This window comes from Adiantum capillus-veneris, chromosome 10 (genome assembly GCF_014529385.1).
Source record: "Adiantum capillus-veneris isolate H3 chromosome 10, ASM1452938v2, whole genome shotgun sequence".
Taxonomy (NCBI): domain Eukaryota; kingdom Viridiplantae; phylum Streptophyta; class Polypodiopsida; order Polypodiales; family Pteridaceae; genus Adiantum; species Adiantum capillus-veneris.
In genome coordinates this window covers 126546657-126690835 of record NC_140940.1, presented here as the reverse complement: position 1 = coordinate 126690835, position 144179 = coordinate 126546657, and the positions used below count along the sequence as shown (strand labels likewise).

The 144179-nt window shown below is 41.5% G+C and overlaps 1 protein-coding gene and 3 pseudogenes across 1 annotated transcript; all 4 read right to left on the bottom strand.

The window, feature by feature from the left end:
* Positions 1-57995: 57995 nt before the first annotated feature.
* Positions 57996-65258, bottom strand: LOC147449606 (uncharacterized; annotated as a pseudogene).
* Positions 65259-74423: 9165 nt separating this feature from the next.
* LOC147449605 (uncharacterized) lies at positions 74424-85949 on the bottom strand (annotated as a pseudogene).
* A 23296-nt stretch (positions 85950-109245) lies between these two features.
* Positions 109246-110118, bottom strand: LOC147449604 (uncharacterized; annotated as a pseudogene).
* Positions 110119-134628: 24510 nt separating this feature from the next.
* Positions 134629-135133, bottom strand: LOC147449603 (uncharacterized). Its single transcript, XM_086522650.1, has one exon. The coding sequence runs from the start codon at positions 135131-135133 to the stop codon at positions 134774-134776; it is 360 nt and encodes a 119-aa protein (XP_086378776.1). The 3' UTR covers positions 134629-134773.
* Positions 135134-144179: the final 9046 nt, after the last annotated feature.

The window sequence follows — 144179 nt, the reverse complement described above, 5'->3', positions numbered from 1 at the left end:
ACTTATATTTCCCATAAATAAATAAAAACTGTGCTAAAACTAATAAAGGTAATAGTGTTAACCAGTGATGTGTAATTAGCAACTAGTAAAATATAACAATGAGCCATTTGAAGAGGACAAAAAGGAAGAAAATCTTCACTGCAACAAATGTTAAGCCCGACAGATGAGGGTATGACTTTTTATAACTTCAATTGATGAAATAAATCCTTCAACCCCTTGCGTGGAGCCATGGGGGAGGAGGATTATGGGGAATGGACCATTCCCTACCCCTTCATGCCCGATCTACAACGTTGCGGTCACTGTTACTTGTCCTCCTGCCTTGATTTCTTTGTTTCTTTTCTTGATTTCTCTTCGTGGATATAGAGATTTTCTTTTGTTTTCATTGTCTGACTGCCTTTTTTTTTTCTTCTTCTTCTTTTGGTGTAGTTGTTTTCTTTCCTGTGCTATCAGCCATGTTTGCTTTGCTTGTGCCTCTAGGTGTGAGATCCACATGCTTGCGTGTGTGGTGGTATGGGCTTGTCTATATTTCAATGCAAAAGAGGGAAGAGACAGTGGCATTGTACCTATTGCTTGAACTTTCAATTCAAAAGAGGGAAGATATGAATGGGAATACATGTAAGCACCTAGGGTCCTACAACAACATTGACATAGCACACATCAAATTAGCTTATCCAATGAATCACCACAAGCGCCAATAGCAAGCTGTAACTGTAACCATTTGTTATCTTTATTAACACCTGGCAACTGCAGCAAGCTTCATAGACCTAAAATCAACTTGCAATTAAGACTTGATTGTGCTCTAGCTTAGTTGAGACCTTCATGAGTACAAACATAGCAACACACTCTTTCAAAGTCTTCACACCAACTCTCTTTAATGCATATATTGCAGGAGCTCAGTTCATGCTGTGCTATAGCCAAAAACAACAAATACATGTAGCCAAAAATTCACTTAAAATCCTGAATTTGCATTGCCAAAGACGCATCATTGTTAATGTTGTAACTAGCCATAATTTCATTTATTATAGGAAAAAATATGGTGGTAAGGACGAAGCTTGCTGCCATGTGGGCAGTTGAGCAGTTGAGCAGGCATGGGAGCATGGGCAGTATAGCTACAAGGAGTACACCAGATCTTGCTGAGAGGAATAGCCTCCTTGGGAGCTTGCAATCTAAAAGCTCAGGGCCAATGTTGATTCAGTGTTTGCAGACTAACAACCTTGAACATGCCATCATCGCAGTCATGCATCACGAATTGTCACGTCTGGAAGAAGGCTGTACGATGCAGGGAAGTGGGGGGAAGGAGAGAAAGACATTGACTCAGAGACAGATAGAGAGAGAGAGAGAGTTTGTCCTGTTATTTTGCATGCAGTAAGCAGTAAACCCCGCCAACCTCACCAGTACTCGGCATCGTTCGCATAGCGCTAATCTTCCTCTCTAGCTCATGGCACGACATCACTTCATGACGGCTTCACATGCAGTGCACTCGCACCAGGTACGCATAGTTGCATGCATATTTGCATGGTGATTACAGTCACTCCCAGCCCCCACCTCTTGATGGAGCTGCAACTTCACAACCCCCCGTCCCTACTTTGTGGCTCCGGTTTGTGTCACAGTAAGAGTCAAGTTGGGAGGGATAAGAGAAAAATGAAATGAAATTACGTCTATGGAAGGGCTATGGGACCAACCGATACCATCCTAATGGAGATCATACAATGTTTGGGTATAAAATAATAGATTAAAAAATGAAGCTGATCCAAAGAGTAGTGCAGCGGTAGCTGCAAAGCGTCGCCCATGTCCGCCACTGTGAGCAGTCGTCTAGGGAAAGAGAGAAGTCTGAAGGTGGTTCGCCATTATCAGAGGAAGGGTGGCCTGAGAGAGCACCGTGAGAAGAGGTCTGCAGCATAAAGGGGAAGGTAACGAGGCCACGTTCAAAGCATGTTTGCGCACATCCCAAGAGCTGAAGAATGGAAAACTGACCGCTGCATGAGAGAGAAGTGTATGCCAAACCCCAAGAGTTCATGCTGTCGTTTTTTTTTTCCTCTTTTTGATTGAGCAAGTGGGGACAATGTACTGCATCGTGCTTCTCCCGTTCTGACGATAACTGCATCATCAGGATTCACCAGCATCAAGAATTCATCATCAGCAAGCGCGATGCACGGGGCTGAAGAGAGGGAGACGAAAGGGGAAGGGGGGGAAAGGAGAGAGGGAGAGTTGGGCAAAGTGATGGCCGGGCTGCTGTTGTAAGCAGAGGAAGAGAGATTGAGTGAGAGTTTGGTGCTGCAGCTAATTACGAGCGGGGGGAGAGAGAGGAGACAGAGAGAGTGAGAGATTAGAGTTATTGGGGTCCGTCGCAGCTCGGCAAAGAGCCACCGAGAGAGATGGTTTGAGTGGCCGAGAATAACTCATGCGCTGATAGCTATCAGTCGCACATGATGTTGGGCTGTGGGCCTAGTGGAATTAGGGGTCGGTTGTTGGTGGCTGCATGCTGACTAGCTGGATGCCCTGCGTGTCCCTCACAATGACCCTGTGGACTCCAGTCTCCGCTTTGCACCTATACGTAGGCCACTCGTCGTAGGAGTGTAAGTAGGCTACTGGTCGTGCGTGCTGCATGGGCCGCCATCTCGGTAGGCATGCACTGGCTGTGTGATTGCATGAACCCTTGCGGCTGTTATGGCTGGTGTGCTATATGCGCCACTACTTGAGTTGCATATTGCAAGGTAGTCTCGCAAGAGCACGACCTTAAGGATGTGTTGGTTGGCAGGGAAGGCCACGAGCCATTAATCGAAATTTAGTAGATTGCACGGGTCTGGCAAGCACCAAATTGAGTCAGAAAATGTTAGCTCTACAGAATGTCCATGCAAGGGTGGGGTGGCTGTGATGACGAGAGCCACGAACTGAGCTGGGAGAGTTTGTTGGCCAAACTTCGTAGGAGGGTTGGGGGGGGGGTTTCGGCCGTCCTTGCTGCAGGTCCGTCAAGTCCCTTGCTGAGGTGACTTGGCCTACTGTTATGGGTGGCATGCACTTCTTCACCAAATCCTAAGTTTGGAAGTCCGCTCCTAGCTCCTACATCCCCGCACTACTCTTCTATAATCATTGGGTTTGGCGTCCGCGGCTCTGCAATGGCCTGCTTTCCATCGGTTTGTAGTAGTGAACCTTTGCGAGAGCACCTCAACTCACCATGGCTCTCATTAGCCCTGATTCCACCAACGCTCTCTTATGTCTCATTATCCTCGAGAGATCTAGTTTACATAGAGAGTGTTATGCACAATTTTTTCTAGAATTCTTATGCTACTTCAATTGATTCATCGATTGAGCTCCCATGCTCTCACGCTTTGAAGAGGGGATCTTGTCTGCCTCTTGCACAATTTTGATGACATTAAAACTACAATTCAAATACAAACTTTTCCATAACATGCTTCAGCGTTCCAAGCAAAATACATACATGACTTACTTAATGGATGCGCATGAAGATCATTGGTAATAAAGATGAGCAACTAATAGAAAAGTACTTAGCTCCGAACGTGTCACAGTCACCATTTCTATGATCCATATCTTGTCAGGAGCGATCACCTATGCTCTGATACCACTGCTACAAGCGGAAGACGTAGCGTCCCTGCAAAATACCTCGAAACAGCATGATAGAAACAACAGAACACCGCAAATATGCATACCTGACAAAGCCTGTGAGCATATAATCAAACTGTACTCGAACAGAGAGAGAGCGAGAGGGAGATAGAGCGAGCGAGCACGTGCAGGCGCACCTCCTAGAGCGGAGTGCTACGCTGGCACGGCGAGAGAGAAGAGGGAAGAGGAGAGAAGAACAACGCAAGCACTGGGTGCAATCTCCCCCCGTGCAAGAGTGACCATTTCCCTCTTGCACGTATTTGTTTTATAGATTTCTTGAATGGTCAAATGTGAGTACAAACTGGCCGGCCGGTCATAAATGGCCAAAGCTCATAAAAGAGCACTTGAATAATAAAATGTACATGATATACAAATCCATTCGCATAGGCCAAGCTGGGTCTAGTCTTTTCCACCTGTCAGCTGCAATAAATAGTAAAATGTCAATTCTATAACACATGCCGCCTCTTTTCCTCGGTGGATGAGGGCAATTTGGAACATAATAGCCCTCTTCTCCTCAATTATAACATCTACTAGGCAGTTGCCTTGCTTTGCCTCTTCCTGCCCTTCGCTTCCCTCTATCCATTACACTCAAGAATAGCTCTTTCTCACTTCAATCTTGAACAGTACATACCCACTCTTGAGGAATTGCTGCCAGCCCTCAGTTCGTTTGGTTATCCATTTGAGTTTCCTTGGTTCACCTTCTAGAGCATAAAACCAAAGTCTTGCCCTTCCTCGCATCAGCAATGACAACGTCTGCATCTTGTTATCCTCGATAGGCATATGCAACAACAACATATATAGCTCAAAGTCGGTCATCCACTCTTCCGGATATTCTTCTCTGGTGAAAACGGACCATAACATCTTGCTGTCATCTTCTCTTGACAAAAAACCGCTTCTTTGATCAAACCCAAAGAGCAATCAAATGATCCTCCATGGGCGCACCAAAAGATGGATTGGGGGAAGGGGAACACAGCCAGAACCCAAATAATCTGCCACTCTATAGCCCACGATAGTCACTACACCCCAATCCACTAGAGTTCACCTTCAAAACTCGACAATTTTGTCTACAAATCTTGCACACAACCCTTTCACTAACAATTGACAATACAACGCACCAACTTTGCCTGCTCACAACTTCCAGAGGACACAAACCACTCTCTCTTTCTCTCACACTTAAACCACAGGTCCGGGGAGACACACACTTCTCAAACCGGCACCAAACAGTGACGATAGAGCAAAGACAAAAGGGGGGCAATAGGGGAAGGAGATGACAAAAAACTTGGCTATGGTTTCTTCCAATTATTGACAAAAAACAAGACCCAAAAGTTTTTTTTAATCACACGGCTCCGCTGAATACAGCATGACGAACATCAAAGGATTCTAGCAATGCTTGGCGTCGCCTCAGAGCGACTCCCCTTTAGCGAACATGAGCAAAAAACTTCTTGTTGCCTTTGTTGGCTGAAAGAAATTTCAAAACCTTCTTCTTTTCCACCGTTGGAGGCTCCTTCTTGAGCTCCATCCCACGAAAAAACCCCCCTCCGCACTCTTGTGAGGCCTCTCTCTTCACATTCTCTGTTTTCCTTCCCAAAGAAAAGACCCCCCGAAGTTGCAAAAAACTGGGCCCTCATGGGTGTGTGAGGCCTGCCTCTTTATTTCTGGTCCCCTCTTTCTATTTTTGTCTCTCCTCTTGCATGAAAAGTACCTCCTTGTTATGGCCTTGCCTTGATCCCACGCTTTTTATGATCCTCCACTTAGGAGGGGCACCAACGGTGCCGTCGGTGATCTTCTCTCTTCCCTTCAAAAGTGTTTGCATGGGAATCGACCCCCAAGTGGGGTGCCACATCACCAACCACTACGCACTAGCAGTACCACCTCAGTCACCCATGCCCGCCTACAATAATGGCAAAATCCACCCGTCAATGCCTGGATGCACTTGCGCAGGGCCACGGGGTGGACGACATAGCCATGTAGCTCCAACAAGCTTGCCATGCTACTTAGACGACCAATAAAGGCACCACTTGTAGTATATATGCCCAACTTTCTTGGCCCATGCCACCGCATGTGGGACTATCTGGCACCACGTGGCAGCCTCCCAAGGACTCCCCTGCAAATGCTCCAAAAAAACCCCTTTGAAAACCTTCAAACAAATCCCAAACTTGCCGACTTTTGGCCCCCTTTTATTCTCTTACCAAACATTTCACAGGGCTCTTCTCCTTGAGTTGTGAAGACCGACCCAGAGCCACCATTTTGAGATCCAACACCTGCAAACCTTTCTGCATTCCAAACTCCGCATGGTCTCGAACGACAAGCGCCAAAATGGAAGAAAATACGAGATCGCCTGCGGTCGTCGAAATTCAACTGGCCATATCTCGTCATCCAGGCCTCCGATTGGTAAGCAATCACTTCATGTTGACTTCATATAGTGTACAACACATCTTAGAACCCCGTTGAGCTTCAAAAAACACCAGATTTCCCATTTCTTGATGTGGAAACTGGCATCAACTCGGCCCGTGGCAAAACTTCAACTATTGATATCTTAACATCAGGGGCTCAGATTGCAAATCCAAAAAGACAAGCAACCTCCATAAATCAAGCACTACACATCCATAACTTCAGATTGTCTCCAACCACTTGTCATCACCTAGCATGTCCGTCTCAGATCTGTAACCACCTTCAACTTCAAAGCCTCGTATCATGCACACCATGGCTCCATTTGACGAGCCATATGGACTTGTTCCTTCAGCACTTCAAGCTCTACATATCTAGGCCAAAAACCAGCACCTCAGACATTCTTCACCTGTCACCCTGTCATGCCCTATCTGGAACCCTTTTAGCCTATAAAACCACATAAAGCATACATTTTCGCTGCCACTTGCTTGCCCAGGCTCTATCCATCTGCTGTAGTTCTCTGCCATGCATCTATAACCATACACATAATTGTCTATGTCCTTTGCTAGGGTCGACACACTTTGGCTACACTAACGTGCATAAAAAACATTGTTTAGTTTAATAATTTTTTCTTTGTGACCATGTGATATTTTGACATAGAATACTAATCACTATTTTTGACAAGTATTGTTTGCAAATTCATTTCAATTGAGGACAACTGCTTTCTAATGGAGAGGTATGTAATGAAATTGATATTTTATTATCTAGTGTAGGTGACAGTGGAAAAGGCTAAGGGTTATGCAAAAGGATATCATCTTTATGGAAATTTCATTAATTAAATGCTCTTTATGAGCTAAGGCCATTTGAGTCCAGCCGTGGCCAATGTGTATTCATTTTTTAGCATTGAAGAATCTATAAATAAATACGTGCAAGAGGGAAATGCTCACTCTTGCACGAGGGGAGATTGCACTCGACGTTTGTGTCATTCTTCTCCTCCCTCACTTCTCCTATCGCCGTGCTGACATAGCACGCCACTCTAGGAGGTGCAACTGCATGCTTTCTTTCTCTCTCTCTCTCTCTCTCTCTCTCTCACTCTATCTCTCTTTGCTCGTGTACGGTGTTGCATATGCGCTATGGGATGTGCCAAGTATGCAGATTTGATCTTTTCATGGATTGCAACATGTTATTTTGGGTATTTTGCAGGGACACTGCGTTCTCCATTTGTAGCATCACATACCGTGTAGCACTCATGTCCTACTACCTCATTGAGAATTTCATCTCAGAAAGGAAGAGGAAAATGGTCCCTCTTCGCGGATTCATTAAGGGGCTTGTAATCAACACAAACCCTCCACTTACCATTTTTATTTGGTGTAACTACCACTGAAGAAACCCACTCGAAGTCTTCAACAAGATAGATGAAACTTGCTTCTAGCAGTTTCCTTACCTCCTTGAGCAAGGCCTCTTGTTGAATTACTCCTAGTAGCCTGAAATTCTACACTATAGGTTTACTTCCCTCCTTGAGCTTAATGTGATGTTGAACTACTATGATGCCAATGATTTTATCATTTTTATCAAAGAACAATGTGGTAAAATTACTTAGCATCAAAATATAATCTTCACGCTCCTTCCCGCACAACTCACTAGAGAGCATTCAATGTAGCCTACTTGTTTCTACCAGAGGTTGTATAGTTGGTGGCTCTCCTTAGTTTGATGATGATGCATTAGGTTGCTCCATCTTCTTAGGGTCCTTGAGGATGACCACCATCACCTCAATGCTTTTGTTGCTTTCTTTAGTCACTATTGACTCCTCCTCTGAAGTGATTGAAGAGTCACTAGAAAACTCATCTTCAGAGGTTTCTAGACACATTCATATTGTCATACAATCTTCATGTTGTAAAGTATTGGCTTCCCCTTGGAATCCTTCATCTAGATTATCCTGGTGTCCCATTCCTACTTAGACTTCATAGTCATAATCCTTAAGCTCAGCATGGTGCCGGCCTACTCACTTCTAATCCCAAACGGTGCATCATTTTTTCACTCATGACGCATATTTGTGTGCCACCATTGATGGAGATATTGGAGATGTGAGCATCCATCACCGGTATTATATCCTCTAGATTCCTCCCAGAGATAGCTAGCTATCTTTGTCTTCGGCTGTCTTGTGCTAACCATCTTTGTCCATTGTCTCCTCACCCTAGGTGCAAGGTGAAGTAACTCAGGCCATGTGATCTTTGGGCCCTGCATAGAGACATCTTGAGCAAAATTATACGATTCAGAACATTCACCCAAAGAGAAATCCACAATGTCAATATTATGTCGTGACTTGGGCGGCTTTTTGTTAGATTCCCCTTTAGTTTTCATCTTTTCTTCCTTTTAGGAAGATTCACCGTGCCTAGCAACGTGCCATATGGCATCTACCCCTTCAACCTTGGTCTTACCTTTCACCACCCCTTGGATGTGTTTCTTTACTTTATCTTCTCCCTTACCTCCAAGGATGAAAACACCCACTGCTTGGTTTGCCGACTAGTAGTGGAATGAGAGGTTGTTGTGGTGGTGGATGTGTTTGAAATAGTGGCTGTAAAATTTTCACGAGTGGTGCTTGTTGTGGTGGTCTGGGTGGTGGTGGTCTTGCTCTCGATGGTCAATTTGGTTTTGCCTTGCTCTTCTGTTGAAATTATGCCTCCTCAGGTGTGGGTAGTAATAACATACCATGGCCATCTTCTCCACAATTGTAGCATTCGGTACTCTTGATTCTGCATTTGTTTTCCTGTCCCTTGATCGTGATTGTGGTTGTGTGTATGCCCTTGTTGCACAAAATGGATTAAGAGATTTTCAAGCTGGTTGGTGACTTGATTGAGAAGGTCTTGCTAATCTTCGACTGGTTCTTGTGGTTGAATCCTTTGGGAGGTTGTTGCAGGGTGGTGCTAAAGGTGGTTGGGTCCTACTGGCTTCCACTTCATCGGCATTTATGGCTTAAAGATGCAACTTCTTGTCTTTAAGGAACGCCACTTCAACTGCTAGCTCATACATAGCAGGAAAACCTTCCCTTCACCTTCACTTTAAGAGTTGGCCATAACCCAGCCACAAACCAATCCTTCTTCAGGAAATCAAGTGTCCCCTTCATCCTCTCTCAATGATGCAACCCATCGCCCTGATAGATTTACAAACTTTGACTCATGATGCGTACTTTAGCATGCTACCTTGAACAATTGCCATAGATTCTTCGATGTTGTGCCCTCTCCGAAACACTTTACAAAGTCTGCTCTTAATAAGTCCCACCTTTCCTTGGTTGCTTGTGCCATGTCATTGTACGATGACCTTGCCTCCGTAATTGAGGATTTAGAGCTAGAGGTCAGTGGTGAGCAGATGATTGAACCTAGAGATGAGCTCTCAGATACACAGGTAGATGCAGAGATCAATGTAGAAGTGGATTTTGACGACAAAGATGCAAAAGTATAGATTGAGATAGATAACTTTGGTGCATCAGCTCTCATGGGAGATAAGAGATCCACTACTGATTGTTTCTAGAAACTCTTTTGTACAACTCTTTTACTTATTATACAGCATTGGATATATATAATGAGTCATGTTGCATCTTGTTTTGTTAGTATTTGCATTGATTAAGTTATTCTTTGATGGATATGTGAACTAGCGTTTTGTATCTATGTCATTTGTGTATTTGTAGCCATGGAAGATGATGACGAGCATATTCTCCTAGATTTATTTTTCTAGCCACTCTCTCCGGCCGGCATGTCACGCAAGTAGATGGATTTCTTTTTGTCACAGTTTATGCCACATTAGGTTGCTTATGCACAAAACCTTTGGGGAGCTGGTCCCTCAAGACCTAGTACAGTCGGCCCTACACCTAGGACAATTGTGCCTTGTTCATTGATTGGTCCTACACTTGTGTCAAGTGTGCCAGTTACACCGACGGCTCATTCATCTTTGAGATGATGTAGGCATCATTTTGGAGGTAGTGGTTGTTGTGGTAGAGGTTCTATCAATGTGTCCACACCACTGAGAGAGAATCCACCTCTCTCTTCCATAGATAGTTCACAAGTAGGCACACCACGTACACATTGCGTCAAATTAGCATGATCATAGCAAGGTATACAAGACCAGGAATGGGGCTGTTGTCATGGATAGGGCCAGAAAGAGGATTTGGTAGCTCTGTATAGTTTAGTTTGTCCACTTTATGATGGATGTTTGGGATGATCAGGATGATGAGAGAAATAATTACATCATTGAGGCCATTCACAGAGAGTACATGCCAGCAAAGGAGTATGATCCAGTGTTGAATGGTTAGATCTTGAGCGTGGAAATTGCCTTGATGTCACACTGTTCGTTAGAGGCCAGAGACAAGTACGAGGCTGATAGTACAATGCCAGCATGGTTGGACACAAAGGAGTGGATGGGGATTGCATGAGAGACACATGACAATCCTCAGAGGTTTCAACAATAGAGAGATGCAACTAGAGCACGTTTGGAGTCTGTTGGATCATCACATATTGGGAGTGGAAGCTACGACACTCTTTGGCATGAGTTGGTAAGTATTATATATGTATGATTTAAATTTTTGGATATATATATGTTATCTTAATAATTATCTTATGGTTAATTCTTTATTTTGCAAGAAGTTGTCATGAAGCGCCCTTCGACACGCAAGAGAAGTATGGTTACAAGCATGGACTTGTGGCTCTTTTGACCCAGCTTCAAGATGAGGGAGAGGCCATGACTGGGAGGCATTACCATGAGAGTGACATCTTCTATTTATGCTTTTTTTTAGTTATGGTCATCCGATTATTGTATTCACTATATACATTTTGACGTTTATGCTTATGGTTAGATGTTTATGCTCTTTGCTAGATGTTTATGCTTATGTTCTTGTGATGTGACTTAGGGGGTGCACCTTTAAGAAATTATCCATATAACTTGCATTCAAAGAGTATTAAAAAAAACCCTTTACTTAGATGCTTAAGGTGATAAAATGATCCCTTTTTCTTAAAAACTTACAGGTTTCTCTCTAAAGTCAATTAAAAAATCGATTTTGTTAATATAATCCTATTGAAATTTTAAAATTTTGGCAATTAAAAAACCCATTCATTTGCACTCACGTGGTAGCTTAATGCAGGGATTTCATTAACGTAATTACGATCGGGTGATTACGTTAATAACTTTAGTATTTACACAATAAAATCACGTGATCACGTTAATTGTTAACATGACTTTGATTATGACCTACAAAAACCTATAGAGCCGGTTAGCCCTCTTGGTTTTCCATTTTCCCCTGCGGGACCTGCCAGGCTCTTCCATTTTCCCGGTCGGCCCGTCGAGAAAATGAAAAATCCTGGTGGGAATAATTATATATAGTAAACAGTGTGTTAACCGCGGTCTTTTAGCTAGGCAAATCCTTCGGGAGTGTATCGAAGTGCCGGGTATAGTCATCTCCTTCTGAATTGACCTAAGGTTACAGAATCACAGGTCCTTTTTTTGGACCGACGTGATTCTTAATTTGGTAACCACTTCTAAAAAATTTTATTTGTTTATCGACATAAAGATACCAAACCAAAACAACTGAAAACTTAGAGAATCATGCTCATTGCGAAGAAGCCATTGGTCCAAATGAGGGCTGTAATTGGTTTTAGAAGATGAGCATATGTAAATGACGAGTCGATAGTCAAGGATCGGATGTCCTATACTAGTGTACCGGGCATATAAAGATCCTTGAAGTCTTGCATTTGAGCTGATTTACACTTGTCACTCCACAATATAAGAGCTATAATCCTTGATTGGGTTAAAATAGCTTTTATATATTAAATTGGGTTGCATGAGTGGGTTACAATCCTTCATTGGGTACAAGTAGTCCTAATTGAGTGATTATATTGAAGCTTTACTTGCGTTAGTTCATACATTGGTTTATACAGAGAGTGTGTTATGTATTACGATAGATTATTAGTGCATGAAATGACCAATCATATATATTATTTCTTTCGTTTGTTTTTTTGTAGCAATTGAAATTAGATGTGTCTTATTGTTTGCAAATCAAAGTGGACATATAAATAATCATTATAATAATAATTGCATAGAGAGATTCATAGCATTGTTATAGTTATTATGCCATGCATAGACTACATTGCAATGTGTATGGTTGCTCACAATATAGGTGATCGATATGTGGATTGACTAGCGTGCATTGGGAATCTCATATTGTGCATCATGGTTACTTTCATATTGAATGGTTTTTAAATTATAATATATATTGAAAATAAGTTTTTTTTTGAAAAACTGAACATGTGGTTCTTTTGTCTTCAGTTTTAATTTGAAAGCAATGGAACAAAATGTGGGCACAAGTGGTACGAAGAAACCAAAGAATAGAAAAAGCTCATGGCAAAGAGTGGGATTATGCTCACAACATATGCGGCCGTTATATGGAGTGGCAATGTAAATTTTGTCACACAATAAAATCAGGCGGTGCACCACGTATTAGGGATCATTTTCTAAGCAGCGCTAAAAAGAGTTGTAAGAAATGTAAACATCCTCAGGCACCTGCAGTTGCAAAGCGTTTGAGAGAAGAGCTCGCCAAAAAGGGTGGTAAGAGACAACAGATATATAGCTCTGTGGCTTCGAGTCAAGAGTTCCCAGAGTCAAATATTAACTCCATAGATCCTGTAGTGATGCCAACTAACCTTGAAGAACAACTTGCACAAGGAGAGGAAATTCCAAGCAGTGTTCCTTTTAAACATCACAATGAAGGTGGACTTTGTCAAATGTGTCAAAAATCATTACATCAAAGCTTTCAAGTGCAGTCTCTAGAAGAAGCACAAACTGCACTTGCCAAAGCAGTATTCTTTACTGGAAGTGCTTTGGTCATGGTAGATAGCAATCATTGGAAGGCTGCTTGGAAGAAAATCGGTGAGTTTGGTCCAGAATTTTCAGCTCCTTCTTATCACACGATAAGAAATGTTTTCTTGGACAAATGTTACATTGAAGTCAAAGAGCGTGTTGGTAAAATAATATTTCGCTTTCAGGATGTACGATTGTGAGTGATGGCTGGTCAAATGTTCAGAGAAGACCGTTGATCAATGTAATGCTGGTTTGTCCAAGGGGAGAAACATTTATAAAGGTGATTGATAGTTCTGGTGCAATTAAAAGTGACAAATACATTTTTGAGTTCTTGATTAATGTAATTAAAGAAATTGTTGTTGAACATGTCGTTCAAGTAGTCATGGACAACGCAAAGAATTGTAACAACGCTAGTAAATTAATAAAGAAGTGCTTTCCACACATTTTTGCCAATGGTTGTAATACTCACAGCTTAAACTTGGTGCTGAAAGATTGGTACACCAGTGAAGAAACCACATGGTTCACCAAAATAATTGATACAGCACGTCAGGTTGTGAAATTCATCTTGAAATGACAAAGAGTGCTCGATTTGTATAGGATGCGCATGTCAGTGATGTTGAAACTTTCGGCTGAAACTTGGTTCTACACACACTTTTATACCTTGGAATCACTTCTCCGTAATAAATGCGCTGTGATTGGCACATTCAATTGCGCGGCCTTTGATGAATGACAGCTTGAGCAAAAAGAAAAAGTGAAAGATAAAATTACATGTCTACGTGGCAATGTAAACAAGGTTGCTTGGTGGAGGAGTGTAATGGATGCATACCATGTAATGATGCCCGTTATGTTCGCGATATGCAATCTTGATCAAAGGGCGCCAAACTTGGGCAAAGTGTGGATGACATGGTGGTCAGTCCAACAGAGTCTTGAAAATCCTGAAGAGCTGAAAGAGTCTGTAGTAGAGAAGGAGTGGCGATTACCATTCTCTGGCAAACAACGAAAAATTTTGGCTAAGTATTCTCATGCAAGGTGGAAGAGCGCTCATAGTCCACTCCATAGTGTTGCTTACATGCTCGATCCAGAGTATTGGAATTTAGATCTTATGTCCAATACATAGGTGGTGAGCGATTTCTATCACGTGGTCAACACGTTCTACTTCGACGTTCAGGACCAAATTGATAGCATCAAAGAAATGAATGCATTTAGATTAAAATAAGGTCCTTTTGCGAATGATTTTGTACAGGTAATGGAAAAAGAGCATCCTGCATGGAAGTGGTGGATGATGAATGGTGGAGAGCATTACTCTACTTTACATCCCCTTGCAATGAAAGTAATCGCACAATGTACAACAAACTCAAGTTCAAAGAGAAACTAGAGTATGTACAAGTATCTTCACAACACTATTCGCAACAGACTATTAGCAAACAGAGCAGAAAAATTAGTGTATATGTTTTGCCACAAAAAGATATTGAATCACATCGAAAGTGATAGCTACGAGGAGGAAATACCAACCTGGTTGTATGATTGTCAAAACGAAGATGAAGAAGAGTTCAATGTTGGTGTATCTCAATGCACTGTAGATGAAATAGAAGAGAATTTGATAATAGATGTGGAGGTTGAATTACAAGGAGAACCACAACACTTAGACTTAGAACCAGACAACAACTCAATAGATTCAATATAGCTTGAGAGTAGAACGAGTAAATGTCAAAAACCATTGTAAAAGACCTTGTATTCAAATGTGTTTTAAGTAATTACAATGCTTCATATTCACAATAGTACATAGTTTGTTGATCTCAATTGTGTTGCCCTGAAGCAGCATCTTGCTTATCAAATAGATTTCTCATTGTGCTAGGGATATCTAAGCGTGCTTGCTTGAATTTATATTCGTTTGCCATGCCAAACATAATATATATTCCTTCGGGAATATCTTGTGAACAGATTGCGCATTGACTACTATTTTGTATTAAATGAATAAGACAAACTAAATGATAATAATGACCACATGTCAATGTATAATATCCACTGCATCCATCAAAATTCTTGTAGCAAACTGGCCATTAGGAAGATGACGATGCATTTGAAGTAGATGAGGGGACCAAATCCGGATACATGACAAGGTGGCTGATGTGTGTCCCTTGTACAGGTGTTGGATTCACTCGCTATGTCAGATTTTGAACATCCTGACTTAAGCAATGAATGCTTTTCTCCATCCGGGCTTGTGAGGGTTGGGGTGTCTGGGTGGCTATAGAAAGCCGTGTTATTTCTACATCTTTCTCTAACAATTGTGTCGTGTAAATATCCTTCTCTCTTTTTAACTATAGGTCGGCGCTTTCCACTATCAATGCTAGCTCATTTCGGGTGAAATTGACACAACTCTCCCTTAAATCATGAGTGGCAACAATTGTTTCCTTTGACGAGAAGTCTACTGGTCGCTGTTGCACAAAGTGAACATATAACATTTTTGCAAAATATAGCGCACAATTTGCATTGTGCAGGGGATGGCCATAAACCTCGAAATAAATCCTCTCAGTGTTTTCTTTGATCACATCATGGTTGCACTTCGAAACCTTCCACCTTCCTTTCTTGATCTCTGCGTCCTCACATGGCCATATTGTCTTGATCATGTCCTTTGTCACTTCTTTATTGATCTCTTTCCATTGCATGTGGTTTGGATTTGCCCACTTTTAGAGTCATTGAGTAGTACGCGTCGCTTGTTGTGCCGACATGCCGTGTGCCAGAGACTTCATGCGCTGAAATGCATTAACAACCGCTTTTTGTTGATCATCGGGCAATGATTGGGTGTCAATATCTTGTTCTTCATCGGCTATTTTCTCTTAGAGCTGCAGTCAACAGATAGACAAATATATATTCTCACGATTCAACAGTCTCACAAATGCAGAATATAGCAACTTCTCGTTCATAGGGAAAGTGCGCGGAATCCACTAAATCAAACCACAACAAATGCGACTAATTGAACCACAAGGCAAATTTGAAATACTGACAGTTAAATGACAAATTTGAAATGACTAAAGATAATTGACTCAATTAGGTGAACCACTTTAAACCAGATAATACACTTAAATAAAAAATAGAATACCTTAGACAAGACATATGTATGTCATAGAAATGTTTAAATCAGATAAATGTTTCTATGACATATGTATGTCATAGAAATATTTAAATCGGATAAAATGATGGTGCAAGTTCAACACGTGGACGTTGGACAGGGTTAGGGTCTGTCTTTAAATGTTCTTTGAAAATATCAACATGTTAGAAGTATTCCTTCTTTGTTCCCACTCTTTTAACTTCATCCAACAATCTACTTTAATTCAAATAGCCCTCATAACATCTTCGTCTGGGTGGTGAAAAACTTCTTCTGGAAAATAACCTTTTCTGGCTGCACTACAAAAATCTGTCAGCATGTCAAATAGTGATACTCGTTTTTCAGCTCTCCGTAATTTCCATAGTGAGTTACCTCACCCTAACAAAATCACCTAAACAGTGTGGCTATTCTTACCTTTTCCTTGTACATAGGCGTGTGTGAGTTAGGAAATTTTTCCCATATCTCCTTAAAATCCTCAGCTAGCTAGTAATTTGGGCTAGTTGAGCCAAAAAAATTAAATAAATTCAAAAAATAAAATATATTATGACCCATTTGTGTGTAAATATTGCATTGTATATAGGGCCTAAATATAAGGAATTTTCATATTTATTTTGGTATTTATTTAAATATTTCTACTTAGGTATGCATTATTTGTATCTGTATGCTATGTACATTGACTCACCATTACCACAATTTTTTTACCATTTTGCATACTCTTTATTCCATATAAAAATATCTTCACACAAGCTTCTCTTATTTTTGGTGCAAATCCACTCTAAGGGAAAACTTCAAAAAATACCTTTCACCATTAGTCATTGCCTTTTACTAAATTCCTATTACCTAGATGTATTTTTTCTTATCTACTGTAAATAAATATACTTCAATAAAATTAAATGAGGGTCCCCTCATTTGATTCCTTATATTTTCATATATCTCTTTTTTTCATTTTATATTTATATATAGGTGACACTATTCTAGATTCGACGAATTGTTTATACACTAACCTGTTTTTTTCATCATATTTCATATATTATATTTATGCATAATCCACAACCATGCATATTTTCAAACTCCTAAGAATCAATTACGTCATGCTCTCATACAAGGAGGGGCTCAACTTTGGAGCATGGATATGCAAATTCAACAAAAGGGGAGTCACTGAAGACTTTTTTGTGAAGAAAACCAGGTATTTTGGTGGGATTTTTTATATCCATCTCTTCTCTGAATTTGAAGTGGTGGCAAAAGAGAAAATGTGGACCAAGAGCTGAATAATCACCTGAAAAATTTTGGTCATGTTTAGAGCAACCACCGGTGAGCCCAGTCTGCCCACTTTTCTCACAAGTAACCCATAGTCTTCTCTCACCTCTTTCCACACTTCTACACACACACACACACACACACACACACACACACACACACACACACACACAAACACACACTCATTCAAACCTGCATCTTTCATGGTTTCTCTCACCTTCTTCACCATTAACCTCCCCTATTACTTCCATAGCTCTCATATGAGCTCTACATGTACATACATCATCTCTATGCCTCTCTGTATTACTTCCAACATACAATTCCATCTTACCCCTTCTCTATATACATAAAATTCAGCATGTAAACCATGCTTAACCTCTGCAATATGAGAAATCTCATCAACCAAATTGCCATTTTCATCGCGGTAATCAACCTTGACGGCGGTGACATAAAGAAGAGAAGAAGAAGAAGATGATCGATAGTCATTTTGGGAACCTACACAAGTAAGTATTTCTTCAAGCTTCACCATCACAAGGATTTTCTTACTTCATTCAACCATCTTATCTCAACCATCCACCTCATTCTACCCATTGTAAATATAACATTAACTTTCTAGTGATTACTAACACTAACCACTAACATACTAACACAAAATAGCCATTGACCTAACCATAAAAGACACTTCATCTCAAGACATGTGCATAGTAACTCTCTTTCTCTCCTTCCTTAAAACTCTACTTTCACTTTATCTACCATCAATAATGCTCTCTTTTGAGCCCACATCCATGACTCAAGCAGACAAAGAAGGCCCGCAATGTTTTGATATTAAAAAAAAAATCATAATCCTGATTTGTTAGCTTGTAAATTAGAATTTTCAATAATCTTAATGAGGGGTCTCCAACCTATAAATAGGCCCCTCTCCTTCTTGTAAAACAATCCCCAATATCTCACATTACACACCAACACTCTATGAGTGAGGAGAGACTTAGGTGTAGCAACCACTTTGTGAGCTTCACTCTTGGTGTGAGAGAAGCTTTCAAGCTACACATTGCAAGTGAGAGAGCATGAGTTCAAAATCTCAAAACCACTATTGTATATGTTCCTCCATCATCAATAAATTGAGGTTTGGTGCATCAAAGGCGTGATTTGACGTTCAAATCTTCGTCCTTCCACTTGTGTGATGTGAGGTCCCCACCCTGCCGTATCAACCAGCGGATTTGATGGTGAACCTGGTGGCCACTAGATCTATTGCAGAAGCAAACAAAATGGTTCAGGGTTCGACTATCGGACGATCTCTCATCACAAGGTGAGTCGAGTTCGAGCCTACTAGCAAGGAGATCTAGCTCCACCTCGCAGGGGAAGCGTACTTAAACTATCTAGCGATCCTAAGACCCACCTTCCAAGAGGAGAGAAACCCCGAGCGTATTTTTTTCCATGTTTCACAGGCACGTACTCTCGAGATTTCACCGCTCTAGGGGCAATGAGTATTACTAATATCGAAATAAGCACTATGGGGACACAGAGTTCCCGACCAATCGGGACCACCCATCTCGTAGGCATTGGCAACCTGAGCCAAGCCCCCACTTTCCACCCCCACACTCACACTTCCTTGTGTGACCTAATTACTACCACAAAGGTTGTTCAACATAAACATTCCTTGTTTAATTCCGAATCACATTGTTCGTTAAGACAGCCCTTCAACCAGTATTGCAAACAACACCAAGACAGAATTCTAGTAAAAATTCTACTCAAACTTATTCATAAAAATTCCAATGTTCTGGAGGTACAACATCCCCCCTCCAGCGAGAGTTCACTCCTCCCGTTGTCGCCTAGCTGCCCATACAACTAGGTATGTCCACCGCATAGAAAGCACGTCATGGACACTCCCACTGCATAGCAAGCAAGACGTGGGTTCCCACCGCATAGAAAGCAAGTTGTGGGTATCCACCGCATAAAAAGCAAGTCGTGGAATCAAGAGCCCTTAACGAGGAACTCTGCCCCCTGTGATCAGTAGGGGGGTCAAGACTGATTCAACATTGGAAGTAAAATGAACATGTCGAGCTAAATTTTCCCTAGCAGACATTCTTTCCTCTTGCAAACAGCATACCCATGAATCATTTCCTTCCTACTTTAGAACTTAATGTACAATGAATTCAATGCCGAGGTTTCCGTCGGATTTCTCCAACATGTTTGGGGATATGTTCATTCCTAACTAAACGTGTGCAATGTTAATTTAAACAACTTGAATGAAATTATGACTTACCTCTTCCATTTCTTCATCAATGGCCCGTGAGATGGCCGGTATTTGTTCCTCCATGGGAGCTTTTCCCTTTCCATTGACATTGCTCGTTCCTGCCTCGCGGTCGTGGGCACCACCGAAGCGAGTTCTCTTAACAGGAGCCATTTTACTCACTACTTTAATTAATTAGTTGGAGAAAAAGCTAAGGTTCGCAAGTGTCATAACAACCTAATAGATAGATTAGCAACATCAATTAATCCCTCCTATATGAGAGGTCTAGATTTTTCATATAGCAATCATTATGGATGACACATAATCCTATGGGAACCGACTCTAAAGACAATTTCTCGGCTTACATGATTAAGAATGATAGAATTTCACTAATGGAATTACCAGAGAGATGAATTAAGTATGATTAATCTCTTTTCTAGCAATTAGATGGTGTAGAATTTCCTTATGATGAGGCGGTCCGGGGCGGGCAACAAGAGAGGCGACCTCTAAACACCCCTCAAGGCTCCCGTGCTGCTCAATTGGGGCTGGGGCAACCACAAGCACAACAAAACAACAAACCCACAGCCAAACCCAAACAAGATAGGGGCACCACCTAGTTATGGTATGCGAACTAGGACGCAAGAGAGATTTTGGCACAACCAAGAAGATGCACCACACAACACACACAAGAAACCTCACACCAAGACACACACAAAATGGACCAGAGAGAGCTAGAGCAAAGGGAAGAGAGAGAGGAATGGATCTTGCGTAATACCTTATTTGTGACTTGCAAATGGAGATGGTTCGTTATGATGCTATCGTAGAACTTGTACAAAACTCACTCAATGCTTAGTGATTGCTAAACATTGCCAAAAAACACACACACTGTCTTAGGGTGTGGGAGACCTCTCACCACAATACCCTCTTACAATGGACAAAAAACTGGCAATGAAAAACACACTAAAACACTTTCTAAAATCAAGATCAACCGATAAAAAACCCAAAATACCTAAGTCACCTTGAATTCACCAAACTGTATTGCACAAATGGAAGGACGAAGATTTGAACGTCGAATCACGCCTTTGATGCACCAAACCTCAATTTATTGATGATGAAGGAGCATATACAATAGTGGTTTTGAGATTTTTGGAACTCACGCTCTCTCACTTGCAATGTGTAGCTTGAAGGCTTCTCTCACACCAAGAGTGAAGCTCACAAGTGGTTGCTACACCTAAGTCTCTCCTCACGCATAGAGTGTTGGGGTGCTATGTGAGATATTGGAGGTTGTTTTACAAGAAGGAGAGGGGCCTATTTATAGGTTGGAGACCCTTCATTAAGATTATTGAAAATCCTAATTTACAAGCTAACAAATCAGGATTATGATTTTTTTGAATATCAAAACATTGCGGGCCTTCTTTGTCTGCTTGAGTCATGGGTGTGGGCTCAAAAGAGAGCATTATTGATGGTAGATAAGGTGAAAGTAAGTTTTAAGGAAGGGGACAGAGAGAGAGAGAGAGAGAGAGAGAGAGAGAGAGAGAAAGAGAGAGAGTTACTATGCACATGTCTTGAGGTGAGGTGTCTTTTATGGTTAGGTCAATGACTATTTTGTGTTAGTATGTTAGTGGTGGTTAGTGTTAGTAATCACTAGAAAGTTAATGATGAATTTACAATGGGTAGAATGAGGTGGATGGTTGAAGTAAGATGGTTGAATGAAGTGAGGAAACCCTTGTAATGGTGAAGCTTGAAGAAGTTTTGGATTTACTTGTGTAGGTTCTCAAAATGACTATCGATCTTCTTCTTCGTCTTTCCTTTTTTACGCCACCGCCGCCAAGGTTGATTATCGTGATGAAAATGGTAATTCCGTTGATGAGATCTCTTGATTTGCAGAGGTTAAGCATGGTACACATGTTGAATGTATGTATATATATAAGGAGTAAGATGGAATTGTACTTTGGAGATAATAGAGAGAGGCATAGAGATGGTGTATATACATGGAGAGCTCATATGAGAGCTATGGAAGTAAGAGGGGAGATTAATGGTGAAGAAGGTGAGAGAAACCATTGAAGGTGAAGGTTTGAGTGAGGGATTGAGAGGAATGTGTGTGTGTGTGTGTGTGTATAGAAGTGTGGAAAGAGGTGAGAGAAGACTATGGGCTACTTGTGAGAAAAGTGGGCAGACTGGGGTCCACTCAAAAATCATAGCTCACCGGTGGTTACTCCAAAAATCATGAAAAAATTTGAGGTGATTATTCAAAGCGTGGGGTACATTTTCTCTTTTGACCACTGCTCCAAATTCAGAGTGGAGATAGGTGCCAAAATTCTCACCAAAAAACCTGTTTTTATGTCTACAAAAGTCTTTTAGTGGCCCCCTCCTTTGTTGAATTTGTACAATGCATCCAAGAGTGAGCCCCTCCTTTGTCATATCATAATACAAAGCATCCAAGTTGCCTTGACCCATGCATGGATGAGGATTATTGGTGAATAAAGAAATATATACATGGTGAGACTAGTGTATGGACTATTCATGGACTTTAGCTCAATGAGCACATGGTGTTAGAATAATGAGTAAAAATAATAATAAAAATATAAAGGAATTATGGATATGGAAAGATATTGGAATCATATGACATGGTCCCTCTTTGTATTATTTTGGTGAAAGAGGAAAAGGTATGCAAGTAAATAATATAATAAACGTAATTAAGAGAGTAGAAAATCAATTTTTGTTTTCACGAGGGTGAGGGTGAAAATGTGGCGGTGATTTGTATAAAAGAAAAAATATAAGGTTAGAGTATGTACACATTGGCAAAATACTTATGGTGTAAGAGGATGAAAGAAGGTGTACATAGGTTTAATAAAACACACACCTAAGTATGAATATTTAAATAAAATACCAGAATAATTATAAACATCCCTATATTTAGGCCATATATATAATGCAATATTTACACACAAATGGGCCATAATATATTTTATTTTTTTGATTTTATTTATTTTTTTGGCTCAACTAGCCCAGTGACTAGCTAGCTGAGGGTTTTTAAGGAGATATGAAAAAAGTCCCGTAACTCACACACGCCTATGTACAGTGAAATGGTAGGGATAGCTATAGTGTTTGGGTGAATTTGGTAGGGTGAGGTAGCTTACTATGGAAATTACGGAGAGCCGAAAAACGGCTATCAATGCATAGGTGTCAAAAAAACCACCTCTTAGAGACTTAATGATAGATTAATCTTACCTTAATTATATCTTAATGCATAAGAGAAATGAATCTAATTCAACCACAATATTGATGCGTGATAGAAAGAGTGATTCTCATCAATCTACACAATTACCAGCTTACCGATTAATTACTATGCTACCTAGAGAGAGAAATTTCTAATAATCATGCACTAATCATTAATCGAGAGTGATGAATGGCTGATAATTCAGATATGGGATGATGATTACATAATAGAATATGGTTAAGGAGAATTTAGAGAGTAATTATAGAGAATTACGACTTTCAATAAGCATAATAGACGAGGAATTTAGATGGTAATGAAAAGAATTTACAGAAGGCATTAATTAAATCGTGGTTACCGTGATTAAGGGCTGATAATGTTCTCGATTCTCTGATCTAATCGAGCTTCTTGAGGCGAGAATTCGACAGCACCTCCCTCCTTGCTTCTCCTTCAAAAGGTGTGTGTAACGGCAGCACCTTCCCAGTGTGTGTAGGTGTGTGTGTATGTGCACTATGTGTGTGTGTGTGTGTGTGTGTGTGTGTCTATGCAGGCCTTTAAATAGACTCCTGCAAGCTGAAAATCAACCAGCTTTGCTAAATGCATCTGCAGGAGCACTCAGTCTCTGCATTGGCAAGTCCAGTTCCCCTACCCACCAAGTGTCAGGCTGGATTGGTTAACTGGCTCTGAGACTTAGTTACTGGCTTAGAAACTCTCCCAAGACTCCCACAAGGCAAGAGGGCGCCCCCTAGCTGCTAAAGCTGATCTGGAGTGGGCTGGGACCTGTTCCCACACAGTCTCGGGCCCCCGGTACCTCCCCAGACAATTTTGAGAAATTTTGGTTCTAGGCTAAAACGGGTCATATGAGTCGGATTTTGATGCCGAAAATTGCTATAGAAAGCTCTAACTAAGACGTACTGGCCCGAGTACCTACCATATTTAGCAGCCCCCGGGGTCCGAAAATGCAATTTTTTCAAATTCGGGGTACGGGTGCAGTTTTTCGAGACGATCAAAACTGGATGGATCGGGTGATCAAAAACTTGCTATTTTTGGAATTTTTTTACAAAAGTTATTTTAGTTCACATTTCAAAGCTTTAAAACATTCTATACATCATGGCACTGACAGAATTTGAAAAACTGCTAAAAATAGTAACTTATTCCATTATATTCATTTCATGGTACAAGGGTGCTCTTTTTGATCGGGGTCAGAGACCTTACATGTGATACGGTTTAGTGAATTCAAGGTGACTTGTGTATTTTGTGTTCTATCGTTTGATCTTGTTTTAGGAAGTGTTTTAGTGTGTTTTCATTGCCAATTTTGTGTCGAGAGGCAGGTGGGATATCTTCCTTTAAGTGTCTGCAACATACTTTCATATTGCCCAACACTGTCCTAACCTTGTGGGGGTCAAATTCTCGTATCCTTGCTGGAAGCAACAACTCGTATTGGCCTTCAAGTTGCAACCTGCGCTATGTGTTCTCCCATATAGCGCTAGTGAGGTCTTTGATGTAGACATCACTTTCACTAATCTGTTGTATGCGATCAACTGCACATGATGAGATTGCCAAAATACATTCTTTACAAATGGCACGCATAATACATTTCTTTTGATCTGGCATCATATTTGCACTGGACAATTAAAAAAAACATATCAAATACAAATTCATGGTTGCAAATGACACTAACACTCTCACTCTATCTCAGGTAAACTCTTAACCACCTCTTGAAGACTTTAAGAAATGTGCAAGAAAATATTGATAAAAATTAATAATCTTCACTTAAAATTGCAATCTCTTACACGTGTAAAATGCAGATCAAAGAAGTGGTTTATAAAAACTTAATTCAGATCAAACAATACATGTTAACAGTATGGCACATTTCAGCATATATTGAATTTTTAACTTATATTTTTCTCCGTGCACACATACTAATTCAAACAAAGCACACACCGACTTAAAAACTTCAAAAACATTTAAAACATTGGAAGTATACAAATTGGACTAGTAAATTGTGTTCACACACTTTTTTACATAGAATTTATGTAAATGTAGTAATCAAAAAAGCAATGATAATTCATGCTCTTTAAAAAGATACAAAAGAATATTTAACATGCAAATTGAATGAAGCATTAAAAATAGCGACAATGCTTGAGAGTCCTTTAAAAAGATTAAAAAAAAATATTTAACATGAAATTTGTGTGCAAATACTTTTTTACATATAATTTATATAAATGGAACATTTAAAATAGCCATGATTGATGAATAAAGTATTCTTTTGAATATGATTAGCTAGTATATACTTTTAAATAGACAGTTAAAAACAACAAAATCGAACAATTCATACATTTTGTATATGAAATACTCTTCACAGCCACGTTACCGACCAAGTATTTCATATACTTAATACTTAAAAAATTAACTGCACATGCACATACAAATTATATGACGTTTGTACGGCCGGGTAAACGACCTGGACGCCACATTTATGCAAAAACATATGCTTCTAACAAACAACACTCTCTTAGCTACGTTACCGACCGAGTGTCGCCTGAATTTAAGGAAAAACAATGGCTTGCATACGAACATCATATAGCTGCGTTACCAATCGATGCCCATATGTTTTTCGGAAAAGGGGAAGGGAAGTTGACTTACCATAAGGATACTAGATTCACCGCGTTACCAATGTAGTACCCAAACAGTAAGCCAATACTTACCACAAGGACACCATCTTCCCCGTGTCATCGAGGTGATGCCCCCGTGATAAGCACTATTCTGTAGAACAGCTTACACACAACTCCTATTGTGTGGTAAGGTAAGTTATTACTTCCATGCAATACGACAAAAGGCACGCTACCATACAATGCATACACACACACACAACACATACCCGAATCGTGTGGTCAGGTACTTTGCTGCTGCCATGCACTGTGATACAGAGCACACTCCCACATGACCCCCTCTCTCCCTCTCTCCCTCTCTCCTCTCTCCTCTCGATGTACCTATAAAGGTGGTCGACTCTCTCTCTCTCTCTCTCTCTCTCTCTCTCTCTCTCTCTCTCTCTCTCTCTCTCTCTCTCTCTCAAAAGATGACAGCAAGAAATAACACCCAACGGGCCCGATCGGGCCTGCATATATATAATTTTGCAAGTCCGCCGGGCTTTTCAATATTCTCGGCAGGCCCGCTGGGAAAACTGAAAGCCCGGTGGGGATTTAGTGGGTTTGCAGGTTGCCCTTAATCGGATTCTTTGTGATTATGTTTAGTGTAATCATGTAAATGTGTCAATAAGACATTGTGATCACACAAAATTTGTCGTAATTATGTAAATAATAAATCTCTACTTACATGTCTAAGAGGTGAACCCCTCGAGCAATTTCTAATACAGTTATTGTGTTGAAATCAAGTTATGCGGTTGCTGTTATGATTAGAGTTGTTTCGATTGCTCCTTGGTCATGGTTTTGCATTCCGGTTATGGTTATAGTTATGGTATGGCAATCAGGTTATGGTTATGGTTTTGCAATTATGTTGTGAATATGGTAACAATGTTTGATTATTTTCTCATTGTATGGTTACAAATTTTGAGTCATGGTACCTACAATTATGGGTTGAAAATGTTCATATCATTATAGTTACGATTTTAAGGTCATGTTTTAGTTATGGTTAGAAAATATTCATATTGTTGTGCTTATGGTTAGGGAGTCGAAGTTATGGTTATGGTTTTGGAAGCTTATCATGCTTATGGTTTTGATTTTGTGATTTTGTTATGCTTACAATTTTGTTGATCTTTACTGACTGTACTTCTCGCTCTTTAGCACCAAATTGTAGGTGGAGTGTGGTTGCTTTTTCAGTCTTCCTTTGAGAAGAGAGGCTTGGTTCTTGGTGTTGCAGTACATGCAGTATTAGTTGCCATTCTTCTCTAACCAAAAGAAATTACAGGTTTAAGCATCACTATAGGTGTTGGTATACGCGTTCAAATTAGCGTCAATATAGGCATTGAAATTTCATCATAAATATATTTGCCATTCCACTACAAGAGGTACTTCACATTAGCGATGCTCGCAGTGCGATGCTCAAAAGTGAAAATCCACGACGCCTCTATTAGCGTCGCTATGGGCATCGCTATTCTATTTGTTGCATAGCGACACCTGTAGCGACGCCAATAGGGGTAAAAAGTAAACCGAGAGTGCCAGAAACTCAAATCTCATATCTGAGTTTTTGGTGCTCAGAGGTAGCCCGCGCTCTCCCTCTCTCTCTCTCTCTTTCTCCCCCCCCTCCCCCCCTGCCCCCCAGGGATTTAATATTTATGTAATTACCAAAAAATTTGTGTGATCACAAGGTCTTGTTGACATATTTACATAATCACAGTCAACATGATCACAAACAAGCTGATTCAGAGCAACCTAGAAACCCACAAAAAGCCCGCCGGGCTTTTGCGTTTTCCCGCCGGGCCCCGCTTGGGTTATGCATTTTCCCTACGGGCCCTCTGGGAAGACCCTATAGCCCGGACGGCTGCAGCTTAATATCATAGAGGGCCCAAATCGGGCACGTTCGGTGTTTTTTGTTGAGACACACACACACACACACACACACACACACACACACACATAGAGAGAGAGAGAGAGAGAGAGAGAGAGAGAGAGAGAGAGAGAGAGAGAGAGAGAGAGAGAGAGAGAGAGAGAGAGAGACAGAGAGATCAATGACTATCTTCGTTGTGGAGCTACGTAGTGTCGCCACAATTATAATGACTACTTGCACGCAAAAAAAAAACATCATTTGATACACTTACAACCACAAATAGCTCGTAGATGCGTTAGCACATGTGCTCCAATTTGCAAGGAATGCTTGGCATTGTTGTGTAGCTCTCTCCAAGCCAATTGTGATGGTGCAGTTGAATCTCCAATGCAACGAGGAGGCAAGAAGTAGCGTTAGGATGAAGTGCCATTGCACCCTGGCTTCTACAAGTAGAATAACTACTCATTATAAATGATGTTTTTAACTATAATCCGCATCATATCATAACTATCAAAAAATAAGACTTGATATGGGAAATTGACTTATGTCGTGTTGTTGACCCATGGGTCAACACTCCCCCCCTCCGAATTCATGTCCTCTCTGACATCACCTCATTGTCAATTTCGGTGCGGTCTTTGTTGTTTTTTTTCTTTCTTGTGATTTATGTCCTTCATATCCATCTATTGTTGTCATTATAGGGCTATTGCTAGATCTAAATTCAAAAGAAGCCAATCTCATTCAGCTTGACTTTTATCATCATCGATAGATAAAGCTGTAAATGCATCCATTGGAAGTTGTTTAGTAACTTGATCACAACCTCTTTTTGTTTCCATAAATATGATCACTTTACTTCCATCCATCATTCGCTTTAGAATGAGAAATACTAAAGCGAATGATGGATGGAAGTAAATTGATCATATTTATGGAAACAAAAAGAGGTTGTGATCAAGTTACTAAACAACTTCCAATGGATGAAATACAATCGTTTTGATTTGAAATTCAAAACCCATGTTTGCTAGGGGCTTTTTAATTCTTTGCCTTCTTCGTATCACTAGTGCCGACATTTTTCTCCATTGCTTTCAATTTAATACTGCAGACATAAGAACTAGATGTTCAGTTAAAATAAATAAAGAAACTTTTCAATATATTAGAAAAACAATCACTAAGAAAGCAATCAAATCTACACAATATGAGATTTGCAATGCACTCTTGTCAATTCCACGTATCGACCACATATGTTCTGAGAGAGCATACACATTGCAATGCACTCTCTACATGACATTATGAAACAAAAATAATATGAAATTGTCAATGTAATTATAAATATAATGTTATATATCCTCTGCCATCTGAAAACAATAAGACACAACTATTTTCACATGCTACAAAGAATCATCAACATTTACATTGAAATGATGATAATTATTTGCAAAACACACATGAAAGAAATAATGTCGATGATTGACCATCTCATGCACTAACAATCTTTTAAATATAATACATAATTCACTCCCTATATAAACCAATGCATAAAACAAGGCAATGAAATATTCAATACAATTACACAATTAAGCAATGAGAGTACTTATACCCAATCAAGGATTGTAGCCCCCTTATGCATCCAATTCAATATATAAAAGCTACTTTCACCCAATTAAGGATTATAGCTCTCATATTGTGCAGTGGAAATGTTCAAATCTATGATGTGGAAAAATTCAAGACTTCAAGGATCTTTATATACCCAGTACACTAGTACAGGACATCCGACCCTTGACTATCAACTTGTTATTTAAATATGCTCATCTTCTAAAACCAACTACAGCCCTTTTATGGACCAATGGCTTCGTCACAATGAGCATGACTTTCCAAATTCTCAATTGTTTTGGTTTAGTACCTTTATTTCGGTGAAGGATTTAAATATTTTTAGAAGTGGTTACCGAATTAAGAATGACGTTCGGCCCAAAAAAAGAACCTGTGACTCTGTAACCTTAGGTCAATTCACAAGGAGATGACTATACCCGGTGCTCCGATATACTCCCCAGGGATTTGCCTAGTTAAAACCCCAAAGTAAGAAGAGGTTTACTATATACAGTCGGGCCCGTCGGGCTTTCCCATTTTCCCGGCGGGCCCGCCAGTTAAATACTACAGCCCGGCGGGGCCCGCCGAGAAAATGGAAAAGCCCGACGGGCTTACGGCTCTATTGGTTTTTGCAGGTCACCATCAAGATCACGTTAACAATTAACGTGATCACGTGATTTTCTTGTGTAAATACTAGAGTTATTAACGTAATCACACGATTGTGATTACGTCAATGAAACCCCCCCCCCCCCCCCCCCCCCCCCCCCCCCCCCCACACACACACACATACACGAGGAGAGGAAGGAGATCCAAGTATGCTCCTTCCCTCTCCTCTCTCTCATGTTCCCTTCTTCTCTTTCTCTCTCTCTCCCTCTCTCTCTCTCTCACACACACACACACGTACATTGTGTCTTTTAGAGAGAGAGAGAGAGAGAGAGAGAGAGAGATATCACATGCATAAACAAAGAATGCATACACACACATTGAGAGAGGAAAAGAGAGAGAGAGAGAGAGAGAGAGAGAGAGAGAGAGAGAGAGAGAGAGAGAGAGAGAGAAAACAAAGAGAAAGAGAAAGAGGGAGAAAGAGAGAGAGAATAAAAAACCAAAGAGAGAGAGAGGTAAGGGAAGAAAACAAAGAGAGAGAGAGAGAGAGAGAGAGAGAGAGAGAGAGAGAGAGATTAGGTTAAGATTTAAATTAAATTTAAGATTAAGTTAGATTACATTTAGATTTATGTTTATGTTGAGTTTAAGATTCGGTTAGATTTAGATTTACGTTAGATTAAGATTAGGTTAGTTTAAAATTAGGGCAAGATTTAAGATTAGCTATCTATGTTAGATTTAAGTTAAATTATATTTAGGTTTAAGATTTAAGATTGGATTAGATTTAGGTTTATGTTGAGTTTAAGATTAGATTAAATTTAGATTTAAAATTAACTAGATTAAATTTAGATTTAAGTTAAATTACGTTTAGATTTAAGGTTAGATTAGATTTAGGTTTATTTTGAGTTTAAGATTAGATTCGATCTAGATTTATGTTCTATTTAAGATTAGATTAGATTTAAGTTAGATTTTAGTGCATGTCAATACAGACGCGCTTTGCGGAAAGAGTAAACACTAGTTACACAACAATATGTATATTCCCATCAGAATCTGACACTTATTAACTCACACATTAACCATATTCAATTAGCCGCGAATCACCACATGTTCAATTAGGTTAGATCTAAGATTATATTTTGGATTGAGTTTTTATACTAGAGTCTACCTTCGGGATTACGGTAAAAAATTTAGATTTAGGCGAACGGTGATCCCTTTCTTCCTCTCTACAAATGCGACCTTAAGTTGGAAAGCTTTCAATGGCATGATACTCAGATTGGAGGCCAACATGTAATGTGCTAAGTAATCACTCGAACAACGATCTGCAGTGAAGAGATGTTAAGATGATGTGAATTGCTACAGCAAGAGAAGAGGCAAAGGGGTTTTGTCCACTACATGCACTATCATGTAGATGTGGGTGTGTAGATTTCTCGTACCCACAAATATAGGCATTGACCAATAAAGACAAGATTATAACTCGGTGGTTCTGATCTCCGTGCACCTCTAGACTGAGGTGTGCGAGGATTGGACATGACTAGAGAATGTGAGGTAGTTTACAGTGTGAACAAAGAGAGAGAGAGAGAGAGAGAGAGAGAGAGAGAGAGAGAGAGAGAGAGAGAGAGAGAGAGAGAGAGATAAAAGACTAAGGATGCCAATAGAAGATTAAATTTATGTCCAGGTTATAAGGTTGTTACCTTCATTATGAGTAGTGATGAGGATGTGGGGCCGTCCAACCGAAACACCTATCTCTCAACAAGGATCTTATGTCCTTGTAATCAATGCAAGCATGCTGTGCGACGGACAAGACGTGTTTCTTTGCAACACGTTTGTGAATTTGGGGAGTTTGATCCATCTATTATAGATCGATTTGTTGCCAATTATAACTCTTCGAACTCTAACGTTGGCCAGCAGGCAGCAACCTTGCAACCCAATAGACGTGTTCGCAGGCGCTTTGGTCAAGCAACATACGTGAGGCCACAAGATGTAGCCTCTAATATCTTGAAGGATGATCATGTAGACCACATTCCCAACGAGGCAATGTTTGAGCCCGAGATCGATGAAATGATCGAGACGATCATGGATTCGGAAAGGCTTATCTATGATGATATGAAAAGTGAAGCCAATTTTTATGGTACGAGTTACCATATTGGCCCTGACTCATATTCAAGAATGTGGGTAATCTTCTATGAGACCATCTAATCGGCAAGAAAGATACTTTGGGAGCCAGGGTTGACCTTAGAAATGTGGATCGTATGGAGAATTATTGGCCGCAAATAGCATCCGATGGATCTATAAAACTCCTTAAAGTGTCATGGATTTTGATAGGAGCCCAAGAATGCAAAGTAAAAGAGACCATTCAATCTGTGTGGACCCCCACTGGCGTAGTGCACTCGCTCCGAATGTGTTTTCACTAAAGAAGGAAAGCTTACCGGTTTGAAGTCACACAACTGGCATAAACTGTGTCAGGTATGCTTGAAGTGGAATATATCATAGTGGGAATTGTGTAACAAATTTGTGTGTTGACTTTAATATCATTGCTAGACGTATTTTGCTGTTTATTTTAGAGATGGCCATTGAGGGATGTTTGTCTCCTGACGTCCATAACACAATCTGCAAATTTGAGAAGTTGGTGCAATGGATCTCACAAAAGGAGATCAATGTAGACTCCATACAATTCACCAAACTAAATGCTATGGAGGTTGTATGCATGTTTGAGAAACACTTTCCTACTACCATGCTAACCATTCAGGTGCATCTTCTTGTTCACATAGTTGATGAGGTGGAAATAGATGGCACAATACATTCCAGATGGATGTTCTTTTTAGAACGTTTCATGAAAACACTTAAGGGATATGTGCGTCAGAAGGCACATTCAGAGGGTAGCATGGCAGAAGGTTGGCTGGTATCAGAGTCCCTAGTTTACATTGGAGAGTGGCTAGACGGATTTGATAAAGCTTGGGACACGCTATGGAAAACCAGAGATGATGAGCGCACATTTAGGATTGTCATGTGCAATCTCGGTGTTGACAAGAAGATGAAGGAAGATCTAGACGCTAAAATCAATCGATTTTGCATGCTTCACAATCCAATGATACAAAAGTGGATTTCACAATACGAGGATGCAAAGCAAGAGCGACAAAGGGCACGGATCAAGTGGACACGGGGAAGACGACCACCGATGGATTATCCGACGGGTCTGGAGAGCCTACCAACATTCATGAGCTTAAGATGGTTGCACAACCGATTGAAAAACGCACAACAGTGCGGTGAAGAAGTGACTGAGGAGGACTGGGAGTACTCTCGGGGTTGCGCGACAAAGGTAAGTTTGCAACGTATGACTAGTGACTTTTTAGATGTTTGAACGGCCACTCATAATCTTTGTTGGTTGTAGTATAAGTGATACACAATAGCAGGGTGTAAAGGTCGACATTTTAGGGTGGAACGGATTGACAAAAAGCATTTTACTCAAGATTGTGGAATCATAGCAAAATTTGAACAGTCTAGTCGACGACGGTCCTCTCTGATGAATATCTTGTGGTGGTGGAACTCACTTACTTTGGCACGCTACAAGAGATTTTGAGGATTGATTATAGAGGGTTTTTTGTCAACTTGTTCGACGTGCAATCATTTCAAGATGAACATGGAGGGTCGCAAAGCTACTGTGCGTAGAAGAGAGTCTCGTTTCCTTGAGGTGGATTCAACTAAAAAATGGACCGAAGAGACACTTTCGTACTACCCAAGCATTGTGAACAAGTATGTAATGTGCTTGGAAGCTATCCAATTTTAGAAGTTATATGCTTGGAAGCTCTCATGTAAGTTATGTGGCTCTGGAAGGTGATATGTCATCCTACAAAGTCTGCATCAAACTGGTGGTACGTCATAGAGGTAGACCCTCATAGTGCACAGACGTATGATGGCTACCATGTGCCAATCACAGTGGCATCAATGGAGGAGATTGGAGAAGATGCTCTGTCAGAAGCCGTTGAGGTGGTGCCAGACGAGCATCAAGCTGCTACTCTCTATGGGGTGCATGTAGAGGATCTACAAAATGAAACATAGGACATCTACCTAAACAGAGAGCTCTATGTAGATATAGGGAGTTATGTTGAGCTATGCATATTCACGGGGCTATACTTGAGAAATTTAATTGTGTTTAATCATCATTGCATCTACTCCAGGTACGTATGCTCCAGGTATGTTCTCACAAGCAGGGACAATCCTCGGTGCGTCATTAAAGTCTGATATGCCGACGAGCACTGCGCTCCGAGTGTGATGGAGACTGAGGCTGTAATCGCGAAGGAGGTGATCCGTCTCTGCTCATAGATACTACTCGTCCCTCCACTAGATCTAGTTGATCGGATGAAAGAGATGCTAAGAAGCACTACCACTGCTTCTTAGCGTCTCTTTCATCCGATCAACTAGATCTAGTGAAGGGACGAGAAGTATCTATAAGCAGAGACGGATCACCTCCTTCGTGATTGTAGCCTCAATCTCCATCGCACGCGGAGTGCAGTGCTTTTACAAGATATAGAATGTACATGGGAGACAAATTCACAAGAACTTCACAAGAATCTCTCTACATAGGAATCCCTCCTCCTTTATGAGTCCTCTCTCTCTCTCTCTCTCTCTCTCTCTCTCTCTCTCTCTCTCTCTCTCTCTCTCTCTCTCTCTCTCTCTCTCTCTACTTGTCCATGTTTTCTTCACCATTCAATATTAAGATTAAATGTTCGTGTGTTTAATGCAGGTATGGATGATGATGAGTTTTTTTCTTCTTTGTCACCCCAGCAGAGGTAGTGGTACGAGGATCGTCATCGTCTGGAGTACCATCATGTCGTTCTACTCCTTTAGCGTCTCCCTCTGTTTTGGAGCATTCAGTGTGCTCCGAAGCTTCAGTGTCGACGAGACGATCTTCACACTCGTCTAGGCACCGACGCTCTAGTGGTGGCGGTAGCGGTTGTTGTGGGGATGCCGCCGTTGATGCCTTGACACCGCCTCATGTTCGACGAGGCTCTTTACCTTCTCCTTTTTTTTCCGCCCCCACATCGCCATCTATGTCAGGTTTTGCGTGGCTATTGGCCGTTCCTGGTTGCACACCACTACCTACTTCTCCGGGAGTCACCCCAGTCAATACTCCTCGCCTCGGGGCCCAGACTCAGTGGAGACACCTGACATCCGTACCCCCATCGACACGCCACTAGAGACCCCTGCCGGGACACCCAGGTTCACGCGTCACAGGCGAGAGGGCTTGCCGTAATCCGTCGACTTTAGCGGCAACATCATCTTGGATGATGAAGGCAAGAAGGTGATCTCATGCATGCTTGGTCTTTGCTCTCAGGTGTTTAGACACTACATACTAAACACCTGGAGTGAAGTGCCAAATGAATTAAAATACAAATTCATCAGCATATTGCATGACGAGTTTTCCATGTCAAGTCGGGATGAGCGCTTTAATGAAGCCTGATAAAGGTTCGAATGCGCGAATACTGCAAGCAGAAGCATCTCGAAGTGCAAAAAGCAATAAAGCATGGGTGTAATAGACCAGATTGGCTGGTCAAAGAAGATTGTAAGAATGCAAAGCGAGCAACACGCGAGAATCTTGACAAGTGGAAGCAACAAAAGGAGGCATCCAAAGCGCGAGTAAAGGCAGGGAGCTTGCACCACTTGGGGAGCGGCGGGTGGGCATCATTTGAGGCCGATTTTGTAAGTGTTTTTGCGTTGTCTTTAGGTTTGGTAGTTACATCTATTTGTACTTTTAAATTCTTACATAATGGATTCTTTGTATGTTTTGAAAAGTGGTCAATGACAGGACGTGACCCCACACCGTACGAGCACAAGTACGGAGGCAGAAAGGGCTTAAACGCCTTGATGGACATTCTAAGTTCTCGCGGTGGCATGGTTAGTAATAGGTTTACTCTTTTCTATTTGTTGTATTGTTTTGTAAATTATATGTTTATACTTACAGAAAGATGTCTTATTGTTTTTCTTTGCAAAATCTAACAGATATGCTGCTTGGACGTGATGAGACGTCTGAATAGACGATGTCAGTCTAGCCGTAGCTAGATAGCATTAGTTTCCTTTTGTCATAGCATATGTACAATGAGATGACGTGTATACATCTTTTTGTAACTATTGGAAAACCATGTATATTTTCTCAATAATGACGATGGTGTTGTAACTATTACATTTGCAAAGCTTAACAATCAAGTGATTTTGCCTATGATGTGTACAATTGCCATTGATTTACTTTCATCAATTTACTTTTGTCATTTTTGTATCTTTATTCTGCAAACAATACTATGGATGATGGAGTTAATGGTTATATTGTCTTGTGGGTGACTACTTTGGGTATATACCTTGCACTTTCTTTCAAAGGTGAATCTGGGCTTATCTTGGATTCATTTAGGTTTACTCTATTATTGAACATTCAATATGGTTGATGGGAATGCCCTGCCACCAAATTTTTTTACTCTTGGTTGTCACTATAAGCGTCACTATATAAGGCTCTACAACTTCTCCATGAGCGTCGCTATAGGTAGCTTCTAAGCGTCGCTATATAGAGACGCATATAGAGACGTTCCCATAGTGATGCTATTTGTGACGGTCTTAACGATGCTAGGAGTATAAAAACCCAATGTATTTTTATTTCTAAAAACTTCACAAGTGCACACAACCTCTTGTAGTGTCCCAACATTTTTTTAGACGTGCATACCGACGATTATAGAAGCATGTATTTTGATGAATCCTAAATCAGCATGCATACTAACAATACAATGCCGATGCAAATATCGATGCTTAGACCAACACTTTTCATTTTTAAAACAAGTTTTTTAGTGTATGTATGCATGTTGATATTTGTGAAACATGTTGTAGTGCCTGCGCCCAGACCATGGATAACTACCATAACTCTCTTGTATGTTATGACCACTCTGACCATTGAAGTAGCTATCCTCCACAATATTCTTCAAAGAATACTGTTACCAGTTCTCATGCTTCTTAAACTTCACCTGCGACTATCATCCATCCAAGTACAAAATGAGTTGGCCTTTATTTCTTTAAACTTGATGCCTTACAACAGATGATTTATTCTAATTGGCATTTGTGGCTTACAATATGATGATTTATCAGCAAAGCACTTCAAGAGATGAAATTTTGGATACAAAGCTTATCAAGACCTTTCTGTGCTTTCATAAGGATGTCACAATCTGTATACATATAGACAAAATCATCACCAAGCATGAAATATCTCTCCACCATCCCACTATTAGCAATATTATTGTGAGTTCTCCCACTAGTTTTCACGTCTTGTGCAATGCCATAAAACCTTCAAGGTGCAAGTAAGGTGATGTCTTTTGGAGAAAGACCTTCACTTCTTATATATTGAAATGGATTGAGCCCATCTTGAGAATATCCCACAATGTATGCATTGTAAGACAAAACGTCTTTGGCAAGAAGCTTAACATGTACTTTATGTTAAGTATGAAGCCTAATTCACCCCTTGTAATTTTTAGTTTCAACAATGCACATTTGTAAGGCCCCCATTATGAGGAGAAGCCATCATGCATGAGAAAAATTTCTCATCGAAAATCCCAAAAATTCACGTTCTTTTTTGCCCGGAATAACTTGGTTGGACGACGATCAAAAACGACCAAAAAATGGTCGATCGATGGCCGATAGTCAATGGCCAATTGGTTGATAGTCAATAGTCAATGGTCAGTTGGCTGATGGTCAATAGTCAATGGCCGATGGTCAAGTCAATGGCCAATGGTCAAGTCAATAGCCGATGGATAAATCAATGGCCGATGGTCAATGGTCGATGGTTAAAAGTCTATGGCCGGTGACCGACTTCTACTTGGACTTGTCGACACAAAGGTGGCTACACATGGGAACATGAGGAATTCTACTTGGACTTGTCTACACAAAGGTGGCTACACATGGACACATGGGAGAGATCTACTTGGACTTGTCTACACAAAGGTGGCTACACATGGGTACATGGGAGAGTTCAACATGGACTTGTCTACACAAGGACAGCTACATACAATTGTCTCTCATGAGAGAGGGAATCCCATTTTGGCCTATAAAAGGAGGCCTCTTCTACACACAAATTGGATCAACGAAGGTGCATTGAAGTGTGTGTGAGAGTTGGTGAAATGTGAAGTGTGAAGTGAAGCAGGACGGGAGTTCCATAAAGGGTAGCTAATTCCTTTGTAATCTACTTCAAAATTGAAGTGCAAAGCCATTAAGTAGCTGCTTTCCCATGGACATAGCCCACATTGGCTGAACCACGTATATCATGTGCTCTCTCTCTCTCTCTCTCTCTCTCTCTCTCTCTCTCTTTATTGGGAGAACTTCTTTGTCTATATTACAATTTCATGTTACATCCTTTGGTCTCTCAAAGAGCATCTATATACCTCTTCATCTGCCTATGTATGGAGTGAGGCAATGATACAATCTCTTCCACTACTTTAGATTTCAAGATTCCCCAAGGCAATCGAGTTCCTTGATCAATTTTATCAAACACACTTGCATTTATTATTCTCCAAATAAAGGAGAGCATCCAAATCGTGAAAACCATGAGACAAAAATCCAATCCACTATCCCTTGACTGCATAAGACAAAAAAAAAGTGAAACTTAGTGAACGTATCTGCCAACAAAGTATACAAGGCCAAAGCATGTATTGGTCGTACCAAGAAGGGGTGCCTTGGATTATCCTTGGTAGAGCTTTCCAAGCCCCCCATCTTCATGTGTTACATGTAAAATAAACTAGCATGTTATATATCAATGGATGGATGTTTTCATGTAGAATCTAAAACTATAAAGTCCGACAAGTTTTTCTTTTTTTGCAAAAAACTTACCGATCTCCACTTTTTCAAAGGGTACAACTAGAAAGTGCAAAAAGTGGTACCATCAATACATGCTTTTACCCTACAATAATATTGCAAGGTTTTCCACCACTGTTTGACATTCATTACATTTTTTTCGGCTAATAGTTCACCATTAGGTAATGCAACAGTCATAATCCTACAAAGAAATACTTTATGTTTGAATGTTCAATGCATTTTTCATATACAAACTATTCTCTGTATCCATCATTGCTGACTTTTAGCCATTCCCCATATCTTGTTGCATCTAAGATGTATTGAAGAAGCCGGTAGTAACATCTGATAGAAAGTGTTGGTAGGAGATGTCCACCAATTTGCTGATGAATGAGTCAACTCCCATTCTCTAAACCTTTGAATTGAATTTTGGTTACAAGGAATTTTAAGGTTGAATACACAAGCTGCTAACAGTCCCCGTGGAATCCGCAGTCCATTGCCCAATCTATACAGCCTCCTGGCAACCAAAAAGGCCACAACATGGCTACTAGAGTCCACAACTTGCTCAATGGATCTGAATCCTCTTTTTGAAAGAGTAAGAGGTTCCTCCCCATAAACAAGGCAGGGGGCTTTTTAAAAACAAAACTCCAAAAATAAGATTCCACTTCCCAAGAAGTTACTCGTATACCTAGCTCTACCTACCCACGCCTGTTTAGCAAGTATATTTTCCAAGAAAGCACTAGCATGTTACCAATAGCCCCACAAAGTTTTGATGGTGCTGGAGTGAAGAGTTTGTCCCACTTGCCCATATCGCATGAACCAATATGGAAATAGACAATGGCCTTACCAATCAGAAACCCCATGAGCCTAGACTAGCATTTATCTGAATTGAGAATGTGTTTGATAAGAGTGTCCCTTCTTTCCAGCATGTGTATTTTCAGGTTCAGAATCCCAAGGCCTCCAAGGTCACTAGGCAAGGAAACAAAATTCCAAGCAAACCAGTCATTAGGAGGAGCTCCCCACATAAATTTAATGAGCAAAGATCTGAGTCTGAACAAAGCTTTTCCTGACCAATCTAGCAAAGGCAAGAAATTCAAGACATAAGGAATCATGATTAATTGTAGAATACCCACTCTAAAATGAAAAGGCCATTCATCACAATACCATCTAGCAACTTTAGAATAAATTCTTGCTTCTACTGCATGCAGTCAGTTGTTTACCATATACATCCACACCAATAGGATAACCTAGATGTCTAAAAATTATACCTCTAGCCACCCTTTGCCCTTTTCAAATGAGAGAGTTAAAGTCCTCAATAGAGATATATATCAACAAGATTGGATTCCCCCATTTAATTTCAAGACCAAGTGCCAGTGAATACACAAGTAATTCATACATTCACCTAATAATGGTAACATTTTCAGCCTGCAAAAAGGTTAAAGTGTCATCAACAAACCCAAGTGCCACCACCTGCTCCTGACCCACTTGCAGCCCTCTCAGATTACCAACATTTACTTGAGCAGACAAAAAACAAAACATGGAATGAGTAGCTATTGCAAAGAGTAAGGGGCTTAGTGTCTAGTTGATCTGTCTAAGGCCACCTTGCTAGACAGTCTTCCATTGACCAAAATGTTGGATGTGGAGCCCATACCCAATAACATAATGCAAGAAGCAATTATGTTATTTCAATAACTTTAACTACAAATTCCCATAGAATGGAGTCAAAGGCTTTTGCAAAATCCAATTGCAGCATAACTACCTTTTGGTTTGTTTTTTGAAAGGCTTCAATTCCCAACATGACAATCAAAATATTTTCAGAGATAGATCTGCTCATGATGAACCTTGTTTATGCCTCATGCAGTTGTTTCCTAAGAAAGGGAGAGATCCTAATGGCTATGGCATTAGCCAACATTTTATAAATAATGCCCGTCATTGTTATGGGTCTCCAATCAGACAAACTAGCAGAGAAAGTTTTCTTAGGAAACAGTTTGATGAGCCCTTGTTTTAGCACCATGTCCATGCATTGAGATTGCCAAATTTTATTAATGTCTTCCATTATCAATGGATTCAATTGTTCCCAAAATGCCAATATGAATTTCTTGGTAAGACCACACACACTTGGTGTTTTATTGTAAGGACATGGGTCCTATGGGCAAGGCCACCGGCACGGCCGGACAGTGTGTACGCTAGGGGGAGGCTATAAGATAGCATGGTTGGGTGGAGACTAGTACACATACCCCCGGGGCGGTCACTTTTTAGAATGTGTATGATATCACGTGAGTTAACCGGAGAGGATTATTAAAAGACCAAAATATAAAAGAATGTATACTTTTATGTATACATTAGAGGGGGTTGGGGGTTTTTTAAATAGGCTCACAGTGTAAGTATAGTATGTATATTGGGGTATTATTAATTACCTTTTGAACGCACGTGATATAGGGATCTTTTGATAAGTGACTGCCCTGGGCACACACATTACCACCGCCCTTTCACTGGTATCAAAGCTATTTTTTGGGAGGAGACAAAAAGCGGGTTGCATGTGCGTGCGACGTTCTACTTCTCCCCCACGTTTTGCAGACAGCGACGTCTTTGCTATGCAGCAAAAGAAGACAGGCACACTTTCTTGTGCGCAACGCGTGGATAGACAGTGACAGCCGACTACGGCCGCCCCATCTACGCCCTCCACAACGCACGACCAAGGCAAACTTGATCGGCAACACGATGCACCGAGGCTCTGAAGTCTTCCGTTGGCTGCACGTGTAGGAAGGCCCGCTTAACCCTTGCATGAAGGAGGGTTGAACCCACCCCATGAGGGTAAGAGGCCAACACTTTACCATCAAGCTATTGACCCTTGTTGTGTATAACAAGGAAAGATAGCCCACCCGTGTGAAAGGAAAACTAGAAGGTAAGAGAAATCTTCAAACTTCAAGGAAGTAGCTTCACCCTTCCTTTTCACTTCTTGGAGGAAGGCAAGTTTTCCTCCAAAAATTCTTTTTCCTCAAGGAGGTAGCTTCAAAGTGAACAAAAGCCTTTACAAAAACGATGGGTTTTTGTGAAGAATCAACAAAGGTGTTCTTACAATGAACGACAAGTGAAGCGCTCAAATTCCTGCAAGGCGAGGTTCGCATGCAAGCAACACAAATCGCGGACCATACAAAACACAAAGACTTCAATTTCACAAGGTACAAGTTGTCATTTTTTTTTCTGTCTTTGCATTAGTGTGTGTTTACCATGGCCAATGAGGATATCTCACCTACACACACGTTTGATTTGGAGCACGTAGATCAAAATCAGGGCACCACGAGTACGACTGACACTAATATGCATGATGACGATGATCTAGGAGATCATGGCCTTGTAGATATGGTTGCTTTCAAGACTTTGGAAAATTGCCAAAGCGTACTTGAACGCAACCTCTCTGCGCTTAATGCAAATGTTACCAATCTTACGGAGTTACTTGTGAAATTTATGAATTCACAGACGACTCAAGGAGCCACAAGTGGCACGATTCAAGGGAACCAAGCTCGCACGACTCAAGGAGTCCAAGAGACAAATGCTGCAGAAGATGCAGAAGGTAGCAATGCATTACTTAAGAATATCACCATTACTGAATTTCACGGGGAAGAGCGTGATTGCAACAAGGATGCAGTCAATACGTTCTTACACAAATGGAGTGATATTCATCGATTGAGACACACCCCAGATATAAAGACGGTTGTGGAAACAAGTCTATCTCTTAAAGGCAAGGCCTATAAGTGGTGGATGACATTTCCAATAGATGCTCGTCCTCTGACTTGGGCTGCGTTTCAAGCTTCTTTCTCCAAAGAGTTTTTGGACTCCAATGAAGAAGATAAGAATTGGTTAGCATGGGATGCATGCCACATGTCTGGCCTCTCTCACATAGTACCTTTCAAAGTATCGGGAAATCATATTAAAACTAGAAGGTCTAGATGAATTCCAAAAGATACGGGGTTTTAATAGGGGTCTTGACCAAAGACTATCGTCTTCGTGTCAAGACCCAACATCCAAAAACTTTGGAAGAAGCCATCAGTCATGCCCAAAGATATGATGATGACCAAGAGAGGAAAGGAAATGTTCCCTATACTAAGACTAATTTTGCTAAGAGAAATGTGGCTAAGAGCCAATGGCGTGGTAGATCTCCCACATGTTCCAAAAGGAATAAGAGACAATCTACCTCTCCACGCCCACAAGAGGCTAAGAAGCCTAAGCAATCACGAGATACTCCATGTGGGTCTCTCAACACTGCTGATTTTGAGTGTGCAAAGAAACACAATTTTTGTTTTAGATGTCTTTTGGACCAACATAACAAGAAAGATTGTCCTCTTTTGCAAGGCAAAGAAAAGGCCATGCACACAGTGCAACGCCTCACATTAGATTCATCTCCTAAATATTGTGTTGTAGAGGTTGTTCATATGGAAGAAAAGCACAAGTGTTGTGTGCCTGCTTCAATGTGGCAACCCACCTTTGGCCCCCATGATTTGATTCACATGCATGGCACTATTAATGGACAACGTGTTCGTATTTTAGTGGATGATGGTGCAACTCATAACTTCTTGAACTATAATCTAGTCAAGAAATTGAAGCTTACACAGACTCCCTGCTCTCCCAAGTATGTGGTGGAGCAGATGTCTGGGAATGATAAAGAAGTATGGGACACGGTAGTTCAAGGGGTTGAGCTTATTGTTCAAGATCATACGATGACCCTTGACTTCCAAGTTATGAACATGGACCGTACTGATGTAGATTTAGGACGGGAGTGGGCGCTGCATGGTTTAGGAAACACATTACACACTAGTTATGAACACAACTCCTTATCCTTTATAGCCAATGGTAAACATGTGCTTTTGCTTATGAGAAAAATATACCATCTACACCTCTTATATGTACAGCCGAGCTTTATATTTTGTAGAAAGCAGATTTAATAGATGAAGTCTTTTTGTGTTACTACTTGTCTCCAAGTCTTGTGAATTCTCAAGAGCAAAGTGCGGTGAATTCTAGTAATGGTATGCAAAGTGCAATGAATTCTACTGATAAACAAAGTGTTAAGAAATCTAATGAGCAAAGTTCTCTCAATTTTAATTCTATAGAGCAATGTGCAGCTGTTGTAAAAAAAACATTACAGGAATTGCAAGATTCTCCATCCCAGCATAACTCTAGTTAACTTTCTCCTTTTGCACGGCAAAATTTGACTCACTTACTCACGGAGTATAGTGATGTGTTCTCAAGTGATTTACCACCGGGTTTACCCCCTACACATGATGTGCAGCATGGCATAGATGTCTTGCCAGGCACTAAACCGGTGAGTAAACCACCTTATCGTATGAGTGCTAAAGAAGACAAGGAGGTTGAGAGTCATTTAGCTGACTACCTCGCCTGTGGTTTCATTAGACCTAGCACTTCGCCTTGGGCATCACCAATTCTATTGGTAAAAACAAAAGATGGTACTATGCGCATGTGCGTAGATTATCGCGGATTAAATGCCATAACCATCAAGAACAAGTATCATGTGCCAAGAGTAGATGAGTTGTTTGATCAACTCTATGGGGCAAGTTACTATATAAAGATAGATCTTTGTTCAGGATACCACCAGTTGCGTATCCTTTTCCAAAACTACCTTTAGAACACAGTTCGAGCATTTTGAATCTTTGGTTATGCCTTTTGGTCTAATCAATGCTCCAACTATATTTATGACACTCATGGATAGTGTCTTACGTCCCTATCTTGGAAAATTTGTTGTGGTTTTCCTTGATGACATTCTCATTTACAGTAAGATTGAAGATGAACACTTAGAACACCTACGATTGTACGCTAAGCAATGCAAGTGCGATTTCTTTAAATCAGAGATACATTACCTCGGTCATGTGATCTCTTATTCTGGCATCAAGATGGACACTGACAAGGTCGCTGTCATTATTCGATGGCCACATCCCAACACGATTGAGGAGCTTCAAATATTTTTAGGCATGACTGGATTTTAATCGATAGTATATCCGTGACTATGCCAAAATCATTGTTCCTATGACTGATCAACTTAAAGGTAAGACCTTTTCTTGGGAAGAAGACCAAAAACATAGTTTTGAACAGCTCAAGGTAGCTATAGCCACTGCTCCCATCCTAGCAATTGTCGACCCACTTAAGCCATTTGTGGTGGAGACTGATGCTAGTGATAAAACCATTGGTGCGGTACTTGTTATGGAATTGATATTTATCCATTTATTGCAGCTGACAAGTGGCAAAAGGATCAGCGGATAATGGATTAGGTGAAGGATATTATATTTTATGTATATTTGATTATTCAAGTGCTATTTATGATCTTTGGCTATTTATGTCCGGGCGGCCAGTTTGTACTCGATTTGACCAATCAAGAAATCTATAAATCAAATACGTGCAAGAGGAAAATGGTCACTCTTGCACAGGGGGAGATTGCACCTAGTGTCTGTGTACTTCTTCTCTCCTCGCCTTCCTTCTCTCTTGTCGTGCTGGTGTAGCACTTTGCTCTAGGAGGTGCACTTGCACATGCTCTCTCACTCTATCTCGCTCTCTGTCTCTCTCTGCTCGTGTTGTGCTCAATTATGGATTTGTGCGAGTCGGCAGGTACGTAGATTTATTCGTTTATGTCTTCCTATGTGCTATTTTGAGTATTTTGTAGGGCTCTCTACGTATCCGTCTGTAACAGTGGTATCAGAGCACAAGGCTACGCTCTTGGTAATAAACAACCAGAGAGATTCACGACTTGGCATCCGAGAAAAATTGGATCTTTGCGATTTTTGCACTTGAGATAAGTGCAACTACACAAAAAAAAAATTTATTCCACTTAATTTTATCATTTTTTTTCTGTCTGTTGTGGAAATCTTTTCAAAGATCTCAACATAATTTTTCATTAATCTATGATTAGTGTAAGATATCTGAATAGAAAGTAGAAATAACAATCTTTCATAGTAACAAAAGGCTGAACCTTTTTTCTTAAACCTAATTTCTATTTATATATAAAAGAAGAGGTCGATGCTCGCTATTGCTCAAATCACTACAACACTCATTGATGATAACAATGCCTCCTCCTATAAGGTAGGCGTAATGAGCTTGTTTCTAGCAGGTGTTTCTAGCCTGTGTCGGAGTTGGTGAAAATGCAGTAAAATATTTTGAGAGGCATGCACATAATTGCCTGTTGCACGCACATAATTGCATGAAGGGGTGCTAGCCATAAAAACTAACATAATGAAACAAGGCCATTCCTTTCCATCTTGACAACACAAGGTAGGCTGATATGTTTTCAGAAATATTATAGTGCCCAATAGCAGTCGTGACTCAACAAGGCCCGCTAAAAAAGGCAATCTCACAATTCCATCACCAGTTATTCACCAGCTTAATATGACCAGATGAGCTGCAACCCTGCAACTTATAAGCTTGCTAGGTTTGGCACAAACAAACAAGGCCATAGGACGACGCTCACACACAGGATGGCGAAGGGTAGTTGACTGAGCTAGTCAATTGTGCATGCCAAACTCATGCTGCCCGACGCTTTGTATTCCCAAACAACACTAATTCTCTGGTACTGATGAGCGTTCTTGACGGTGCCATTGTCATAGATGGTGTGGTGTACCGCAGATTGAGTATGCAACACTCCAGCTAAAAATCACTCATCTCCCACCCACCTCACAACTTGCATGGCTCCAAGACCCACCAAATCAACTACAAACCATCTCACACGCACTACTGCACGTCCACAAACCAATAGGCAAGTGGTGTTGTTATCAGATTGCATGCATGGAAATGAACTGCAGTGAGCCCCCTGTGCCCCAGCAGTAGCCACCAACCGGCATAGAGCTCTAGCCATGAAAGCACATGCACCAGCTCTTGCGCTCTCTCTCACACTACATCCTTCGTACGCTTCATTATTTCTCTCCCTCATTTGTGGTTGACAGTGCACGAGCTACAGCAACCACCCACTATTTTAATATTTACTTTCTTCTTTCTCTCATTGGTAGCATGCAATGTCCACTCTTTGTAGCCTGCGAAACCACGCAGACACACACACACACACACACACACACACACACACACACACACACACACACACACACACACACACACACACACACACACACATGCACGCGTTGCTATGATCGTGGAACATTTGGTCATGGGCTGGATCTTGTTTTTGGCTACGAACGTGGAACTTTGGTCAGCTCTCTGAATTTTTAGCTTTCCCTCTGAGCCATATTTATGTAGTGCATTCAAGCTCTCCAAGGAATTTCCTTTCTTGGAATACCGGTTCATGGTTTCTCTTTACTAGCAGGGATCCCCACTATTGAGGCTGAATTAGGTGTAGGTCTCTACGTGAGTAGGAAATGTGAACACATCATGTAGGGGATGGTCCTTTTGTTTTTGAAATGCTACAACTCAAGAAAATCGGGCAAAGGTTGAGGGAGATAGAGATAAAGTTTGGCACACTACTAATCTCTATCCGCTAACTCCATGCCTTCTTCTTCTCATCGACTAGCTGCCCCATCGCTGCTACCTGCTAAGGTTGCAGCTCATGGCGGAAGCTTTTGCAGTGGCAGCTTGGCTCAAGTCACTGCCATGTGCACCGGAGTTTCAACCCACAAAGGCCAAGTTTGCGGACCCCATAGCCCACATTTTGCAAATTGTAGTAGAAGCTAGAACCTAAACAACATTTGCAAAATTATTCCCCCCCTTTCCCTCGAAGTCGAAGTAAACGGCTCCTCGACTCTGTGTGTGTGTGTGTGTGTGTGTGTGTGTGTGTGTGTGTGTGTGTGTGTGTGTGTGTGTGTGTGTGTGTGTGTGTGTGTGTGTGTGTGTGTGTGTGTGTGTGTGTGCGACTATTTGCAGAAATAGACATTGACAAAGCTTTTCAAGGACGGCTGCAATCCTTTCACAGACAAGGGCCGCTGTCCGACATCCTCGGCACGAGGATGATGATTATTATTTTACTCTAAAAATTTGACCTTTTTAGTTTTAGTTCCCTTTTAATAGTGCTTCACTATACTTCATTTTAATTTTACACCTAGACATTGTATTAGATTTATAAGGATTATATTAGTTTGGTCCCATAGCCCTTTGGAAGACTGGTAATATAACATTTCATTTCATTTCATTTCACTCTCTCTCCCCATATGACTCCTTACAGCAGCGGACATTGAGGACGCTCTTAAGCGACCACTCCAATACTTTCTGAGATGTCGGGCATCCACGAGAATTGACGACAACAATGATTTTCATCTCACATTCTTAACCTTTTAATTTCAATTTTTCACCTTTCTTTGTTTCATTTTAATACCTAGGCATTGGATTAGATCATTGAGGATTGTGTCAATCTGGTCTCATACTTGTAATTCCAATTTCTCCTTCATGGACTGTGGTTGAGTTTGGTTCTCCTGCTCAACTATGTACGCTTATGAACCGCTGCAGGATCAATGGAGATTGTGATACCGAATCCACCGCCCTACCACCCTATGTATAGACCAGCTCCTAGACCTAGCCATCATATGGATCGTCAATCCACACTGGTCCAATCCGAGCCCCTAGCTCAGGTCCCTGACCCCATAGGCTTAGGATCCTTGTCCTGACATTACTCCCCCCTTGGAGAAGCATTTTCATCCTCGAAAACACAAGTGGTAGTATCTTCGTAAGAACACTGATGTTTTCCATGTTGGCATCCCATATGCGAGCCAACTGATACTTGATGCAATGAGGAGGTTCAATGAAATCAAGAGCAACATCTTGATTTTCAACATTGTTGCCCTTTTGCAAGCACTTGGGTCTAAATGGTAACTCCTTTTACAACTCACTTGTGTACTGTAAAGGAGTAACCAAAACTAAGAGTTGTCCAAAGGCATAACCAATTTTCAAATCTTCTGAAGGTACTGGAATAATGCAAGAAAACCTTGGCGCAAAAACCTTGGTGCAACTTTCCATGAAGTTGTGAGCTAGATTTCCAACTCGCGTGAGTATCTTAAAAATCTCATAGCTACTAAAAAGTAGAATAGGGTGTGTCCTTATATCAGATTCTCAACATTTTGGAACACACAGAACTACATGTTCACCACTAATGAAGGTTACCTGCCAACATACTTTGTCAGCACACCTATTAAGTCCTTGACATATGAAACTTTGTCAGCACACCTATTAAGTCCTTGACATATGAAACTTTGTCAGCACACCTATTAAGTCCTTGAATAGCAGCAGTAAGAGTGAGGTGCTTTCCTGCAACCACTTATAGATAGTCTTCCACGACTGACAATAAACTATGACTCAACCATTGAGTATTTAGCCATATATGTGGTATGGAGGGAGACAACCAACTAGGTTGAAAGCGGGCTGAACTGGAGTAAGCTCATAGAGTTTAGACCATCCAACCATAGATACCCATCCTGAGCCAATACCTTGTATGGCAGGGTGTAAACTCATACTAAATCTGCAAGAAAGATTGCACGGGCAGTGCAAAAGGGTGCAGAAGAATAAAGTCCATGAATTCGCATGCCGCTCCAAATAAATGTGTGTTAAACACTAGGGCCCATAACACCTAGTGTGCATGCATTTAACACAAACATATCCGAACCGCAATTCCATGATGAGACTCCATGGTACACACGGTCACACCTAGGTACCAACCATGAGACATTCTCATGAATATAACATACTTGGCTATATGTAAAAACGACCCTCCGTTAAGGTGGTTTCACAACACTTGTAATCGGAACAAGTATGTACTTAGAACCCGACAATTTCTGGCCACTGAAATTGTTCTTGATACGGTGTGATCCAAATGGTCTAATAAACGGATGCAACTAGCACGTAGGGACCTCGTCGTGACACATCATTAGGAATTTGGCGCCATTGTTAGTCCCAGAGACTCATATTCTCCACATGTGGAATATGTCTCAAATAAGGATGTCCGAAAAGGCGACATCCATCAAGTACAAGATGTACTTGTGTGTGAAGGTAGCTGTGAAACATTCCGCGACAAGAGTGAGAGGGACCCTCATTATCATTGCTCCACATTGGCTAAACTGAACTCCTTGAGTTCCTAGACCATGTTGTATCCCATGTGACAACATGTGCCAAATCGAACCCGACAAGTGGGTTCATAATAGCATAATATATATTGGACACTACGGCCCAAAATACTTTGTTCTGACATGCCCTTGGCACGGCTCAGAAATATTCAAGCAGATTTATACGACTTGAAGAAACCAAGTAAAGCATACTAAAAAATGGAGTAACACCAAATCAATAGATGCGTACCTGGAGATTTGAACTTAATGGTCACTTACCCGTATTCAAATGCAGAGGAGCACGTCGCCCACCTAAGAAAAAACCAAGCAACATTGCACTGGAAACCCTGGGTGTTGCCTTCGCAATCCAAACCCGTAGAATCTACGTAGTCAAACCCTTGGAAAGACCATGTGTAGAAACTGCTCAACTAGCAGGTAACGGTAGCCAACATAGTTAACCGTGTACAGAATGATGGGAATCAACATGAAAATTTGAATTTGTTCGCTACCGCGTGGTAGATTGCGGAATTCTTTCCTTGAAAGTATAACGGGAATAGATCAAGCTGTGATCCTCAATGCCTATGGGGTTATTTAGTAAGCACCCGCTGGGTCTTACCCCAAAAACTATGCATCCATAGACACTCATACTGCTATAGAGAGAGTAGGGGATCCATGCAAGTGAAATTCCTAGCTCTTATGGACAGCCATGCTGTCGCAACGGTTTGTTGCATCTAGACTCCATGGTAGGGATTAGCTAATGTGAGTTTATGGTTATCAAAAACTCAACTGGAACGTCGCACTGCAAACATGTAGTGCAAAAATGACACCCTAAACATCCGTAATGACAAGACTCCGGCTTATCCATTAACGCCAATGCGTACTCCACTGGGTAGATCTGTTCAATCTTAAGAACAATCACCCAAGGGATGCCAACAGTTGGGTCATACCCGAGATCTGACAATGACTCTTAGCCAACGTGTGTGTGGCTCATAGCCCTTATGTCAATTAGTGTTCAATCGACGAAACGATGAAGACTAATGTAGAGGGCGTCATGCTTAATTTCTAGCTGAGAGTTAGAGTACCTTGGCTCAGGCTGACTCCCAAACAAAACAGGTATCAAAAGATTGTTAAAAAGTTTTCATTATTCTTCAAGAGAAATAAGAAATAGAGAGAGAGAGAATGCTGGGTTGAGGAACTTTCCTTAAGTTACTACCTTGTATATATTGCGCTCATTCTCGTGTGCATCTTATGCGTAGCGTGCATCTTATCCTATAAGCATGCAACAATCTGGCTATATAACGCTCTCATCGAGAGATGTAACAAAAAAACACAAGTCACATCTTGACCCATCGATCTTGTAGGGGTCGTGACGATACGAGGATGACTTAAATAGGGCACTTTGCCTGTAAAATAAGTCCTATTTTTAGGTTCCTTTTAGTGTTGTTGTGTGTTGACAGCAACCAAAAATCATGCTAAACAATCCATCACTTATCGTGTCCTAGACAGAGTTGCCAAACCAAAGTGCCTTGCACAGTAGCCTGCTCTGATAGGGAGACATCCTAACTTGATGTTTCCACATATAAAATGGGAGCAGATATTCGTATTTTACCACTTCTGTGAACGTGTATACCAATGTCCTTGATTTGAAGTCAATGGGATGTATCAGTGTACACGTTAGAAGCCTTGCTTCACGTGAAACTGTCAAAGCACTTTTTGTTGCACAACATACAATATTTTCCAAAAGAAATGTGAAAATGTGGAAAAACAAGCAAAACTTAAAATTGTCTAGCCTGGTCATCCTGTTGTAACCAGTTGTCTTGAAATTCTGAAGGACGAACTCGCTGAAAGATGTCTCATTTCCATTGCTATTGTGCAAATGAGAGGTGTCGTGTATATCATATATACCATCTTTGCATGTAATGAAATAACACGCAAACAAACTGACAAATTCCTCCAAGTTGTTATGCTCATAGCATAAGCGGAACGGGAAATCTCAATACAAGAGGCCAAAATGGAGGTCTTGCTTCCCTTAAATTGAAGCCTTGCTGATAGCCAACTGAGGCGGCTGTTGATATACCGATATCATGACAAAAAAGAATCGACCTTGTCGAGCAATTTCAACGGAAATTAGCCAATGTTGTGGGGCAAGCATCCTCTATGAGCTTCTAGAAACAGTGATAAAGATTTGGCCATGTCGAGCAATGTGTTCCCTGCATCAAGTCTAGCAATAGGATGTGCCAATCTCCTTGAGAGGAAAATCTGTTATGCGTCTGCAGCAAATCAAAGCACTGACAAGCCATGCTTCAAATAAGGGCGATAGGTACTCAAGCCATGCTTGAATCCAAGTTGGCAAGTTAAGCATTGGTTCGATGCCAACAAAATTGTAATGCTTAAAACAACATGCTTGGAGTGCCTAAATTGCACTCATATCTGTTGCATGTAAAGGTTATTTTGTGATTCTCATATATTACTTTATGTAGAGATACAACAAGTAATTGTAGATCAAGTTATGCGGATAACAAGGGAGTAAAAGCATTGTAATGCATCGACAAAGTGTACCCGAAATTGTTTGTCCAAGCATGTAAAAGCTATGTGCAAATCCAGATTGACTGTAAACATCCGGCCTATCCATTGTGCTATGTCAAGCACGATAATTTTCCAAGACATTTCGTGCATGCCAGATCGTACTCAGGATGGAGGACAGTTGTGCTTGTCATGCTGATGCTAATCACAGAAGCACCTTATGCGTGGTACAAGCTTTGATTATGGATGCACTTACTTTTGATGATCAGAGATGAAGTGTAGTCACGCATCCGAAAGCTACATCAGTATTGTCGTCTCGTCGTCTTGGATGCAAGAGATGCATCACCATTGATGTCGCAGCTAGAAACATCGAGCATGGCGCATAACATTGTCCGCCAAGCTTCCCTTGTCTAAGACCTTGGAAAATTTTGTCACGGCCTAAACCATGGTCTTACCAAGTAGGTTCCGTCGCGTACTAGACGGTGCTGATTTGTCGTCACCAATTGCGTCGGCAAGAGCTGCTTACCAGAGCGAAAAAAATCAGAATTTTTTGTCATGACCATGCAATCCGGGGATGCATGGTTGCATGCCAGGCATGAGGCCATGGGGTATACGCTCTTATTGGAGTTGAGCAGTTGAACGTGAAGTACATGTTCATGAAGGGTGAGTGCTTGGGTGAAACACGAAAAGAGTGCCTGATGCAAGTACCAATTATGGGACACTCTATATGCATACGAGAAATTTGTCAACAAAAGCATGCAATGTGAAAGAAGGAGATGATGGGTGCTTCGAGGAATAAATGTAGCACATGTGACATCAAAAGATGTCTCAATAGCTTCCACCATTCCAAGAAGGGTTTTCGATGTAGAAGTTTCTCCACTCGTATCTCACTGTGCTCAGTATGTGAGTGCCTTCTCCTTCACTTCACCAGACTTAAGTACTTAGACTTCGACTCTTTTGCTCACCTATACCAGCATGAGCGACACAACGTAAATATGCTCAACTCTTCCAGCTTGAGTAGTACCGAGAATAGCTAAGACGCTTAGACCACATATAATATTACTTGAAGCTTTGGGACTAACACTACTTCTTCTCTCCTCTCCTCCCTTCTCTCTTGCCGTGCCGGCGTAGCACTTCACTCTAGGAGGTACACGTGCACGTGCTCTCTCGCTCTATCTCGCTCTTTGTCTCTCTCTGCTCGTGTTGTGCTCGATTATGGATTTGTGCGAGTCGGCAGGTACGCAGATTTATTCGTTTATCTCTGGCTATGTGCTATTTTGAGTATTTTGCAGGGCTCTCTACGCATCCGTCTGTAGCAGTACTTCTCTAGGAGGGAAGGCCTATAGCCTTTGAAAGTAAAAAGTTAGATAGAGCTCAACAGAAGTATTATGTTTATGAGAGAGAGATCTATGCCATAAGTGACGCTTTACAAAATTGGCGACACTATTTATATGGTGCCGAGTTTGAAGTAGTTTTTGACCATGAGAGTATCAAATGGTTTATTACTCAAACAGACTTGAAGGGATGTAAAGCTAGATGGGCAGAAATCCTTCAAGATTATGATTGTAAGCTACGATATCGCAAGGGACGATATAATGTAGTAGCGGATGCACTAAGTCGTATGCCTCAGATTAATTCACTTGCTTTCATGGAACTAAAGAGTGGATTTTTGGAGTCATTACGTGGCAAGTGTGCACAAGATCAATCATATGCTAAAGTGTGGAGTGCAATTTTAAAAAGGGATCCCTTGCACTCACATGTCTTTGAACAGCTGGATCAACATGTCTCTACACGCACAGATAGAAACTCCAACACACAGAGCTCCACCCCCTACTCAGGAAGAGCTTAAGCGATGGAAAAATTTTTCCATTGATGATGGCTACTTACTCCACAAAGGTAGAGTATGTGTGCCGAAGGACTCATACATTAGGCGCCAAATCTTATTTGAGTGTCACGATAGTCCAAGTGCTAGTCACCCAGGTATTCATAAGACGTATTCCTTAGTTCAACGGAAATTTTATTGGCCAAGCCTACATCATGATGTTCAAGAGTACATACTAAACTGCCAACAGTGCCAAGTTAATAAGGAAGACCGCCTCAAGGTAGGTGGCCTTTTACATCCTTTAAGGTTTCCACAAGGTAAGTGGGAGAGTATCTGTATGGATTTTGTAGTAGGACTACCTACTACAAATCGTGGCCATGATGCCATTTGGATAATTGTAGACCGTCTCACAAAGATGGGTCGATATATTCCCACTAAGACTACGGTTAAGACATCAAAATTAGCACGTCGATTTGTAGAGCATATATATAAACTCTATGGTCTTCCAGCTAGTATCATTAGTGACAGAGATCAAAAATTTAATAATCACTTCTAGAGAGCCATGTTCCAAAAGTTGGAAACTAAACTTAATCTAAGTACGGCTGATCATGCAAAAACGGATGGTCAAATAGAAAGAATTAATCAAGTGCTAGAGGATATGCTACGAGCATACGTTAGCAAGAAGCTAACCAATTGGGAAGACTACTTACATATATTGGAATTTGCTTATAATAGTTCAAAGCATGTGACTACAGGGTTTAGTCCATTTATGCTTTTATATGGATTTGAACCTAGATCACCCATTACGGTGGGGCCAATTGGCTAAGGAGAAGATACAACAAGCAAAGGATTTTCTCCAAGACCATTTGACATGCTTCGAGATGCTCGATAGAATGTTAAGCAAGCTCAAGATTGATATAAGAAGTACGCAGATGAGCATCGTCGTCTTGCTACTTTCGAAGAAGGAGACAAGGTTTTCCTCAAAATTCCGGAGCATTCAAAAAGTATGAAGATGGGAAAAGTTACTAAACTTTCACCACGCTATTGTGGACTGTTTACCATTCTCAAACGCATAGGTCAAGTGGCCTATAAGTTAGCTCTCCCAGAGCACTCACGAGTTCATCTTGTTTTTCATGTTAGTCGTTTATAAAAACAGCTAGGACAGAATGATAACGTCATTGACACACGTGTGTTAGTTGACCTTATTGAACCGCCAAGCATTCCTCATGAGCCCGAAAAGATTTTGGATTCTCATGAGCTTCACACCAGGCATCATGTCAGAAGACAAGTGTTGGTAAAATAACTAGATAGACCTGAAGAAGGTTCTAAATGGGAGAATGTCTCCGCACTTAAGAAACGTTTTCCTACGTTCGTTTTTGAGGACGAAAAGGATTCTCCAGGGGGGGGGGGGGGGGGGGGGGGGGGGGGGGGTAATGTAAGAACATGGGTCCTATGGGCAAGGTCACCAGCACGGCCTGACAATGTATACGCTAGGGGGAGACCATAAGATAGCACGGTTGGGTGGAGACTAGCACATGCATTACCACCGCCCTTTCATTTATCATTGCCCAATTTCTTGAGGGCCCATATAATTTCCTTCACCTCAAAAGGTAGCTCCCAATCTCTTGGCATTACATTCCTCAATGCATGGATCCACTACACAAATCAAGAGCTCCATAGACTATTGTCTTTCAGAAGACTTATATGCTAGTTTGTTCAAAATCCCCTCAAATTTTTCAAGCTTTCTTCCAAGCTTTAGAGTGCCCCAATTGGATTTGTGCTCTTCGAATTACGACTAGTTCTTTGCAGTGTTATGGCTATGGTAGCCTAGTGAAAAATTGTGTGCAAACAAATTGGGAGGGCACGTATCTATGAATTGTGGAGTTAATGTTGAAATTGTGGGTTTGTGATGTTCAATTGTGAAAGGGGAGGCCCTTGTCTTCATATGCATTGGTCAGTGTGTGTTGTAAATTGGTGCTTTGACAGGGTTTTGATCCTATCTGCTATGGTTCTTTGGGTGGCCGTGTGCTTGTAAATTCCCAAGGCAGCATAGCCCTTTTGGTTGGGTTCTACTAAGAGTGGTTTTTGTATACATTTTGGTGTTGAGGTTGAAGTTTGAACGCTCTTGGGCTAAACATCTATAGAAGTGTCCCACTTTTTCTTTTGCCCAACAATGTCTTCACGTGAAGTGTGAAGTGGTAATAACTTATTAACAGCCCATGAGAGTGTTAATAACATTAGATTCACATAGACCTACTGAAAACGAGAGTTCCTATTCACCCTGATGGGATATTTGATTTTCCTGACGAGCCCCGTTCGTAGCCCGCCGGTGGGCTCAAAATTCCCTCCAGATTTTTAGAGAGACGCCCAAGTTTGGAGGGTCCTATATAAACGATGGCTCGTCCTCTCAAACACCCCTTTTGGCCCACTATCTAGAGTCCTCACTAGAGATAAAACTTGAGGTTTATCCTTGAGCTTTATCATGTAAATTTTTTTCTTCTTTGTTCCTATAAAAACGCCTACGTATAGTTTCCGCCATTGGGTGTCTATCCGCTTGGAAGCACGTTTGAATAGGAAGCATTCTCGTGGAGGGTTTAGGCGATGCAAGTGCTTGGGGCTCATTTCTATTGTTGGAATGGAGCACTCCTCTCATCACTACACCATCGTACTTGTATTTTACGACTAGTTACCTCCCCTGGGTGTCTATCCGTGCCGCCTGGAAGCAGGTTTGGGTAGGAATCATCCTCGTGGAAGATTTAGGTGGTGCTCGGGTGGTGCAAGTGCTTGGGGCCCATTTCTATTGTTGGAATGGAGCACTCCTCATCATTACACCAATTCCACGCTATTTTCTTTTTTGGCCTACTATCATTTTTTTCAGGGTATTGACGTTGCCCAAAGGGCCAAGGCTATTGCTTGATGGTCAAAAATGACCCAACCATCTGGTAGTCTTCTGGTAGCCTTCTGGTCACATGGTCATTTTCTATGAATGTGAAGAGTTGTGAATTGAGAATTTTGTTAATTAACATTGTGATGACAAAACAAAACACGGGATTACGTGAATATGAAGTCCCTACTTTACATACAAACCTTTTACCATTTCTTAGCAATTGGTAAAGCACCTCTGCAACATGAGCAAAGTGTGGCAACCAAATAAGGTAGAATACACATGCAACCGAGGAACTTCAATAACTAGAGAGCATGTTTCTTTCATCTTTTGGATAGCTTCAACTTTAATGGGACTGGGCCTCCTAAGCTCTAGACCGCACATATGTCCCACAATTAAAACCACTTTAGCACCAAAAGTTGATTTTTTCCCTAAAAGTTTCAAGTTAACCTCTTCAAGCCTGGATAAAATAGCATCACAGTCAGCAATATGCTGAGCAACAAACCCTTGGCACCCCTCCAATCTTTTACCTCATCTTTGGACACTTATTCACATCCTTTAGTTGGTAGATCATCAATGAAAGGCTTAGTAACATGAGGGATAAAGTCCCTAAATACCTTATCCATGTCCTTGGGGGGGGGGGGGTTCACTATGTATAATTTGTGTATATTACGTGCCCTTTTCCTATTCAATCTGTAGATTTTTTTTCCAATTCCATTTTAGGGTACCCTTCTATGTGCGAAAATGTAAGAAAAGATGAAATTTACTAACCTCTTTTTCTACACTCGCGTCATAGTCATATAATTGTAAAGGGACCACCCCCCCCCCCCCCCCCCCCCCCCCCCCCCCCCCCCCCCCCCCCCCCGAGTTCATGCCATTCATCATATGAGCCACAAAATTAGTAGCGCCCTGTGGCAAGTGCACATCATTACCAAATAGAGAGGTGCGCACATTGTAGTAAGATCCCTACTCTTCAAAGATCACCCATGGAATATATAGACATTCCTCCAAAAGCTTTAGCAAACTCATCGACAATGGGACCTCTGCACACATTAGGGATTGTTACCTTGTTAACCGGTTGCATGTCCTGTATGAACCTTAGGGTACCATTTTTCTTCAGAATACTAGAACACCAATTGGAGTATGGTGCACGTGATGGTTCCAAAATACCCATGCACGTCTTCTCATTGAGCAAATCAATAAGCTTTGGCAAGTGAGCTTCAGTGAACTAGAATAGGATGTAAGGTCCATGGCATGTGAGGAACGGTAAATATAACCATGGACGAGACAAAAATTGGATCCACACACCCAATCTCACCTAGCTCAAAAGCAAAATCTTTACCATGTTTTTCAAGCATACCTTGAAAGAATTTGATCTCCTCTTTTTTAAGAAAATCATCTTCTCCAATCTTCAGCAGTTGCAATGTCTCCTTAGTAAATTATGCCCAATGTTCTTTGGATCCCTGAGTATAGGTTGTTGAGAGGATTCCTTTATCACCCCATCTCTTCCTTTTGGCAAAGGTGTAGCCACTGATCTTACTTTCTTTGCAATGGTTTTATACTTCATCTCTACCTAAGCTTCAACTACTTCACCCAGATCTTCCTTCCCCAATATAAGTGCTTCATATATATCCCACACTTCATACATATCCATTGAATGCACCTTAACAACTTTAGTTCCACTTTGTAACTTGTTTTGCCTGATCTCCTCAAGCCTGCAGCATCATTGCTAGCTAAGCAACAATAACAAAGAGACAAGATGATAGTCAACACTGCTCAAGCCCTAAGCGTTCTTGAGAGTTCCATAAAGATTTTTTTTGTGGTTGTTGTAAAGAGTGAAAAATTTGTCTTAGATGATATTGTTAAAGGGATGCAAGAAATGAAGTTAAAAATTGCAAGGCTAGAAGAGAAGGAGCAACCATACATCATTGCTTGCACCTTCTCTTCTAGCTTTGCAAGCTTCAACTTCACTTTTTGCATCCCTTTAACAATATCATCTAAGACAAATATGTCACTCTTTACAATCACAAAAACAAGCTTTTTGGAACTCTTAAGAATGCTTAGGGATTGAATAGTGTTGACTATCATTTTGCATCTTTGCTATTGTTGCTTAGATAGCAATGGTACTGCATCTTAACCTCATATCAATCAATCTTTAAACATTATTCAACATCCTTGTCCTCAAGTAGTAGTTCCAACTTCTCCAGTATCTCTTTTCCTACAACCTACAAAAAAGAGTCTGTCTTTTCAAGTTGGAGTAGCCTTTTTGGTCGTTGACAATTTATCATAGCTCCATTCCGTTGAATTAGAGAAGAGACATGAGACTAGGGAGAAGAGAGAGCAAGACGACTCCAGATTCGCAAACCCCAAAGTGCATGTAGAGCACACACCGAGTACACATATATAGTGGGGACTCCTACCTATCATGGAGGTTGAAATATATAGCTCCAACACCCCCACTCAAATAGAAATCCCTAACTGTGGATGAAAAAACGCTTTGGGGTACAAGGGAAAAACCCACATCACCATATACATGCAGTGTTCTATTAACAATTATCAAAGTTGACAAATATTATTTTTTAGGAGCTACATCACTCCATAATATACAATGTACACTTTCAAGAATATTTGGAAGTCTAATAACCCTATATATAGCTAGGAGCAACTTCAATATCTTTGACCATCTTCAATATCTTTGAGCAGCTTCAATATCTTTGACTATCTTCAATATCTTTGACCATCTTCAATATCTTTGAGCAGCTTCAATACCTTTGTGTCCTTGTTCATGCTGCTTGATATGACTTTTATCCTATAAACATCAACTCAAGAAACATATCAAGATGTGAAGGTTAGAAATAACCACATCACATTGTCCTTGGAGACAGTTCGGGACACTGCTCTAGAAACGACATAGAAACAAACATAATGGCGATGCAATCACATGTGTAGGAAACATAGAAACATATGTAATATCGACATAATCACATGTGCACACATATATACAAATCCGGCATGTAATAAACATATTTGGGCCCCCAAGTTCTCAACTAGATTTTCATCATCATGGCTTTAAGTACCATGGCATTAAAGACGCCTATAAGGACTTTGAAATAGCAATCACCATGGATTTACGTACCATGGCATCATGGTATTCACCATGGAATTAGAGACGCTTTGAAAAACTTTGAAATAGAAATCATCATGGCTTTACGTACCATGGCATCACAGACGCTTTCTTTAAATCAAAAAACTATAAAATAGTAATCATCATCATGGATTTATGTACCAAGTCATCATATATACTCTCAGATCAAATAAAAATTGTAAAATAGTAATCGTCATCATGGCTCTACGTACCAAGGAATCATGGACGCTTTTGTGGTGAAAAATTGCAAAATTTGCAAAACCTCAAAGACAATGACTAGTGAGTAGATAATCGCTTGGTAGATATTGTCATCTCTACATTGATGATTCACATAAATACCATCACATACGTTAGTATACCATCATAAAATTATCGTAAAATTACGTGAAGTATTTTATGACAAATCGTGATGAGATCAATAACATGCATGCTTGTAAATTGCTCCAATGGTGTAATTTTACTATGATTAAGGTAGAAACAAATTGCATCTGTAGCACGCATCTCTGTCATAAGTTGTTCTTTCTCTCTCTCTCTCTCTCTCTCTCTCTCTCTCTCTCTCTCTCTCTCTCTCTCTCTCTCTCTCTCTCTCTCTCTCTCTCTCTCTCTCTCTCTACTAAACACAAAAAGCTACTACGTGGTCTCAATTACAGCTCTCTTAGGATTGGCACATCCGTGCCTATTGAGCAGGGCATTCAATCACTCTTTGGTCAATGTAGAGAACAACTATGTGTGGACACTATGATTCCTAACATGATCGACATCAGTAAACTTAAATTAAACAGGAAAGGATATGAAATTGTAAACTCAAAGGAACCAAAGACTCAGATTTTATATTGATTCCAATCCTGTTCTGATACCAGTTGAATCAGTGAAGAGACATGAGACCAGGCAGATGAGAGAGCGGGACAACTCGAGATCTGCAAACCCCAAAGTGTATGTAGAGCACACATTGAGTACGCATATATAGTGGAGAATCCTAGCTATATATAGCATGGACTCTAATATATATAGCTCCCACACATTCAAAGTCCTTTAGAACTTTGGTAGGTGAATGCCCCTCTTTGGGCCCTAGCTACCTGAAGTGCATGTGCATGAGCGTGTGTGTGTGTGTGTGTGCAGCAATGGAGAACTCATAAGAGAGAAGAAGAGAGGAGCCACAGGTTTGGGTGGACTCCAAACACAATAGTGTTAGGGTTATGAGTCCTTATTGTTTTATGCAGAATGAATGGTCAGTGTTAGTTCCCGATTAGTCTCCGACCGCCCAACACTCAGGCGTGGCACATTGGGCTTTACCACCCCAACAACCTCCCACTTAAAGGACAATGTGCCTTTAAGCTGGGGTGACAATATATATAGACATACAATATAGGTAGACAATGACCAATGCCCATGAGTACCCGACAATGTGCAAACTACTGTGAAGGTAAGCCCTTTGTTAGAATATCGGCAGGATTCTCAGTGGTGTGAATCTTGGCAAGTTGCAATCGCTTGTCCTCAAGCAGCTCACGAATGAAGTGATACTTCACATCCACATGCTTTGTCTTTGCATAAAACATTGGATTCTTTTCCAATTGTATAGCACTTTGGCTATTACAATGTAACACAGGCATGTCAACATTGACTCCCAAGTCTCCCACTAGCCAACCAAGCCATATAACTTCCTTGCAAGCTTCTGAAGCTGCAACATAATCATCCTTTGTAGTAGACAAGGTAACACAATCTTGCAAATGAGATAACCATGAAACTGATGTTAGGGTAATCCCACGCTTGCGGCACCACGCAAGAAAATCCCCTAGCATTTGCATGGCTATTAAGCTGCCACACCTCTTCACAAAGAGCATTCCACTTAGCAGGCTATGTGGCACACTCCCATGGCTTATTCTACTTATATATCTATAGCCTTCTTGTACACAATTTTGAACCACTTTTTTTCTTAATGCTACTCTATCACTTTTGTACAAGCTCTTGTCTATTGTCTATATTCTAATTAAGTGACTATTAGCAGAATCATGTAGTTATGAATGCTACTAACATACATCCTCCATAGCTATTAACCTTACAAACTAATATCATAGCGATTGTAAGGTTCACTATAATAATTATTAGCATTATTACTTACTATAAATATCTTATTTTTTGAGTTGTCAATTTTTAGAAATAAGCTAGATGTTTTTCTCTATGCATGTTAAGTATAAAGGTCATGCCTCATATACTTAACACACAATCATAAGCTTTAAATAAAACCAAAATTCATTTTTCTTAAAAGCATTTATTTTCTTTTATCTTCGTTTTTCTTGTGTGTTAGTATCTCTCTGAAGCTTCAAATCGTGTCATTTTTCTCTCTCTTACATTGCCCAAAGCATATCCGCTTGCTTCTCCTTGAACTCATACGCCTGATCAACCTCAATTCGTGCACTTAACAAGCTCTCCATCTCTCCTATGTCTATCTTCAAGCAGCTCTGCATCCTCACAACAAGCGGCGGGAATAAGTGATCGGGGCCTTTCTTTAAATTAAGACAAAGTTGAGCAAAGACCTCGATACATCACCAACAAGGAAAACTATGATTTTCCACCCTGCCAAGCGCCCACAACTCTTAGACATGTGATCAGCTTGTCTATGGAGCAAGGCTTTCGATGTATATGCTCCTCCATTAAAGTTTTTATAAATGAAAGTTTTCCTATAAGATTTTCTTTGGGAGAAAAAGAATATTTCAAATGGTTAATGGGCTAGATGTAAAATAAATGATTGTTTGAAACACCTTTTTAGGAAACTAGTTTGTGGTTAAAGATGGGTGGAAATGGATTTTGAGTATATGCTTCAAAATGCATTCAATCTTAGTTCTTCTTCAAACTTTTAGCACCTTTCATTGTGAAGATGGGTTCTCATCCTTTCATCATGCCTACTTATCTAGAGCTGGTGATTTTGATCGCAAAGTCAATTTCTGAAGCTTGAACTGATCGCTTAACATACGATTAGCTTCTTGATTTATGTAGGAAATACATGAGGATGTTTTTGTCCCATCTCACCTACAAGTAAACTTCCATTTTTTCCCCATCTCACTAAGCAAAAGCAAGGGACCATTCACAAATATTCCACCTAATAGTAACAAAATAATCTACAATGTACACCAATGGCCTTTCATCCACCGGTGAAGACCGATGAGCAAACAGGACTTGTTGGAACGTGTGTTTGAGGCACAACAGCATCACAATGCTCGAAAAAAGCGTGTGTTGCTTTGAAATTCAAAAATGCCGGGTTGTTGAGAGGAAGAGGAAAAGGACAAAAAAACGCCTAGATTTTGAGGGAAACAACGTAAAATTCATAAAACTTTCAATATTTTTTGTTGGATAATTCAAAGAATGTGTGCAAAAATGAGTCTTCCCAAACACTACGGAATCATGAATTTATAAGGCACCCGTATCGTATTGAGTCCGGGTGTATTGTACTTATGACTGTGTTGTGAGTCCACACGAACATCCTCGTGTAAATTTCATTAGAAATTCACACCTAGAATGGGCTATTCTGTAAGATATAGGTTGTAGGCATGCATAAGAGCTCGTTCCCACGTATCTTCTGTCCATAGCACTTTTTACTCTTTGGTGCTTGTGAAGTAGATTTTTCTTCTCTTTCGAGATCCCTTGGACTAGAGTATCCTCATCTCCCCAACAACTGACTGTGCTTTTATTGCATCTTCAGAAGGGGTCCTAAAAACCATGCATCACCGGGTTGTTGAGAGGAAGAGGAAAAGGACAAAAAAAAACCTAGATTTTGAGGGAAACAACCTAAAATTCATAAAACGTTCAATATTTTCTATTGGATAATTCAAAGAATGTGTGCAAAAATGAGTCTTCCCAAACACTACGGAATCATGAATTTATAAGGCACCCGTATCGTATTGAGTCCGGTGTATTGTACTTATGACTTATCTGTTGATTCATCTATAATGAGTACAATATTCTTTGAGAGAGAAAGAATATATCAGATGGTAAATGAGATAGATGTAAAATAAATGATTGTTTGAAACATCTTTTTAGGGAACTGGTTTGTGATTAAAGATGTGTGGAGATGGATTTTGAGTATGCTTCAAAATGCATTCAATCTTAGTTCTTCGTCAGACTTTTACCACCTTTCAATGTGAAGATGGTTTCTCTTCCTTGGGACGTTCGTCATGCCTACTTATCTAGAGCTGGTGATTTTGATGACAAAGTCAATTTCTGAAGCTTGAACTGATTGTCAAAAGTGCGGACTCAACATACGATTAGCTTCTTGATTTATGTAGGAAATACATGAGGATGTTTTTGTCCCATCTCACCAACAAGCAAATTCAGTTTTTTGCCCCATCTCACTAAGCAAAAATAAGGGACCATTCACAAATTTTCCACCTAATGTAACAAATTAAATAATCCACAATATTGTACACCAATGGCCTTCCATCCAGTGCTGATAACAGATGAGCAAGAAAGACTTGTTGGTACATGTGTTTGAGGCACAACAACGTCACAATGTTTGGAAAAAGCGTGAGCCGCTTTGAAATCCAAATTAAAATGCCGGGTCGTTGAGAGGAAGAGGAAAAGGAAAAAAACCCGCATAGATTTTGAGGAAATTAACATAACATTCATAAAACTTTCAATTTTTAATTTGCTCTTAGATAATTCAGAAATTGTGTGCAAAAATGAGTTATCATGTACATTATTGCACCATGAATTTGTAAGGCACCCGTATTATATTGAGTCCGCGTGAATTATACTTATGACTTCTCGGTTGATTCATCTATTGAAACCTACACTAGGCTAGTAGCAGGGCGATAAAAGAACTTACACAAATATGTTATTTGAAAAAGTATTATGTACATGACAAATACATGTACATAATACAGCAATCCAAAAACTGAGTACAATGATCAAAAAATAAGGTCACTTTTAGTAATTAGGGGATCTGGCTCAAAGAAGAAGCTTTTGCCCAGACTTGGGACTTGATCAGGCCGGTGCCGCGGCGGGCTCATCTGCACCAGTCTGGGTGGAAGCCGGCACCGCGGCTGCTTGATCAGTAGCACCGCTACTACTAGGCTGCTCTCATGCGAAGCTGATGCGGGGACGTCAAGGCCGAAGCTAGCCAGGGCGGGGGCTGATGTCGGTGGCGTTGTTGAGGGCGCAGATGCTGGGCTCACTGTCGGCACATGATCCATGAAGAACATGCCAATGCCATAGCCGTCTGCATTTAACACCTCGCAGCGCGGCGCAATGGCCTGCCCCACCACATGCAACGACACATCGCACTTCACGTCTCCGCCCTCCGCGTCGTAGCACGGCAGCAGCAAGTGGAACTACCACTGTGTCAGCGCCGGTGCCGACTTCTCTTTGCACCTGGAGCCGGAATTCGTAGCTCAGCACCGGCATCTTCAAGCTGCTCAGGTAATCGTCCTTGCGCTGGTGGAGGTGCCAGTAGGAGCCATCGGGCGCCGAGGTGTCAGCGCCTTGCATAGGGCCATAGTCCAGATCGCCCTGCTCCTCCACACCGACCCCGCACCACAGGTCATTCACGGTGCCGTTCTCCACACCATCGGCCATATTCTCCACCTCCATCCGCCACTCGACGTTGGCGCCCCCGCCCACCACCAATTGCGACAGCACCACCGCCAACAAAACCAGGAGCACTCCTGCGCCATGTAACAGTAACGTCTGCTTCGCCATCGCCAAGCTGCTTGTATAATATTATGCGCACACAAATGAAGTCGCAGAATGATGAGAAATGAAGCGCATTTTATAGGGCACAAACCGAGCACCGCCAAAAGCAACACACTGCTTTTGACCACGCGGTGTCGCGGACACGCCAGAAGCTCCGCTTCGACGCTTTCTGCCCTTTGCAGCTTTCTGAGAAGCTTCTAATTTGCTAGCCTTAATTCGAAGCTACACTAAACCGAGATCGATAAATCCTGTAGAATTTGGCGGGCAAGGGTCATAAATATGGAAAAGACCATGGGCACAAATATGCACGATTGGAGGAAACACCAAGTAAGCTTGACACACCATCTCCCCTGTCTATAGCTTAGAGCACCATTAGAGCACCATTAGAGGATACATGGGCTCTTGAATGTTTTCTTCTACTCTTTACCTTCACATTTAAGTTTCTTCTTGTTCGTCTTTACTATGACACCATACGTGCCACACCCAATTATTAGCTTCAATGTCCTTGCGAGCCTTTATTACTTAGAAAATCAGTAGGCACTTTCTTTTTATTTAAAACATATGGTAGTAGCGGTTAAGTTCATTACCAACATTGATGTAGGTTATTCATTACACCTATAAACCTTCATTATTTCCCTTACGAACTTACTACACAGAGATATCTTTTTGTTTGGTGCTAAGGATAACCAAACATAGGTGGTGTGGGGTTCAATTATCTGCCATTTGAACAATAGAATCCATTACATGTGCACGCTCACATCACAAACTTGCTTTTTCACATGAGGCCCAATGATATGTGCATCAATTATCTGTAACATGAGAGTATGGGGCCTCACCTAGAAAACATATGCTCTATGGGATTTGGAGGCTAAGAGCAGTAGAAGTAGGCACATGAGGCTCTCCACATAGAACGGTGCTTGCATAGGCCCTCTTCTGTAGTAGGTTGATGATGCAAAATTGGGTCTAATGAGTCCATCATTGCCATGAGATGGTGCACAATAAGCTAAGAAGAATCTTTGTACTTTGATGGTAGGGGCTCATTAGACTTTGGATCATGTACCATTTTCGAAACTCATGTGTTGTCTTTTGGTTTTGGTATAGCAATCTCACATATCAGAAGGGTTGAAGACTTGTGGCACTAATTGATTCTCTAAGGCAACACTATAAGAGGAGTTGTCTATAACCGTTAACATTGTCATGGAAAAACAAAGGAAAAAGGAGAGAGAAAAATTTGCGGGGACGGCAATAACCGCGGCTATGTTCGCAGTAGTGGTTTCTCAGCAATAACCGTAGTAATAGTCGCGGTAATATATCCGTAGCTATTATTGTGTCAGTTGCTGCGTTTATTACCGCGCATATTGCCGCTACACGCTAATTCAAAAATAAAGGTGCTCATTTGGGTCCAAATGATCACCTTTATTTTTTACCTGCATAAAACAATGAAACATCAATTGTTTTTTGGAAGAGTATAAAAAATACCAAAGAACTGAAATTGAATTTACTTTACCTTCACAATTTAAAATGTAAAAGATCAACTATTTAAAAAAGTTACAATAAAAAGTAAATAGTTGTATATACATTGTGCCACATTGGGACTTTACGAAAGTTTGGACAAAACATTTTTCTATCTAATCTTCCTCTATCTCGTCGTCGTCCAGAGACACATATGTTGGATCACTTTGACTCTACATAAACCTAAACCAAATTAAACAATTATCAACAGCTCAAAACAATTGATATAAAATTACTTGTTTAAACTTACCACTTGTAGTGGTCCAACCGTCACATCGAATTGCTCGCGAGAGATGTGGTTGTTTTCGAACAACCATCGCCAAGTATCAAATTCTGTATATCGCTCCCGATACTTGACCATGTCTCTGGTTGGTCGAGAGAGAGTGATATTTTCCTAAGTTAGCAATAACAAAACCAAATCATCAACTACAATCTTTATAATCACCAATCGATGTTATAATTCAATTAATCTTACATATTTATCCTTCCAAGCTCCCTTGCCTCCTGAGCCATAGTGCCTGGGAGTTTCTCTTGCGCGACCGTCACGTTGTTGTCTGTATGATGAAGCCGTCACAGCTTGATTGCTCTTCTCTTGAATTGCCCACTCCCACTCCGTGTCTGCCATGTTGCCACCGTGGTAACTCCTGTCTAGATCTCTGACCTGGTTGGCTACTACGCACCGCACACTAGACTGCTTCTTTTTTAGAAATATCTTTATGTAGCCCTCCAACCATTGTTTGAAAAACGTCGATCGGGGGCGTTTGGAAATCTAGCTAGCAGAGCATCCTCAATGTACTCTGCATGATCGGAGAGTTGGTCTCTAAAATTTATAAAACAATTCTTATATGTTGAATGTATAAGAATTTGTAGATGGCGTCAAAATGCCTTGCCCTGTGCTGTGCCAAAATCCACATTTCCGCCATATTTAACCCTGTAGTAGCGTCCATGCGTGTCTGACACGGGTGCGTCAGTATCCTCGTCCTCTGCGTCAGGGGTGGCACGCTCTGAAAGTAGGGACTTCGTTCCCCCACCACTACTGAAACCACAAGATTTGTCACACCTTCGTCTCCACGGCGCTCGCTGCGCCCTGAGACGAGTGTCGACGCGCGCTGCCAGAGGAAGTCTGTCGACAATGTTCTGGCAAAGCAAGAGTGGAATGGAGTGGCGTAGGACCCTGTGATGCCATGGGAGTGGGACCCTACGATGCAAGGGGAGTAGGACCCTGCGATGGAATAGGAGTAGCACAATAGAAAGGGAGAGTAGAGGGAGGTGCCATCGGTGCGAGGCTCTATAGGTAAGGAGTCCCTCTCTGACTCCCCCATGGTTTAGTCTGCGGAGAAATGCCGTAGGTCGCAAGCTGCTGTTGCGGAGTGTAGCGGCCAAACAAATCCTCCATCGAACAGAGGTAATGCTCTCGTAAAGAGATAGCCCAATGTAAGTCAGGATCTACGACTGGTGGAGGAACCTGAGAAGGGTAGGTGTAGGATGGCCATGCTTGCAAATAACAAAAAAAAACCTATGATACTCATGGTTTAGGATTTCCTACATAGAAACATTCTTTATTTTTTTGCTTGTTCTCACCGACTCAAGACTCGGGTCCACTAGAAGCGATGTCCACCCCTGGTGGGAGCCCACGTGGATGTGAACCAACCAAAAGAAGAGACAGTTGGCTGCTCCTCATCAGTTGGTCTCTCGTCTGACATCTACATTACAAACAGCAGTATAAGATTAAGCTTTCCACCCTACTCACTCATCTATAAATATGTACACAAGTATATTAGCACACAAACACATAGATACATATACATACTAGTAGACTTAAGTAGAGGCTAGTAGTGCCAAAGGTTAACTGCACCTCTTTAGATATCATCGCAGTCTCAACCATGGTAATACCAAAGGTACATTGCGGTAATACATGCATGAGTGGATCAATGACCGCAACGCCACGATTAAAAAGGGACTATACCCAAGAGGAAGCGTCTAAACTTGGGGTGCTATGCTCTCGTACTTAGTGCTTACATACATGCATAAACAAATATATATGTTATGGTTGTAAATGTAGCCATCGTTTTGTGTTGGTTGCACCTAGATTCAACGTCTAAGTGATCAATTGATCGTAACATTACAATTCTAATGTAATGCAATAAGTAATTCCATTTCTCTCACTGAGTCTCTGTCTCTCTCCCCCTCTTGGTCGTGCAATTGAACTACGAAGTGGAAACTCCATCCCAGAGTCATCCCTGCGCCTCCATGTAAAGCAAGCACTTCGTTCAACAAAGCGTCCTCGCCTTGAAGGCAATCTTGGTGCTAGTTGCTTAGGTATCCCTTTGGAGCCCAACTTTCATCGCCTTAACTTCTTTCTCTCTCTCCCTCTTTCCCCTCTTTCTCTCTCTCCCTATCTCTCTCTCTCTTTCCCTCTTTCCCTATCTCTCTCTATTCCTCTCTTTCCCTCTCTATATTTACTCTCTCTCTCTCTCTCTCTCTCTCTCTCTCTGTGTGTGTGTGTGTGTGTGTGTGTCTCTCTCTCTCTCGGTCGTGCAGTTGAACTACGAAGTGGAAGCTCCATCCAGAGTCATGCCTTCTCGGTCGTGCAGTTGAACTACGAAGTGGAAGCTCCATCCAGAGTCATGCCTGTGCCTCCATGTAAAGCAATCACTCCCTCTCTTTCTACTCCCTCTCTCTTTCTCTCGTTCTCTCTCTCTCTCCTCCTCTCTCCCTCCCTATTTCCCCTCTTTCTCTCTCCCTCTCTCTTTATCTCTCCCTCCCTATTTCTCCCTCTTTCTCTCTCTCTCTTTTAATCTATCCCTCATCCTCTCTATTTCTCTCTCTCTATCTCTCCCTCTTCCTCTCTCTCTATCTCTCCCTCTTTCATATCTCTCTTTCTCTCCCTCTCTCTCTTTCTCTCTTTCCTATCCCTCTCTCTTTCCCTCTTTCTCTCTATTTCTATCTATCCCTATCTCTCTCTCACACACTCTCTTTCCCATTCTCTCTCTTTCTCTCTCTCTCTCTCTCTCCCTATCCCTCTCTTTATCCCTTTTTCTCTCTATCCCTCTATTTCTATCCCTATCCCTCTCTTTCCCTCTTTCCCTCTCTCTCTCTCTCTCTCTCTCTCTCTCTCTCTCTCTCTCTCTCTCTCTCTATCTATCTATCTATCTATCTCTCCCTCTTTCTCTCTCTCTATTTCTATCCCTATCCCTCTCTTTATCTCTTTGTCTCTCCCTCTTTCTCTCTCTATTTGTCTTTCTCTTTGTCTCTCTATCCCTATCCCTCTCTTTCCCTCTTTCTCTCATTCTCTCTTTATCTATATCTCTCTCTCTCTCTATTTCGATCCCAATCCCTTTCTTTCCCTCTCTCTCTCTCTCTCTCTCTCTCTCTCTCTCTCTCTATCTCTCCCTCTTTCTCTCTCTCTCTTTCTCTTTCTCTCTCTCTATCCCTATCGCTCTCATTCTCTCTTTATCTATCTCTCTCTCTCCATTTATCTCCCTCTCAATAATTTTCTCCCTCTTTCTCTCATTCTCCATTTATCTCCTCTCATTAATTATCTCTCTCTCTTTATCTACCTCTATCCCTCTTTTTCTCTCACTCTCTCTATCTATTTTCCTCCTCCTCTCTCTCTATTTATCCTTCTCCATTTATCTCCCTCTCTTTAAAGTTCTCTCTCTCTCTCTCTCTCTCTCTCTCTCTCTCTCTCTCTCTCTCTATATATATATATATATATATATATATATATATATATATATATATATATATATATATGTGTGTGTGTGTGTGTGTGTGTGTGTGTGTATATATATATATCACTCTCTCTCTTTCTTCATTTCGCTCACTCTCTCTCTCTCTCTCTCTCTCTCTCTCTCTCTCTATTTCTAATTAACATTTCTATTTAACATTTTATCCAAACAATCATTTCCAAACTTGCTTAGCAAATCAATCATTTCCAAACGTGCTTAGCAAAGCAACCATTTTCAAAGAAGCCTAACAAAGCAACCATTTCCTAATGAACGAGGTATGTTATGGATTCTATATTTTATCTATTTTTTTGGATTTATGCGTGTGTGTATGTGTGCGTGTAGTAGAAAACAAAAGGGAAAGAGGGGGGATGTGATTTTGTGTTTACCTCTTTCTTTGTAACACGGTTGAGCTTTGACTACATTGAGCTTCCAAAGATGATGGCGAAATACCCCCTTCGCCGAAACTTGGACGAAACCCTCTTCGACGAAACTTGGGAAGCTTGGAGAAGGAGAGAGAGGGAAGGGAGAGGGGGAGTGGGAGTGGGGGAGGGGAGGGGAGGGGAGGGGGGGGAATCTTGGGAGCGATGGCAGAGAGAAAGAATGCAGAGTATGCAACAAAAACGTGGCATACTCTGCCTTCTTGCCTATTTCACGCGCTAGTTATTATCGGGGATATTACCGCAAATATTAACGGCTATATTAACGTGGCCGGTCATCTCAAACGGATACATGCGAATCCGAAGTTGAGGGGGTACAAACCACCCCCTCTACCCTTAGCTATACATTATTTTGTTTTTTAACCTTTTGAGTCTTTTGATGAAGATTTTTAATTTCTTATGGATACTTTATTTTGTAGTACTTTTAAATGTTTATTAATTTCATTTTCTAAATTCTCTTTTACTTAAAAATAATTTTAGCACTCATTCTCATTTATTTCCTTTGACTTTAAGTATATGTAATTTTTCTAATGGGATTAAGTGCTCTTTTAATTATTTATTTTTTAGGACACATGACTAAATAAACAACATTTCACGTGTGCAGGATATCGACTGGGATGATCGTGGTCCCCTTAGAGGCCCTCAGTGCAATCGTTGGCTCAAGGAAAAACAACCTTGTCCTTACATCAAGTGCAAAAGGGCAATCCCTCGCTTGAGGCGCATTGCTTTAGAGCACATGGAGAACGAAGGGCTTTGGCATCCTCGACAAAACGCTTGGAGAGATGATAGCGCGACTCACCCGTCGCTTGAGGAGGTGCCCCATTGGTCTGTGTTCGGTGGTGGTGCACCGGCGCCCAAGGCCGAACGGCAGAGGCAAGAGCACCTGAGCGATTTGGGTGCACCACATGTTCATCCTCCCATTGGCTCTACGTCGGTAGCTCTTGTGGCGTCTTCGTCGCACTTTGAGGCAGAGGATGAGCACATGTTCGACATGTGTGATGAGTTACTAGCTCATGAGCGCGACTTGTGCGAGGAGGATTGTTAGCCCTGTGCACTAAACGGGTTGTCAAAATGGAGGATAGATTGATGACGAGTGCCCGAACACCTCTTTACGACGGTGCACGGTACTCGGTGCTCCGAGCATCATTGGAAGTCCTCAACTTGCAAGCAAAATTTGGTTAGAGTAATGCAAGTGTCGATGCACTACTTCTGTAAGTATGGAATGTGGCTTTTATATACTCTCTCCCTCTCTCTTTATGGTGTCGTCTTCTAGGAATTATACTAATATGCATGTTTGTTGTAGTTTGATGGGAAAAATATTGTCAGAAGATCACCACATGCCTCCAGATCATCTACGAGCTAGATCGTATGTCACTGCACTTGGAATGGAGTATGAGTGCATCCATGCATGCATCAACGATTGCATGCTATACCGTAATGAGCATGCACATGCTACCTCATGTTCCGTGTGCGGGGAGGTACGATACAAGACAGGAGTAAGCGGGGCACACCTACCCCGCAAGGTATTGAGACATTTTCCATTAATTCCTTGCATCAAACACATGTTTAAAAGCATGCCTACCGTGGAGCTTCTTACGTGGCACACGAACCATCGCTCAAATGATGGAATGATGTGTGTCCCAGCCAATTCACCTGCATGGAGGCACATCAAAACTCCTTCGGCACTAAGTCTACTTCATGGAGCACTTGGCTTGTGGTGATCGTCAACTACAATATTCCACCATGGGAGACAACCAAGAAGGGCAATATACTTCTTTCCTTGCTTGTGCCAGGGAAGTACAAAGTGTCAAATATTGACATTTACCTTGAGCCCCTCATTGAGGAGTTGGAGGAGTTATGGAGAGGCATTCTTGTTGTCGATGTCTCACTTGCAAAGGGGGGGAGAGAGGCCATTGTGAGGGGAATCCTTATGTGGACTATGCACGACTATCCAGGGCTTGGAGAGATTTCTTGTAGCCCCCTTTCCTCTATCTCTCTTTCCCTCTTTCCCGCTCTCCCTTTAGTTCACTTTAGTTCACTTTAGTTCACTCATCTCTCTAACCATATGATATGTATGCAGGGTTTTCCACATCGGGGCACAATGCATGTCCTACTTGCAGGCCATCGTTGGTGACGGAGAGGCCCGATTCCTTGCACAAGGTAATTTATCCAAACAACCATCGTTTCTTACCCCAAGGGCATAACAAGCACAAGGGTCCAACAAATGGGAAGACTCCTCTAAAGCTCACGATGGCAGATTGGGCAACCATTTGGGAAGAACACCACAACAACAATCCGGCTCCGTGTCCTCCACCAAAAGGTATGTCAAGGTATTCCATAATTTTAAGGCTTCCACATTAGAAGGACTTAAAAATACGACACCTCTTAGATCCCATGCACATATTCAAGAATGTAGCCCAAACACTATGGGACCACATTATTGGCAAGAAAGACTCTTTGGGTGCAAGGGAGGATTTGAGGCTTTTAAAATGTCTCCCCGCCTCTGCTACTCCACGACGTGCCCCAAATGAAAACATTGTGCTTCCTAAAGCACCATGGATGCTAGCCTAAGAAGAACTAGACAAAGGTGAATGGTACCATTGCCTCCAACAGGATACATGAGTTCGCTAAAGGGAGCTTTCACAAAAGTGAAGAAGGGTGGAAGGGTTCAATTGTATGGGTTGAATTAACTTGATTGGCACAAGATACTTCAGGTAATCTTCATACTCCCTATCCTATCTATAGTTTGTGTGTATGACTATCACTCACTTTCCCTTTCCCTGATTTATATTGTAGTTCATTATGCCGGTGAGTATGTGTATATGTCGGGACAAGAAATTCACGAATGCTATTTTCAAACTAGGAGAGTTAGTAAGGTACACCACAAGACTCCACTCAGCTACATATTTTTTATGTACACAATAATTTCAACTAGCACCTAGTATATCCTTGTGTGTTTTCTTGCAGGTTTGTGAGCTCCAAGGAAATTGAAATAGATGATATCCCTGCTGCTCAAACACTTGCAACAGAAATTGTGTGTGCCATTGAAGATGCATTTCCTCGATCAGTCCTTCTTAGTCAAATTCACCTCTTGGTTCACGTGGTGGAGGAGATCGCTATATGTGGAGTAGTGTACGCGTGATGGATGTTCTTCTTAGAGAGGTTTTTAAAGACTCTCAAAGATTTTGTGCGGATACGGTCTCAACCAGAGGCATGTATGGCCGAAGGGTGGATCGTTCAAGAGGCATTTGTTTACATATCAGAGTTAACTATTAGATCTTGGCAATTAAGGGAAGCTTCAACAATTGAGATGCATGACTGGGAAAAGAGACTCACCACGGCTTACCATGTGTCAAATTTTGAATTTCCAATAGACTCCAACCTCCTTCTTTCAGTCATTTTGGGATTCAAAGCTCTTTCCAAGAAGTGTTATTTTTGTCAAAAAGTTTGTCTATGTGAAAGCTCCATTGGTAGCTATAAAATGCACGTTTTTATTTGCATGCTCTTTCAAGTTCTCTAAGCATTTTCATGGTGTTGGTGCTTATAAAAGTTTTGCACAAGAGAAAAACAAAGCTTGATTCATTTGTTGCAAGCTTGACAGAGCTTTGTGTAGGTTTATGAGCCTCAGTAAGAGACTCTCGCTTTCTCTTTATAATGTCAAATATTTCTTCATGGAGTTTCCACTTTGCTATGCCAAGGACCTCACCTAAGTTAAATTCAACATTACTCAAATCCTCTCTTCCAAAATCTTATTGTTGATATATGTCACTACCTCTATATCAGATTGCAGCTTGTAATCTAGACCCTTTGCTTTAACTTTTGTTTTTTCCTTCTTCTTTTCTTTAGAATCTTCCTACCCTAGCACTTCAAGTATAGGCATATCTTGTGGAGAAGCTAATTTAGGAGGCATTGTCTCATTTCTTCTTCCACTCCTCATGGCCCTTTTTGAAGGTCCTTCATCCCCATTCTCACACCTACGTTTCTCTTCAACATTGGCCCCATTGGCTTGACATTAATTTGTCAATGTATGCATGCATCAACAAAGAGTCTAAGGGGTCATGTCCCAACTTATTTTTAGTTGAATGAAATCTCTAGCTTCATGCAAAACCTCTTTAGACATTTTACCCTTCATAGCAAATCTCATTAGATACTTCATCTTTGACCTTGCTCTCCCTTCATCGCGTAGGTGGCTGCCTCAACCACTGAGAAGGCATGGCAAGTATTCATGTCCTAAACTATCTTCTTCATCCCTTCTTTGCCAAAGTTTGTGTTGGAATTAGGGTTGCAGAGAAACACACAGCTTGGAGAAGACGAAGGAAGCTCAAGGCACACAATAGAGAGTCTGTTACTTAGTGTGCAATGGAAAGATAGATAGCCCTAGAGTGATGGGCATATATACAATGCACGGGGGAAAAACCTCCTAAAGAGGGGAAAAATGCCCCGGCGGTCCTAGTGTGTTCACACACATCACTACCACATGTATATGGTAACAAATCCCCCCTGGAGTGATGCGGTGAACGAGAGCTGGCACATGAGTAAAGGGAAGTGCCATGCCCTGAGGACAGGATCAGTCCACAAAGGGGAGTAAGCCCAAAGCTTTGCGGAAAGCTTCAAGCTTCTCACGAGACAATGCCTTTGTGAAAAGATCTGCAAGGTTGTCCTGTGTTGGCACATAAGCCAAGTTGATCTCTCCTGCTGAGAGCCTCTCCCTGACATAGTGGTAATGCACCTCAATGTGCTTTGTGCGAGCATGAAAAATTGGGTTCCTCGCAACTGATAGTGTTGGCAGTGTCCTGTCCAACACCCAAATCATCCATAAGGCGTCTGAGCCATACACACTCAACCGTAGCTATGAAGACTGCCCTGTACTCAGCCTCACAACTCGAAGTGGCCACAGTAGGTTGCTTCTTGCTCAACCATGATATACATGAACTGCCAAGCATGAAACAAAAACCACTTGTGGATACTCGCATGTCAAAACAACCAGGCCAATCGGAGTCCGAAAAAGCATGTAAGTCTGGCGGCAATGATCCCCCCTTGGGATAAAACAAGCCAAGATGTAAAGTGCCACTAAGGTAGCGGAAAATCCTCTTGACAGCCTGCCAATGCTTAGACCTTGGCCTATGCATAAATCTGCTGACGTGTGAGACTGCAAACTGAATATCCGACCTCGTGTTGCATACATAAATAAGGCAGCCAACAGCAGTTTGGTAAAGAGTGACATCAGCAGGATCACCAGCATCATGTAGACTCAACTTCAAACCTATTTCCATGGGAGTGGCAATAGGTTTGCAATCCTCAAGTCCAAACTTACATAGCAATGTCACCACCATCACACTGCTTAAACTGTGTACCCAAATAATGATGCAACAGCCCCAAATCTTTCATCTTGAAAGTAGCATTCAAATCAGCCTTAAATTCAGCAATATGTCTCTCATTTGGTCCAGTGATCAGCAAATCATCAACATAAAGAACCACAATGAGAAGTACATCACCCTCACGCTTTACATACAATGTGCTTTCTGTTGGACTATTACGAAAGCCTTGTTTGACCAAATGAGTGTCAGCTTTCTCATACCAAGCACGAGGAGATTGCTTCAACCCATACAAAGCCTTGTTACATTTGCACACTTTGTCCTCTTGTCCTTTTATGACAAAACCGCGAGGCTGCGTTACATAAACTTCCTCAAATATGTCACCATTCAAGAAAGCAGTAACAATGTCTGATTGATGTACATCCCAACCAAAATGAGCTGCCAATGCACATAGAAAACGCACAGTAGTCATACGACAAGTGGGAGCAAAAGTCTCTTCATAATCTATGCCTTTTTGTTGTGCATAACCCTTTGCAACAAGTCGAGCCTTATGGCTATCGATCTCACCATCCGGCTTGCGTTTCAACTTGTAAACCCACTTCGTACCAATGGCCTTTTTGCCAGAAGGCAAATCACATAAAGTCCATGTGTCATTTTCTATAAGTGCATCATATTCTGATTGCATGGCAGTCATCCAATTTTCTGAATTCTGTGCTTCATCAAAAGATAGAGGCTCCTCAACATCATGTAAACTAGACACAGCCAAAGCATAACAATCTGATGCATAAGATGCATGGCGAGAACCTGAACGAGTACGACTAGACAAAGGTGCATCCAATTTACTGTCACGCAAAGTGTGCACCAGCCATTTTGGCATACCTCTAGCCTGCTCATTTTCAGCCCTTTCCTCATCATGTACATCATGTACATCTGCTTCAGTAATAGGCTGATCTAAAACATTTTCAGAAACCCCCATAGGCTGTACATTTGCCTCATTGGAACTTACATTCGTATTTCCACCACTAAAAAGAGGCAACAAAGTGTCATAAATGTCCTGTGAGCTTACATTACTGTCTCTAGTACATGACAGCAAGGGCTGAACAAAATCTTCCACAAACACTACATCCCGAGAAACCAGAATACATTTTGTTTGCGGATGATACAACCTATAACCTTTGCTTTCAACACTATAACCAACAAAAATACATTTGATAGCCTTATCATTCAATTTTCTGCGCTGCACTTGTGGCACCAAAGCATATGCCAAACAGCCAAAAACACGCATGTGCTCAATAGAAGGTTTTCTATCGTGCCATGCTTCATATGGAGTAATAGTCTGCAAAGCTTTCGTAGGACACCTGTTAAGTACATAAGTGGCACACATAATGGCCTCAAGCCAAAAAGAATGCGGCAAAGCTTGACTTTTGACCATACATCGTGCCATTTCCGTCAGTGACCTGTTTTTCCTCTCAGCAACACCATTTTGTTGAGGTGTATAAGGCACTGTACATTGGTGTTTTATCCCACGACTAGCTAGAAATGCATTAAATTCATGAGACATATACTCCCCCCCTCGATCGGAACAGAGGGTGCCCATAATACATTTTGAGACATTTTCAGCCATAGCCAGAAATTGTTTGAAGCACATAAAAACTTCGGACTTCGCTTTAAGCGGAAATACCCATGCATGCCTGGAGTAATCATCAATGAAAGTCACGAAGCACAGGTAATTGCCCAAGGACGGAGTTTGCATGGGCCCACAAACATCACTATGCACAAGCTGCAACCTGCATGTGGCCCGGACTGAGCCATCCATTGGAAACTTAGAACTCTGCATCTTACCCAAAATACAGCCTTCACAAACATGTTTGACAGGTGCTTCAAGAGGTGGCAAAGAAGCAACCATATCAGATTTCTGCAAACGCAGCAAACTGGCAAAATTCAGATGACCAAAACGTGCATGCCAAAGTTTTGCATATGAAATAGCCCTTGAATCTGCAACAGCATTTGCAAAAAAATTTCCACACTTGTCATATAAAGTGAGCTGATACAGCCCACGGCACAAAAGCCCAGATGCAACAATTTCATCACCAAATCTGAGATCATGAACTGTACATCTGTCATCCACAAATTTGACTACAAGTCCAAGTCTAGCAAGTGCGGATACAGACAAGAGATTCTTCTTGATCCTAGGTACATAAAGTGCATCAATAAGTGTGAAGGAACTGCCATTAGCAGCAGTGAGCACAATCTTTCCAACTCCCTGAACTGGATAAGAAGCGTTGTTGGCACAAGTGACTGAATTCCCATGAGGGACGGACTCGAGAGAGGTAAACAATTCACGATGTGAGGTAATGTGCTTTGTAGCACCACTGTCGAAATACCACACATGTGAATTTGCAGCAACTGACAAGCATGCATCATGGACAACAGGATTGTAAGTGCACTCTGCGCTAAAATCCCATTCTGCATCAACATCAGCAACACAATCTCCTTTCACAGAAGACTCAACAATGGCTGTATTTGTAGTGGAACCAGCATTTGCAGTGGAACCACCCTCTTTCTTCTTAGCCTCTTTGGCCTTCAACTTAGGACACGACTTGATCAAGTGATCATTGGCTTTACAATAATGGAAACGCATCTTCTTTTTTCCCTTATCACCAGAATTTCCAGACGAATTGCTACCAGTAGAAGCATTAGGAACATAATTTTTGCCACTCGCAGCAGAACCATAAGAAGTGGCTGCATTACTGTTACCACCCTTTCTTTGAGAAGCAATAAAAGCATGTTCAACTGCACGCTCCCTAGTCCTGTTTTTTCTAGAAAGTGACTCTTGCAACAGCAATGTGCATAATGCATCAAACTTGACAACTTCAGGATTTCCTTGGGTCATCAGTCTCCAAGTACTAGCAAAAGTCTGGTAGGAATCTCGTAAGGCATCAAGAACAGTCTGCACAAGGGAACTGTCTGAAATGACTTCACCTGCAGAAATAAGATGTTCATTGATATCCTTGACACTAGCAAGGAAAGTGTCCATATCATCTTCCTCATGCATAATCTTTGACTCCAGCTCTTTACGCAGCAAAGCAATTTTAGCCTCATTGCGGCTTGCATAAAGACCTGCTAGAATATCCCAAGCCTATTTTTCAGATTTTGCTGAACGGATGTGAGGAACAATGGTGCGCTTCACAGACAATGCAGTCAATGCATGAACCTGCGCATCCTTAACATCCCAACGAGCTTGTTCTGCCGTAGGCAAAACAACTCTAACAGGTGCAATCCTTGCAGCAAGACCTGCAACATCCTCAACATCGCCTACATCCTCAGAACCAGGACGTACATCAATGCCCTGCAAAATGTTCCAGGCACCCTTTGACACAAGAACATGTTGCATCATATAAGCCCACATAGGGTAGTTGTCCCCATCTAACTTGTCCTCAACAGCAAACATCTTGAACACATCTGTGTTCTTGTTGTCAGCCATGGTAAATGTTGCACATGATGTGAAAACTGCCCGAAAATAGGAGAAATGGAGCGGGAACAACCTGTGCTATATAGCACAAACCGTAGAAGACTATAAGGCACCTATTATGTAGAAAACGGCACTGACAGAAATTCTGCACAAAATGACGAAATACCCTGTGCAGTACTGCCTGTAGTGGAAACGGAGGCCGAAATGAGCCCAAATCAAAATTCTGAGCATACCAGGCTCTTCGAGTTCTCCCACAATATTTGTCGACTTGCGAACGCTTGCCAAAGCTCACTGAAATCTGAGAAAGTGAGCAGGCGTGTGCTGGAGCAGCTGGCGACTAAGCCCGGGAGGACGTGACCTGCTCTGATACCAATTGTTGGAATTAGGGTTGCAGAGAAACACACACAGCTTGGAGAAGACGAAGGAAGCTCAAGGCACACAATAGAGAGTGTGTTACTTAGTATGCAATGGAAAGATAGATAGCCCTAGAGTGATGGGCGTATATACAATGCACGGGGGAAAAAACCTCCTAAAGAGGGAAAAAATGCCCCGGCGGTCCTAGTGTGTTCACACACATCACTACCACATGTATATGGTAACAGTTTGTCCCCAAGGTCTTACCTATTTCACTTCGGTGAAAATTGCCATCATTTAAAGAAAACAATCTCCTTTGTCAAAGCATCTTAATAACTTTCACAGTCCATCCTTTCATGGTCAGTACTATAAGCCATATGCCTATGTTTACAAAGCCTTCTCTGTTTTGAGGTCTTTTCCATGTAGGTTGGCATGATGGATTCCCCTTCTCTTCTAGCCTTGAAAGTTTCAACTTCAATTCTTGCATCCCAACAATATCATCTAAGATGATTTTGTCACCCTTTGGAACCACAAAGAAAAGGCTTTATGGAAATCTCAAGAACGCTTAAGGATTGAGTTGTGTTGACTAACACCTTGTCTCTTTGTTGCTATTGCTTAGCTAGCAATAATATTGCATCTTCAACCTCATTCCACTCATTCTTTAGGCCCTCTTCAGCATCCTTGTCCTCAAGTAGTAATTCCAACTTCTCTTGTACCTCTTTTTATGTAGCCTGCAAATTAAAAGAGTCTGTCTTTTTTGAGTTTAGGGTATCCTTTTTCTCCTTGACAATTGATCATAGCGTGGTTCAAAGTCCTTTAGAAGTTTGGTAGGTAAAAATCCCTCTTTTGGGCATAACTACCGGCTCTAAAAATCTTCTCTTTGTCACCCTTTCAGAGCCCTCTATGAAATAATCTGATACTTTGTTAAATCTTTACCATCAAATTGGTCCATTTTCTTCACCACTGATTGAAGGGTTTTGGTTGAAGAAATTTCACTTGTTTAGTAGCTTGTTGCTACTACATTAACATATACAGCAAAGACTCTTATGCAACAACAACATAGAAAAGGCTTAAAAAATTACCGGATCCCTTGTTGCTCAATATTGTGTTGAGACCTTCAATAAGGATTTTATAGCCTCACCCTAGCTTCTTTTGCATTGGATTCACTAGAAATTGTGTCAAGAAGTATGCAGTGTGGCTAGGAAAGCGTTGGGCCTCTGCTTGTGAGAGTTTGTAGCAAAATCAAGCGAATTGCAAATAACTAGAAGAAAAGGACACACTTAATATGAAAAATACTCCAGCCATAAAAGATTCACTCTATAATTAATCCAAGATCAACACAAAACTCTTGTGTGTGTGATGATTTTGTGTAGCCTGGCTCCCAATTACACAGATATAGTGCATGTTTGCATGATAATAGATCAAGATATCCTTGAAAAGATTAGCATGGTTTTTATGTGATTGCTCAATAGGTTACAATGATCCTGATTTTTATCCAAGACCCTTGTGATTTGATCAATGGGATTGATGTCTCTGTGAAATTGCTGGGTTTGTGGAGTCTAGTGCTTGAATAAATAGATACATAGACTAGCATGATCTAGATGTGACTGCTAAATAGGTTACAATGACCATGATTTGTATCCAAGACCCTCATAATTTGATTAGTGGGACTCGTGTCTTCGTGAAATTGCTGGATTTGTGGAGTCCAGTGCTTGAGTACATAGATGCAATGTCTACTGAAGAGTGTTTATGTCCTTTGGCTATTTTTTCATGCATAATCAAGGGTGATTACAATAAATAAATACCAAAGGGGATTCCACCTTGTGGGGCCAATGCATCTTGGCTTGGAACTTAGTCTTGTTGTGGTGACTCTCATCTTCTTTTTCTTTCTCTCTCTCTATTCAAGTTCACCTATTTGCAATTTTTGTTTGTATCTTGCTATTGATTTTCTCGCTTGGAGTATCCAAGCTTGTAGCAATTGGCTTGCAATCCAATGGTGGACACCTCCACTCTGATCTAGAACACGTGTAATACCACATACATGAACAAGTCACTTGTGGAGAATAGAGAATATCACCCCACTTCTAGAGTGAGCTAACAACAAACTCCAATAGAAAGGAACACATATCAATGCTGAGACTATAACTAAGACATGAAGATCAAGAGATTATGTACCCAATCTCTCCAAGAGTAGAACAAGGTGCTATCCTAAGTCATCTATTATATTATTAGTCCTATCCACTGTACATGGAAGCACTAGTGTGAAAGGAATTCGTCTGCAAAAACTGACTCCCAAGATTTCTCTATATCCCTCTTTGAAGGGAGAACACCCAGACCATGGATACCTACCATAACTCACCAACAATCTCTACTTGTGTATCCAGATTACCCACTGTACATAAATCCAAAATAAATATGTATGGAACTTTGGAACCAAACCTGAGAGATGGGTATTAAACTTGACTACTCGATCTCCATTCTTCAACTATTTGGTCTTCTTTCTCATTTCTCAGTGTCGTAATTGTCAAAAGAGGACAAGGTCTCCTCCTTTGATGTCTTAGATATCTTTCTATGCTTCCTAGACTTTTTTCTTAGATCTACTTTTCTTGCTTTTACTTCGCTTCTTCTCATCCTCACTATGACTAGGGAAACACAAATTGTAAGAACTCACTGAAGACGAAAAAAAAAGGTCATCCTTGAAAGAAGATGCTTTTTTTTTGCACTCATCTTTGCTTTCTACGTCGTTATCAACTTGATATGAGAATCAATGGCCTCACACCATCTAGACAGAGCCTCGTCAAATGCATAAAACTAGTAGAGATGCTAGGTTCCTTTAAACACATTCATGTTTGGGTCCTTCTAGTGGCCCCTCCAATTGAGTATGAGATCCCTTTCCCCACGAGTGTCCATTGTGAGTTCGCACATGGATAGGAAAGGGATGGAAACTCCATCGCCTATTTTCTCTCCTCTTCTCTCTCTTTCTTTCTCTATAATCATGTTTAACTATTTGGAATTTTTGTTCGTGTCTTGGTGAAAGAGAAGAACAAGGTGCTATAGTAAGTCATCCAACAGACTATAAATTTAATTCTATGTGTTGCACATTGAAGCACTAGACTAAAAGAAAGTATTCTGTGAAATTGACTCACAAGATCGCTCCGCATCCCCCTCTGAAGGGAGAACACCACCCATACAATGGATATCTATCAAAACTCTCCAACTACCTCTACTTGCATAATTGGATGGGTGGTCCTTGTAGCGTAAAAACATGTCAAAGCGGACTACTTGATCTCCATCCTTCAACTCTTTGGTCTTGTTTCTCATTTTCTCAGTGTCTAAATTGTCAAAAGAGGAACATATCTCCTCCTCTAATGTCACCTAGATTTCTTCCTATGCTTTCTAAACTTTTTCTTAGATCTGCTTTTCTTGATTTTACTTTGCTCCTTCCGCTTCTTCTCATCTTCACTAGGACTAGACAAAGACAAACTTAAAAACTCATTTACAACGAAGAAAATTTTAGGTCCTCCTCGAAAAGAACACGCTTTTTTCTACACTAAGATTTGCTTTCTACTTCATTATCGACTTGAAAGAAGAATGGATGCCCTCACGCCATCTAGAGTGAGCCTCGTCAAGCAAGTAAAACTAGTACGAGATGTTGGGTTCCTTTAAAAACATTCAAGGTTGGGTCCTTGTAGTGACCTTTCCAATTGGGTATGAGATACCTCTCCCCATGAGTGCCTGTTGTGAGCTCTCACATGGATAAGAAAGGGGTGGAAACTCCATCGCATATTTTCACTTGGATCCCCTCGATAGGGATGGATCTCTCAGCACCAAAATATTACTTCCTCTAGCTCCCTAAATTATCCGTGCCTTGGTTCCCATAGTGGCCTTTGGGCACAAAGAGGCTGGCATGACCCACAATGATTTTCACCCATGGAACTTCATGTTGGGTTTTTACCAAATAAGCGGTAGCACGAGTGGTGGCAATAAGTGATCGGGGCCTTTCTTTGAATTAAGACAAAGTTGAGCAAAGACCTCGATACATCACCAACAAGGAAAAGTATGATTTTCCACCCTGCAAGATCAGCTTGTCTATGGAGCAAGGCTTTCGATGTATATGCTCCTCCGTTCAAGTCTTTATACATGAGAGTTTTCCTATAAGATTTTCTTTGGGAGAAAAAGAATATATCAAATGGTAAATGGACTAGATGTAAAATAAATGATTGTTTGAAACACCTTTTTAGGAAACTAGTTTGTGGTTAAAGATGGGTGGAAATGGATTTTGAGTATATGCTTCAAAATGCATTCAATCTTAGTTCTTCTTCAAACTTTTAGCACCTTTCATTGTGAAGATGGGTTCTCATCCTTTCATCATGCCTACTTATCTAGAGCTGGTGATTTTGATCGCAAAGTCAATTCTGAAGCTTGAACTGATCGCTTAACATACGATTAGCTTCTTGATTTATGTAGGAAATACATGAGGATGTTTTTGTCCCATCTCACCAACAAGCAAATTCAGTTTTTTGCCCCATCTCACTAAGCAAAAATAAGGGACCATTCACAAATTTTCCACCTAATGTAACAAATTAAATAATCCACAATATTGTACACCAATGGCCTTCCATCCAGTGCTGATAACAGATGAGCAAGAAAGACTTGTTGGTACATGTGTTTGAGGCACAACAACGTCACAATGTTTGGAAAAAGCGTGAGCCGCTTTGAAATCCAAATTAAAATGCCGGGTCGTTGAGAGGAAGAGGAAAAGGAAAAAAACCCGCATAGATTTTGAGGAAATTAACATAACATTCATAAAACTTTCAATTTTTAATTTGCTCTTAGATAATTCAGAAATTGTGTGCAAAAATGAGTTATCATGTACATTATTGCACCATGAATTTGTAAGGCACCCATATTATATTGAGTCCGTGTGAATTATACTTATGACTTCTCGGTTGATTCATCTATTGAAACCTACACTAGGCTAGTAGCACGGCGATAAAAAAACTTACACAAATATGTTATCTGAAAAAGTATTATGTACATGACAAATACATGTACATAATACAGCAATCCAAAAACTGAGTACAATGATCAAAAAATATGGTCACTTTTAGTAATTAGGGGATCTGGCTCAAAGAAGAATCTTTTGCCCAGGCTTGGGACTTGCTCTGGTCGATGCCGCGGCGGGCTCATCTGCACCAGTCTGGGTGGAAGCCGTCACCACGGCTGCTTGATCAGTAGCACTGTTACTGCTAGGGCTGCTCTCAAGCGGAGCTGATGCGGGGACGTCAAGGCCGAAGCTAGCCAGGGCGGGGGCTGATATCAGTGGCGGTGTTGAGGGCGCGGATGCTGGGCTGACTGTCGGCACAGGATCCATGTAGAACATGCCAATGCCATAGCCGTCTGCATTGAACACCTCGCAGCGCGGCGCAATGGCCTGCCCCACCACATGCAACGACACATCGCACTTCACGTCCCGCCCTCCGCGTCGTAGCGTGGCAGCAACAAGTGGAACTGCCACTGTGTCAACGCCGGTGCCGCCTTTAAGCTTTGCACCTGGAACCGGCATCCATAGCTCAGCGCTCGCATCTTCAAGCTGCTCAGGTAATCGTCCTTGCGCTAGTGGAGGTGCCAGTAGGATCCATCGGGCGCCGAGGTGTCAGTGCCTTGCACAGGGCCATAGTCCAGATCGCCCTACTCCTCCACACCGACCCCCACCATAGGCCATTCACGGTGCCGTTCTCCACGCCATCGGCCATATTCTCCATCTCCATCCGCCACTCGACGCTGGCCCCGCCCACCACCAATTGCGACAGCACCATAGCCAACAAAACCAAGAGCACTTCTGCGCCATGTAACAGTAACGTCTGCTTCGCCATCGCCAAGCTACTTGTATAATATTATGCGCACACAAATGAAGTCGCGGAATGATGAGAAATGAGGCGCATTTTATAGGGCACAAACCGAGCACCGCCAAAAGCAACACGCTACTTTTGGCCACGCCGTGTCGCGGACACGCCACTACGCACCTACGCATACTGGCATCATTTTTCTTCACTAATAGGATAGGAGAAGCCCATGGTGAAGAACTGAGTTGTATAAACCCTCTGCTAAGGTAGTCAGCATGCTGACGTTCCACCTCAACAAGTCGAATACTAACTTGGTGATAGCCTGACCGCAAGTCTATTTTGTAAAAATGCAAGCATGAGTGAGTTTGTCAAACAACTCATCCACCCGTAGCAATTGGTACTTGTTCTTAATCGTAACTGCATTTAATCCACGGTAGTCTATGCACCTGCGCATACTGTCATCTTTTTTCTTTTCTAATAGGATAAGAGAAGCCCATGGTGAAGAACTGAGTTGTATAAACCCTCTGCTAAGGTAGTCAGCATGCTGACGTTCCACCTCAGCAACTTCAAAGTAACTCATACGGTAGGGCGGTTTACTGATAGGTTTACTGTCTGCAACCACATCAATGCTATGTTGCACCGATCGTGTCGGCAGTAATCCTGGTGGCAACTCATTAGGAAAAACATCTTGAAATTCCTTTAATAATTTGTATCTCACTAGCAACGTTTTCTTGTTTGGAAGTAGCCATTTGTGGAAGAGATTAGAGAGAAGCATGCGGCATTGAGGAATGTTTAACAGATTCAATGTTAGAGAGAAAATGATACAATGAGTAACACACAAAAACTTGATCTATTTCATTATCAGAAACGAGCTGCATAAGCTAAGCTGTACATATCAATGGTGAAGAAGGTACATCCTTCTCTCCTAACAACAACACATGTGTGCCATGGGATTCCAACATCAAGCTTCAGTGATGGTCCTAGGCTATGCAAGCATTCCCTACCAAGGACCACGTCTGCCCTCTCCATGTTCATAACATGAAAATCCAAGGATGTGGATTAACCTTGTACTTCGAACGGAACAGCGCTGACTTGAGTATCCCGGATTTTGGTATCATGTCCATTCATCATTGCTACCTTGTAGTGGTGGGTACTTGGAGTTTGAGGCAGTTTGAGTTTTTTCACCAATCCGTAATTGATAAATTGTGAGTAGCACAGTCATCTATCAAGATGCGCACCTTGTGCCCTTGCAGAGATCCGTGCATACGTACTAACTCATCTGGTCCAAAGGTCTGTTGCCACATGGAAGCTGTGAGACAACATTCATGCACCACCTCAGTGTGTGTTACTTCCACTGTAGAGAATCGTGAGGAAGACTCAAGAGGCAGCAATTGCACCGTGTGCAATGCTTTTTCCTTGCCATGAGCAACAGATTTCCCCTTGGGACAATCCTTTTTGCCATGACCACTTCCTAAACATTGAAAACATAATTTCTCTTTCTTAGCTTTATCAAAGTCCTCAGGAGAGAGAGGACCTCTAGACCCCTTGGGTTTTTTAGATGCTTCTGCATTGGCTACTATAAATTTTCTTTTATTGTGCCCAAATTGTGTGCGTGTATTACCATGTATATTAGCAGGCACGTGAGTATTATGTGAATATGTGCTTTCACTATGGCTTCCTCAAGTGTTTTAGGGTCTTGGGTCTTGACATGCTTCTTAAGTTCTGGTGTAAGACCACGTATAAATCCCCGTACTTGCTGAAAGTTATCTAAGCCTTACAAATTGAGTATCACATCCCGATAGTGAGATATATATTCAAGTAATGATGGGTATTGGCGCATGGAACACGTGTCCCAAGCCATCCAATTCCGATATGCCTCATTTGTAGGAAAAAATTATTTGCTAAACATAGCTTCAAAAGCTACCCAACTCTGTGGTATGATATTCTTCTCCTTGAGAGGCATCCACCATTTGTAGGCCTTGCCTTCCACTGCATCTTATTGTGATAGGGGTCTTCTCCGTTAAAACTCGGTGGTTTGGTGTTTTTCAACAACTCATCCACCTCTTTTGCGGTGAGAGTGTGCAAAGTATCAGCATTTGGACCTTGTCCCGGATTAGAAGGGCCTTGCCCCTGTGGGACCCTTGGACTGCTATTGCATTAACTGGATCACTAACATGGATAATTTAGTGACCTTTTCATTTAAAGATTTAAAATTTCCTTCCATGACTAATATGCATGTCTGAAGTGCACGAAATTCTTGAATGTCAAGCAATTCATAGGTGTCGTCACTTCTGGCCGCGAGCCATCATGGGCACGATCAGGCATATTTTGCTCAAAAGCAAAAGTCATATTGATATCTGAATCCATGGCGACACAGTGTAGTGAAAGGAATAGTCAAAAAAATACCTGATATTGAGAGCACTGCAAAGGTTAATTAGCCTTGCTAATCCCGTTGAAATCGATATTCTCCAAGTTGAAATTGATCCAAAATATTAGCCATGTAGGGAAATCCTTAACCCATTGTAGCAGAATCGAGTATGGGTAGAATTGCTTTCGAGTTGAGAAATAACGTCGCTTTTGACTCCCCTTCAGACGCTTTATTAATTCTCTGATTTTCTACATGTAGTACGCAAAAATAATTTGTGGGCGTGTGTACTTGCCGGCCCTGCCTTCGATCCCCTTGGATCTATGCTTACTAACTCCGGAGGTCGGAGCTCCTTGCTTGATGCGGGGTGTGTATCACCCCTAGTACGAATAAAGTCCTAAGGCCAAGGGAATTAGGCGTTTTGAGTGTGAATTCAAAGCTTCACAAACGGCATAGCCGGCAGCACTAGCGCACAAGGGCCTGTTGAAAGAGATGGTGGTCACTACAGTGCGAAGCGGGCTTCGGCCCTGGGTCGAGAGTTGCTCCCTAGCCCGGCGCGATGCCGTAGAGCCCGAGAGGGTGCAATTCGGTGCAGAGTGCAATTCGGCCGCTTCCCCTCGCAAGAGGTTTTGCCCACGCCGTTTTTTTCCTAGTCCTCCTCACAGGGGGTGAGCTCCACACCCTCCTTGACCCCGACATGCAAAAGCATGCAAGAATTGTGTGGCTCTTCAGCACCACGGCTGTGCCTTCCCAAAAATAGTAACCTTGCTCTTGATGCCAATGTTAGACAAGGGGAACTAGAACCTAGGACTCCACCTCCCAACCACCCACTATATAGCATAGCTCCTAGCCCTTTGCCCTAGTTGGACTCCCTTTCCACACTGCCTAGCCCGGCCTTGCCCTTGTCTAGTCCGGCCTTGCCGTTGTCTTGACAACACATCCTATAAGGGTACAACAGTGTACTTGTACCACACTCTCATAGAGAGAGGTACCATAAGTCACATCTTGACCCACTTACCTTGTATGTGATTATGACTGTATCATGATGCATATGTATGGCACGCTTGGTGTGGAGAAAGGGCTACCCAAGCCTGGCAATGGAGGCCAAACGATGCAGGAAAACCTTATGGAATGAAAACTGCGTGTATAATCAAAATACGAGAACTCGACTATGTCAAAAATTGTCCCTTAGGCCATGGTAAACCCAGATCAAGAGAGACAGATCCGGTTTGTGCAGGTCAAGAACACCATGAACTCCCCCTTAGGGTTCGGTCCTGCATGAGCTTGTCCATGTGTACCTTGTAACTTGGAGGATTTCCTACAGTTCTGCCCCTTCCATGAAATGTCGCATAAAAGGGAAAGACAAGAGGGAGAGGGAGAGCGATTCTCCGACTGCCAGGGGCTTGCATGCCTCATGCAACGTCATCATGGCTCTACATACCAAGGAATCAGGGACGCTTTTTTTGTGAAAAATGCAAAATCTAAAAAACCTCAAAGACGGTGACTAGTGAGTAGATAATCGACTGGTAGATATTGTCTCATTTGTACATCAATGATTTACATGAAGACCATCACACACATTAGTATACCATCATAAAATGATTGTAAAATTATGTGAAGTATTTTATGGCAAATCGTGACGAGATCAGTAACATGCATGCTTGTAAATTGCTCCAATGGTGTAATTTTGTTATGATTAAGGTAGAAAAAAAATTGCATCTGTAGCACGCATCTCTATCATAAGCTGTTCTTTCTCTCTCTCTCTCTCTCTCTCTCTCTCTCTCTCTCTCTCTCTCTCTCTCTCTCTCTCTCTCTCTCTCTCTCTCTCTCTCTCTCTCTCTCTCTCTCTCTCTCTCTCTCTCTCTCTCTCTCTCTCTCTCTGTCTCTCTGTGCTGCACACAAAAACCTACGACATGGTCTCAGTCACAGCTCTTTTAGGCTTGGAACATCCATGCCTATTGAGCAGGGCATTCAACCACTCTTTGATCAATGTAGAGAACAACTATGTGTGGGCACTATGATTCCTAATATGATCGACATCAGTAAACTTAAATTAAATGGGAAAGGATATGCAATTGTAAACTCAAAGGAATCAAAGACTTAGATTCTTCTATTGATTCCAATCCTGCTCTGATACCATGTTGAATAGGAGAAGAGACATGAGACCCGGCAGAAGAGAGAGCAAGACGACTCCAGATCTGCACACCCCAAAGCGTATGTAGAGCACACATTGAGTAGGCATATAGAGTGGAGACTCCTAGCTATATATATAGCATGGAGGCTAGTATATATAGCTCCAACACATTCAAATACCTTGGGGCCCTAACTACCTGAAGTGCACGTGTGAGAGAGTGTGTGTGTGTGTGTGTGTGTGTGCAACAATGGAGAAGAGAGAAGAAGAGAGGAGACACAGGTTTGGTTGGACTCCAAATACAATAGTGTTAGGGTTAAGAGTCCTTATTGTTTTATGTAGAATGAATGGTCAGTGTTAGAGTCTTCGGCCACCCAACACTCAGGCGCAGCACATTGGTCTTTACCACCCTAACAACCTCCCACTTAAAATACAATGTGCCTTTAAGCTAGGGTGACAATATATATATAGACATACAATATAGGTAGGCAATGACCATGATCATCTACCCAATGCCCATGAGTGCCCGACAATGTGCAAACCGCTCTAAAGGTAAGCCCTTTGTTAGAATATCAACAGGATTCTCAGTGGTGTGAACCTTGGCAAGCTGCAATTGCTTGTCCTCAAGCAATTCACGAGTGAAGTGATACTTCACATCCACATGCTTTTTCTTTGCATGAAACACTAGATTCTTTGCCAATTTTATAGCACTTTGGCTATCACAATGTAGCACATGCATGTCAATATTGACTCCCAATTCTCCCACCAGCCAACCAAGCCATATAGCTTCCTTGCAAGCTTCTGAAGCTGCAACATATTCACCCTCTGTAGTAGACAAGGTAACACAATCTTGAAAATAAGATCACCATGAAACTGCACCTCAAGTGAATTCAAAAACATACCTTGAAGTGGACCTTCTCTTGTCCAAGTCTCCTCCATAATATGCATCTGTGTAACCCGTTATACATGCTTTCTTTTTTCCAAAGCAAATGCTCGTGTCTTTTCCGGCTTCCCCACGTTGAGCTCCAATTGTACTCCCAATCCCTATTCTCTAATACCATTTGAAGTACGTGTGCGAGTGTGTGTGTGTGTGTGTGTGTGTGTGTGTGTGTGTGTGTGTGTGTGTGTGTGTGTGTGTGTGTGTGTGTGAAGAGGGAAGAAGAGAGGAGACATAGGTTTGGGTGGACTCCAAACGCAATAGTGTTAGGGTTATGAATCCTTATTGTTTTATGTAGAATGAATGGTCAGTGTTAGTTCCCGGTTAGTCTCCGGCCGCCCAACACTCAGGCGTGGCACATTGGTCTTTACCACCCCAACAATACCCACTCTAAAAATGTTCTCTTTGTCACCCTTTCAGAGCCCCATGAAATACTCTTCCTTCAAGGCTCATTTGAATTCTTCCCAAGTAAGACCATGTTTGTGTCCGATTCCCCTTGCATGCTCTCTAATCTCATGAAACAGAACTAAAGTATATGTAACATAGGACATGCATTTAATAGAAGGGATTTTAATTTCTTGTAAATTTACAAATTCACGAGTACAAGAGGGTATAAGGTGGAATTAAAATCCATTTTGGTGAACGCACATCATATAAGAAAATTGTACCTAATGAACGCCTCGAGTAAAAAGCCCAAACGAGTTGAAAGTTTTTCTTAAGCTTGTGGAAACATTCCCTTTGACTCAAATTACATTTTGAACCTCATTTTTACTTTTGGAAAGCACTTAAGATACATTGTTTACAACTACGTAGGAAACCTGCTATTTTTGGATGAGATCGTATGCATTGAACTTTCTAGGCAAAATGAGTGTGCCATCTTTATGCACTTGAAAAATGAATATTACTAAAACAAGTTAGGCATGTCTTCATGTGTTAAAACATACCACAGATTCATGTCCAGGCGGCGCCTCCTTGGTACTTGGTATGTATACGGCTACAACCGTGGCAACCAATTTCACACATATGATATATGTACATTGTAGAATTTGGTCCCAGATATCAAAAAGAACAAAAATTAAGGTGAAACTTTGAATTCACATTGTAAACATGCTATAGCATGACAACGCTGGGACGTGTCAACTCCCTTTTGATTTTTGAGGCACATGTATGATAGAATGGGGGAAACACCAAAGCTTCACTGGGGGATTTGTGGGATCTTGAATGGTCTTTTTAAGGATTTGTGGATCGATGGCCATCCTCCCACAATGAAAATGCTAGCACTATGGCCACGTATTTTTGGGGGGCCATGTAAAATTCACATTTTTACACGATTCTCTCACTAGAGTATCAACTATTAGATCTTCGCATTTAAGGGAAGCTTCAACAATCAAGATGCATGACTCGGAAAAGAGACTCACCACAGCTTACCATGTGTCAAATTTTGAATTTTCAATAGACTCCAACCTCCTTGTTTCAGTCATGTTGGGATTCAAAGCTCTTTCTAAGAAGTGCTATTTTCATCAACAAGTTTGTCTACGTGACAGCTCCATTGGTAGCTTAAAAAATGCACGTTTTCATTTGCATGCTCTTTCAAGTTCTCTGAGCATTTTCTCTCTTTCATGCAATTATGGTGTTGGTGCTTATAAAAGTTTTGCACGAGAGAAAAAAAAAGCTTGATTTAGCTGTTGCAGGCTTGACAGAGCTTTGTATAGGTTTATGAGCCTCAATAATAGGCTCTCGCTTTCTCTTTATAATGTCAAATATTTCTTCATGGATTTGCCACTTTGCTATGCCAAGGACCTCACCTAACTTAAATTCAACCTTACTCAAATCCTCTCTTCCAAAATCTTATTGTTGATATCTGTCACTACCTCTATATCGATTGTAGCTTGTAATCTAGACCCTTTGCTTTAACTTTTGTTTTTTCGTTCTTCTTTTCTTTAGAAGCTTCCTACCCAAGCACTTCAAGTATAGGCATATCTTGTGGAGAAGCTGATTTAGGAGGCATTGTCTCATTTCTTCCTCCACTCCTCATGGCCCTTTTTGAAGGTCCTTCATCCCCATTCTCACACCTATGTTTCTCTTCAGCATTGGCCTCATTGGCTTGACATCTGTCAATGTACACATGCATTAACAAAGAGTCTATGCGGTCATGTTCCAACTTATGTTTAGTTGAATGAAATCTCTAGCTTCATGCAAAACCTCTTTATACATTTTACCCTTCATAGCAAATCTCATTATACCCTTCATAGCAAATCTCATTAGATACTTCTTCTTCAACCTTGCTCTCCCTTCATCGTGTAGGTGGCTGCCTCAACCACTGAGAAGGCATGGCAAGTATTCAAGTCCTAAAGTATGTTCTTCATCCCTTCTTTGCCAAAGTTTGTCCCCGAGGGCTTACCTATTTCACTTCGGTGAAAATTGCCATCGTTAAAGAAAACAATCTCCTTTGTCAAAGCATATTAACAACTTTCACAGTCCATCCTTTCATGGTCAGTACTATACGCCATATGCCTATGTGTACAAAGCCTTCTCCATTTTGAGGTCCTTTCCAGGTAGGTTGGCATGATGGATGCTCCTTCTCTTCTAGCCTTGTTTCAACTTCAATTCTTGCATCCCAACAGTATAAATCATCTAAGATTATTTTGTCACCCTTTGGAACCACAAAAAAAAGGCTTTATGGAAATCTCAGGAACGCTTCACGATTGAGTTGTGTTGACTAACACCTTGTCTCTTTGTTGCTATTGCTTAGCTAGCAATGTATTGCATCTTCAACCTCATTCCACTCATTCTTAGCTAGCAATGAGTTTAGGGTATCATTTTTGGTGCTTGACAATTGATCATAGCGTGGTTCAAAGGCCTTTAGAAGTTTGGTAGGTAAAAATCCCTCTTTTGGGCATAACTACCGGCTCTAAAAATGTTCTCTTTGTCACCCTTTCAAAGCCCTCCATGAAATAATCTGATACTTTGTTAAATCTTTACCATCAAATTGGTCCATTTTCTTCACGAATGATTGAAGGTTTTGGTTGAAGAAATTTCACTTGTTTCAGCAGCTTGTTGCTACTACATTAACATATATAGCAAAGGCTCTTATGCGACAACAACAAAGAAAAAGCTTTAAAATTTTGCATTGTAATTATATCAAACCGCATCCCTTGTTGCTCTTGTTGCTCAATATTGTGTTGATATCTTCAATAAGCCTTTTGTAGCCTCACCCTAGCTTATTTTGCATTGGATTCACTAGAAATTATGTCTAGAAGTATGCAGTGTGGCCAGGAAAGCATTGGGCCTCTGCTTGTGAGAGTTTGTAGCAAAATCAAGCGGATTGCAAATAACTAGAAGCAAGGGACACACTTAAAATAAGAAATACTCCAGCCATGAAAGTTTCACTCTATAAATAATTCAAGATCAACTCAAAACTCTTGCGTGTGTGATGATTTTTTGTAGCCTCGCTCCCAATTACAGAGATATAGTGCATGTTTGCACTATAATAGATCAAGACATCCTTGAAAAGATTAGCATGGTTTGGATGTGATTGCTCAATAGGTTACAATGATCATGATTTTATCCAACACCCTTGTGATTTGATCAATGGGATTGATGTCTCTGTGAAATTGTTGGATTTGTTGAGTCTAGTGCTTGAATAAATAGATACATAGACTAGCATGATCTAGATGTGACTGCTAAATAGGTAACAACGACCATGATTTGTATCCAAGACCCTCATGATTTGATTAGTGGGACTGATGTCTTCGTGAAAGTGCTGGATTTATGGAGTCTAGTGCTTGAGTACATAGATGCAATGTCTACTGAAGAATGTTTATGTCCTTTGGCTATTTTTGCATGCATCATCAAGGGTGATTACAATAAATAAATACCAAAGGGGATTCCACCCTGTGGGGCCAATGTATCTTAGCTTGGAACTTTGTCGTGTTGTGGTGACTCTCATCTTCTCTTTCTTTCTCTCTCTCTATTCAAGTTCACCTATTTGCAATTTTTGTTTGTATCTTGCTATTGATTTTCTCACTTAGAGTATCCAAGCTTCTAACTATTGGCTTGCAATCCGGTGGACACCTCCAGTCTGATCTAGAACACGTGTAATACCACATACATGAACAAGTCACTTGTGGAGAATAGAGAATATCACCCCACTCTCAGAGTGAGCTAACAACAAACTTCCAATAGAAAGGAACATTTATCAATGTTGAGACTATAACTAAGACGTAAAGATCAAGAGATTATGTACCCAATCTCTCCAAGAGTAGAACAAGGTGCTATCCTAAGTCATCTATTATATTAGTAGTCCTATCCACTATACATGGAAGCACTAGACTGAAAGGAATTAGTTTGCAAAAACTAACTCCCAAGATTTCTCTATATCCCTCTTTGAAGGGAGAACACCCAAACCATGGATACCTACCATAACTCACCAACAATCTCTACTTGCCATATCCGGATTATCCAATGTAGATAAATCAAAAATAAAATATATGTATGGAACTTGGAACCAAACCTAAGAGATGGGTGTTAAACTTGAATACTTGATCTCCATTCTTCAAAAAGTTGATCTTCGTTCTCGTTTTCATAGTGTCGTAATTGTCAAAAGAGGACAAGGTTTCCTCCTTTGATGTTTTAGATCTCTTTCTATGCTTCCTATACTTTTTTCTTAGATCTACTTTTCTTGCTTTTACTTCGCTTCTTCCGCTTATTCTCATCCTCACTCTGACTAGAGAAACAGAAATTGTAAGAAGTCACTGAAGACGAAAAAAGTAAAGGTCATCCTTGAAAGAAGGTGCTTTTTCTTGCACTCGTCTTTTCTTTCTACATCATTATCAACTTGATATGAGAATCAATGGCCTCATACCACCTAGATTGAGCCTCGGCAAGTGCATAAAACTAGTAGAGATGCTACGTTCCTTTAAACACATTCACGTTTGGGTCCTTCTAGAGGCCCCTCCAAATGGGTATGAGATCCCTCTCCCCATGAGTGTCCATTGTGAGTTCACACATGGATAGGAAAGGGATCGAAACTCCATCGCCTATTTTCTCTCCTCTTCTCTCTCTTTCTTTCTCTGTATTCATGTTTAACTATTTGGAATTTTTGTTCGTGTCTTGGTGAAAGAGAAGAACAAGGTGCTATAGTCAGTCATCCATCAGATTATTTGGAATTTCTGTTCGTGTCTTGGTGAAAGAGAAGAACAAAGTGCTATAGCAAGTCATCCAGCAGACTATAAATTTAATTCTATGTGTTGCACATGGAAGCACTAGACTAAAAGAGATTATTCTGTGTAATTGACTGCCAAGATTGCTCCATATCCCCCTCTGAAGAACACCACCCATACAATGGATATCTGCTAGAACCTCTACTTGCATAATTGGATGGGTGTTCAGTCCTTGTAGCCTAAAAACATGTCAAAGTTGACTACTTGATCTCCATCCTTCAACTCTTTGGTCTTGTTTCTCATTTTCTCAGTGTCTAAAAAGTCAAAACAGGAACATGTCTCCTCCTCTAATGTCACCTACATTTCTTTCTATGCTTTCTAAACTTTTTCTTAGATCTACTTTTCTTGCTTTTACTTTGCACTTTCTGCTTCTTCTCATCTTCACTAGGACTAGAGAAACATGAATTATAAAAACTCATTTAAAACGAAGAAAACTTTAGGTCCTCCTCAAAAGGAACACACTTTTTTCTACACTAAGCTTTGCTTTCTACTTCATTATCGACTTGAAAGAAGAATGGATGGCCTCACACCATCTAGCGTGAGCCTAATCAAGCAAGTTAAACTAGTATGAGATGTTGGGTTCCTTTAAAAACATTCAAGGTTGGGTCCTTGTAGTGACCTTTCCAATTGGGTATGAGATACCTCTCCCCACAAGTGCCTGTTGTGAGCTCTCACATGGATAGGAAAGGAGTGGAAACTCCATCGCATATTTTCACTTGGATCCCCTCGATAGGGATGGATCTCTCAGCACCAAAATATTACTTCCTCTAACTCCCTAAATTATCCATGCCTTGGTTCCCACAGTGGCCTTTGGGCACAAAGAGGCTGGCATGACCCACAATGATTTTCACCCATGGAACTTCATGTTGGGTTGTTACCAAAGAAGGAGTAGCACGAGTGGTGGAAATAAGTGATCAGGGTCTTTCTTTGAATTAAGACAAAGTTGAGCAAAGACCTCGATACATCACCAACAAGGAAAAGTATGATTTTCCACCCTGCAAGATCAGCTTGTCGATGGAGCAAGGCTTTCGATGTATATGCTCCTCCATTAAAGTCTTTATACATGAGAGTTTTCCTATAAGATTTTCTTTGGAGAAAAAGAATATTTCAAATGGTAAATGGACTAGATGTAAAATAAATGATTGTTTGAAACACCTATTTAGGAAACTAGTTTGTGGTGAAAGATGGGTGGAAATGGATTTTGAGTATATGCTTCAAAATGCATTCAATCTTAGTTCTTCTTCAAACTTTTAGCACCTTTCATTGTGAAGATGGGTTCTCATCCTTTCATCATGCCTACTTATCTAGAGCTGGTGATTTTGATCGCAAAGTCAATTCTGAAGCTTGAACTGATCGCTTAACATACCATTAGCTTCTTGATTTATGTAGGAAATACATGAGGATGTTTTTGTCCCATCTCACCTACAAGTAAACTTCCATTTTTGCCCCATCTCACTAAGCAAAAGCAAGGGACCATTCACAAATATTCCACCTAATAGTAACAAAATAATCTGCAATGTACACCAATGACCTTCCATCCGTCGGTGAAGACCGATGAGCAAACAGGACTTGTTGGAACGTGTGTTTGAGGCACAACAACATCACAATGTTCGAAAAAAGTGTGTTGCTTTGAAATTCAAAAATGCCGGGTGATAGCGGGAAAAAGAGCAGTGCAATCGGGTGGCCTATGTACTCGTGCACACTCCACAAACCACGCCTCATGCAAACAAGCAAAGAACAAAACAAAGGGGGCACCACCCTAAATTAAGAGGTTTAGGGACCTCACACATAGTGCACATAGGCAAGTGAAACTTTTGGCATTATGATGGCATCAAAACATATGGTAAAACACATAGAAACGAAGCTTAGGGAACTTATGTAGCATATATATACACAAGACATCAGCTTAACAATACAACGGCATCTGATCATACATAACAAGGATATAGAGAAGCAAGCCAAGGATGGCATAATCCCTTGTCAAAAACAATCAACCCAGCAAGTAGGTATGATCCTACTAGCAACACATCAATACCTTAGAGAATGATGGCGAGGATGGTGGCCATGGAGCATGAGAGAAGACTCCTTATTTAGGTTTTAGGGCTAGTAATGTAGCATACTAAAGGGAGAGAGAGAGAGGGAGAGAGAGTAGAGCTCCATCCATAGCTCCTCGTTGTGAGCAATGTCATCATAGCTTCATTGCTTGGTGAAGTGGGTGAAGTGTTGGTTTTGAGTGAGAGAAGGCCTCCTTATATAGGTTTCTGAGAGGGTTTAGGATTAGGGATAAACATGCTTAAATCTGTTGATTGGGGTTACTTTTTGCTTAGGGTGGTCAACAGATTGAGGTCACCTGATATGTCACCATCAAGATATTCTCTAGAGTGATGTGAGAGGGGAGGGTAAATGCTGATTTTTCTGATTGTGACACATGGGGATAAGGCCTTGACCAGCATTTAAGAGCAGGTAAGGTGGCTGTTGAAACTGGAGGTTCTGCACATGTCAGGGGGGGACCTGCGGGGGTGGGGTGTGGCAGCTGGGTCCTCCTGAATATCAAATTCTCAAAAAATCCTCAACCATGGCTTCTTTTGACATGTGTTCTTTGAAAAAATCAGCATGTCTCTTTTCAACTCAAAAGTCTTTATCCCTGTTGACTCACCTTTACCATAAGATTTTCTCCTTTTCTCCTCCTGTAACTGCATTGTTGATGCCCAATCACTGCTTCTAGTAACAGTGAACTGTTACCTACCAAATACTTATGGTGCACTAAAAAATATTTACCATGGGTAAAAAAGGTTACTCTAGGTAAAAAGTGATTTGTATTTATCATGTAGGTGAAAAATATTTACTGTAGGTAAAAAATATTTACTGTGGTAAAAAATATTTACTGTCGGTAAAAAAGTGAAAACGGAGTATGCTGTGCTGTGAGTCCACACGAACATCCTCGTGTAAATTTCACTAGAAATTCACACCTAGAATGGACTATTCTGTAAGATATAGGTTGTAGGCATGCATAAGAGCTCGTTCCCACGTATCTTCTGTCCATGGCACTGTTTACTCTTTGGTGCTTGTGAAGTAGATTTTTCTTCTCTTTCGAGATCCCTTGGACTTGAGTATCCTCATCTCCCCAACAATTGATTGTGCCTTTATTGCATCTTCAGAAGGGGTCCTAAAAACCATGCATCATATAGCCCTCCCCCTTAAGCTAGAGGTATTTGATGCCTCTAGCTGTAGGTTGTGCTACAATAGGGTTCTCTTGAATACTTACCCACCTGGTACCAATTGAATTTGCCATGTTACTGCTTTCTTGGCTGATGCACCCTGTTTAGTCCTTTTTTATGAATAATTGTATCCATCCATGACTAACAACTAGTCTCTAGACCCTTGAAAGCCATACCCCATCCATTGTTAATATCCGCTTTCACTGGTAGCATTCTCTTTTTTTCTTTTTTTCTTCTCTTTTTTTCCTTTTTTTTTTTTTTTTTTTGAAACAACTATATACATGATTGTTACCTTAGTTGGAGCTCGAATATGATGATCTCTCCTCTGAACCATCCTTAGCATTGATTTCACCAGCATATGGCTGTGAAAGACGACATTGGTAGGCCTTCAATCGCCAACCATTTACCGGGGTCTGATGTACCTTACCATCTAGGTCACCTAATTTGAGAACCTCTGTATCACTACAAAAGGGCCTTCCCACTTAAGCAAGAACTTACCATCCTTCCTGCGATCAAAGCGATTGTCGTATCTGAGCACTAAAGAACCTTCCGTGATACCTTTCTTGACAAGGTTGCGATTGAACTTCTTTCGTTTCTTCTCTGCCTGGGCTGCATAGTACTTCACTGCTGACTCTCGATCTAGCCCTAACCTCTCCACATCGATGATTCTTCCTTCCACCTGCTTCTCTTGACTATCCTCTTGATGTGCTTTTAGAACTCGGAGGCTCGCTAGCTCCACTTCTATAGGCAATAGTGCCTCTTGCCCGTAAACCAAGTGAAAAGGTGTATACCCCAAGGATGTTTTAAAGGATGTTCTGTAGGCCCAAAGTGTTGCATCTAGGTGTTTGTCCCATGCCTTAGGATGTAAATGCACTTGCTTAGTGATGATTTTACATATAAGACCATTTACCTTTTCCACAAGACCATTGCACTGAGGGTAGTATGGTGTAGAGTGCCTGCGCTTGATTTTTAACTTGCTCATCAATTGCCCGACTAAATCAGCTCGAAATCCCGGTCCCCTATCCCAGAGAATCTCCAAAGGTGTGCCAAAACGGCAACAAAGGCATTCAAAAATGAAATCACTCACGTCCTTGGCTGTGATGCGCTTTGTGGGACGAGCTTCTGCCCATCTGGTCATGTACTCCACCCCCATAATGATGTATTCCTTCCCTGATTGAGTGCAAGGTAGTGGCCCTATTGCATCTATCCCCCATTTTTCAAATGGCCCATAGGTTTTGATTGGATGCTGATTTTCATGGGTAAGACGCCTTGGTCCAGCTTTTTGGCAAACCTCACATGTGCGGCACCAATGTTGTACATCTTGATGGAGGCTTGGCCACGTGAACCCTGCTTGTAAAATCTTTCTGCTAGTAATCTCTTGTGCAAAGTGGCCACCACACACACCTTCATGACAACTAAACAAAATATCCTTTATTTCTTGGGATGCAGGAACTCTCCTTAAGACAGCATCTTTCCCTCTACAATACAAGTCCTCATTCACTAAGCTATAGCTGGTAGCCTTTTTTGCCAACCACCTACGTTCACTTTTACTCATACCAGAGGGTGCTTCACAATGCTCAAGAAAGTAAAGTAAATCATGCAGCTCCTCCTTTCCCTAGTACAAAGGACTTTTCACAAGGATAGCACCTACTATGAGAGTTTGTAGTTCTTCACCTGCTAAGGCATCTGCTTCTCGATTTTGATCTCTAGGTACAAAGTGCACTCGAACTTCTTTAAAACCCTTCAACAAGGCCTTTGCTTCCCTCATCTTAACAGACAATTTGTCATTTTTACAGGCCCATACACCAACCATTTGCTTAACAATCAACATGGAGTCACCAAAAACATTTAGCTTTGTGATGCCCTGAGAAAGACAACATTGCAACCCTAAAACAAGGGCATGGTACTCAGCCTCATTGTTAGAATGAACCTCTTTTAGATGAAACCCTTTTGCAAAGATCTTCTCCTTCTCTGGACCTAATATTACTATGCCTGCTGATGCCTTGTCTTTGGTCCTCTTGTAAGCCCCATCAAAATACAGACTGTGTGCTCCCAGTAGAACTTCAGGCTCCGGGATAGGCGGTACCTTACTAAGTGCCTCTTTCTTGGCCTTCTCATAACACCTTTGTGTGAGGACATCTGCCAAACAAGCACGGGTGGAATCCTCTACTTGTAGTGTGTAGTCAAACTCTTCAAGGTGCACCACCCACTTTGCTATTCTTAGAGACAATTCCATGTGTTGTAGGGCATATGGAAAAACCTCCTTAGTTGTGATCACCACAAATTGTCTCGGAAGTAAGTAAGCCCGAAACTTCTCCACTGCAAACTTAAGAGCTAGCACCAATTGCTCAGTTGCGTTGAAACCCTTTTCAGCAGCTGTCATCACTCTACTAGAGAAGTAGACTGGTCTCATGAGAGATGTCTTTGGGTCTTTTTGCATCAAGACAGCTCCTAGAGCTTCTGGACCTACACTAGGATTTACATAGAATAATTCACCCCATGTGGGTTGTAGGATGACAGGCAATGATCTCAAAATGGTTTTAACTTCTTGAAAGCACCTTTCACCCTCCTCACTCCATGTCAATGTAGTGTGTTTAGTGAGCTGCTGCAAAGGATAGATTGCCTGAGAAAGGAGATGTATGAATCGTCCCATGTAGCGAACCTTTTGAATGAAGGAGACTAGTTGCTTCACGTTTGAAGGAGTAGGTAAAGCTAACAATGTCTTTACCTTTTCAGGGTCAGCCTCAATACCATCTTGAGACACAACATGGCCTAGTAGAGTGACCTTGCTCTCACCTATGTGGCACTTGTCTTTATTCAATTGCCCACCCAATTGGGCCAGACGGGTGAAACCTTCATCAACCTTGGACAGATGTACTTCCCTAGAGCTGTAAATGCAAAAATCATCAATGAAGACTCGTATGGACTTACCAAAGTAAGGTTGAAACACCAAGTTCATAAACCTCTGGAAAGTAGCTGGGGCATTAGTTAAACCAAAAGGCATAACTCTATAAGCAAAACACCCCCGAGGTGTTATGAAGGTAGTCTTTCTTTGGTCTTCATCTGCAATTCTGATTTGGAAGTAGCATGAGTATCCATCACACACTGTATACCTTTCATGACCAGCCACTTCATTTAGTATTTCATCTTGAAAAGGAAAAGGAAAATGGTCCCTTTTTGTGGCTGCGTTTAGAGGCTTGTAATCCACACATACCCTCCACTTCCCATTTTTCTTTGGTGCTACCACAACTGGAGACACCCACTCAGAATCTTCCACTGGGTAGATAAATCCTGCCTTGAGTAATCTTTTTACTTCTTTTAAGAGTGCATCTTGTTGCACTAGCCCTAATCTCCTTAGCCTTTGCACCACTGGTTTGGCACCTTCCTTTAATTGGATATGGTGTTGGGTTACTGTCACTCCTTTAATGTGCTCGTAATCAGTTATAAAGAGGCCAGCATGCTTCTTTAGTACCTGCAAATAGGGTTCTCTCTCTTCTTCTAGTAGGTCCTTAGCTAGCATCTCCTCTAAGCCTGTGGCTTCTTCCTTGTTTAGAGAGTCTTGACCACCTTCTCCTTCTGGGTTTCGCAGTATTATACCCATGACTTCCAAAGAGCTAGCATCCTCCTCAGATGACTCATCCTCAGATGAAGAGCAACTACTTGTGCTCCATTCATCCATAGAAGTCTCCATCTCTAGGTCTTGTTGTCTACCCTGCTTCATGTCATACACAATTTTTTGTTGCTTGCCACCTACCTTATGATTTGGTCGCAACTCAAGGGAACCTGTCTCCCAATCTTGCCTAGCTTTCATAGCCATAAGCCAAGGTCTTCCAAGGATTAGCGGATAGCCCTCCCCCTTAGTTGGGATCACATAAGCATCAATTGAGATTGCCACACCAAAAGCTGAAACCTTCACTCCATTAACCTTTCCCACACAAGCCACCCTTACATTATTTGCCATCTTAGCTTGTAAGGAAGTTTGCTCGTTTACTTCCAAACCCAACCTGTGCATTAATTTCTCTGTCATAACACAAATCTTGGCTCCACCATCTACGTACACATTGGAGACTCGCTGACTCTTAATCTCTACATCAATGACTGGCACGATATCCTTCATGCCTCTTGCACTAATAGACCCAACTGACTTTTCCTTAGCCCTCCTGGTGCTGACCATCTTAGACCAGGTTCTACGCATCTTTGGGGAAAGGTGGAGGAGTTGCTGCCATGAAATCTTTGGTCCTTGCTTACTCACATCTGCTACCAGATCGTAAGGTATGGATCCTACCCCGAGTGGAAAGTCTTCTACTCCTATGTGCCTCCTTGACCTACTCTTCCTTTTCTTGTCTCCTATCACTTGGGAGGAACCCTCATTCCCTTTATCTGGCTCTGAAGCTTCCATTTCATCAATTCTTTGTCTCCTAACTCTCTTTATTGGCATGGCAACAGCTTCCTCCATTTTTTCTTTCCCTTTATCCTTACCATTGTCAAGACTTATGACAGAGACAGCCCTGTCCTCCCCTCCCGATGGTAGTGGAGGGATCTCTGCTGGTGCTTGTGGTGGTGGAGGAGGGGGTCTCAATATTTGGATTGGTGGAGCCACGTGTGCATTTTGTCCATTTAGTGGCCTAGCTCGAGGAGAAGTGACTTGCTGGCGAGGAGGCCGTCTTTGATTACCATTTCCTTGATAGCGTCGTGGATGGGGGCAATAATACATGCCGTGACCTACCTCTCCACAGTTGTAGCAAATGTACTCACGTGCTTGCCTTTGTCCTTCTTGTCTATTTCGTTCATTTCCTGGCTGGGGAGCCCTTACACCTTGAACCAGATTGATGGACAGGCTCTCTAGTTGATTGGTGATTTGTTGAAGTAATTCTTGTTGAGAGGAGTCTTGGTCTGTTGCTCCTCTCCCTGCTACTATCCTTGCCGTAGGTTGAGCTAGCGGTGGAGGCTCCATTCCCCCTTGTAGTTGAGCTTGGAATTTTAACTTCCTATCCTTCTCCCTTGCATAAGTCATAGCTTTATCAAAGGTATCTGGGAATTTACCTTTTACCTTTTCTCGAAGGATGGGGTAAAGCCCTGCCAGGAAACAGTCCTTCTTTAGGCATTCTGGCGCCCTTTCTCCTTCACCTAGTGATGCACACCATTTCTCCCACAGGTTGGAAAACTTTCCTTCATAGCTTCTATAGTCATTGGGTGATGTTTGGCGTAGCTCTAAGAGCTGTCTCCATATCTCCTCTGAAGGCTCATGGCAGCGAAATTCTTCGATGAAGGCCATCTTTAAGGACTCCCAGTCTCTTCTTTCTTCAAGTGCCAAAGTTTGATACCATAATTTTGCACCTTCCCTCAAGACCAAAGGAAAGGCCCTTAACTTAGTAGCTTCGTCATCCCTTCCCGATACCAGAAAGGCCATTTCCAAATTATCCAAAAAGTCTGGAGCAACCTCCCCAGGCTTACCATAAAAATTAGGGAAGGCCATAAGTGAGAGAGTAAACAATTACACAAACAGCTCCAATTTATTTTAAAATAGAGTATGGTAATTACAATTTGGAGCTTTAGCACAACTTAGCTCAAAATAGGATGAAGATCGACACATCAAAGGAATGGTAATAGTCTAGTAAGGGTAGAATGACAGGATGAGGAGAGCGCATGATTTCCCCAAGTCTCTCGGCTCCAAACAACAGGGCTATTCTTTGCTGATAAAAGATTTTTCTATCAATACAAATATTCACACGGATATGACGCACAAAATGGAAAGGAAACATGCGGGGATCATCATTCTCATTATTGGCATCCATACTTACACACAAGAGCCTAGCTTAGTTGCACCACCTTGGGACCAATGAGCCTGATCATCCATAGAAGGTCAGCACCTCGGATCACTTCGACTCTTCCTGATGCATCTGTGAAGACGTAAGGCGTGATGGCAACACTTTGTACAATGCTGAGCCTTTTAGCAAGCAACAATTGGATGCTATTACCATAATCAGCATGACGAATGAAAGTGACACCATTAATGTGCAGCACATCATCAACTAAGATAGTTTCCTTAGATTGAGATAACTTCTTGAAAATTAGCAGCAAAGGTAGGGCAGGGAGGCTTTTCACCCGGTCTCCAAAGCACTTTGGACAATATCCAAAGTGATCTTCACGCGGACAGGAGGTTGGCTTGGGATTGGTGGTGTCTGGATTCACAAAGTGCACTGGGAGCACTCGCAGACGGGCGGCAATCTTGTAGGCAAGCCTTCGCCTCTTTGCTTCAGGAGGATTTAGGGGTGAGAGTCGTGGTTGCAAGTTGGAGGTTGAAGTTGGTTGCTCACTAACCTTTTTCTTGCCTGTAGTGGTCATGTAATCCCTTATTAATGAGATTAAGCCAAATGTTACCTTACGCTTGAGCACGCGCTGCGGCCTTGGGCCACTTAAGTGTAGAGATGATCTTCCTCCTCTTAGTCAGCTCCTCAGGAAAGAGAGGTCTGGTGATGCTTTCTCTTCCCTTAATGTGTGTCACAGTACCTTCGTGTATGTTGATGTAGAATATTTCAAGCTCGTGTGCGTTGGAGGTTTCTGGAGCACTCATAGGTTGAGAGGAGAGGTATATCAAGCTCTTCTTCTCACTCTCCTTCGTTGGCAACGATCACGAACAAGGCATGTAGAAGAACTTACTTCTTGAATTTCAATGACACTGCAACCTGGTAACAAGACCTCGATGAAAGCTTTTAAGGCCTCCAAAGCCTCCTCCTCTTCTGTTCTCCAATTTGCAAACTCCTCACGCCATTCGTCCATGTTGTAGATTGCACATCTTCATTGCTTGTGAACTGAAGGTCTGTGTAGCCCTCCTCAGTGGGGGCACCAAAATGATAGCGGGAAAAAGAGCAGTGCAATCGGGTGGCCTCTGTACTCGTGCACACTCCACAAACCACGCCTCATGCAAACAAGCAAAGAACAAAACAAAGGGGGCACCACCCTAAATTAAGAGGTTTAGGGACCTCACACATAGTGCACATAGGCAAGTGAGACTTCTGGCATTATGATGGCATCAAAACATATGGCAAAACACATAGAAACGAAGCTTAGGGAACTTATGTAGCATATATATACACAAGACATCAGCTTAACAATACAACGGCATCTGATCATACATAACAAGGATATAGAGAAGCAAGCCAAGGATGGCATAATCCCTTGTCAAAAACAATCAACCCAGCAAGTAGGTATGATCCTACTAGCAACACATCAATACCTTAGAGAATGATGGCGAGGATGGTGGCCATGGAGCATGAGAGAAGACTCCTTATTTAGGTTTTAGGGCTAGTAATGTAGCATACTAAAGGGAGAGAGAGAGAGGGAGAGAGAGTAGAGCTCCATCCATAGCTCCTCGTTGTGAGCAATGTCATCATAGCTTCATTGGTTGGTGAAGTGGGTGAAGTGTTGGTTTTGAGTGAGAGAAGGCCTCCTTATATAGGTTTCTGAGAGGGTTTAGGATTAGGGATAAACATGCTTAAATCCGTTGATTGGGGTTACTTTTTGCTTAGGGTGGTCAACAGATTGAGGTCACCTGATATGTCACCATCAAGATATTCTCTAGAGTGATGTGAGAGGGGAGGGTAAATGCTGATTTTTCTGATTGTGACACATGGGGATAAGGCCTTGACCAGCATTTAAGAGCAGGTAAGGTGGCTGTTGAAACTAGAGGTTCTGCACATGTCAGGGGGGGACCTGCGAGGGGGGGTGTGGCAGCTGGGTCCTCCTGAATATCAAATTCTCAAAAAATCCTCAACCATGGCTTCTTTTGACATGTGTTCTTTGAAAAAATCAGCATGTCTCTTTTCAACTCAAAAGTCTTTATCCCTGTTGACTCACCTTTACCATAAGATTTTCTCCTTTTCTCCTCCTGTAACTGCATTGTTGATGCCCAATCACTGCTTCTAGTAACAGTGAACTGTTACCTACCAAATACTTATGGTGCACTAAAAAATATTTACCATGGGTAAAAAAAGTTACTCTAGGTAAAAAGTGATTTGTATTTACCATGTAGGTGGAAAATATTTACTGTGGTAAAAAATATTTATTGTCGGTAAAAAAGTGAAAACGGAGAATGCTGTGCTGTGAGTCCACACGAACATCCTCGTGTAAATTTCACTAGAAATTCACACCTAGAATGGGCTATTCTGTAAGATATAGGTTGTAGGCATGCATAAGAGCTCGTTCCCACGTATCTTCTGTCCATGGCACTTTTTACTCTTTGGTGCTTGTGAAGTAGATTTTTCTTCTCTTTCGAGATCCCTTGGACTAGAGTATCATCATCTCCCCAACAACTGACTGTGCCTTTATTGCATCTTCAGAAGGGGTCCTAAAAACCATGCATCACCGGGTTGTTGAGAGGAAGAGGAAAAGGACAAAAAACAACCTAGATTTTGAGGGAAACAACCTAAAATTCATAAAACGTTCAATATTTTCTATTGGATAATTCAAAGAATGTGTGCAAAAATGAGTCTTCCCAAACACTACGGAATCATGAATTTATAAGGCACCCGTATCGTATTGAGTCCGGTGTATTGTACTTATGACTTATCTGTTGATTCATCTATAATGAGTACAATATTCTTTGAGAGAGAAAGAATATATCAGATGGTAAATGAGATAGATGTAAAATAAATGATTGTTTGAAACATCTTTTTAGGGAACTGGTTTGTGATTAAAGATGTGTGGAGATGGATTTTGAGTATGCTTTAAAATGCATTCAATCTTATTTCTTCTTCAGACTTTTACCACCTTTCAATGTGAAGATGGTTTCTCTTCCTTGCGACGTTCGTCATGCCTACTTATCTAGAGCTGGTGATTTTGATGACGAAGTCAATTTCTGAAGCTTGAACTGATTGTAAAAAGTGCGGACTCAACATACAATTACCTTCTTGATTTATGTAGGAAATACATGAGGATGTTTTTGTCCCATCTCACCAACAAGCAAATTCAGTTTTTGCCCCATCTCACTAAGCAAAAATAACGGACCATTGACAAATTTTCCACCTAATAGTAACAAATTAAATAATCCACAATGTACACCAATGGCCTTCCATCCGGTGCTGATAATAGATGAGCAAGCAAGACTTGTTGGTACGTGTGTTTGAGGCACAATAACGTCACAATGTTTGGAAAAAGCGTGTGCCGCTTTGAAATCCAAATTAAAATGCCGGGTCGTTGAGAGGAAGAGAAAAAGGAAAAAACCCGCCTAGATTTTGAGGAAATTAACATAAAATTCATAAAACTTTCAATTTTTAATTTTCTCTTAGATAATTCAGAAATTGTGTGCAAAAATGAGTTATCATGTACATTATTGCACCATGAATTTGTAAGGCACCCATATTATATTGAGTCCGCGTGAATTATACTTATGACTTCTCGGTTGATTCATCTATTGAAACCTACACTAGGCTAGTAGCAGGACGATAAAAAAACTTACACAAATATGTTATCTGAAAAAGTATTATGTACATGAAATACATATACATAATACATCAATCCAAAAACTGAGTACAATGATCAAAAAATAAGGTCACTTTTAGTAATTAGGGGATCTGGCTCAAAGAAGAAGCTTTCGCCCAGGCTTGGGACTTGCTCTGGCCGGTGCCGCGGCGGGCTCATCTGCACCAGTCTGGGTAGAAGCCGGCACCGCGGCTGCTTGATCCGTAGCACCGTTACTGCTAGGGCTGCTCTCAAGCGGAGCTGATGCGGGGACGTCAGGGCCAAAGCTAGCCAGGGCGGGGGGTGATGTCGGTGGCGTTGTTGAGGGCGCGGATGCTGGGCTGACTGTCAGCACAGGATCCATGAGGAACATGCCAATGCCATAGCCGTCTGCATTGAAAACCTCGCAGCACGGCGCAATGGCCTGCCCCACCACATGCAACGACACATCGCACTTCACGTCCCGCCCTCCGCGTCGTAGCGCGGCAGCAGCAAGTGGAACTGCCACTGTGTCAGCACCGGTGCCGACTTCAAGCTTTGCACCTGGAGCCGGCATCCATAGCTCAGCGCCGGCATCTTCAAGCTGCTCAGGTAATCGTCCTTGCGCTGGTGGAGGTGCCAGTACGAGCCATCGGGCGCCGAGGTGTCAGCGCCTTGCACAGGGCCATAGTCCAGATCGCCCTGCTCCTCCACACCGACCCCGCACCACATGTCATTCACGGTGCCATTCTCCACGCCATCGGCCATATTCTCCACCTCCATCCGCCACTCGACACTGGCCCCGTCCACCACCAATTGCGACAGAACCACCGCCAACAAAACCGGGAGCACTCCTGCGCCATGTAACAGTAACGTCTGATTCGCCATCGCCAAGCTGCTTGTATAATATTATGCGCACACAAATGAAGTCGCGGAATGATGAGAAATGAGGCGCATTTTATAGGGCACAAACCGAGCACCGCCAAAAGCAACGCGCTGCTTTTGGCCACGCGATGTCGCGGACATGCCAGAAGCTCCGCTTTTTTCCCTTTGCAGCTTTTTGAGAAGCTTCTAATTTGCTAGCCTTAATTCGAAGCTACACTACACCGAGATCACTAAAACCTCTAGAATTTGGGTCCACGGGCACAAATATGCACGATTGGAGGAAACACCAAGTAAGCTGGAACACCATCTCCCCAATCTGTAGCTTAGAGCACCATTAGGGGATACATGGGCGCTTGCATGTTTTCTTCTACTCTTTACCTTCACATTTAAGTTTCTTTTTGTTCCTCTTTACTATGGACACCATACATGCCACACCCAATTATTAGCTTCAATTTCTTGCGAGCCTTTATTACTTAGAAAATCAGTAGGCACTTTCTTTTTATTTAAAACATATGGTAGGAGCGGTCAAGTCCGTTACCAACATTGATGTAGGTTATTCATTACAGCTATAAACCTTCATTATTTCCCTTACAAATTTATTACACCATAAGCTAAGAAGAATCTTTGTACTTTGATGGTAGGGGCTCATTAGACCTTTGGATCATGTACCATTTCTGAAACTCATGTGTCTTTTGGTTTTGGTTTTAGACCTTGTGGCACTAATTGATTCTCTAAGGCAATTATAACACACCAAGTATGTTGCTTTTTGCTAGGTAAATCTTATTTGAACAAAAAATCACCCTTCTTCAAAATCTTTTGGGTTGTTGGGTGTGCTCAAAGGGCCAACATGTAAAAGCTACATGAGCTGGGACTTGGTGGCCACACACTTCTATTTTATGAACTCTCAGACCATTGAAGTAGCTATCCTCGAGGTAGTCTTCAAACAAAACTGTCAACAATTCTCATGCTTCTTAAACTTCACATGTGGCTATCATCCATCCAAGTACAAAATTAGTGACGTCCTCGAACTCCACCGTCTTGGTCGCACTTTGACTTTGCCAATTAGCTCGCGATCCGAGACCGCTAAAATGACAAAAAACCATCAGATTCCTCCCAATTGATAACCGCAACCAATTTCAAACTGTTATAAATATCTTACCTATCTGGACTTCCTTCTCGGGGGGGGTCACTTAATAATTATGTGACTATCATGTGAGTGCAGCAGAAGGGGTTATTGAATTTCATTTTTTGTCACAGTTTCACCTATAGAAAGGTACTATAAAGAAAATTGGAAAAAATTTTACAGAATGAATAAGAAAGGGTGTATTTTATTTGTCGAAAATTCACAGATAAGGAGTTTTATATATAGTCCTTCAACACACGCAATATACACACTTTATACATAGTGACCCCCCCGAGACACCGTTTGACATGACATCAACTCCTATGGTCTTCATCCACCATATAGCTCTCATCAAAACCCTTATGAGGCTCAGTAAAACCCAAATGGCACAGCAACCAAGGCGAACAAACCGGCCCCCATTGAAAATTCAAATGCTTGTATCTTGGCGACCAAGACTCCGATTGCCGATCTAAAAGGACCCGCATGATCCACAACACGAATACTTCAAGTCTATCACTTCAAATATACCCACTTTCAGTATTAAGAACTTAGTTTTTGGCCCTTTAAACCTGCATCTGTAAGCATTGATATTGCTCATTATCGAGCCCTAGTCACTACACAACAAACATATAGGCTTCAATTAAGCCTAATCTACATCCTTTTGGAAGCGGAGCTAAAAGACATACACCCCCTCTAAACCTAATCTATATCCTTTTGGAAGCGGAGCTAAAAGACATATACCCCCATCTGTAAGCATTGATATTGCTCGTTATCGAGCCCTAGTCACTACACAACAAACATATAGGCTTCAATTACGCCTAATCTACATCCTTTTGGAAGCGGAGCTAAAAGAAATACACCCCCTCTAAACCTACACAACCTACAGTCTGTGCCAATTGCACTGAATTAGCATCATCAAACACACCATCTGATGCATACATATCATTATTTCTGGTGGTTTATCTGAACTAAGATCTTCAAGAACAATCTTGCCTTCCCGTTTCTTGAAGAATTTAATTCTTTTCCTTGCAATAGGTATCTTGAGCATGGTCCATCGAGTTCACATAATTTGTATGTTGCAATGTCATAAACATGAACTATCACATATGGTCCAAACCATCATTTAACTATTTTTTGCATAGCAGTATATTGATTCTCCAAGCTACTATCATAAACAAGTACCCAATCCCCACGTTTGATAGCACGAGGGTTTTGCCTATGATTTTTGATCCACAAGCACTCAAACCAAGCCATGACCTCTATTGGTGATTGTTAGGTCTGTATCATGAATATGCATGCCATTCCAAATCAGTCCTTGCTAAAAACTAGGACCCATAACACCCAGTGTGCATGGATTTAGCAGAAATGGATTTGAACCCGCATATCCATGTCCTTCCTGACATTGGCCCATAATAGGATGTGAAAATCAATCACACCTAGGTACCAATGCAGCATGTTCATCAACAAAATAGTGCCTTGCTACATATATAAACAACCATCCGTTAGAGTTTCTTAACAACATTTATCCTTTAACAAGTCTAAGTAGGTATCCAAAAAAATTTGGCCACTAAAATTGTTCGTAATACGTGGTGCGTAAAATGGTCTTAAACACGAATTTGACCAGCACCTAGGGACTTTGTCGTGACACATTATTGAAATACAGGTTCCAGTGTCAGTCCCAGACATGTGGAATATGTCCCAAGTAAGGATATATGAAAAAAGAACATCCTTTAAGTACGAGATGTACTTGTGTGTAGAGATAATTGCAAACATTCTGCGACGTGAGTGAGAGGGACTCCCCCTCATTAACCTTGCTCCACAATGGCTAAACCAAACTCCTTGAGTTCCTAGACCATGTTGTATCCCATGTCACAACATGTGCTAAATCAAACCCTACAAGTGGTAGTGGGTCCATAAAGTTGCGTAATTATGCAAAAATGTATTTTGGACACTATGGCCCAAAATTTTTGGCTCTTGCATGACCTTGTCATCTTTCTGAAGAGAAAAAATGGATGAAAGAATTCAAGCTTATTCATCCAGCTTTAAAATGTCAAGCAAAGCATATGTAAAGATGGAAATAAACCAAATCATATGCGTAACTAGAGGTTGAACATAGTGTTCACTTACATGTAGTCAAAGGCACCTGCCCAAATTTCCCACTTGCAAAGGCCTAGGAACACTAATTGAAAATCAGTGAAATTCAAGTAGTATATATTACACATGTAGCCCTGGGTGTTTCCTTTGCAATCCAAACCCCTTGGTTAATATCTACATTATCAAACCCCTTGGTTAGACTTTGCAGGGAAACTGCTCAACTAGCAGCCAATAGTAATTGAAGTCAACTTTGGAAGTTGAAATTGTCCACTATCCCTTGGTAGCTTGTGGACTTCTTTCCTTGAAAGTTCAAGTGTGAAGGCTCCAAGAATTAACCATCACCACTTAATAAGTGATTTAGTAATCACGAGCTAGTTCCTGCCCAAAAATTATACTTGTATAGACACTCTTAGTGATATAGATGAAATAGGAAATCCATTCAACCTGGAACCATATTCACAATTGGATCTTTTCTAGACCCAAGAATCCGTAATCTTGGGTTTTTGTGAACAGTCGTATTGTCTGAAATGCTGGCTTCATTTATACACCTTGGTAGAGATAAGCCCTTACGAGTTTAAGACGTTCAAAAACTCAACTGGATATTCACACTCAAAGTATGTAGTGCTAAATAACACCCCAAAAGAATTAGTAATAGCAAGACTCTTGCTTGTCCATTAAAATCAATAGGTACTCAACTGGATAGGATTGTTCGATCTTGAAAGCAATCACTGATGGATTACAACAGATGACTCTTAGCCATTTCAAAATAGGTGGCTCTTAGTCCTTGAAAACAGATGTCCCTTAGCCCTTTCTGTTACCATATTGGTTGTGTGGTAGCTTATCCTATACACATGTTAGACAAGGGGAACTAGAACCTAGGAGTCCACATCCCAACTAACCACTATATAGCATGGCTCCTAGCCCTTTGCCCTAGTTGGACTCCCTTTCCACACTGCCTAGCCCGGCCTTGCCCTTGTCTACTCCGGGCTTGCCGTTTTCCTGACACTACTGCCCCCTTAAAGAAGAGTTTTTGTCCTCGAAAACAAAAGTGGGGAACTTCTTCTTAAGAACACTAATGTTTTCGCAAATGGCACCTTCCTCAGGTCGATCTTTCCACTTGATTAAGGCTTGTTGACGTACATGATGACGCATATGTAACTCATGATAGTCGAGAATACATTCAGGTTCATGCGGTAAGGTAGGAGGTTCAACAAAATCAACTAAAATCTCTTGGTCAATGACATTGTCGTCCCCATGCAACTGCTTATGTAAACGGCTTACATGAAACACCGGATGAATACGAGAATGTGTAGATAGCAATAATTTGTAGGCACGATCACCTACTCGCTTGAGTATTTTGAAAGGCCCACAATATCGGGGAGATAATTTAGGTACTGGCCCAGTTTTCAGATTTTTTGAATGTTTTGGCACATGTAAAAATACTTCCTCCCCTTCCTCGAAGGTAACTTGTCGACATTTCTCATCAGTGTACTTCTTATACAGATATTATGCTTGTCGGACATTCTGACGAGCAAGTTTCAGCATATCCATGTGGTCTTGGAGAAAATCCTTAACCTGTTGGAGCTTTTCGGTTGCCAACCCCACCGTAACAGGTGACCTAGGTTGAAACCCATACATGAGCATGACAGGACTAAATCGAGTTGTGACATACTTAGCACTATTTTAGGCAAACTCGAGAATAGGTAAGTATTCTTCCCAGTCTGACTGTTTTTTGCTAACGTATGCTCTTAGCATATCCTCTAGCTCTTGGTTAACTCTTTCAGTCTGACCATCCGTTTCTGGATTATCGGTTGTACTGAGGTTTATTTGTGTACCCAATTGTGTGAACACAGCCCTCCAAAAATGACTGTTAAACTTGGAATCACGATCACTGACAATGTTACTCGGCAAACCATACAACTTGTATAGATTGTTCACAAATAACTTGGCTAGTTCTGGTGTCTTAATCGTTGATTTGGTTGGAATAAACTTACATAGTTTAGTCAACCGGTCTACGACCACCCATACCGAGTCATGGCTTCGTACAGTGGTTGGTAAACCCACAATAAAGTCCATAGAGATACTTTCCCATTTTCCATTGGGAATCTCCAAAGGATGTAAGAGTCTACCTGCTTTCAGGTGCTCTGCTTTGTTAACTTGACATTTTTGGCAATACAAGACATAAGCTTGAACAAAGCCATGTATACCTGGCCAGTAAAATTGTCGTCGTACGAGAGCACTTGGACTATCATGTCATTCATAAAGAATTTGACGCCGAATGTCTGTGTCCATCGGTACACAAACTCTCCCCTTATGGAGTAGGTACCCATTGTCGATGGTGAAATGCTTCCATCACTGTATTTTATCACTCAATAGAGGAGAACTAGGTGTGGAGGTTAACGTTACACTACCATCATTGGAGTGAGAAGAATCCCTCATTTGTACATGGCTCCACACTTTGGAATATGCTTCATCATGCTCATATTTGCCTTTGAGAGAATCCAAAATTCACTACGAAGTTCCGTGAACAAGAGAGAATTGATCTCCGGCATACGACTTAGAGCGTCGCCACCACATTGTATCGTCCTTCACGATACCGGAGCTTGGCATCATATTCTTGAAGAATCTCGACCCACCTGGCTTTCCGACCCTTCAAATCCGTTTGCTGTGTAAACCATTTAATGCTTTCATGGTCAAGCACAATCTCAAACTGAGCACCATACATATAATGCCGCCATGTTTTTAAGGCAGACACTATTGCATACAGTTCGCGTTCATAAGCAGAGTATTTCTGATGAGCTGCATCAAGCTTCTTGCTTTCAAATGCAATTGGCCGTCCGTCTTGCAACAGGACTGCTCCAATAGCACGATCATTGGCATTCGTTTCCAAAATGAATGGTTTCAAAGGATCTACAATAGCTAGTATGGGAGTTGTAGCTAATAGGTCCTTGAGCATATTGAAACTGTGCTATTGAGCGGGTCCCCACAGAAAAGCTTTTCCTTTGCCTTTCAGTTGATCCGTCATGGGAACAGCAATATTAGCATAGTTTTTAATGAACGTTCGGTAAAAACTTGCAAGTCCTAAAAAAATATGTAACTCTTCCAGATTTTTAGGAGAAGGCCAGTGCCGGATTTTATCCACTTTGGATTGATCCATATAGAGCCCATTATCTAAAATAACATGCCCCAAATAGTGAATTTTTCCTTTCAAAAAATCACACTTGAATTCCTTGGCAAATAATTTATTTGTTCGTAACAATTCGAACACCTGCCTCAGATATTCTAAGTATTCTTCTTTAGAAGCAATGTAGACTAGAATGTCATCGGAAAAAACTATGACCAGTTTGCCCAAGTATGGCTTCAAGACACTATCCATAATTGTCATGAATGTTGCGGGCGCATTGATTAACCCAAAGGGCATTACCAAAAACTGGTAGTGTCCAAACCTTGTTCGGAATGGAGATTTGGAGATATATCAGCAAGTCGAATACTAACTTGGTGATAGCCTGACCGCAAGTCTATTTTTGTAAAAATGTGAGCATGAGTGAGTTTGTCAAACAACTCATCCACCCGTAGCAATGGGTACTTGTTCTTAACCGTAACTGCATTTAATCCACGGTAGTCTACGCACCTGCGCATACTGGCATCTTATTTCTTCACTAATAGGATAGGAGAAGCCCATGGTAAAGAACTGAGTTGTATAAACCCTCTGCTAAGGTAGTCAGCATGCTCACGTTCCACCTCAGCAAGTCGAATACTAACTTAGTGATAGCCTGACCGCAAGTCTATTTTGTAAAAATGCGAGCATGAGTGAGTTTGTCAAACCACTCATCCACTCGTAGCAATGGGTACTTGTTCTTGATCGTAACTGCATTTAATCCACGGTAGTCTACGCACCTGCGCATACTCGCATCTTTTTTCTTCACTAATAGGATAGGACAAGCCCATGGTGAAGAACTGAGTTGTATAAACCCTCTGCTAAGGTAGTCAGCATGCTGACGTTCCACCTCAGCAGCTTCAGAGTAACTCATACGATAGGGCGGTTTACTGATAGGTTTACTGTCTGCAACCACATCGATGCTATGTTGCACTGATCGTGTCGGCAGTAATCCTGGTGGCAACTCATTAGGAAAAACATCTTGAAATTCCTTTAATAATTTGTAACTCACTAGCAACGTTTTCTTGTTTGGAAGTAGCCATTTGTGGAAGAGATGAGAGAGAAGCATGCGGCGTTGAGGAATGTTTAACAGATTCAATGTTAGAGAGAAAATGATACAATGAGTAACACACGAAAACTTGATCTATTTCATTATCAGAAACGAGTTGCATAAGCTCAGCTGTACATATCAATGGTGAAGAAGGTACATCCTTCTCTCCTAACAACAACACATGTGTGCCATGGGATTCCAACATCAAGCTTCAGTGATGGTCCTAGGCTATGCAAGCATTCCCTACCAAGGACCACGTCTGCCCTCTCCATGTTCATAACCTGAAAATCCAAGGATGTGGAGTAACCTTGTACTTCCAACGGAACAGCGCTGACTTGAGTATCCCGGATTTTGGTATCATGTCCATTCATCATTGCTACCTTGTAGTGGTGGGTACTCGGAGTTTGAGGCAATTTGAGTTTTTTCACCAATCCGTAATTGATAAAATTGTGAGTAGCACAGTCATCTATCAAGATGCGTACCTTGTGCCCTTGCAGAGATCCGTGCATACGTACTAACTCATCTGGTCCAAAGGTCTGTTGCCACATGGAAGCTGTGAGACAACATTCATGCACCACCTCGGTGTGTGTTACTTCCACTGTAGAGAATCGTGAGGAAGACTCAAGAGGCAGCAATTGCACCGTGTGCAATGCTTTCTCCTTGCCATGAGCAACAGATTTCCCCTTGGGACAATCCTTTTTGCCATGACCGCTTCCTAAACATTGAAAACATAATTTCTCTTTCTTAGCTTTATCAAAGTCCTCAGGAGAGAGAGGACCTCTAGACCCCTTGGGTTTTTAAGATGCTTCTGCATTGGCTACTATAAATTTTCTTTTATTGTGCCCAAATTGTGTGCGTGTATTACCATGTATATTAACAGGCACGTGAGTATTATGTGAATATGTGCTTTCACTATGGCTTCCTCAAGTGTTTTAGGGTCTTGGGTCTTGACATGCTTCTTAAGTTCTGGTGTAAGACCACGTATAAATCCCCGTACTTGCTGAAAGTTATCTAAGCCTTACAAATTGAGGATCACATCCCGATAGTGAGATATATATTCAAGTAATGATGGGTATTGGCGCATGGAACACGTGTGCCAAGCCGTCCATTTCCGATATGCCTCATTTGTAGGAAAAAATTATTTGCGAAACATAGCTTCAAAAGCTGCCCAACTCTATGGTATGTTATTCTTCTCCTTGAGAGGCATCCACCATTTGTAGGCCTTGACTTCCACTGCATCTTATTGTCATCGGGGTCTTCTCTGTTAAAACTCGGTGGTTTGGTGTTTTTCAACAACTCATCCACCTCTTTTGCGGTGAGAGTGTGCAAAGTATCAGCATTTGGACCTTGTCTCGGATTAGAAGGGCCTTGCCCCTGTGGGACCCTTGGACTGCTATTGCATTAACTGGATCACTAACATGGATAATTTAGTGACGTTTTCATTTAAAGATTAAAAATTTCCTTCCATGACTAATATGCATGTCTGAAGTGCACAAAATTCTTGAATGTCAAGCAATTCATAGGTATCGTCACTTCTGGCCGCGAGCCATCATGGGCAGGATCATGCGTATTTTGCTCAAAAGCAAAAGTCATATTGATATCTGAATCCATGGCGACACAGTGCAGTGAAAGGAATAGTCAAAAAATTACCTCATATTGAGAGCACTACAAAGGTTAATTAGCCTTGCTAATCCCGTTGAAATCGATATTCTCCAAGTTGAAATCGATCCAAAATGTCAGCCATGTAGGGAAATCCTTAACCCATTGTAGCCGAATCGAGTATGGGTAGAATTGCTTTCGAGTTGAGAAATAACGTCGCTTCTGACTCCCCTTCAGACGCTTTATTAATTCTCTGATTTTCTACATGTAATACGCAAAAAACATTTGTGGGCGTGTGTACGTGCCGGCCCTGCCTTCGATCCCCTCAGATCTATGCTCACTAACTCCAGAGGTCGGAGCTCCTTGCTTGATGCGGGGTGTGTATCACCCCTAGTACGAATAAAGTCCTAAAGCCAATGGAATTAGGCGTTTTGAGTGTGAATTCAAAGCTTCACAAACGGCATAGCTAGCAGCAGTCGCGCACAAGGGCCTTTTGAAAGAGATGGTGGTCACTACAGTGCTAAGCGGGCTTCGGCCGTGGGTCGAGAGTTGCTCCTTAGCCCGGCGTGATGCCGTAGAGCCCGAGAGGGTGCAATTCGGTGCAGAGTGCAATTCGGCCGGTTCCCCTCGCAAGAGGTGTTTCCCACGCCATTTTTTTCCTAGTCCTCCTCACAGGGGGTGAGCTCCACACCCTCCTTGACCCCGACATGCAAAAGCATGCAACAATTGTGTGGCTCTTCAGTACCACGACTGTGCCTTCCCAAAAATAGTAACCTTGCTCTTGATGCCAATGTTAGACAAGGGGAACTAGAACCTAGGACTCCACCTCCCAACCACCCACTATATAGCATAGCTCCTAGCCCTTTGCCCTAGTTGGACTCCCTTTCCACACTGCCTAGCCCGGCCTTGCCCTTATCTAGTCCGGCCTTGCCGTTGTCCTGACAACACATCCTATAAGGGTACAACAGTGTACTTATACCACACTCTCATAGAGAGAGGTACCATAAGTCACATCTTGACCCACTTACCTTGTATGTGATTATGATTGTATCATGATGCATATGTATGGCACGCTTCGTGTGGAGAAAGGGCTACCCAAGCCTGGCAATGGCGGCCAAACGATGCAGGAAAACCTTATGGCATGAAAACTCCGTGTATAATCAAAATACGAGAACTCGACTATGTCAAAAACTGTCCCTTAGGCCATGGTAAACCCAGATCAAGAGAGACAGATCCGGTTTGTGCAGGTCAAGAACACCATGAACTCCCCCTTAGGGTTCGATCCTGCATGAGCTTGTCCATGTGTACCTTGTAACTTGGAGGATTTCCTACAGTTCTGCCCCTTCCATGAAATGTCGCATAAAAGGGAAAGACAAGAGGGAGAGGGAGAGCGATTCTCCTACTGCCAGGGGCTTGCATGCCTCATGCAACGTCATCAGGGCTCTACATACCAAGGAATCAGGGACGCTTTTTTTGTGAAAAATGCAAAATCTAAAAAACCTCAAAGACGGTGACTAGTGAGTAGATAATCGACTGGTAGATATTGTCTCATATGTACATCAATGATTTACATGAAGACCATCACACACGTTAGTATACCATCATAAAATGATTGTAAAATTATGTGAAGTATTTTATGGCGAATCGTGACGAGATCAGTAACATGCATGCTTGTAACTTGCTCCAATGGTGTAATTTTGCTATGATTAAGGTAGAAAAAAAATTGCATCTGTAGCACGCATCTCTGTCATAAGCTGTTCTCTCTCTCTCTCTCTCTCTCTCTGTGTGTGTGTGTGTGTGTGTGTGTGTGTGTGTGTGTGTGTGTGTGTGTGTGTGTGTGTGTGTGTGTGTGTGTGTGTGTGTGTGTGTGTGTGTGTGTGTGTGTGTGTGTGTGTGTGTGTGTGTGTGTGTGTGTGTGTGTGCTGAACACAAAAAGCTACGACATGGTCTCAGTCACAACTCTTTTAGGCTTGGAACATCCGTGCCTATTGAGCAGGGCATTCAACCACTCTTTGATCAATGTAGAGAACAACTATGTGTGGGCACTATGATTCCTAATATGATCGACATTAGTAAACTTAAATTAAATGGGAAAGGATATGCAATTGTAAACTCAAAGGAATCAAAGACTTAGATTCTTCTATTGATTCCAATCCTACTCTGATACCATGTTGAATAGGAGAAGAGACATGAGACCCGGCAGAAGAGAGAGCAAGACGACTCCAGATCTACACACCCCAAAGCGTATGTAGAGCACACATTGAATACGCATATAGAGTGGAGAATCCTAGCTATATATATATAGCATGGAGGCTAGTATATATAGCTCCAACACATTCAAATACCTTGGGGCCCTAACTACCTGAAGTGCACGTGTGAGAGTGTGTGTGTGTGTGTGTGTGTGCAACAATGGAGAAGAGAGGAGACACAGGTTTGGTTGGACTCCAAATACAATAGTGTTAGGGTTATGAGTCCTTATTGTTTTATGTAGAATGAATGGTCAGTGTTAGAGTTTTTGGCCACCCAACAGTCAGGCGCAGCACATTGGTCTTTACCACCCTAACAACCTCCCACTTAAAATACAATGTGCCTTTAAGCTAGGGTGACAATATATATATAGACATACAATATAGGTAGGCAATGACCATGATCATCTACCCAATGCGCATGAGTGCCCGACAATGTGCAAACCGCTCTGAAGGTAAGCCCTTTGTTAGAATATCAACAAGATTCTCAGTGGTGTGAACCTTGGCAAGCTGCAATTGCTTGTCCTCAAGCAATTCACGAGTGAAGTGATACTTCACATCCACATGCTTTTTCTTTGCATGAAACACTAGATTCTTTGCCAATTTTATAGCACTTTGGCTATCACAATGTAGCACATGCATGTCAATATTGACTCCCAAGTCTCCCACCAACCAACCAAGCCATATAGCTTCCTTGCAAGCTTCTGAAGCTGCAACATATTCAACCTCTGTAGTAGACAAGGTAACACAATCTTGAAAATAAGATCACCATGAAACTGCACCTCAAGTGAATTCAAAAACATACCCTGAAGTGGACCTTCTCTTGTCCAAGTCTCCTCCATAATATGCATCTGTGTAACCCGTTATACATGCTTTCTTTTTTCCAAAGCAAATGCTCGTGTCTTTTCCGGCTTCCCCGCGTTGAGCTCCAATTGTACTCCCAATCCCTATTCTCTCATACCATTTGAAGTACGCGTGCGAGTGTGTGTGTGTGTGTGTGTGTGTGTGTGTGTGTGTGTGTGTGTGTGTGTGTGTGTGTGTGTGTGTGTGTGTGTGTGTGTGTGTGTGTGTGTGTGTGTGTGTGTGTGTGTGTGTGTGTGTGTGTGTGTGTGTGTGTGTGTGTGTGTGTGTGTGTGTGTGTGCGCAGCAATGGAGAAGAGGGAAGAAGAGAGGAGACATAGGTTTGGGTGGACTCCAAACGCAATAGTGTTAGGGTTATGAATCCTTATTGTTTTATGTAGAATGAATGGTCAGTGTTAGTTCCCGGTTAGTCTCCGGCCGCCCAACACTCAGGCGTGGCACATTGGGCTTTACCACCCCAACAATACCCACTCTAAAAATGTTCTCTTTGTCACCCTTTCAGAGCCTCATGAAATACTCTTCCTTCAAGGCTCATTTGAATTCTTCCCAAGTAAGACCATGTTTGTGTCTGATTCCCCTTGCATGCTCTCTAATCTCATGAACCAGAACTAACTCAAAACTTATCTCTGATTCAGGTACTCAATGCAACTCTATCTCCTTTACATTCCCACAAAGATACTTGTTATAGTTTTACCATCAAATTGGTCCACTTTCTTCACCACTACCCGAAGATCTTTGGTCGAAGAAATTTCACTTCTGTTAGCAACTTGTTGCTACTACATAAACATAATAAAGGCACTTATGCAGGAGCTTGTTGTTGCTGCATAGACACAACAAAGACTTGAAACATTTGCATTGGGGCCAGATCAAATTGCATTCCTCGTTGCTCTTGGTTCTCCATACGTTTGAATCTTTGTGTTGAGACCAGCGATAAGACTTTTGAACCCTTACCCTAGCCTCTATTTCATATTGGATTTGTTGGGGTATAAAGCCCAATGTGGTCGCCCAGGTAAGTGGGAAGTGGGCGGGCCGCCAGGTATGTACACATATTCTTTTGTAAAAACCTAATAAGAACTCACTATGCTCTACACATTACAGTAGAGCGAGTTCACCATATCATCGTGCTCTTCTTCTCGCACTCTCTCTCGCGTCGCACTTCCGCTCGTACTCCTTCAACTGGTTTGAGAGCTCAGATCGAGGCTCGGGGCAGCACTGCAGGAGGCTAGAGTCACCAACTCAGATTAGAGTGAAATTCGACAGGCGAAGACACGGCCCCAAATCTCGTGGGACTGCCCGAAGGGCTTGGTGTGCTCAGAATTTCATTCTGAGGTCATCTCGGCCACCGTTCGGCTTCGACAAAGGTCTGCGCAGGCCATTTTTGACTACGTGGTCTCAGCGGGTGTAGATCCGACTCTGCAAATTTGGGGTTTTCGGCCTACGACTACAGGTGCTAAGGATATCGACACTCCCAGAGTGTTGATTTGTGGCTGTCTAAACATCGAAGGACAGCTCACAGTTCTTGGAGGCGTGTCACATACGACACGGGCGCATCTACACACAGACTGTAGGCGACATCCACTATTTCATCAAGTAGCTTGTGTTTGCTGCTTGATATTCCAGATTTCATCCTGACATTGCAGGTACTTCCACATGGGATGTATTGTCAGAGATGATGTATGTCTGTTGAGGGTTTGCTGGTTGTGAGTCACGCAGCAAACAACCGCCGCAGCGATTAGAGCATACAGTGGGAAATTTGTGGATGTATGACTTTGTGGGAAGTCTATGTACTGTCAGATTTACTGCAGCCTTTGTTGAGGGTCGAGTGAGGTTTTATTGAGCTAGGGGATTCTCGAATGTTGAGATCCTTTCGGTGATACAGGTCTTGGAGCGATCCCTCAAGCACCCTTAGATAGGCAGCTAGGATGTATTGACTGTGAGTTAGACAGTTGGGATTGCATCTTTGCTTTACTGCCGTTGAGGCATTGTCGCAGTCTATGCTTATAGGAGAGTGGCAAGAGAGTGAGAGACAGTACACGTGCAGGACAGGTTTACCCGCAGCTTACAGTGTCGGAGAGACAGTGTTTTTTGAGCTGTTTTTGGTCTGTTTTTTAGTACACCAGAGCCATTTTACAAAGGAGACTCTGCCAAAATTTCTGCAGAATCTGAAGCTTTCTTGGTTCATTTAACAGGTTGATATTGGTTCAGAGGTGAGTTTACAGGGGAAACTCTGCCGAATTTTTCCCAGGAAAGTAAACTACTGTGAAGCGTAGCTATGGCTGGATCACAGGACACTGCTCTTTACAATATCAAGAAGCTGGATGGAACCAATTTCCCATTGTGGAAGAAGCAGATTTGGCACGTGTTGGTACAAAAGAAGCAGATAAAACCTATAAAGCTCAAGGGGATAAAACCAAAAGATATGGACGAAGATAAATGGAGCGAAATGGATGAATTGGCACTTTTTACCATTATACTGACTTTGGTAGAAAGCGTTTACTTCAATGTAGCAGACGAGATGTTGGCTTATCAAGCATGGTTAAAGCTGAGTGATCTTTATGAGAAGCAGATTGCAGCTTCACAGGTATACTGGCTTAAGAAGCTTGTTGACTTGAAGATGAAAGAAGGGACACCTATGTCCAATCATCTGAATGAATTCAACACAATCTATAGTCAGTTGTCAGCTCAAGGTGTCAAGTTTGATGAACCTGCTAGAGCTATGTTCCTGTTGATCACATTTCCGGAAAGTTGGGACACTTTTCGCACAGCTTTGAGTAATTCTGCACCTCCAGATGGTTTGAACATAGCAGGTGTAGAAGGAAGTCTGCTTACTGAAGAAACCAATAGAAAGACAATGGACAAAGGCAAAAAAACAGCCTTAGTTGTCAGGGGAAGGACCAAAGAAAAGTACAAAGGTGGAAAGAGGAATCAGTCTCGTAGCAAGTCTCGCAATGCTAAAGGCAAGAGTGACATAGAATGCTACCATTGTGGCAAGAAGGGTCACATGAAAAGAGACTGCAGAGAATGGAAAGCAGAAAAAGGCAAAGAGAAAGCTAAAGACCATGGTGAGAAGAACAAGTCCTCAATGAAGATTCAAGAAATAAATGTGACAAACACTGTTGCAGAGGATGACAGTCTAGTGTCAAGAGACATCTACTTCTTGAAGAATACAATGGACTCAGCTCTTCTTACAGCATCTGATGGAAATGCACTGAGTGACTGGATTATAGACTCAGGGGCATCACTTCATGTGTCTCCAAACAAGGAGTGGTTTACTTCTTATGTGACCACTAAAGATCATGTTCAGCTAGGCAATGGGCAGACATGTGAGATCTTAGGTGTTGGAGATGTTCAATTGAAGTTTCAGAATGGCTCTTCTTGCACGCTGAAGAATGTGAGACATGTTCCCGCAATTACAAAGAGCTTGATCAGCACAGGTTTACTTGATGATGCTGGCTACGTCACCACTTTTGGACAGAACATGTGCAAGATATCCAAGGGTTCTATGACAGTAGCACATGGAGTAAAGTCTGGAGGACTTTACATGATTTATGTATCAAATGTCTCTAAAAATGTAATCAATGTAACCGAGCAGCCGAACGTTTCTTTGTGGCATAGCCGGTTAGGACATATGTCCAAGAAGGGAATGGAAATCTTGTCTTGTTCTGGTTATTTGCCTGGCTTTTCATTTAATGATTTTGAATTCTGTGAACATTGTCTGTATGGTAAGCAAACACAGCAGCCACATAAGCATAGAAGCAGTAGAAGAGATACACAGTTGGCACTTGTTCATAGTGATTTGTGTGGACCTATGCCTAACCTATCTCTAGGGGGAGCTTCTTACTTTATGACATTTATAGATGATTACTCGAGGAAAGTATGGGTTTACTTTCTCAAACACAAGGATGAAGCGTTTAGTGTTTTCAAAACGTTTGTGACACTTGTGGAGAATCAGAGTGGCAAGAAGCTTAAATGCTTACGTATTGACAATGGTGGAGAGTATGTTTCAAAGGCCTTTCAAGACTTTTGTGAGTCAAAAGGTATAAAACGTGAACTTACTGCTCCTTACAATCCTCCTCAAAATGGTGTTGCTGAGAGGATGAATAGGACCATACAAGAGAAGGTCAGAAGTATGTTGTCTAATGCACAGCTGCCTAATGGGTTTTGGGCTGAAGCTATATCAACAGTTGTTCATCTTGTAAATAGATCTCCTAGCAAGGTTTTGCAGAAGGATTGAGTGCCAGAGATGGTATGGTCAGGCAAAATGCCCTCATACAAACATCTCAGAGTCTTTGGCTGTGAGGCATATACTCACGTTCCAAAGGAATTTAGGAACAAACTTGAGCCAAAGAGTAGAAAGGGCATCTTTCTAGGCTATGGTAATTCTGGTGAGATGGGGTACAGACTTTGGGATCCCGAATCCAGAAAGGTTGTCCGCAGCAATGATGTTCACTTTAATGAATCCAAATATCATTCTAAACCAGAGAGGGTTGAGGAGATTAGAAGAGTTGTCTTCCAAGAAGATGGACCTGCACGTGCAAGACAAAATGTTAGGGCTCAAGAGGAGCAAGGACAGGATAGAGTGAAACCACAGGTTGTGGCTGAGCCTGAGCCACCTATTGTGCGTAGATCTGGACGTGTCATGCGACCTTCTGACAGGTTTGTTCCATCTATGAACTATGTCATGTTGACTGATTGCGATGAGCCTTCATGTTACAAGGAAGCAGTGCAAATGAAGGACTCCGGGAATTGGCAATTGGCCATGCAGTCAGAGATGACATCTCTGCATAAAAACCAGACATGGAAGCTAGTTAAATTACCACGGGGCAAAAAGGCTCTACCCTGTAAATGGGTTTACAGGTATAAGATCACCGCTCATGATAGTCAGCCAAAGTACAAAGCAAGGCTTGTTGCCAAGGGCTTTAAGAAAGAACAAGGCATTGACTTTGAGGAAGTCTTCTCTCCGGTGGTCAAGATGACTACATTGAGATGCTTTCTTGCATTGGTTGCCATATTAGATTTGGTGTTGCACCAAATGGATGTCAAGACAGCGTTCTTGCATGGTGATTTAGATGTGGAAATTTACATGCAGCAGCCAGAAGGGTTTGTTGAGAAAGGCAAGGAAGATTGGGTATGCCAGTTGTTAAAGAGTCTTTATGGCTTAAAACAATCACCGAGGGCATGGTACCATAAATTCCACAAGTTTATGCTTTCTCAAGGCTACAAACGTAGTGAGTTCGATCACTGTCTATATACAAAGAAGGCTAAGGATGGTAGTTGGCTGATCCTTATTTTGTATGTGGATGACATGTTGATTGCTGGCAAGCACTTGGAAGAAATTTCAGCTTTGAAGTCAAAGATGGCAAAATCATTTGACATGAAAGACATGGGTGAGGCAAGTCATATACTTGGTATGCGCATTGAGAGAGACAGATCAAAGAAGTTGATTTGGTTATCTCAAACAGTGTATATTGACAAGGTTTTGCAACGTTTCAATATGGAGAAGGGAAAGGCACTGAGTGTTCCATTGCCACCATATGTGAAACTTAGCAAACAATATTGTCCTGTGTCTGAGGAAGAAAAGGCTGAAATGGATAAGATTCCATATGCGTCTGCAGTGGGTAGTTTGATGTATGCAATGATTGCTACTCGCCCAGACATTGCATTTGCAGTGGGAGTAGTAAGTCGATACATGTCAAACCCAGGCAAGAAACATTGGGAGGCAGTGAAAGGAATATTGAGATACCTGAAAGCTACAAAGAGTATGCGTATATGCTATGGGAGTCAGGAGCTAAGTGTAAAGGGTTTTACAGACTCAGATTATGCAGGTGACTTAGACAACCGAAGGTCTACGTCAGGGTATGTCTTTACATTGGCTGGTGGAGCAGTATCATGGCATTCTAGATTACAAGATTGTGTTACTCAGTCTACTACAGAGGCTGAATATGTTCCAGCATCAAAGGCATGCAAAGAATCAATTTGGCTTAATCGACTAGTAACAGATTTGGGAATCAAAGAAGAGATGCCTGTGTTATATTGTGATAGTCAAAGTGTTATACAATTGGCTCGCAATCCAGTTTATCACTCAAAGACAAAGCATGTGGATGTGAAGTATCATTTCATCAGGGAAATGCTCGAGGATAAGCAACTTCAGCTTGTCAAAGTTCACACCACTGAAAATCCTGCTGATCTACTTACAAAAGGACTTCCCTAAGAGAGCTTTGCGCATTTTCGCAAGCAGTTAGGTGTAGGGTAGTACATCACTTCTCTACATCTCTTGTATATTAGCTTGTATAGTAGCTTCTCTCACACTTAAAGTACCACATTGGACTTTAAGTGGGAGGTTGTTGGGGTATAAAGCCCAATGTGGTCACCCAGCTAAGTGGGAAGTGGGCGGGCCGCCAGGTATGTACACATATTCTTTTGTAAAAACCTAATAAGAACTCACTATGCTCTACACATTACAGTAGAGCGAGTTCACCATATCGTCGTGCTCTTCTTCTCGCACTCTCTCTCGCGTCGCACTTCCGCTCGTACTCCTTCAGGATTCACGAAAAAAAATGGCCAAACAGTATGCAGTGCCACTAGGAATGCGTCGGACCTCTAATTAAATCCAACAAATTGTAGACAATTAGAAGCAAAGGATACACTTTCAAAATTAAAAAAACTCCAGCCATGAATGATTCACTCTATAAAAAATACAAGATCAAATCAAAACTCTTGTGTGTGATGATTTGGTGTAGCCTCGCTCCCAATTACACAAATATAGAGTGTGTTCGCGCTATCAAAAACCCATTCTTCATCCTTTATTCATTGAGGCCATTTCTTGGAACCTCAAGAACCTTCATAGTCATTACCAAACACCTTTTTGAAGAGTGAAAACCCTAATTGGATCCCCCACACACTTGAATACAAGGTAGGAACAATGCGGGACTACACTAGCACACCATAGAAGAGGCATGTGTATCCCTTCTTGAAGGGGCTTAAAGCGCAGGTCCTTTTCCCTTTTAAAAAGATCCCTAATTACTCATGGTCATGGAACCATGATTGATGTGGCATTTTGATCCATTTTGGCTATTTTTAGTTATTTTTAAAAATCATTTTATAGTCATTTTTTACCATATTTAGCCCAAAAATACCCTTTTTTGTCTATAAAAAGACTCGGGGTGTTCACTAAAGTATATGTAACATAGCACATGCATTTAATAGAAGGGATTTTAATTTCTTGTAAATTTACAAATTCACGAGTACAAGAGGGTATAAGGTGGAATTAAAATCCATTTTGGTGAACGCACATCATATAAGAAAATTGTACCTAATGAACGCCTCGAGTAAAAAGCCCAAACGAGTTGAAAGTTTTTCTTAAGCTTGTGGAAACATTCCCTTTGACTCAAATTACATTTTGAACCTCATTTTTACTTTTGGAAAGCACTTAAGATACATTGTTTACAACTACGTAGGAAACCTGCTATTTTTGGATGAGATCGTACGCATTGAACTTTCTAGGCAAAATGAGTGTGCCATCTTTATGCACTTGAAAAATGAATATTACTAAAACAAGTTAGGCATGTCTTCATGTGTTAAAACATACCATAGATTCATGTCCAGGCGGCACCTCCCTGGTACTTGGTATGTATACGGCTACAACCGTGGCAACCAATTTCACACATATGATATATGTACATTGTAGAATTTGGTCCCAGATATCAAAACGAACAAAAATTAAGGTGAAACTTTGAATTCACATTGTAAACATGCTATAGCATGACAACGCTGGGACGTGTCAACTCCCTTTTGATTTTTGAGGCACATGTATGATAGAATGGGGGAAACACCAAAGCTTCACTGGGGGATTTGTGGGATCTTGAATGGTCTTTTTAAGGATTTGTGGATCGATGGCCATCCTCCCACAATGAAAATGCTAGCACTATGGCCACGTATTTTTGGGGGGCCATGTAAAATTCACATTTTTACACGATTCTCTCACTAGAGTATCAACTATTAGATCTTCGCATTTAAGGGAAGCTTCAACAATCAAGATGCATGACTCGGAAAAGAGACTCACCACAGCTTACCATGTGTCAAATTTTGAATTTTCAATAGACTCCAACCTCCTTGTTTCAGTCATGTTGGGATTCAAAGCTCTTTCTAAGAAGTGCTATTTTCATCAACAAGTTTGTCTACGTGACAGCTCCATTGGTAGCTTAAAAAATGCACGTTTTCATTTGCATGCTCTTTCAAGTTCTCTGAGCATTTTCTCTCTTTCATGCAATTATGGTGTTGGTGCTTATAAAATTTTTGCACAAGAGAAAAACAAAGCTTGATTCAGCTGTTGCAGGCTTGACAGAGCTTTGTATAGGTTTATGAGCCTCAGTAACAGGCTCTCGCTTTCTCTTTATAATGTCAAATATTTCTTCATGGAGTTTCCACTTTGCTATGCCAAGGACCTCACCTAACTTAAATTCAACCTTACTCAAATCCTCTCATCCAAAATCTTATTGTTGATATCTGTCACTACCTCTATATCGATTGTAGATTGTAATCTAGACCCTTTGCTTTAACTTTTGTTTTTTCGTTCTTCTTTTCTTTAGAAGCTTCCTACCCAAGCACTTCAAGTATAGGCATATCTTGTGGAGAAGCTGATTTAGGAGGCATTGTCTCATTTCTTCCTCCACTCCTCATGGCCCTTTTTGAAGGTCCTTCATCCCCATTCTCACACCTATGTTTCTCTTCAGCATTGGCCTCATTGGCTTGACATCTGTCAATGTACACATGCATTAACAAAGAGTCTAAGGGGTCATGTCCCAACTTATGTTTAGTTGAATGAAATCTCTAGCTATTTGATTTGCATGTCCCAACCTATTTGCAATTTTTGTTTGTATCCTGCTATTGATTTTCTCACTTGGAGTATCCAAGCTTCTAACAATTGGCTTGCAATCCGGTGGACACCTCCAGTCTGATCTAGAACATGTGTAATACCACATACATGAACAAGTCACTTGTGGAGAATAGAGAATATCACCCCACTCTCAGAGTGAGCTAACAACAAACGTCCAATAGAAAGGAACACTTATCAATGCTGAGACTATAACTAAGACGTGAAGATCAAGAGATTATGTACCCAATCTCTCCAAGAGTAGAACAAGGTGCTATCCTAATTCATCTATTATATTATTAGTCCTATCCACTATACATGGAAGCACTAGACTGAAAGGAATTAGTTTGCAAAAACTGACTCCCAAGATTTCTCTATATCCCTCTTTGAAGGGAGCACACCCAAACCATGGATACCTACCATAACTCACCAACAATCTCTACTTGTGTATCCGGATTACCCAATGTAGATAAATCAAAACTAAAATATATGTATGGAACTTGGAACCAAACCTAAGAGATGGGTGTTAAACTTGACTACTTGATCTCCATTCTTCAAAAAGTTGATCTTCTTTCTCATTTTCATAGTGTCGTAATTGTCAAAAGAGGACAAGGTTTCCTCCTTTGATGTTTTAGATCTCTTTCTATGCTTCCTATACTTTTTTCTTAGATCTACTTTTCTTGCTTTTACTTCGCTTCTTCCGCTTATTCTCATCCTCACTATGACTAGAGAAACAGAAATTGTAAGAAGTCACTGAAGACGAAAAAAATAAAGGTCATCCTTGAAAGAAGGCGCTTTTTTCTGCACTCATCTTTTCTTTCTACATCATTATCAACTTGATATGAGAATCAATGGCCTCATACCACCTAGATTGAGCCTCGGCAAGTGCATAAAACTAGTAGAGATGCTACGTTCCTTTAAACACATTCATGTTTGGGTCCTCCTAGTGGCCCCTCCAATTGGGTATGAGATCCCTCTCCCCATGAGTGTCCATTGTGAGTTCGCACATGGATAGGAAAGGGATGGAAACTCCATCGCCTATTTTCTCTCCTCTTCTCTCTCTTTCTTTCTCTGTATTCATGTTTAACTATTTGGAATTTTTGTTCGTGTCTTGGTGAAAGAGAAGAACAAGGTGCTATAGTCAGTCATCCAACAGATTATTTGGAATTTTCGTTCGTGTCTTGGTGAAAGAGAAGAACAAGGTGCTATAGCAAGTCATCCAACAGACTATAAATTTAATTCTACGTGTTGCACATGGAAGCACTAGACTAAAAGAGAGTATTCTGTGAAATTGACTCTCAAGATTGCTCCATATCCCCCTCTGAAGAACACCACCCATACAATGGATATCTGCCAGAACCTCTACTTGCATAATTGGATGGGTGTTCAGTCCTTGTAGCCTAAAAACATGTCAAAGTTGACTACTTGATCTCCATCCTTCAACTCTTTGGTCTTGTTTCTCATTTTCTCAGTGTCTAAATTGTCAAAACAGGAACATGTCTCCTCCTCTGATGTCACCTAGATTTCTTTCTATGCTTTCTAAACTTTTTCTTAGATCTACTTTTCTTGCTTTTACTTTGCACTTTCTGTTTCTTCTCATCTTCACTAGGACTAGAGAAACATGAATTATAAAAACTCATTTAAAACTAAGAAAACTTTAGGTCCTCCTCAAAAGGAACACACTTTTTTCTACACTAAGCTTTGCTTTCTACTTCATTATCGACTTGAAAGAAGAATGGATGGCCTCACACCATCTAGCGTGAGCCTCATCAAGCAAGTTAAACTAGTATGAGATGTTGGGTTCCTTTAAAAACATTCAAGGTTTGGTCCTTGTAGTGACCTTTCCAGTTGGGTATGAGCTCTCACATGGATAGGAAAGGGGTGGAAACTCCATCGCATATTTTCACTTGGATCCCCTCGATAGGGATGGATCTCTCAGCACCAAAATATTACTTCCTCTAGCTCCGTAAATTATCCATGCCTTGGTTCCCATAGTGGCCTTTGGGCACAAAGAGGCTCGCATAACCCACGATGATTTTCACCCATGGAACTTCATGTTGGGTTTTTACCAAATAAGGGGTAGCACGAGTGGTGGCAATAAGTGATCGGGGCCTTTCTTTGAATTAAGACAAAGTTGAGCAAAGACCTCGATACATCACCAACAAGGAAAAGTATGATTTTCCACCCTGTAAGATCAGCTTGTCTATGGAGCAAGGCTTTCGATGTATATGCTCCTCCATTAAAGTCTTTATACATGAGAGTTTTCCTATAAGATTTTCTTTGGGAGAAAAAGAATATTTCAAATGGTAAATGGACTAGATGTAAAATAAATGATTGTTTGAAACACCTTTTTTTGGAAACTAGTTTGTGGTTAAAGATGGGTGGAAATGGATTTTGAGTATATGCTTCAAAATGCATTCAATCTTAGTTCTTCTTCAAACTTTTAGCACCTTTCATTGTGAAGATGGGTTCTCATCCTTTCAACATGCCTACTTATCTAGAGCTGGTGATTTTGATTTTTGATGACAAAGTCAATTTCTGAAGCTTGAACTGATTGTCAAAAGTGCGGACTCAACATACAATTAGCTTCTTGATTTATGTAGGAAATACATGAGGATGTTTTTGTCCCATCTCACCGACAAACAAATTCAGTTTTTGCCCCATCTCACTAAGCAAAAATAAGGGACCATTCACAAATTTTCCACCTAATAGTAACAAATTAAATAATCCACAATGTACACCAATGGCCTTCCATCCGGAGCTGATAACAGATGAGCAAGCAAGACTTGTTGGTACGTATGTTTGAGCAGAACAATGTCACAATGTTTGGAAAAAGCATGTGCCGCTTTGAAATCCAAATTAAAATGCCGGGTAGTTGAGAGGAAGATGAAAAGGAAAAAAACCCGCCTAGATTTTGAGGAAATTAACATAAAATTCATAAAACTTCTAAAATTTAACTTGCTCTTGGATAATTCAAAAAATGTGTGCAAAAATGAGTTATCATGTACAGTATTGCACCAAGAATTTGTAAGGCACCCATATCATATTGAGTCCGCGTGAATTATACTTATGACTTCTGATCCGCTGATTCATCTATTGAAACCTACACTAGTAGCAGGGCGATAAAAAAACTTACACAAATATGTTATCTGAAAAGTATTATGTACATGACAAATACATGAATATTTGTCATGTACATAACAAAAAAATGAGGTCAATTTTAGTTAGGGGATCTGGCTCAAAGAAGAAGCTTTCGCCCAGGCTTGGGGCTTGTTCTGGGTGCCGCAGCGGGCTCATCTGCACCGCTATCTGAGCGAAGATCGGTCTGGGTGGAAACCGGCACCGCAGCTGCTTGATCAGTAGCACCGTTATTGCTAGGGCTGCTCTCAAGCGGAGCTGATGCGGGGACATCATGGCCGAAGCTAGCCAGTGCGGGTGCAGGGGCGGGGGCTGATGCCAGTGGCGTTGTTGAGGGCGCGGATGCTGGGCTGACTGTCGGCACAGGATCCATGAAGAACATGCCAATGCCATAGCCGTCTGCATTGAACACCTCGCAACGCGGCGCAATGACCTGCCCCACCACATGCAAGGACACATCGCACTTCACGTCTCCGCCCTCCACGTCGTAGCGCGGCAGCAGCAAGTGGAGCTGCCACTATGTCAGCGCCGGTCCCGACTTCAAGCTTTGCACCTGGAGCCGGCATCCGTAGCTCAGCGTCGGCATCTTCAAGCTGCTCAGGTAATCGTCCTTGCGCTCGTGGAGGTGCCAGTAGGAACCATCGGGCGCCGAGGTGTCAGCGCCTTGCACAGGGCCATAGTCCAGATCGCCCTGCTCCTCCACACCGACCCCGCACCACAAGTCATTCACGGTGCCGTTCTCCACGCCATCGGCCATATTCTCCACCTCCATCCGCCACTCGACGCTGGCCCCGCCTACCACCATTTGCGACAGCACCACCGCCAACAAAACTAGGAGCACTCCTGCGCCATGTAACAGTAACGTCTGCTTCGCCATCGCCAAGCTGCTTGTATAATATTATGCGCACACAAATGAAGTCGCGAAATGATGAGAAATGAGGCGCATTTTATAGGGCACAAACCGAGCACCGCCAAAAGCAACGCGCTACTTTTGGCCACGCGGTGTCGCGGACACGCCAGAAGCTCCGCTATCTGCCCTTTGCAGCTTTATCTTCTCCATAATGGCAGCTCTTTAATAAAATTCATTAGTTAGTAGATTCGAACCCCTTTTACTTAACACTTTGTCCAACTCTCGAGCCCTTGTCACGACGGAAGAGAGAGAAGAAGCAGTGTGTGCTTTGTGAGTTTCATCTTGCCTTCCGTGCCCTTTCCGCCTTCCTTGCCGTTTCGCAGTTACAACAGATGGATGGTCAGAGACGCAAGAATTGCCAACATTGTGAATTTTTCCTTTGCAACACTATTTAGACGAAACCTGCGCAGACCCTCACCATCTCTCACTCTCTTCCCTCTGGAAACGACGTCGTTGACTCAGGTTGCATGCACAAATGGCACCATTGAAGAGAGAGAGAGAGAGAGAGAGAGAGAGAGAGCACGCAGCTTGACGGTCTTTTTCCCTCTTGCCAAACGACTGTTGCAGCCTATAGGCACAAACCACACACACACACACACACACACACACACACAGAGAGTCCTTGCAGCATGCAGCCACGAACTTACGCAATGTAACCTCTCAGCCACGTGGACTGCCATGCTATCGTGGGCATGCAGTCGTTTGCTTTGGCTGCGAGAGAAAGATCAGGCAAAAGATAAGAAATTTATCAAAGATAAGGAATGGATAAATGGTTGATTCGTCGCTTCTTATTTTCTCGCTCCAACTTAGGATCTCTGAAAGATTCCTTCTTTTAGCGATTTTTCCAACATTGTAGTGACATGGTGAGAAGCTTCTAATTTGCTAGCCTTAATTCGAAGCTACACTAAACCGAGATCAATAAAACCTCTAGAATTTGGCGGGCAAGGGTCAGAAATATGGAAAAGACCAGGGGCACAAATATGCACGATTGGAGGAAACACCAAGTAAGCTTGAGACACCATCTCCCGTGTCTGTAGCTTAGAGCACCATTAGGGGATACATGGGCTAGCTCTTGAAAGTTTTCTTCTACTCTTTACCTTCACATTTAAGTTTCTTCTTGTTCCTCTTTACTATGGACACCATACATGCCACACCCAATTATTAGCTTCAATGTTCTTGCGAGCCTGTATTACTTAGAAAATTAGTAGGCACTTTCTTTTTGTTTAAAACATATGGTAGTAGCGGTTAAGTTCGTTACCAACATTGATGTAGGTTATTCATTACAGCTATAAACCTTCATTATTTCCCTTACGAATTTATTACATAGAGATATCTTTTTGTTTGGTGATGAGGATAACCAAACATAGGTGGTGTGTGGTTTTGACTTTGAGAGAACACCACACGTGAAACACCTTGACAACCATGTTAAGATTCATTTATCTACCATTTAAAGTCTAGAATCCATTATATGTGCATGCTCGCATCACAAACTTGCTTATTCACATGAGGCCAAATGATATGTGCATCAATTATCTCTATCATGAGAGTATGGGGCCTCACCTAGAAAACATATGCTCTATGGGATTTGGAGGCTAAGAGTAGTTAAAGTAGGCACATGAGGCTCTTCACATACAAGGGTGCTTGCATAGGCCCTCTTCTGTAGTAGGTTGACGATGCAAAATTTGGTCTAATGAGTCCATCATTGGCGTGAGATGGTGCACCATAAGCTAAGAAGAATCTTTGTACTTTGATGGTAAGGGCTCATTAGACCTTTGGACCATGTACCATTTTCAAAACTCATCTATTGTCTTTTGGTTTTGGTATAGCAATCCCACATATCAGAAGGGTTGAAGACTTGTGGCACTAATTGATTCTCTAAGGCAATTATAGCATACACCAAGCATGTTGCTTTTTGCTAGGTAAATCTTATTTGAACAAAATATCACCCTTCTTCAAATGTGGTTAAGGGGGTTGTTGGGTGTGCTCAAAGGGCCAACATGTAAAAGCTACTTACATGAGCTGGGACTTGGTGGGCCACACACTTGTATGTTATGAACACTTTGAACATTGAAGTAGATATCCTCGAGGTAGTCTTCAAACAAAATTGTCAGCAGTTCTCATGCTTCTTAAACTTCACCTATGGTTATCATCCATCCAAGTACAAAATTAGTGCCGTTCTCGAACTACCAACACAATCATACTTGGAAATCACATCTTCAAGCAATTACTTTCATACCAAACTTGTAGCTTTGGTACACAAAGCTCTACCTTCACCTGGTTAGTAAGATCTTCTCGAACAAGAACAATTACCTCATTTTCCAAACACCTATTGGCATTGTAATCAGGTCCACCACCCACTTGTAGTGCATAGCCAGTGGATAAGTGGGATGTAATCTATCTTGATGTCGTACATTAGAATATTGATGGCATATTAAGCAGGCATCCACAAAGGAGCCACATCTTTGTACATACCTTTCCACCAATATCGGTCCTTGATCTTAACAAAGGTTGCTCATACTTCTCTGTGTCCATCCCATAAGCTCTCACAAAACTCTTTTATCGCCTCCTATTGAGTTTCTTTGTCGCAAACAACCCGCATCGGCACCCCTAGATGCTTTGGCTACTTCCATAGATGACCATCCCTTAGAAACTAGTCGTAGGCCTTTTTCTTGATCCTCTTAAAATCTTGATGACTTGCTTCGTAAGAGTTCTAAGGTAGCAACCGATCAAAAGCCACTCTCCCTCGTAAAAATCTTCAAAAAACACATCAAAAACATGAGCAAGAGTTCCACAAGTTGCATGTAAATAAGAAGAGGTATAAGACTTTCATCCAACATCATCACTCGTGGTAAGAATCTCTTCTTCATTTTCAAACCTATCCCTTGATAACATATTCACCAGCAGATTATCTCTACCTGCAATATGATAAAATTCAAGGTTAAGAGACTTAATATATAGGCTATCCATCGTAGCATGTCTATGTCCGGAGTGGAGCAGTTTTCAATCATCCCTATCAATGGCAAACAATCTGTCTCTACCACAACTGAAGCTACAATAAAATATTCTTTGTCAAACCTTAGTACACTAGCAATGCCCCAAAGTTCTCTCTTAACCTGTGGGTAACCTCGTTGACAAGAATGAAGCACCTTTGCTCCAAATCGAACTGCATACATATGTCGTTCTTCATCATCTTGACGTGTTGCCCACCCAATACCTATTGGGCTAGTGTCATTTTTTAAGATTATTGGCCTTCGCCATTTGTATTCAACAGTATTGAGGTGTGTTTTCCCACGGTTTACAAACAGTCTTTCAAATGATTGGTAAATAGGGATCACCATTCCTTATAGCATTGGTGAGAAATCAACAATATTATGAATAACTATCGTGGTTAACTTGAAAGATCCACAAGCACTCAAACCGAGCCATGATCTCTATTGGTGATTATTAGATCTATATCATGAATGTGCATGCCATTCCAAATCAGTCCTTGCTAAAAACTAGGACCCATAACACCCAGTGTGCATGGATTTAGCAAAAATGGATTTGAAGCCGCATATCCATGTCCTTCCTGACATTCGCCCATAATAGGATGTGAAAATCAATCACACCTAAGTACCAATGCAACATGTTCATCAACAACATAAAGCCTTGCTACATATATAAACAACCATCTGTTAAGCTGCTTAACAACACTTGTCCTTTAACAAGTCTGAGTAGGTGTCCAAAAATTTCTCGCCACTAAAATTGTTCCTAATAGTGGTGCGTAAAATGGTCTTAAACACGAATTTGACCAGCACCTAGGGACTTCATCGTGACACATTATTGAAATAACAGGTTCCAGTGTCAGTCCCAGACATGTGGAATATGTCTCAAGTAAGGATATCTGAAAAAAGAACATCCTTCAAGTACGAAATGTACTTGTGTGTAGAGATAATTGCAAACATTTTGCGACGTGAGTGAGAGGGACTCCCCCTCATTAACCTTGCTCCACAATGGCTAAACCAAACTCCTTGAGTTCCTAGGCCATGTTGTATCCCATGTGACAACATGTGCCAATTCAAACCCTACAAGTGGTAGTGGGTCCATAAAGTTGTGTAATTATGCAAAAATGTATTTTGGACACTACGGCCCAAAATTTTTGGCTCTTGCATGACCTTGTCATCTTTCTGAAGAGAAAAAATGGATGAAAGAATTCAAGCTTATTCATCCAGCTTTAAAATGTCAAGCAAAGCATATGTAAAGATGGAAATAAACCAAATCATATGCGTAACTAGAGGTTGAACATAGTGTTCACTTACATGTAGTCAAAGGCACCTGCCCAAATTTCCCACTTGCAAAGGCCTAGGAACACTAATTGAAAATCAGTGAAATTCAAGTAGTATATATTACACATGTAGCCCTGGGTGTTTCCTTTGCAATCCAAACCCCTTGGTTAATATCTACATTATCAAACCCCTTGGTTAGACTTTGCAGGGAAACTGCTCAACTAGCAGCCAATAGTAATTGAAGTCAACTTTGGAAGTTGAAATTGTCCACTATCCCTTGGTAGCTTGTGGACTTCTTTCCTTGAAAGTTCAAGAGTGAAGGCTCCAAGAATTAACCATCACCACTTAATAAGTGATTTAGTAATCACGAGCTAGTTCCTGCCCAAAAATTATACTTGTATAGACACTCTTAGTGTTATAGATGAAATAGGAAATCCACTCAAGCTGGAATCATATTCACAATTGGATCTTTTCTAGACCCAAAAATCCATAATCTTGGGTTTTTGTGAACAGACGTATTGTCTGAAATGTTGGCTTCATCTATACACCTTGGTAGAGATAAGCCCTTATGAGTTTAAAACGTTCAAAAACTCAACTTGATCTTCACACTCAAAGTATGTAGTGCTAAAATAACACCCAAAAAAATTAGTAATGGCAAGACTCTTGCTTGTCCATTAAAATTGATAGGTACTCAACTGGATAGAATTGTTCGATCTTGAAAGCAATCACTGATGGATTACAAATAGATGGCTCTTAGCCATTTCAAAATAGGTGGCTGTTAGCCCTTCAAAAATAGATGTCTCTTAGCCCTTCCTGTTACCATATAGGTTGTGTGGTAGCTTATCCTATATACATCCTATAAGGGTACAACAGTGTACTTGTACCACACTCTCATAGAGAGAGGTACCATAAGTCACATCTTGACCCACTTACCTTGTATGTGATTGTGACTGTATTAGGGTGCATATGTATAGCACGCTTGGTGTGGAAAAAGGGCTACCCAAGCCTGGCAATGACAGGCAAACTATGCAGGAAAACCTTATGGCATGAAAACTTTGTCTATAATCAAAATACGAGAATCCGACTATGTCAAAAACTATCCCTTGGGCCATGGTGAACCCAGATCAAGAGAGACAGATCCATTTTGTGCAGGTCAAGAACACCATGGACTCCCCCTTCGGGTTCGGTCCTGCATGAGCTTGTCCATGTGTACCTTGTAACTTGGAGGAATTTCCTACGGTTGTGCCCCTTCCATGAAATGACGCATAAAAGGGAAAGACAAGAGGGAGAGAGAGAGAGAGAGAGAGAGAGAGAGAGAGAGAGAGAGAGAGAGAGAGAGAGAGAGAGAGAGAGAGAGAGCGATTCTCCGACTACCAGGGGCTTGCATGCCTCATGCAACGTTGCTCCAAAACTTTCCCCCTCCTCCATAGCTCCCCTTTTTCATGAGCTTTGATACCAATGTGAGACAAAGGGGACTAGAGAATGCTATTTTCCATCCATCCATGCCCTATATAGGCCCTTGGCCTACTAAAAATAGGGATCGCCTTGACTGCATGTTCATCTTGGCCCTTGGCCGTGCCCAATCCTACCCTTGGCATGACACTTATCCAATATTCAGTTGTTGCAATGTATCCTTAGTAAATTTATTCCCAATGTTCTTTGGATCCTTGAGCATAGGTTTTTGAGAGGCTTACTTTATCACCCCATCTCTTCCTTCTTGCAATGGTGTAGCCATTGGTCTTACTTTCTTTGCAAAGGTTTTATACTTTGTCTCTACTTGAGCTTCAACTGATTCACCCAAATCTTCCTTTCCTTGTATAATTGATTCATATATATCCAATACTTCATACATATTCATTGAATGCACCTTAACAACTTCAGTTCCAATTTTTAACCTGTATTGCTTGTTCTCCTCAAGCTCTAACATAGTATCTACATAAGAAACTAGCTCTTCAAAGATTCCTAAAATCACATCATCTAGTTCAAGCAAGCCACATCCTTGTAATTCACTTTGAATACTTGCAACATAATGCTTCTCCCACTTAGGTAAATCATTATATTTTTTGTAAGACATTGAACCTTTAGATGTTAACCCCAAAAAAACTGAAGAGAAAGTTTCTCTTTGTGAGAACTTCTCCTCCTTTGTACCACCATAGTCCCTCTCTATAATGGCACCATAAGAAAATCATGTGCAAACCTACGTTCTTTGAACTCCTTGCACATCTTTGTTAATGAATGATCACGGACACTATCTTTATTCTTTGCATGGTCAACACATACAGTCAAAAATTGAACAACTCTTTTACCATATCAGCTTTGAATCTTGCATAGATTGAGCCGTTATCTAGCACCTTCATTTCCATTGGCACAAACGTAATGCAGGGTTGTCCCGAAATAAGTGGATAGGAGGAATTCCCTGTACAAAGAACAGTTTTATTCATCACCAATAGTTACCTTAGCATTTGCACATGCACCATATAGGTCGCCTAGAAGCATGTTGGCAAATCGTATCCACCAACCGTGGTCCACATCAATAGGCCATTTTTCCTTCTTGTATAAGTCGTTTGCCATAACATTGATTTTTGAACCGCCATCTACAAGTGCTAAGACCGGCTCTTCAATGTCGTCAACCTTCACAATGGTTTTTGTCATCTCTCTTGCTCAATAATTCCTTGAAAAGCGACTCAAGTATAGTTTCATTGTCTCCCTTATCATTGAAAGGAGCATTTCTTACCTCAAGTACAATCGGGTTAGAAACCACCATAGGCTTTGACTCTTCATCTGCAAAAGTTCTTCATGTTCTTCTTCATTATCATCCAAAATTTCATCAATGTGACAAATCATTTGGCTCTTTAATTGATTCAATCTCCTCCTCACTTGGTACCTATCATTTTCTTTTGATAATACCGATGATATCCTCATGGAACTCACGCTTGGCAATTCCCCAAATATCACCCAATGTGAGCTCCACTTTAGTATTAAGAATGTTATCTTGAAAGACCTTCTTTAGATTTGTAGTCAATTCAATGGTATACTTTAGTTTATAAGAGGGTCCCTTGGGCTTACCTTGCTTCTTATCCTTTGGTGCCTCTTCCATAGCCACTTCGGGAGCAGGTTTGGGAGCAAGCCCGTCTTCTTTCTTACTGCTAGATCTTGTTGCACTTTTTAATGTTCCTGTATTGTCTTCATCCCTCCTGTATTTTTCTTCCACCATAAACTCATTAGCTTGAGACTTAGCAATAAATGCATATACCAAAAGAGAATCCATCAGATTAGTCCACCTTGTGTTTTCTCGAATTCAATTCCCCACGTGACATGATTTTCCATACGTAAACTTTCTTGCTTCTACTATTTTCAAGCATGAGGCCATAGATGGACCTTTGTACCTGCACCTTCATCATCCCCATGTTGTAGACCTGTAGCCCATATGTCGCTGCTTCTACAAGAGAACCATTATGCTGCATTTCTTCCAAGTCTAACTTTTTCATTCCACCCCTTCCAAAATTCGAACGGAGAAACTCACTTATTGTCCTAAGATGAATCTTCTTGACTATCCAAAAAACCACATTTCTTTTCTAAGGTTCATTAAATTTATTACAATCCTTAACATATCTATGGTCTTTACTATTGCACCACATGCATAAATTATCCCAATCTTTGCATGGAGGTCACTGCTTAGTCTCTGAGGTAGATTCCGTTGCAACTAATCCTTCAAGTTTTATAGCTTTTAAATTGAAATTCAACTCTTGTATACCTTTCATTAGTTTGTCAAGAGCTGGCTCCTCCACTTTGGGTACTACCAAGGATGGTTTCTCCTTAGCGTCCTCTGCAACAACAACCATAACATCAGCCACAATGAGCTTTTCAAACCTCATCTACCATTTCGTGATCATATTCACCGCTTCAAAAACTATCTTCCAATCAAACATTAATCTCAACTCATCGATTGAGTCCTCCAGTAGTTGTACCAAGCTCTTTTGAAATTGCGCATCTCTCTTGCATATAAGTTTTTATTCTTCTTCTGCACCCACTTCATGAAGCTTTGTCTTGTTACGCTCTAAGAATTTTCAAGAAAATACTCCTCTTGCTGCACCTTCTTGAATTCTTACCGTTCTGGTACTTGAGCCGCTTGAATTTCTTTAATTGAGGCCCTAAGTTTAGGCTCCACAATGATATGAAGCCATTTATTGCATTTTGATCATCAGTTCCATTATCTTCCATAATCTAGTCGTAGATATTGAAAATTTTGATAATATCTCGACCTTCAACCCGTTGTAAGTTTGTTAGTAACCATCTTTTGAGCTCTACGAATTTGTTCCTATAGATTATATTGTTGTTGAGCAGCTTGTTGTTGCTGCATGCAAGCTGCAAACGATTGCATCATTTGTTGCATGGATACCTCCTGCGGTGTAGACATAGTATTCAACAAAAAATTTCCACCCTGGCTTGCATGTGAAGCACTACTATCTATATCCGGCATTGCTTGAGGCTCAAGGACCATATGAAAACCTTCTTAATAGGGATAAGAGCCAACGGCATCGTCAACACTTCCTCACTTTACCTTCAAAAGTTTTTAGCTCTTAAGGGCATAGGACTTCCCCCTCGACCCGCTGCCATGTCATCGCTTGCAGTGCCACCACCGACCATCATTGACCATCAATTACATCCACAAGTGCCATGGACATCCACAAGGGCCACAATGCCGCTAAAACCACCCAGCATCGCCTCCACGTATGACGCCCAACAGC

Bases quoted from the DNA above. Each gene is read 5' to 3' on its own strand.
- LOC147449603 (XM_086522650.1), bottom strand. From the start codon at position 135,133: ATGGCGAAGCAGACGTTACTGTTACATGGCGCAGGAGTGCTCCTAGTT.